This window comes from Quercus lobata, chromosome 4 (genome assembly GCF_001633185.2).
Source record: "Quercus lobata isolate SW786 chromosome 4, ValleyOak3.0 Primary Assembly, whole genome shotgun sequence".
NCBI classification, from domain to species: Eukaryota; Viridiplantae; Streptophyta; class Magnoliopsida; order Fagales; family Fagaceae; genus Quercus; species Quercus lobata.
In genome coordinates this window covers 35,198,788-35,322,247 of record NC_044907.1, presented here as the reverse complement: position 1 = coordinate 35,322,247, position 123,460 = coordinate 35,198,788, and the positions used below count along the sequence as shown (strand labels likewise).

The following is a 123,460-nucleotide window of genomic DNA, read 5'->3' as shown; positions in this document are numbered from 1 at the left end:
TAATATGCAAGTTTCTGTTGTATTTCTGGAATCAAATTGTGTATGTCTGCCGAGAAAACAAAGGAAAACTAAAGAAAATAAATTTTGTTTTTGGGTTGTTGTGATGCAGTGACATAATTATATATACAGGCATGGTAAAATTTTAAATAATTACTTTATAGTATATATAATTATTAAAAGCTTTAAATATTCAGCCTATAAAATAGGAGTTGACCGGTCTTCTAAATATATTGTATACGAGATATATTGTATACGAGATGATCAAATTTAAAATATAATAATATTTCTAAACTCATATGAGTGTACAAATTTTTTCTAATTTGCTATAAACATGTACCAAATTTTAAAAATAAAAATAAATTTGACATCTCTTATAAAAGTTATGCTCAATGGCGATCCTTCATTAAATAAAATTCATTCATTATGAATTCTATAGGGTAATTCTTAGCAATTTTTTTTTCAATTTTTTTAAAGAATAAATCTTATGTCTATGGCAGCCTAAATTCTCTTCTAAAAACAAATTAATATTAGCACAACTTATCAAGCAACTAGATCCAAATAGTAAAAAATAAAATCAGCTAGAGAGAAAAAAAAATGACATGATGAGAAAATGATCAAATTTGTAGGGGAAAAAACCTCATAAGTTCGAACAGGTTGGGGGGCTATGGCCTTGTGAAATTTGTTATTGTATTTGTTAAAGTTTGGATCAATATTCATGTCTTCAAAGACTTAATTTATTAGTTATACTAAAAAAATATCTATTTACTTCTGTAGACAACTTTGTAATTTATATTGAAAATGAATTTAAGAATTTCACTATGATGAATTTTATTTTATAAAATATCATCATTGAGTGTAATTTTTATGCAAGACAAAAAGTTTTTTGTTGTTGATATTTTTGTGCATGCCTAATATCAAATCTAACAACCGTTATTTGCTCATTTCCTAAAAAGTTATCTGGTAAATACATATACATTAAAGTTAATAATTTTGTATATAATATATTGATATATAAATTATGACTTACTCTTGATATTAAATTATTAAGTTTTATATGTGTGTGTGTGTTTACACTTGTGTATGAAGGTTTGTCTTGTATAATATTATATTAGTACGAAAGTTAGGTCCCAAACAAAAAATTCTAACTCCACCCCTATTTTTGTGTGCCTAAAATTGTAGAAATTACACCTGCTAGGACAAATGGATTGTAGATTATTTTCTTTCCGCTCTTTCTCAATAGAAAATAATGCTAGTTTTCTCATTATTGTATCTGAAGTATTCTTTTTTGTGTTTTGTGGTTGCAGGACATGAGTTTCTGATTGCTTAATACTAATGCTTGACCACAGTGATAATTAGAGGGTGTTTTTTTTAGTTCCATTAGAATAGAGTCAAAACCTTCAAAAAAAAAAAAAAAAAAAAAAAAAAAAAAATTCAAAACCTCAGGTGTACGCAAAGCCCTCCAGAAAAATTAATATATATGGGTTTTGCTTTTGTATTACTTGATATGTTCTGGTCCAAAAGGATTGATTGACTAATTTTGTCTACAAGGATTGTACATCAGATGATTCAGATTTGCAACATGAAACCCAAGGCAATACTCTTGTGGATTATAATGTGTTACATCTTTAATTTTGTGTTAATTTTCCCTTGTGGATTATAAGGTGTTGACTCTTACATCTTTAAATTCATTTTAATTTTAATTTTTTTACTCTGAAGATGCTTCTTCCAATGTGATTTAGTTGTTATAAAGCATGCACGCGCACGTGCGCATGCACACACACATATATATGTCTATATATTGACAAATTTGAAGCAATTTTACTTGAGGGATATGAGTTTGTGATTGGCAGTCTGGCACCATGTCGAAAGCCTAGGCACTCCTGAATATTTTGATCTAATTGTATACGAATCTCTGTATAAATTATAGATATGAGTTTTGTTTTTGAACTTCTACACATGTTCTTTCCGGGATTGACTAGTTTTATCTCAGAGATTGACATTAGATCATGATCTGTAACATGAAATCCAATACTCTTGTGGATTATAATGTGTTGAATCCTTAAAAATTCATTTGAAATTTTTAAAGAAAAATTTGAATCTGCTTCTTCCAATGTGGTTTAGTTGTGTTATAAGATGCATCCACACTCGTTTTGCTAAAGAACACATTACCACCTAAAGGGTTGGCACTTGTTTATCTTCTGATTGTCCTGATGGGGTCATCAGCATAACAAATGGAAAAAACCCTGAGACACCTATGGCAGAAAATGGTTCCAATGTGATAGCAGTAGCACAGTATGTAAATTGGGCTGTGTTTTGCAAACTCCCCCAAATCCTTATTATTCAACTGAATTTCATTACCCTCCTGCTCCATCAACTTCAACTTCCATCATAGATCCTCCAAATTGTAAATTGCTGTGTCCACAGTTGCTTATTTGAAATCTACAGCCAACAAACCGTAATCCTCTGCCAGGCATGACATGAGAGGTTTAACCTTGCAAACAAGCCACAAGAGATTTACAGTAACTCCCACAATGCCATAAACTGCAAAGAGCCGTAGTACATGAGAGAAACACAAGTCAAAGAAGTTGACTTGGACTTCATATTAACTCCCATTCACTAGAGCTGCTAACCTGTGGCTCAATTAATTGATGTTCAAATTCATTTTCAAATATATCTTGGTATTACATTGTTGCCAACTTATGATGCCAGTCAACTTGATATATAGTATTTTTCGAACACCAAAAAAACTTGGCTCTTTGACATAAAGGTCGGCACAAGTTGGTCCACAAAAACAAATAGAAATGAGAGAGAGAGAGAGAGAATGCTGGACTTATGTATAAGTAAATTGAATATCCTACAAAGGCTGAATTTCCAGATCCCTGCGTTCACCATTTCCAGAAGATGACGCAGATGATGCAGACTCCTTATTCTCACCAGTCTTCATCTCTTGAACTGCTGGAGGGTTGGTAACGGTCATGGACACAGCGGCATTATCGGATAGATGGTTCTTCAACTCCCTGTGCTCCTGACATATGGCACACCAGTGCAGGCAGCAGTGCACCAGGCAGGGATCACATGGTGAGTTCTGCAAACAAGCAACATGATGACTCAGCAAATAACCCCCAGCAAACATCCATGGATGATGCTATAACATTGATAGATGATGCTATGTAAAAATGAAAATCTCCATTAGCTTTTCTTTACCAAAACAATCTTCGGGTGTTCAACAACAAAATCTGGGCTCAAATGTAATGTTCACAACAAAATCTTGGGCTCGAACTGTCATGTTCAGTTGTCTAAAACTGTCCATGACCAAGACCAAGTTATTCTTTTGATTAAGTCATCTCATGAAGCACATCATAAATGTAAAGAGCAATCTGAATATCTCACATTCAAATGTTGAAATTGGTGAATATAAACTAGTTTTCGTGCTTATAATAGATCATGGAAGTGGTACACTGCTTGAATTTAGTGTCATTGACTAAGGTAGGGCTAATATTGATGGTAATAACCACATTTCCTGGCATGAAACTATAAGATATTATACTAGATATTGCCTTTTCAAGTATTAAATTCAAAATAATAATAAAAGAGAAAATCAAATTACCTTGAGATGGTATTTCTTCTGCAATGACTGTCGAAACAAACCAGTGTAGATGCCACACATCCACCAAGCAAAGAACAGGCACTCGCAAATGAGGAATGATGTCTTGGGATCAATACCATGGAATAAAGCAGTTGCAGCTGCAAGTGCAACTCCACCTTCAACACACATGCCATGACAAACGCAGGCATTCTTCCAAGGAATTTCTTGCAAATTTTCAATATTACGCCCAAACAACACACATGGGCAGAACAGTCCAGTCCAGCCTGCAACAAAACCACAGTGATTTTAGAATGATCAACAACCATGAACAAAACAAACATGGTAGACAAACCCAAAAGGTATTACATTTCTCCTCTTTCTTTTACTGCATGTTCTAAAATCTAAGCAATTGAAGAACTAAATCAATTTAGAAAAAGAATTAACATCATGAAATGCTGCTTCCTGTGTGAGTAATAGCCTTAAAACCTGCTGAGGAAGCAATGGTTGCCTGCACAAAAGAAATTTCAATTTCCTAACACTTCATATCATGGCCATTTTAAGCCAGGGGAAGTATAACTTCTCCAAGCATGACCTTAAAAAGAAATAATTCTCTTGACCTTTTTAAAGAATGCTTACATAGTAGAAGTAGAGTCATATACTGAAATAATTGTAATTTGAATAGAAGTTCAATAAAAAGAACAGATGAATGCAATCAACTAGGACTTGAAGAGAGCAGGGTAAAGTTAACGGACTCATTTGTTAGTTTATATTAGTTTTAATTCAACCATAAGTAAGAAAGATTCACAAATTACAAATGTACACTCACATGCATATCTTAATTATTAGGCCTTTTTTTCCCCCATTAGATGATTTCAATATGACACAAATTTTCTAGATTCAATTTCCTTCCTAGTGTATTTTCCCTACATCTGCCCTTTCCATAAAGGTGTCTTAACGGCTTCCAAACACAATTCTGCAACACGCACCTAATCAGTGCCTTTCCATCAATCCACTTTGGTATAAAAAAATTTATGGAAAAAAAAAATCAGAAGAATCATGAATTCCATATTACCATAAATGTCAAATTATGATGAATTCCAAACGAAAAAAGGCCAATGAATCATAATTTGAATGTCAAGTCCATAATATTGAAGCAGATAATAGTCTTACAACTTTCAGTATCTTCAGCACAGCCAAAAATCCCAGTTGTCCAATCTTCATCAGAGGGGGGCTGGTAACTTTCGGGTAGGGGTTGCCCACATTCAATACATCTATGGATGGCTAACTGTTCAATAGGAGATAGAATCAGTTATTAAAAAAGAATAAATAATGATATTCATGTTCTGATTGGAATCCATGCAATGGAATCACACTTTTTTTTTCTTCTTCCTTTTTTTTTAATGTAATTAAATAATGTATTTATAAATAAGCAGCAAGGGCCACAACCATTACACAAGAAGTATACAAGAGAACAGCAACAATGAATCTATTCTCTAAAATCTAAAAGGCCAACAAATTAGAAAACGAGAAACAAGACAAAGGAATAAAAAATTCCACTAAACTCATTAAAAAAATATAGCCTTGTTTATGGAAAATTGGGTATTGATAAATTACCGATTGTTCCAAGACTTAAGCTGATAGAAAATAGTAAATTTAATCATAATTCTAACAAGTATTCATCCATATAAAAATATGGCTTTCATTCCAAAGGCTTTCACTATTCAAATTGTTCATTATAAAACAACAACAACAACAACAAAAACTTAGTCCCAAATTTTTGGTGTCGGCTATGGATTCTTGACAAATTAGTCAGGGTCAGCCACATGTTCAATATATTATATCTAATACAATTTGCAACCCCGTTGGTTAAGGTAAAAGCAAGAAACTAATCGGGGCCTAAGATATTCAATATAGTCATTGAATTGAATACCCCATGACCGCCAATACACTCAAATATCCAAACCTTCAAATTATATATTTAATACTTACATTCATACAAGCATCCACCGCAAAAAGGTTAACAGAGATGAGAAATTTAGCGGGAAAAGTGTGGAAACGGAAAATGAGACACAATACACGAATCACATTGTTTTTTTCAACGCTTCCCCAACAAATCTTTCCCTTCCCATTTTCTCGGCAACCAAACAGAACAAAAACAAAAAGTGAAAACAACTATTAATAGTTTATAAAACAAACAAAAAAAACAGAGTAAAAACATCGCAGCATTGACCCGAATGGCATGAGAAACAAAAAAAACAACACAAACCCATTTTCGCATACACACATACAAACAAGAATATGTAATTCAAAGAATCAGAATTATCAAAAAAAAAAAAAAAAATTTGATGACAGAGAGAGAGAGAGAGAACCTGAGGGACTTGAATGGGTTGGTTAAGCTCTCCAGGGGTGATATCTTCGGCAGGGGCTTGATCTCTGACCAACTTCACGTAACGTGATGCATTCCCATCACCCATTTGATCTGTGATCTGATCTCAACAAACAAATCAACACAAAATCACAGAGAGAGATAGAAAATGTGTTTATAAGGAAATGGAGAATGTGAATGAATGAGAAAGAAAAGAAAGAAAGAAAAAATGGAAATGAGATGAAGGGGAGAGACCTGTTAATGCCTTAATGGGCTTTCACAAATTTACAAATCAATTAATTTTCAAATCTCAAAGTGGACAGGTTTTTCCTCTGTCTCATACTGAAATCATTTTTTATAGTTTTTAGATTTTACCAAAATCTTATAGTAGAGCGGTTTTCGGTTTTATATTTTGGACTTTCCATATTATTATTTTCATGTCTTTAACTTCAACACGTTGTTAGTTAGTTAGTTAAAACTTTATTATTATGTATATATTTTTTAAAAGGATGATTATGGTATAGGTGATCACAAATTGGTCAAACTCGGAGTTGCACCTAAACCTGTCATTCGATGTAAATATGTCGAGTGGATATCAAAGGAAGTAGGAAATCATTCCCACAAAGATCAACGGGAATGTCGACCCAAGTATAAGAACTAAGTTTAGTTGGTCTCATTGATTTCAACAATTGTAACTTCGATAAGGGTTAACACCATTGAGAGTAACCAACCATAAACCAAAAGTTTGAGACTGTGAAAGGTAAAGAAAATGGAAGAGGATAAGGGGAGAAAGAAACCATGTAATAAATAACATTGCATCACATGGTTTTCTTTATTTTGTTTCCTTTTCAATAAAATAAGCGACAATTCCATGTAAAACCTTCTATTTATAAGAAAAATATAATTAATTAAACTGGTCATTTTGAGAGGTACCAACATGATCGTACTCATTCACACGGGTTGACCCCAATAGAAACAAATAGGTGTGGGAAACCGTCTCTCACATCAAACAAAACTTAGAAGCAAAAAATTTATGATTTTGAAAGAAAATGCTTATACATGAACCGATTTTTCACACAATCACTCACAGTCTCTAGTGGCACACTCTCACTTTTTGCCAAGCTACGCAATTCAATTCCATCCCTAATTATCAACATTGAATCTTAGTTGTCCTTTTTCAGAATAACATTGTTGCATGCGCCAGGGCCCATACAAATTAAGACTCAATTAAAACTTGGTTTGGTTAATTTAGTAAATAATAAGTAAATTACATTTTACACCTTATTGCTATCTCCAATCTGGACCCATAACCTCAAAGGTTTCAAATTGCAGCCTTAAATGTTTTTAAAAATATAGGCTTTGATTTGAAACTTTTGCAAGTTCAAGATTTAAGTTTATACGATCCCTGTGAATTCCAATTAACTCAATTGGTAAAAATTTTTATAGTTGAATAAGAGATCTATGGTTCAATTCCAGTCTAAACAAAAAATTGATTGGTGTCTTGATCTAACAATGAAAAGTTATCATCAGAAGCAAACTTCATAGATTGAAACTCTCTTTAAAAAAAAGTGGTTTATATGGCCCCTAATTTATAAAACTATTTGATTTAAAATATAATTTATCTTCTTCTTATTTCTTTCTTCCGTCCCTCCTTTTATTTTGTCTTATTATTTGTAATAATAATGTTCAATCACTATAAAGATTACTATTTTAAGTAAATGATTAAATCCTGAGTTGGAGTTTGGACAAAGGAAAGGTATGGTCCTAATTCTTTTTTTTTTTTTTTTTTTTAATTTGAGACCAAAAGACTTTTAATAACTTTTCTTTTGGATAGAACTTTTGTAAATTACTTGTTGGTTTTGACTGCTACCAAAAATAGATTCATGGTGTATATTTATTAAAGACTTTGAGCCAATCCCAATCCCAATCCCAATCCCAAATTCAATTAAATGGATTTTTTTCCCTTTTTAGAATTAATTGAATGGAATTGATTAAGACAAAGCATTAACTCAAGAAAAACGTTGGTATGATGTGGTTGCGTACTTGTATAAATGTTAGTCACGTTGATTTTAATGTTTAACATATTCTTATGGGACCCAATATAAGAACTCAATTTGCAAGTTTGCTGATAAAGTGCATTTATTGATGTAATAAAGAGGGTAAAAAGATTTATTTAATATTGAAAAGGGGGAAAACATAAGAAGAGAGTATATTGTAATTTCATATGTTTTAAATAATCTAACCAAAGTTTTGCATTTTTTAATATTAAGTTAATTTCATCATATCACTAGCACTTTCACTCCCCAGGATACATCATACTTGCAATATAAATTTACATTGTAGACACACCAAATGTTATACACATTTGTAAAAAATGTATAATATTTACTATTTTTTGTATATCTATTATGTAAATTTACATTGTACAGTGCAATGTTAAAAAAGAATTCCCTCTTGTTTTTTTAGCATATACCAAAGTTTTTGGTGAAGGTGGAATTCGATTAGAACAAGAGATTTTCACACAATTTAGGCTAAATGTATTTGTTAAAATGCTATTTTTAACACTACAAACTACATAAATAGGGTTGCATTGGTGGAGCCGTAGCTAAATTTTTAGCTCTTGAATAGCTCTGCACGGTAGCAATATAAAATATTTTATATAGTCGTGATTGTAGTTGTTGTTTATTGTAGCAGATATATTATTTTTATTATATTATTTATATTATTTTAATATATTAAATACTAAAATAAAATTACTGTAATATTGAATATTTAATAAAATAAATTAGTAAAATAGGTAAAATAGCTTTTTGCAAAAAGCTAAAATTTTTGACACCAAGGCTGCTGCTATCCACTAATATGAGCTATCAGGCAATCACCATGGAGCAAATCTTAGACCCATTTTCTTGAGATTTGAGACTTTGACACGTAATACTAATAAGAAATAGATTCACACACTGCTTAAACTTACAACTTAAGTAGCACGTGTGCCCACACTCTCCACCAACTTTTCGTACACTTCAGTTCAATCTAGCCTAGGATATAACCAAAATTGGAAAGAGAAGATAAGGAGTACACTCAGTAGAGGGGAGAAGCCATGGGTGGAGGAGCACTGCATATTGACCTTCCTACGATGCAGTTCAAAACTTCTTCCTCTAATCTTCCTTATGTACCACCTTCTTCTTCTTCTTCTTCTTCTAAAAATAATCTAAACCTTCCAGTTTCAGCAACTTTTGCTGGAAATCTTACAACATCTTGTTCTGCTACTAGATGCTCCAGCCACAGTGAAACTTGTGGAAAACTGGAGACTTTGGATGGAAGAGAAGAAAAAAGAGCAACTGGGTCTCTCTATAATCCTGTTTTTGGACAAGTTCCATCCCAGTTGGAGATTGAAAATGCAATTCATGCCCTCCAAAAGTGAGCAGTAGTGGTATTTCAATTCTGCTTCTTTTCTGTGATTATGCATGATTTCTGTTTTTGTAATATTGAAAAATCTGCATCTAAATTCTAATGCCAGTTTAATAAAAAAAAAATCGACTATGTCACTGCCTTATCTCTATTTTGGTTATCCTTTTGTTAAATTTTTTTAGTCCTAATGATTCAATTTGGAAGACTACTTTAAGTTCTTATTGAAATTAAATTTTTAGGTTGCTAATTTGGGTTATTTGGAAATAGTTTACAAAATAAGAGAGCTCATATATCTGCAGGACTGTTGACTCAGCTTAATTCTTTAATTAGTATGTATTACAAATTGGCAAAATTTTTGAAGTGCTATGAAGCATACAATATATGAGTTTTACCTAATAATACACTTTCATTTCGGATTTTTCTGCAGCTTTTTGCTGCTGTCCAGGTCTGCTACATTGTGAAATTAGGTTATCTGTGCTCAAGGTCCCACATACCAAATTAGGATATCTCCATTCTTAAGCAGTATCGTGTAACCTTATTCAGACTGATCTGGGCAACTTTCCTATTAGAAGTTAAAACCATGGTTTATTGTTCAAGATAGAACTTCAAAAAGAAGCATTCTAAAAAATTGAATTTTCTGCTGGAAAAAATTTGTATCCCTGATGTCACTTTGAATGATTCCAGTAGTTGATGAGGTCATTTATGTTCCAGTACCAACTTCTATTTCTCAAGTTTAACTTGTCTTGGATAAGTTTTAAAACAATACCAAGGTGATTGTAAGGATAATTGGCTTTTATTACTTGAATAAATCCTTTACACTGTTTCAATTTACATTCCATAAAAAATAGATTACCCTTAGCTTGAACTACAATTTCTCTGATCAGATTGCTTTCTTAAACAGTTTTATGCTTGGGAAATCCTCATCTGGGTCAGAGTTGAAATGGCTTGAGCAGAAACTGGATTATTTTGATCCGAGACTATTGCTATCTCAGGGATACAGAAGGCTTTGTGATGCATTTCAATTGCTGCAAACAGATCCCACTGTTAAGGTGAATTCTTGGTTTTGACTTTAATGTGAGCATTCTTCAAACTTGGTCAAGGTCCAATTCTCCCTTTGGATAATCTTAGAATTTGAAAATTGTTTTACCAAAAGCATTTCTGACATGATTGGCTCAAAGATGAGTCCTTCAGAAGTGATTGTACCTTACCAAAGTTCCAAACGCCTTGTTCCTATTCATCCCTCTCCTCTTCTTTGCTGATGTTTTGTTTGGATCAATGTTTATTTTCATCTTTAGACTCTTACTTGTTTCAACTGTAAGGATAATGTCATTTCGTCTATGCAAATTTCTTTTCCAATTCAAAAAACCATATATAAATCAAATAATGGGTTTCAAATACTTAAAATTGGTATGTTTTGTTTTTCTTTTCCTTTCTTTTTTTTCTTTCTCTTTACAGAAAGTAGGAATCTTTTCCTGCTAATGTACGTCTCTTTAAGGAATCTAACTTGAATGCAGCGACTAGTGGTTTCTCTAGCATCTGATAAAGCCGTTTGGGATGCGATTTTGAGGAACGAGTCAGTTCGAGAGTTTCAATGGACACCCTACGCAGGTTTTCTCTATTCTCATCACATATTTGGTTTGTTTTAATAGATGCACAAGAAATAAATTCTTTTCTTTTATTTGTTTGGCCAAGCGACTCTTTCAATTGGAAAATACTGTGTCTGTCCTATGGCTAGATGCATCTCTGTTGGTATTGGAGGGGGTAATCACACCACAACAATGGTGGCATTCCCTCATATAAAATTTCCTACTTTGTCTCCTAGAGAAGTAGAGTGGTGATAACTTCCAATGCAATTAGTTTCTCTAGTGAATGGATATGACTCTACAGAGGGTTGTGTTTGTTCCTAAAGTTACAACTCTCCGATTGGGTATAAGGGTATATAAAAAGGCCCTGAGTATTCAGGCCATTTGATCCCTATCTCCTCTCATTTGTAGAGAAACTCTGCATGTGATTTTCACTCTCATGGGAGTTTCATTTCTCTAGAACCAACTATCTCAACCATTAAATGGCCTTTGGATATTATGTGTTGGTGGTGGTGTTATCATATATGTTAATAAAAATACAACTTTGGAGTAGACTTGTAGCATGAAAACATCCAACAGGCGAATGGAATAGAACTATGGGAAGAAACATGGTTGTGGTTATTTGACACCACAAAAGAGATAACAGTTGTGCCCTTGCTGCTATAAAATTTAAGAGTTTGAAAATTATTGTTCGAGGCTTGGTCAATGTATGAATTTAAGAAGAAGCCCTTATGAAAGACCTCAACAAAACTTGGAGAATTGAATCTTAGGATTTTACTTGTGTGTGTGTTGTTCAAGACTTTGGCAGTGGTTTTTAGAAGTGCTTTTTAGAGCAATCAGTGGTTTTTTTCTTTTCTTTTTTCTTTTATTTATTTATTTATTTATTTTTTTAATGCAGGTTTGGATAAAATAGAAATCTTTCTTGCAATTAGGATTTTAGATTTGTGAAAGTTGAGAGTAACATCGTAGGGTCTTTTTTTGAGGGCTTGATAACATGTTGGAACAACACCTTAACTCAAAAGCTTACCCCAGAGGGTTTAATCCAACAAAATTTTATCACTACTTGTTACTCTAGTCAGTATTATCGTGAGACTTGATCACTTAACCAATAACGTGAATATTCCTATAATTTCTTTCTCATTTCTATAACTAACTTATTCTCATTTTATCCATGTAGTTAATTATGTGAGGCCTCTAATTTCTAATGAAGAGCCAGACTTGGCAACACGTATATTGATGTGGATTTTGGATGCCACAAAAGCAAAAGTTATAGAGCTCATCGAGAAATTTCTGTCTCTAGTGAACGAGCTATTTCAACCTCCCAAGAGTAACAATCCCACAGAAGCAAACAAGGAGCAGATGGAGGAAAAAATTAGATCATCGTTGCTTCTCTCTGTTGTGATCCTCCTGATTGCAGTTGTGGCTCGAGTCCAAACTGCTTGAATCACCATAGCATAAGCAGAAGAATGCAAGAATAAACCACATTATTTGATCAACAGTGGGGCACCATTAGTTGATGAGTACCTATTTAATTTCAGCATTTTTTCCCCCTGTATTGTATATGTTGCAAAACGGTTATGTTTCCAAATATTTGAACTCCTACATTTGTTTCATAAATAAATTCCTGAAGGTCTTGAAGGAAAACTCACATACTTCCAGTCTTCTATAATGGATATTCTCGACCACGTTTGCCAAGCTAACTTCATCCTTAACATTATCTGTTTGCAATTCAGCTTCAGCCTGCAGTATCCAACACCAATTGAACAATGCTACATACATCTCAGGTCGTGAACCCTGCATCTGAAAGACGCAGCAAGTCAAGTGCTGGGTTCGCTTTTTCTAGATTCATCTTTGTTCTTCCACTCACATGAATGAGTTGCTTATGCATGGTTAAAAAGGATTGTTTTCCCATTCTCAGGTCTAAACAATAATATATTGTCGTTACCTCGGTATATAAAAGGCTAATTATCGTGACATTACCAAGTCTCTATGAGAAGGGCTTCAAAAAGAGGTCTTTCTGCACATGATGAGGTATCGTTTATCATATAAACACCAAATCATGTGGCCCTACCAACTTTCACGATCTACTCATTTCACATGCATCTAGTATTCTTAAATCTGAAGTGCTCCAAAAGAAAATTTGCATGTTATAAAAACACCAAATAGAACGTCCAAGGAGAAAGGTAGGACGACAAAACAGAACAGTAAACACTTTGTAATGATAAAGTTGGGCTCAACGCAAAGCAATCTATATTTTTCTTCATTGTTTCTAGTAAGAGAAAGTCTAGAGATACCCAAGTCTACAACGTGATTAAGTTGCACCTTGTGATTGGTGAACTCAACAAGTTTTTTTTAATTAAATTCATGTGATTGTCTCGTGTTTAAGTCCTAAAACCCAACCACACAATGACACTCAAGCAAGTTGCGTATGACCTATTCACTCAATGCCCTCTACTTCTGATTTTCTTCATAGGCCCTCCCTCCCAAAACTAAGTTATTGAAAAACACCCACCAGAAAACAATAAAGTATATTCAAATTGGACTTGAACGTGTACCCAAAATAGGCATGGCAAGGTGTTTTAAAACATGTTTATTTCCAAGGATGTTAAGCTCACAAACTTGTTTTCCTATCTATTTATCAGTACTTACACAAATGCCTTCCTATTTTCTAAGCCTGCATAGGAACCATTTCCTAATCCTACTGTTCATTCACTTTTAGAAAATTATTGTCTTGTCATGCCCATCGAACCTCTAAATTAGGAGCCCTCTATGTACACATTTAACCATTAAGTTAAGTCCCATTGTGTAGCTCAATAGACCTAAAATCTATTGAGCTTAAAGGTTTCAAGCATATTAATATAATGTAAGTTAAAGAAAAAAACCACCCTAATGAGCCTATGGTACCCAGCAACTTGAGGATGGATGCTAACGTACTCACATCTTTCACCTGTGGATTCGATCAAGAGAATATTTATCAGACGGCTATAATCACCATTTACAACCTAATTTCACTGCTAGGGATTCTCAAAATGTTATTAAAGAGAGAACATCTATTCCTACAAAGGAAAAACATCAATAGACACTACAAATGCATTTAATGCCTGAAAAACATAGGTATAACGAAACCGTTTCCTCTGCATTCATTTACTAATCTTGACTCAGTACAAGTCCAGATATCAAGTAAAGGCACATGCAACAAAAGAGAGCTCCTCCTCAGTCCAAGAGGAATCTCTATAACGGGAAACAGTTTCAGTCTTGAGGGAATGAAACAAGGATGGAAATCCACCAATAAGGTCTGTCTGTCCAGTTAGTAGGGTCATCTAGCATCTTGTAAAGGAAGCTATTAGAGGGTACCAAAACCTTATTCCAATGCTATGATCATGGTAATCCCTAGGGTGATGGCAAACTGGTTTTAAAGGAACTTGGAGCTTTGGGAACAGGGGCATAATTCTTAAAACATTCCCACACCCAAATTTGCAAAATTGCTATAGGTACGTACAAAGGTTTCCACTTGGAATCGACCCCAAGAGCGCTATAGGTCGAGGGTGAAACGATCTAAATGGGCATATAGAGTCCCTAAGAAATAAGGGAAAAGCGGGAAAGAGTATCCTTTGGCCAACTTAACTACTAGAGGGAAATGTCTTCTTAGGATCCTTTCATGGGGATATCCTTCAAATAAATGGCGAGATAATAGGAAAGCAATAAAGTCTTCAACTTCGTAAGAGCTAGAATTACCTACTCCCACAACAAACTCTATACCTTCTTTCAAAGAATCTGTGGTTGCTTTCTCACTTACACCATCAGCATATACTCCCTCTAGAAGTATCTGATCCATCCCCAAAAGTTGGCCTTGAAGCCTTTATCAACACCAACACTAGTGTCTTCCATCACTTCCTTGCTAGGGGCTTTCTCTTTCCTTGCCACCTTTCGAACTGACTTCTTCAAAGTCTTCGTTACTGCATCCTCAAGAAACTTTACAGCTTTGGCCTTATCAGAAGATAAGGAAATGTTAGCCACCTCTCCATCCCCAAATAAGGGAAGTCTCAATATCTTATAAACTTCCTCAATGGAAGGGGAGATTTCTTGAGACCCTGTGAAGAAAGTGTGGGTAGTAGAATTCCATCGACACAAAAGGCAAAGGAGGCTTTCACTTTCTTTATTGATGTCTAGCCTGGAGAACACCAGCACAGTGTGCACTAGATGCACTTTTTGGAGGATATCCATAAAAGAAGGATGTGTCAGCACTATTCAACATTAACTCCTCCAGCCTTTAGAAACTGTGGTATCAAATTTGAAAACCATATTAGTGGTGGGGTCAAAATCTCCTCTGCAAGTGCCAAGTTGAGGGATATGCTTCAAGTCTAGGTCCATGATCCAAAGATCATCAAGCTCTCCATAGGCCATGTAAGGAGGTTTCGCAGGATAGGGGAGAGATTCCCAAGCAAAACTTTTATCAAACGGGTTATCTCCAAAGAAGGATGGAATGATCCATTGCTCCTTTATGGAAGGGTTCTCTTCTCCTGCTAATAGCGGTCTTCCGATTTTAGGAGTTAAGGGTTTGGTGATTTTTGAAGAACTAGATCTTAGAGTACGTTTGAAGCCCATGAGATCTTTTTGTGCTGACTCTGAGGTTTGGAGTTCGGAAAAGAAGAGATAAGGAAAAATGAGAGTGATGGGAAGAGGGCAACAGTTTTTCCCTCCTTATATACTTTACACTGTGTTTGGTTGGGGTGATTTTAGGGAGGATGGAAAACATACGGAGAAAAAGTGGGTGGAAAACAATGTTTTTCATTGTTTGACAAAAGAAGGAAAACACTGAGGATGGAAAACCTAGGAGAAAATTTTCTCTCCCGGGCCCACAAATCTCATCCTCCCAAATCGGGAGGAAAATTGTGGGGAGAAAAGTGGACTTATGGCATTTTTACACAAATGCCCTATGGAATCAAGTTAAAAAAAAAACAAAAAGAAAAGAAAAGAAAAGAAAAAAAGAAACAGAGAAAGAGCGCTGGAGAATGAGAGCTGCGCCTGCTAGTGCTGGAAGCTTGGAACGTTCTTGAATGAGGGAGACAAAGCAAATAAAAGAAGGGGGATAGAGATAAGGACAATGTGTGGAAGAGAAAAACAAGGGAAAAAAAAGAGAGAGAAGAAAAACATATGGATGAAATGAAGGTTAAGAAAGGAGAAATAATATAAAGAATAAAAAATCTTGAGAAATGTTACCACAATATTTTCACAATAAATTTTAAGTAACAGATTGTTATTAGTTAATTTTGGTGAGTAAAAAAATAATTTCAGTAGTGGGTTCAAATTAAAACTGGTAACAACTTTCCACATAAATTTTATTGTGAAAGTATTGCGAAAAATGTTGTGAACGTAACACTTCTCATTGAAAAATATAATTATTGGTAAATTTTATATTATTTAATGAGTACAAATAAATCTATTTCTTACTTATTATGTAACAAGGGTATAATAGTCAATTTATATAAACTACATTTTCTATCCTCTCACTTTTCTTTTTAACTAAACAAAATAGTTTTCTACCCTCCCACTTTTTCATCCCTCCAACCAAACACACACGAGGGAAAACTAAATAGTTTCTATCCTTCCACTTTTCTATCCTCCCACTAATTTTCCATCCTCTCAATTTTTCACTCCTCCATACAAACGGACCCTTAGGCAAAAGTTTTCCCTCTAAAAGGAGTCTTTTGAAAGTGAACCACATTTTCAAAATTTTGACACGTGTTAGCAAGGGAAATGCTAGATGACAGCAAAATCTTGGACAAATCAGTTCTCAAAGCAAATACTGCCATTAAGGGAGTTGTGAAAAGGTGTGACCTATCACCTACAGGTTCCTAAGGAACTGCCATTAAGGGAGTTGTGAAAAAGCATGACCTATCACCAACAGGTTCCTTTTGCACTTTTCACCTTGTATTTTGCTTAACCATGTTTGTGTGTTGTTTTCTTATGCAGGAAGTTCATTTTTGCAAGTTAGTTTGACTTGTTAATCATTTTAAAAAAAAAAAAAAAAACAGAAACATAAGAATAAACATACACATATCTCCTACTCAGAATTTTAGAAAAAAATTATATTGTATAAATATATATATATATATATATATTTATTTATTTATATAAATAGATATATATATTCAAAAAATGGGGGTTTACATTAAGTTTGGCCCTTATGGCCTATCACCCCTTTTTCTTTACAATTAGTAATAAATACATAAATAAAGAAAGAAAGAACAAAACAATAAATATAAAATAACTTACAAACCTAAGGCCTATTATGGCTTGTTTACATAAAAACAGGTTTGGAGGCGGGAAACTCAAGGAGAACGGTGCCCATAAGCATCAATGTCTTCATCAAAATCCTTTTGTGGGTGGTTTGGGCCAAGGTATCCCTCCTCCTTCTTTCCAGAGTCCGAAGCTTCTAAAGAATCAGACTCATCTGTTCCAAAGACATTTGAGTAGTCAGAGGCCTCTGTGCTTGAGTTAGAATTAGTTCAAGAGTTTGTACGCTTGCTCTTTTGCCTTGGGAGGTCTATTTTGAATGTGTAACATTAGTCTTTCGTATTCTTTTTAGCTTTCACTTGAAAGTATTCATTCACTCTCTTCCTTTTTTTTCCCATTACCCTCCCCCCTAGGTTAGGTTTCCCCAACCTTAAGAAGGAAACATGGAGGGGGGGGGGGGGGGGGCGAAGAGGAGGAATGGGGTCTGGAACCACCAGGGGATTGTTGCCAACACTGGAAAAATCTGAGTCATGGTCTGGGGAGTTGGAATCTGCTAAAGAAGGGCTAGCCATTTAAAAAAAAAAAAAAATGAAGGCTCTCTTTTTCTATGTAAGGAAAGGAGGTGTGGATGCAAAAAGGAGTGAAGAATAAGGAAGATTGCTTTACTTTTTAAATCACCAAGGTCAAGTGAAAAGATGCGACATTTATGAAGCTTAATGTTTGTCTGCTAAGTGTGGGAAATGATGAGTTACCAAAATGGCTAGAAACACTCGCGAATGCCATGTGTCCCAACTTTGAACATCACAAGGCATGTGTTGACAAAAATTGCCGTTAAATTATATTTAACAAAAATTGACAAATTATGTATAAATAGAAATAGTTAAATTATGTTTAACAAAAATTGTCATATTATGTTTAACAAAAAATGTTAAATTATGTTTAACAAAATAGTTTAACAAAAATTGTTATTTAGTAATATTCATCAAACATAATTTCACCCATAGGACTTTTGGTGTATGGGTTTTATTGATGTAAGCAGTGCCCATTTGAGATAATGTATCTCTTAATTACAATCTCTTGTTTCAAGGGAAGACCCTTTGATTCCAACCACATCGCCTTTGTACATATATAAGTTTATTTATTTTCATGTTTGAGAGGATGTGTTTTTATTTATTTGTGGTTGCACCTAACAATTTATTTAGGTTGCCTACGTATCCTTGGTGGGGATCAAGCCAATTAGTATTTCTTAAATTGAGTTTTTAGATTTCAAATACTCAAATACGATTTTGTCCACTTCAAATAATGGACATTTAAGTCAAATACTTGGTATTTAATTAACCACTGATTTAATTTTGTTTTTGGGTGAGGTAATTTATTTTAATCTCAAGGATAAGTCAAGAACCCATGTTTTTATGGAAATTGAACCAAGGATTCTCTTTTTGAGAAATTGAATATCCAAACAAAACTCCCCTTCTTTCTTTTGCTTCTCTGTAGGAATTTTAACAAGTAATGATACTTTGATTAAAGTTCCCAAATTTAATTAAGGGAAAGAAAACTCCTTTGAAGCAATTTTATTTTTATGAAAACAGTTTAGAAATTGGGAATTGGACTTATAGGGATGAAAGGCCCAGATATAGGTATTGGGCCGTAGGCCGCGCCTGAGGACGTCAAATAACCCAAGGACAAACTAGTACAAATGAAGGCAGACAGATATTGGGCTGAGGAAGAGATTAGGTCATGATGAGCAGGGGACGTTGTCTGAGGAACAATACCTCCTCGGCCAGCAGGGTGGAGGCCAGGAGGCTGGCCACCCACCAAGTACTGGGCAGCAGGCAATCGTGCTTAGAAGGATAAGCATAAAAAAGAGATGAGTCAACAAAGAATTGAGAAATATCTGGGAAGAAAGCTGCTACCACCGCATTGAATAATCTGCATCTAACCCCCTAGTTGCATTAATGTGGAGGTGATACCTGAATAGTAACTTTCAGCCTTATAGTTACCCACAAAGACTTCAGGAAGGTGCTGATGGGACAAGTATCAAGATTAACAATCTGATCTACACATGGAGGACTGAGATGAAAGAAGGGAAGGTAGTATAAAAGGGTGAAACCCCATTATAGAGAGATGATCAGAAAACCTAGAGATAAATCACTGTGTACCCAAGAACTGTAATTTTTGTACAAGTCTATGTGAAATATATAAGAACAAACCTTCCTTGGACTTGACCGAGGAGAACTTTTGTTGTTCAAAACAGCTTGTTTCGTTCTTTCCAACAATAACTAACCTATTGTGATTATTATCTACCTAACTCATTGAAAGTTTAGTTTCAAGCCCACTCTCTAACAAATTCATTGTTTTGAGCTCATTGGGCCATTGTCCATCCATTTGGGCTGTGGAGCAAATCGTGTCCTTACAGGACCATTTTCTCAAATTAATTTTGTGGACATTTTATTTTAGGAATTGGAAACTCCAATTTTGATTAAGAAATTAGGAATACTAAAGAATTAGCCATATTGGAATTTGAAGGAATTAGAAACTCCACTTTATTTAAAATAATTTTGGGAGTCAAGGACTCTATTGAAGCATATTATTTTAAATTGGTGGAGTCAAGAACTTCATTAATTTGTTTAAATGGTGGAGAGTCAAAGACTCCAATTTTTAAATTAGTAGAGTCAAGGACTCCATGTAGTGGTAGAATCAAGGATTCCATTGATGCAATTTATCATGGTAAAGTCAAGGACTCTAATATTTAAATTGTTGGAGTCAAAGACTCCATTGATGTATTTGATTTGGTAGAGTTAAGAACTCTACTTGAGAAAACATTGGACTAAAGCTTGAGAGATTTTTTATTTAGTAATCCATAAATAGGATTTGCAAGTCAGGGACTCGAACTTCAAGTTTCATATATGGAATTAGGAACTCCATATATGAAAATTGAACCAAGGATTCTCTTTTTGAGAAATTGAATATCCAAACAAAATTCCCCTTCTTTCTTTTGCTTCTTTGTAGGAATTTTAACAAGAAATGATATTTTGATTGAAGTTCCCAAATTTAATTAAGGGAAAGAAAACTCCTTTGAAGCAATTTTATTTTTATGAACATGTTTTAGAAATTGGGAATTGGAACATTTCCTCAAATTAATTTTGTGGACATTTTATTTTAGGAATTGGAAACTCCAATTTTGGTTAAGAAATTAGGAATACCAAAGAATTAGTCATATTGGAATTTGAAGGAATTCAGAATCTCCACTTTATTTAAAATAATTTTGGGAGTCAAGAACTCCGTTGAAGCATATAATTTTAAATTGATGGAGTCAAGAACTCCATTAATTTGTTTAAATAGGGGAGAGTCAAAGACTCCAATTTTTAAATTGGTAGAGTCAAGACTCCATGTAGTGGTAGAATCAAGGATTCCATTGATGTAATTCATCATGGTAAAGTCAAGGACTATAATATTTAAATTGGTGGAGTCAAGGACTCCATTGATATATTTGATTTGGTAGTGTCAAGGACTCTACTTGAGAATACTTTGGACTAAAGCTTGAGAGATTTTTTATTTGGTAATCCACAAATAGGATTTGCGAGTCAGGGACTCGAACTTCAAGTTTCATATATGGAGTTAGGAACTCCTCATGAAACTTAACCCTATATGTTTTACCAAACAAAAATTTAGTTTTGAGAAAGAGGGAGAGAGAGATTTAAAGAAGAAGGGACTGCGGAAATCCCACGTACAAACCTATTGCTGAAACTTTTTCCAAGTCTTTGTATGCTCTTCTCTTTTTCTTTTCTCTGCTTGATGTTGCTTTCTATTTTTCTCTGTCCGTGTCTCTCTTTTTTTTCTTTGGTACTCTGTGTTTTGTTGTGTGTTTTTCTTTTGTGCATTCTACCTTTTTTGTTGTTGGTATATATGTATAAAGATGTGACATTGTGGTAGTAAGTTTGGGCTGCCATAAACAACCCCGCCTCCTTTGTCACGTGATGTGAGTGTGAGATTTTGTTTACTTTTTTTTCTTTTTTATGTCATCCTTATAAATTTTTTTGTTTGCACTATTTTTTATTATAATTAACTTTGTTAATTTTTGAGGGCATTGTTTTGGCTCCAATCCAAAATTTATATATATATTTATATAAATTTTACTTGGACATTTTTTTTAAGTAACCATTTTTTTGTTGTTGAAAATTGAATAGCATGATTACAAAGAGCATTGAAGTCTGAAAATATGTGACTGTCAATAGCATTGGGCATTAATGCAATTGATAATCAGGGTGGCTAATGTACATTACACTAGTCAAGGCAAACTTGAGTGTTGATGTGGCTGGATCCGAACCCTACACGTAGGCCAACTGCGAGGAAAGGGGGAAGAACGTTGGTTGAGGAAGAGTACTTTCAGCCTGTGCCAACGACATGACCATCTTGGGGAAGAGCGAAATATGCGCCTGGCATGGACACCTAGTACCAACGTAAAAGGAAGATAGCAACCCACTATGGTTAGAAGCTATAGAACACCCCTCATTGGTTGAATTTGTGTTAGACCACTACAAAGGACGCATGTATCACTCTTGACCTCCCTGATGTCCCTTTCCTTGTCTATGACTTGTCCCCCACAGTGTAGCAGAGTTGCCCTTCATCCTACTACCCTGACATTGGCATGTCTTCTCTCTCCTTTAACCATAGTATAGTACAATAACTGTATTAGGGTTTAAATAGGGGAATGAGGGGTTGGCACCTGTCCTTATGTACCTAACAATATTCCTCGTACTATAAGAGGAACATGTTGGTTAACAATTAGGGCAAGAGGCAAGAAAGATAGAGAGAAAAGGTAGAAGTTTGGGTAGGAAAGTGAGGAAAAAGGGAAGCTTTCTTTGGGAAGAACATCACCATATGTATAAACCTAAACTTTCATATAATAGAAAGTTTTAAGGAGTGAAGGATATTCTGTCCTTCACTCAACCATGGTTTTTCATCCTACACTGGGTTTTCCATGTATGTTACACGCTTCTTTACTTTCCTTGTTTTGCCTTTACATTTCTTTAGATGCTAAAGTGATAAAGTTCCCATTTTTATTGTTCATGAGCTTTTGCACTTAAATGTATTGTAAGATCCATAGCTTATTCCTTTACAAGCTTGATAGTCTAACTTGCACATACAAAATGTATGATCAATTTTAAAAAATAAAATAAAATAAAGGATGCAAGGGGCATAGAACATACTTGATTATTATAGTTTTCATCCATGGGTACACTAAATGGGTGCATTGATTGTCAATGTATTATACTTTATGTTATGGTGTATAGTTTGAGCTTTGTGAAGGTATTTTCTCTATCAATTGTTCTGGAAAAGAATCCTTGGTATTAAAACTGAATTGATAATACAAATAGTGCTAGATTAATATTTTTATTTTCATAGAACTTATGTGCTGCTTATAGTGCATTTAGAAAAGAACTAATGCCTTTGGGTGCAAGGCCTGAGCTTGCTGAAAGTTCTCCTGTGGACAATTGTTCTAACAAAAGGAAAAAAGAAAAAAAAAGAAAAAAAGAAGAGAGGAAATAATAGGAATAATTCACAACAAATAAATATTTAAATCATACTAGTAGCATTTTTTTTATTTAAAATTTAGAAAATAGTTACTTGATCTTGTAACATCTTTTAATGCCTTCCTTTTATGCTTCTCCAAATTGCTTTTGATTTTTGCATTTGTGATTCCTTTTGGTTGCACACACAGGGGATTTAATATTAGCAAATTATTGAGTGAGCAATTTTTCTTCTTAGCATCATCAATGACATTATTAGCAACAAAACTATTTTCTTTCTCATCACCATCTCTTCCCACCGCCATATCTTTTTCAACTAAATCAATCATCTCCCTAAATTTTCTTTTGCACATTTCAGTATGTCGAGTTGTTGCTGCACTTTTTGTCAAAAATTCATAAACTAAGCACATTATTTCATTACAACGTGAAGTCATTGACAACTTATCCTTTGCATCTACTGATTTGCCATGATCACATATAAAACTATCTTTTTTTGCATCTTTTGTCCATCATTTCAAAATAAATTGAACAAGTAGCTCTGTTACATTTTTCACATTAAGTATTCGCAAAACATGTTAACATAGTAATCGCAAAGCATGTCAACATAGTAATCCCAATGTTTCAAAATTTTTACAGCTATATGTTACAACATTATTTGAGGAGTTAAAGGGGACAACATGAACCCTCCAACCACCCTCTTCAATAACTTCATAGGAAAAAGACACACCATCAGAATTATCTTCTTGGCGTGTGACCCCCAAGGTAGAAGAAAATTCTAACTCAAATCTTTTGAATATTGTACGTGTATAAACAGATAATGCATGTTGCAAAATTCCTCAATTCTTAACTATTTGCGAAGACATACCTTGTTTGCAATGAAAATCTTCTTCTAACTCTTTCATGCACATATATTTTGAAGCTTTCTCATATTTGTGCACAAATTCTTTCGGCCTCATTGTTCTACAAACCATATGTTGAAAGATATTATTAACACTCTTACTCCTTGACAAAGCTTTCATTCTGGTAGATAAAATGTTATGGCTAAAAACTAAACATCATCTTTTGCGATTTTCATATAAAGAATTAAGCCACTTATTGCCCACCAAATTGTAATCTCTAAGCAAGGCATCCCAACAAGACTCAAACTTTGTTTCTATCTCTCAATTATAAAGAATTTTATTAAATCTACTCTTAAATTCAAGAATCCCATAATGCCTTGGTAATTTTTTGCAGTATTTTTTGAGATATGCCATAAGCATAGGCGATTACATGTATTGGGGAGCACAGTTATTTTGGTATTCTTCATTGCCTAACATTGGTCAATAAAAATTGTCTTTGGTTTTTGATTTCCCATTGATTCCAAGAATGTTTCAAACAACCAAGTAAAGAAATACTTGTTTCATCCAATAAAAAAGCACAACCAAAAAGCACATTCTTCCAATAATGGTTGACACCTACAAATCAAGCACATATCATATTATACTTGTTAGTTCGATATGTAGTGTCAAAACATATTACATCTCCAAAAGAGATATAATCAATCCTTGATCTATCATCTCTCCAAAAAAGATTTGTCATTTGATTTTCATCATCAACTTGAATTGCATAAAAAAGACATAGGATCTTCTAATTACTTCTATTTAAAATGATTTACTCAACTTTGAGCATCCCTAGCCTCAACATTGATTAACTTTTGCTTGTTCACCACATTATAGCAATCTCATTTTATAAATCCAACATTTTCAAACCCTCCAGCTCCCTCAGCTAAATAGGAATATGTGCTTATTGTTCCTATACATAGAAGGCACCAATATAAACTAGATAGAGTGAAAATAGAGCAAGAAAATTATACATTGAAGAGTGAAATGAGTTTTTGTTAAATAACTTGATCAGTCATGGTTAGCTGCATTGGTGGTGTTTGGACAACCACCTCAAACAATTCGGCAATGCAAAATGAGGGAGATGATATTTGATGATGATGAATTAGATTTGTGAAACTTACTTCAAGACTATCAAAATTAAAAAGATGACATTGAGAAGGATTTGTATTGCAAGAAGACTGAAAAATTTACTGATTTCTGAAAAAATAATTTGGATTCAAAAGAGGGAATTGTTATCGGCGGAAAACCCAATTAAAGGAGGGAATGTAACTATTCTATTATAGTGAAATACACGAGTGGGTTTGGTTTGGTTTGGTGGTTTGGGTTAAAGTGGCGGGTGGCTTACTTTGGTTTTGATTTTAAGAGGTAAGCTAGTTAGGTTAATCCAAACTAGAATCAAGTTTAAGTTTATTGTGTGGTTAAAGCTGACATCAGCTATTTCTCCAAATGGCAATTCAACATTGGCTGGGAGGACCAGTCAGCACATCCACGTAGTCCTCTGTTGTGGCTAATAATTTCTCCATGGAGAGGTAAATTCTATGCACTTTCGGAGCTCTTTTTCATTTTTGCGTTAACCATGTCCCATTTTTCGAATAGATTATCTGATGGGGCAATTATTTTCAAACTTGTGAGACACATGCATGTGTGGATTCTCTTCATATATTCAAATTGTACTTCAATGTGTACCCAAAATAGGCGTGGCAAGATGTTTTAAAACACGTTTATTTTCAGGGATGTTTAGCTCACAAACTTGTTTTCCTTTCTATTTATCAATATTTACACAAATACATTCTTATTCTCTAAGCCTGCTTACGAACCATTTCCTAATCCTACTGTTCATTCACTTACGGAGAATCATTGTCTTGTCATGCCCATCAAACCTCTAAATTAGAAGCCCTTTCTGTACACATCTAACCATTAAGTTAAGTCCCATTGTGTAGCTCAATAGACCTAAAATCTATTGAGCTTGAAGATTTCAAGCATATTAATATAACGTAAGTTAAAGAAAAAAACCAACATAATGAGCCCGTGGCACCCAGCCACTTAAGGATGGATGCTAGCGTAATCACATCTTTCACCTGTGGATTTGATCAAGAACATATTTATCAGATGGCTACAATCACCATTTACAACCTAATTTCACTGCTAGAGATTCTCAAAATGCTATTAGAGAGAATATCTATTCCTACAAATGAAAAACATCAATAGACACTACAAATGCATTTAATGCATAAAAAACACAGGTATAATGAAACCTTTTCCTCTGCCTTCATTTACTAATCTTGACAGCACAAGCTGATTTTGAAAAAATAAAAAAATTTGAGGTAGATTACAATTCCAGATATCAGGACTTTCAGAACTTTGGACCCATCAGTTCGCAATCTGCAGCAGAAACTTGGCTAGCAATCCTCTGAATACGAGAAGAAAATTCTTCGGCCTGAAGGCATTGAAGATGGTCAGTGCACTTGCAATATATTCCATAGAGAATAATTATAAATGCATGTGAAAAATGGATGTATCCAGCAATCCAGTTTTTTCTTACTTTCCCATCACTTTATGCTGGCGTTTATAAAATGTTCATGTGAAAAGTAATATTTAAAGCAGAACAGTAACGCCTAGCACAAAGAATTGCCAGAGTACTACTACAAATGCACTGTGGAAAATTATGTTTCCCACAACATAAGCTAGATACACAACAAAGAAAAAAAAATGTTGCAGCTTGCAGGTCGTTTGGAAGAAGGGGGGTTACATGTGAAGAAATTAGTACGTATATCTTAAACTTTTCGAAAAAATTCCAAAACACTTACATGTAAATAACTGAATTTTATATATAAAAGAGCTAATCTACATTTCATGAAAGCCTTAACAAGTATTGAGATTTGATCTTAAGACCTACCGACCCCCATCCCACTTACAACTTGAGCTAAAGCCCAAGGTTTTGTACACGATAGACAAATCTTCCAACATTACAAGCTCGTGGAACAAGGTAATGGAAACCATAAACACTTGCAGCAATAATAGGAAACAAGGATAAACAACTCTTTAGCAATCTTTTTTTCATTTCTACACATAATAATTACCAATCAAAACTGCCAAGTGCAGCTACTGCCATGAGATAATACAACATAGGATACTAACCTTCTCATCAACACACATTAAATAACTTAGTTGATTGTTTAAAATCCGGACAACTACATCTAAAGGTGTCATCCCATCAACTGCCTCAAGTTCTCCTCCCTAAATGAAATCTTAAGGTAGGTATCACTCGTTTGCATCTTTAAGAAAAAACTTGTCAAGGAGTGGAAACATTGAACTCAAAGTATTTACCTGGTTGGCATTTAGGGTCTGAATAAGTGATTTGATCTGTTCTGTCATCTACTCTAATTCCCTCTCTATAAATTCACTGTTCACACCTGTATTCCACACCCCAAAAAAATATACAATGACATTGATATATTAGAATGGGGATGGACAGAGAGATAGCAATATATACACAACCAGAATCTAGAAATTTTTTAATAAAAAGTAGGCTTCTGCAAACATAACCTTAAACCATCTACCTGAATCCAACCTAATTATGAACTATGAAGCAGGCAACAGCTGTACTTTATGTGGGACAGCCTAGTCAATAGACTGAAACCAACAAACTTAGTACTTACATTGCATCTATTAATTTTCATGAATCTATCAATTCACGCATATTGATGGGGATTTTGGGTGCCACAAGAGCAACAAATATAGAGCTCATTGAGAAATTTTTGTCTCTAGTGAACGAGCTATTTCAACCTCCTAAGAGGAACAATCCCACAGAAGGAAACAAGGAGCAGAAGGAGGAAAAAGTTAGATCATCATTGCTTCTCTCTGTTGTGATCCTCCTGATTGTGGTTGTGGTTCGAGCCCAAAATGCTTGAATCACCATAACTTCAGCAGAAGAGCGCAAGAATAAACCACATTATTTGATCAACAGGGAGGTATATAAGAAAGCACAAGAATCTTGAAGAAGAAACAGAGTGCTAGAGAGAAAGAATTGAAGTTGAAGAAATATTGATTTCAACTAACTGAATGAATCTGTACGATCTCTGTGACTAAATACAAAAACAGAGCAAAGAAAAATATCCCAAATTACACGGGGACAGTTATAGCACGTGTGTTTGGTTAGTTACTCCACGTGTGAACACATCCTACTTAAATACATTATAAACTACAGGTAGCTTTAGGCACTAAAAGCACAGAACTACAACAAACATACTGCACTGGTGTCGTTTAGTCTGAAACTTCATTTCTTCGTTTCTTTCTTCTTTTGCTTTATCCCTTTTCTTTCTTTCTGATGTGAGTCACAACTTTGATAGTATTAGTTATAAAGTTTCTAGATTCCACTAAGCATTTATGTGTGTCACATCATGATAGCATCTTGATTCTGAATAGTTTGCCATAAAGTAATATAAACAGAATTTCAATGCTAGTCACTACCGCACACCTTTAGTACGATGGTTATACATATATACAATGTGGGGGATTTTTGGCATTTAGCCTGAATTTGGAAACAATTTTGTCAGTCAACAAGTTTTGTAAACATGTTTGTTAAGTAGTATTTTTGAGTTTATGAGACTCAAGATCAATGAAGGAACTCGAGTCTCTTCCTTAAAGAAAACTAAGTGAAAAACTCAAGTTTACCACCGATCCTTCCTTCTTCTCTTTAGATCAAGCCCAAATTGGGCATTGGAGGCCGAAGCTACTTCTCTCCAAATCTGCAAATTTGATCCTTTGGTGCTTCTTTGCAGGGATTCTCTCTTTCTTCTTCTCACAGACTTGAGATGTTATTTAATAAATATGTTTGGTTTTCTTGTCAACTAATGAAATTGTTAGTAAAATCAGGCTAAATGCCAAAAACAAATTCCAGAATGTGTAAGAGTAATTGTCATCAAATTTCCACTACAATCTTAATCCCCAAAAATAAAAATTTCTCTAGAATTTAATAAAGTGTAAACAAAACTTTACTAGTCATCTGGAATTTAATCTTTCTTCCCTTTTCTTAATGGGGGAGTTAACTACTTTCATATAGTTCTAATTAAGTTCATCCCATGTGCTGCCTTTAAAGAAACCAAAAAAAGCAAAGACAAGAGTAAGGCATTCAGAATAGCCAGTCGTGGTAGTTAGGATAAAAGAAATCGTTGGAATTGTGCTTTTGAGAGCATTGCCCACGCACAAAAACAAATAGTACAAAATAAGAAGTTGTTCTATTATTAAGAGGTTTTAGAGCTTCACAACAACCAATTGCTGCAATTACTTCGCTTGCACACATCCATGTCTTTTATTTCCCTCCACGAACTAAAATATCCACAACAAATTGTTTTTCCTCTTCCCTAATTTATCTTCTAATTTTTTACTTCAGTTATAAATTTTCATGGAATATACTTTCTGTATATATATTGTGGTTCTGTTTCTAAGTTTTATTTAGATATACTACGGTTTATTCCTTTGAAACAGATGATGGGGTTTTGTGACTTGGACATGATGGGAGGTTTGAGGATTGGTATATGTGTTAGGAATCAAAATCTTGTGCTTATTTCGCTTACCTAAAATAAATGAAAAAGGAAAAACCCAATGCATGCATATTCATCCCATCACCACCAGAAGATTTTGATTCATTAGAAAATTTAGAATCCACACCACACACGCATGTGTCTCTCACATGCTTGAAAATGGTTGCCTCATCAGATAATAATCTTTGGCAAAACTTAAATATTTACAAAGCCGTGGGAAACACTGATCAACAGCTAGTATAAGTTTAAAAGTCAGATGATATATGTATTTTTTTTTTTTTTAGTAATATTTAGAGATTTTTTCGTGATGAAATCATTAATAGCCTTAAAAAAAAAGTCATAATTTTGATATTTTTTTTATTAGTGTAGGTGCGAGGAAATCAAAGAAAGCTCAATTAGACGATCCAAACGGAAACAAATTCTGGATTTTACGAGAGAACAGAACCCCAGATTTTGGTTAAAGTTGTCACCGTTAGTGTCCTCAAGTTCTCTATCAAGTTCTCTCTTTTCCTCAATGCCAACATAGTTTTCCTGTTCAACATACAATATGTCTCTTATTTTCCCTTTTCATGTATAAACTGAGCACACGGAAAGACCAATTGTTTGAACCTCTTCATCTCCTCAACCACGACAAAGCGATCCACCTCCTCAAGGTCCTCTCCTCTCTTATGCAATAATGCTTTGTGTGAATTCTCTGTTTTTTTTTTTTTTTTTTTTTTTTTTTTTTCCCTTATTTAATTTGTATTTAGTTTGAGTTCAATTTCTATTCCAATGATGAGAAAATTGATGGAAAATGAAAGGAACGTAAAATTTGTATAAGCATTGCATAAGAGGAAAAGAGAGGACCTTGAGGTTGCGGATTACAATGTCAAAGTTGAGTAGATGAAGAGCCTCAAACGATTAGTCGCAGATAAAACTTTTTGTACAGTTCACAGTTCTGAGAAAATAGAAAATGTTATAGAGAAGCGGACAGTAATGGTGACTAACTTTAGAGAGTTCAGGGAAGTTCCACGAAGTTTCCTCCTTTACTGTAGTGTTCTACTTTAGCCCACTTCCACTTCCAGGGAAAATTATCTCATGGAGCGAGGTAGTTTACAATTCCAGATATCAGGACTTCCAGAACTTTGGACCCATCAGTTCGCGATCTGCAGCAGAACCTTGGCTAGCAATTTTCTGAATACGTGAAGAAAATTCTTCGGCCTGAAGGCATTGAAGCTGGTCAGTGCACTTGCAGTATATTCCATATTCCATAGAGAATAATTATGAGTGCATGTTAAAAATGGATGTATCCAGCAAATCCAGATTTTTCTTACGCTCCCATCACTTTATGCTGGGTTCATAAAATGTTCAAGTGGAAAGTAATATTTAAAGCAGAACAGTCACTTCTAGCAAAGAATTGCACTACTATAAATGCACTGGGGAAAATTATGTTTCCTACAACATGAGCTAGATACACAACAACGAAAAAAGAAAATGTTGCAGCTTGCAGGGTCTTTTTGGAAGAAGGGGGGGTTATATGTGAAAAAATTAGTACGTACATCTTAACCTTTTCAAAAAAATTCCAAAATAGTAACATGTAAATAACTGAATCTTATATATAAATTAAAGAGCTAATCTGCATTTCATGAATGCCTTAACAAGTATTGAGATTTGTCAACAATTGATCTCCTTGTTTCTTAGCAAGATTTGATCTTAAGACTTACAAACCCCCATCCCACTTACAACTTGAGATAAAGCCCAAGGCATTGTAAACGATAGACAAATCTTCCAACATTACTAGCTCGTGGAAAAAGGTAATGGAAACCATAAGCACTGGCAGCAATAATAGGAAACAAGGATAAAGCAACTCTTTAGCAATCTTTTTTATAAGTGAAATTTTTTGTAGAAGTAGGAGCTAGTAGTAGTACAATTATGCTTCTTTTTTGTGATTATGCCCGTTTTCTATTTTTGTAATAATGAAAAATCTGCATCTAAATTCTAATGCCAGTTTAATAAAGAAAATCAACTATATCACTGCCTTATCTCTATTTTGGTGATCTTTTGTTAAAAGTTTTTAGTCCTAATGATTCAATTTGGAAGACTACTTTAAGTTCTTATTGAAATTAAATTTTTAGGTTGCTAATTTGGTTTATTTGGAAATAATTTACAAATAAGAGAGCTCATATATGGGCAGGACTGATGACTCAGCTTAATTCTTTAATTAGTATGTAGTACAAATTTGAAATTTTTTTGAAGTTCTATGAAGCATATAATATATAATTTTTGAAGTGCTATGAAGCAATGTGATCCAGTGACATTACCAAGTCTCTATGAGAAAGGCTTCAAAAAGAGGTCTTTCTGCACATGATGAGATATCGTTTTTCATATAAACACCAAATCATGTGGCCCTACCAACTTTCACGATCTACTCATTTCACATGCATATAGTATTCTTAAATCTTAAGTTCTCCAAAAGAAAATATGCATGTTATAAAAGCACCAAATAGAACTTCCAAGGGGAAAGGTAGGACGACAAAGCAGAACAGTAAACACTTTGTAAAGAAAAAGTTGGGCTCAACGCAAGGCCAACTTGGAATAATCTATATATTTTCTTCATTGTTTCTAGTAAGAGAAAGTTTAGAGATACCCAAATCTACAACATGATTAAGTATCCCTTTGTGATTGGTGAACTTAAAGTTTGCTTTAATTAAATTCATGTGATGGTCCCATGTGTAAGTCCTAAAATCCAATCACACAATGAAACCCAAGCAAGTTGTGAATGACCTAATCACTTCTCAATGCCTTCCACTTTGGATTTTCTTCATAGGCCCTCCCTCCCAAAACTCAGCCGTTGAAAAACACCTACCAAAAAACATTAAAGTATATTCAAATTGAACGTGTACCCAAAATAGGCATGGCAAGGTGTTTTAAAACATGTTTATTTTCAAGGATGTTTAGCTCACAAACTTGTTTTCCTATCTATTTATCAATATTTACACAAATACATGTATATTCTGTAAGCCTGCTTATGAACCATTTCCTAATCCTACTGTTCATTCACTTTTAGAAAACTAGAAGTCTAGGAGCCCTCTATGTACACATTTAACCATTAAAGTAAGTCCAGTTGTTCCAAGACTTAAGAAATTCCACTAAAATTAAGTGATCTATCCAAGACTTAAGGAAATGGAGAATGTGAATGAATGAGAAAGAACGAAAAAGAAAAATGGAAATGAGATGATGGGGCGAGAAGGGGATACCTGTTGTTATTGTGTTAATGCCTTAATGGGCTTTCACAAATTTACAAATCAATTAATTTTCAAATTTCAATTGGACAACCACCGCGCACTCTTGGTGCGATGGTCATTCCACAAGTATAAATGCTTGTTGGGTGTGGGGGGCAAGGTTCGGGGTTGAAGTCTCTAGAAGGGAGCTTCACACACATATGCACTTAGATTAGATTAGAGTAGAAATTCTATCTTGTAAAAAAAAAAAAAAAAATCTCAACTGGACAAGTTTTTTCTTTGTCACATACTGAATCATTTATAGTTTTTAGATTTTACCAAAATCTTATAGTAGAGCAGTTTTCGGTTTTATATTTTAGACTTTCCATATTATCATTTTCATGTCTTTAACTTCAACATGTTGCTGTTGTTAGTTAGTTACTCAAAACTTTATTATTATTTTATTTTTTTAATTGTACAATATTGCCCTTTCATTTTTTTAATATATATATATATATATATATTTTTTTTTAAAAGGATGATTATGGTATAGGTGATCACAAATTGGTCAAACTCAAGTTGCACCTAAACCCATCACTTAGCGTAAATATGTATGGGTATCAAAGGAAGTAGGAACTCATTCCCACAAAGATCAATGGGAATGTCGACCCAAGTATAAGAACTAGGTTTAGTTGGTCTCATTGATTTCAACAATTGCAACTTTGATGATGGCGTGAAATTGAAAATATTGGAAGATTGAGAGGGATCAAGAAAATCAATAAGGGTTAGCATCAATGAGAGTAACCAACCTTAAACCAAAAGTTTGAGAGTATGAAAGGTAAAGAAAATGGAAGAGGATAAGGGGAGAAAGAAATCCATGTAATAAATAACATTGCATCACATGGTTCTCTTTATTTTGTTTCCTTTTTAATAAAATAAGTGACAACTCCATATAAAACCCTCAATTTATTGGAAAAATATATTTAATCAAACCGTTATTTTGAGAGGCACCAACATGACCCCATTCGTTCACACTGGTTGGCCTTGATAGAAACAAATAGGTGGGGGACATAGTCTCTCACATCAAACAAAACTTAGAAGCGAAAAATTATGATTTTGAGAGAAAATGCTTATACATGAACCGATTCTTCATGCGATCACTCACAGTCTCTAGTGGCACACTCTCTCTTCTGCCAAGCTAGGCAATTCAATTCCATCCCTAATTATCAATATTGAATTTTAGTTGTCAATTTTCAGAATCACAGTCTGTGGGGGCACACTCTCTCTTTTGCCAAGCTAGACAATTCAATTCCATCCTTAATTATAAATATTGAATTTTAGTTGTCCATCTTCAGCATGCATTGGAGCCCATAGAAATTAAGACTCAATTAAAACTTGGTTTGGTTGACTTAGTAAATAATAAATAAATTATATTTTACACATTATTATTATTATTATTTCCAATTTGGACCCATAACTTCGAAGGTTTTAAATTACAGCCTTACATGTTTTTAAAAATATAGACTTTGATTTGAAACTTTTGGAAGTTCGAGATTTAAGTTTATATGACTCTTGTGGGTTTTAGTTAACTTAATTGGTAAAGTTTTTGATAATTAAATAAGATATTTGGAGTTCAATCTTAGCCTACACAAAAAACTGCTTGGTTTAATTTATTGGTCTAACAATGAAGAGTTATCATCAAAAGCAGACATCATAGGTTGAAATTCTCTTTTAAAAAAAGGTTTATATGACCCCTAATTTATAAGGTATTTGGTTTAAAATATAATTTATCTTCTTCTTATTTCTTTTTCCCGTCCCTCCTTTTATTTTGTCTTATCTATATCTATATATTATTAAAAGTTGAAGCGTTTAATGTTGTTGCACTCATGTTGCACTACGTCAGTGGCCATGTCATTCCAATTTTTATTATTATTTTTTTTATTTTGTCCTACAATTTGAAAATAGTTTTTACAAATTTCAAAATAATAGTAACTCTGCATAATAAATCTCAGCCCTATAATAAATCTATATAATAAATCTCAGCCCACTTCTTATCTATTTACTTCCACTATCAAGCCCAACCCAAGGCCATTTCAGCTTAAAGGAAAAAAAAAGAAAAAGAAATCGTGGAAGGTGGAACCCTAAAGGGGTTTGCGTGAGAAAACAAAGAGTTTGAAAAATTTAACGTGGAAGGGTTTTGTGTGAGAAAACAAAGAGTTTGAAAAATATAACGTCATACTGGCATGCTACTCAAAACAAAGATTCTGAAACCGTGAAGGCCAGGAAAATTTGATACCATTTGAAACCGTTGAAATCTCCTCACCTTCTTGCTCTACGGTTTCACAGTAACGGCAGCCTATCTGAGTTCCTTCCTTCCTGTCTTCCTCTCCTCACAGTGTATAAATATTGACAGAATGTGGCTACTTCGGTTTAGGTATCTCTAAATCTCAATTCTTTTTGTGCTCCATTCTTATTTCTTTTGCTTGATGGCTTTTGTTTCCCTTATTACATTTTGTTATATGGATTGGTAGTAATGGTTTGCTGCTTCGTTTTGAACACATAACTTAGTTTCTGAGATTATAAGGAAGATAAACACACATTCAAAATTGAATCTTTATTATTGGTTTGAGAGTTTAGGTCTTTGACAGAGATATAATTGATTAATTGAGAAACAAAGAGAGAGGGAGAGAAAGTGAGAGAAAAGCCCTAGAAAATTGAAACGGATGTGGACTCTTTTAGTCTTATCTATATCTCTGCACTGTTCTTGTAATTCACGGGTTTAATGGAGTGTGCTTTGGCAAATTAGAGACTTGTGGGTCAACTTTCATCCAAAACATTGTATCTTGCCACAAACTGTTCCATTTTACTTCCAAAATAAAATGTAAAAGTCAGTATTTTACAAAGCCATAGTACTTTTCCTAGGTTGTTTTATTTTTATACTTTCCTTCTTATCGTTTTTCTTTTCTGTGTCTTATTTTTATGCTTAAGGGAGGTTTTAATTTATGAAATAAGCTATAGGTGGGATTAATACCCAATTAATTGTGGTGAAATTGTACTTCTGGCTTAGGCAACCATGCCCACTAATCGATTGGAATTAACTTGGAATGTATATGTTCAAAGCCATATTGTTTTGCAACTTATCTTTTGGAATCCAGGTAGGACATGCTTAGAAGAGGTGCAGACATTGTAATTGTTTGTTCAATTAGAAATAACAATGAATTGCTTTGCTGTGGTGTGGTGTGGATGATTGTTTTGATTCCTGTGGTTTTAAATTGGAGCTCTGTCTTTTGGTTCAATTCTAATAGATTTAAATTTTGTCACCAGTTGCTTTTTTTTTTTTTTTTTTAGCACATTCATTTCTTATTATGGTTTGTGTTTTTGTCTCTTCAAAGAAATAAAACTGAATTGCTTTGGTGGGAAATTCTATTGTTGTGAATCTATTCTGCATTACTTGGAAATAACATAACAGTTGATGAGATCCTATACTGTGTAATTTTAATCTCTAAGAATATGTGAAAGGAGTCCTAGGGTATTATTTTTATTTATTTATTTATTTTTTCAGATAGTTGTCTACAAACCATTTTTAATGGTTGCTTTGAATGTCGTGTAAAGAAGAAAATACAGATCTTACTTACTTTATTTACTTATTGTGTTTTTGGTTTGTGAGAAATTAAAAGTTAAGTAAGCTGAAATAATGTGTGAACCCAATGACTTGAATATTTGTTACAAAAACTTTAAAATATAAAGAAGCAAAAGCAAAAAAAAAAAAAAAAAAGGCATATAGAGCATGTAGGTGAGAATTTGGGGTAGTGCTAAAATGGGCAGTGGAAGCTTCTAACACAAAGTGAGTGTATATGTATTAAAAGCAAAAACAGAGATAGTAAGAAAAACAATACACCCCAAAACATAAAACATTGGATCTTTTTTAGTGTATGTGTATTTTCACATGAGTGTTTGTGTTCATTTTACAATTACAGTTGGCTTTGGTTCTAGATTTAAATTCAGAAATTAGGGCTTAGAAAATAGGATTCTGATATGTGACAATTTTTATTAAATATTTTTGTTAATAAATTTTTTTTAAAAAATTTGTCTCTTTTGGATTTAAATAATTCAGTTTCTTTGTAGAGATGAAGTGGAATCTTTCACAATGTAGAGATTCTAATTTCATCAATGCAAAGGTATTAATTTCTTTTTCTAAAATGGGCAGTGGAAGCTTCTAACACAAAGTGAGTGTATATGTATTAAAAGCAAAAACAGAGATAGTAAGAAAAACAATACACCCCAAAACATAAAACATTGGATCTTTTTTAGTGTATGTGTATTTTCACATGAGTGTTTGTGTTCATTTTACAATTACAGTTGGCTTTGGTTCTAGATTTAAATTCAGAAATTAGGGCTTAGAAAATAGGATTCTGATATGTGACAATTTTTATTAAATATTTTTGTTAATAAATTTTTTTTAAAAAATTTGTCTCTTTTGGATTTAAATAATTCAGTTTCTTTGTAGAGATGAAGTGGAATCTTTCACAATGTAGAGATTCTAATTTCATCAATGCAAAGGTATTAATTTCTTTTTCTAATATTTCCTTCAATTATGGTTTGTTTCAGTTTCAAGTTGTTGGGGTTTTTAATATTGTCTTTCATTTGAATTTGTTTTAGTTTAGGCTAAGGTTTGGGTATGCAATTTTTTGAAATAAAAATTATTTCTGTTAATAAAGAATGTTCATAATTTATGTTTGTTTAAGGTCCTCAGATATTGTCAAGAACTATTTTTCTTTTTTGTTTCTCTAATACTACACAGTAAACTAAAATCTGCATTTTTCTTTATAGAAACAGTCCTATAGATAGTGAGATTGACATGTCCTTCCATTTGACTTTTGAATTTGATTGTGATTGTCAATTTTTCATATACTTACTGATATATTTATTATTTCTATGTCTTATTGTGGTACAAATCGAATACTTTAGTGGGGTTTTTCAAACTTGGGCTTCTTCCTCTAGAGGTTGAAGATTCTTCTATTTTTTTTCTTTGGTTTTGGGTTATTGGTTCTGAATTTGCATTACTTTGTTCAATTTCAAAGAAAGTAAAAAATAATTGTATTTTTTACCAATTTTTTAGCTGAACCTTTATTTTGAACTAAATTATTTATTTTCCTTCATTTTTAACTCAATTTTATTTAACTATCTCGTGCATCGTACGGGTTAGCGACTAGTTATTTGTAACAATAATGGTCACTCACTATAAAGATTACTATTTTAAGTAAATGATTAAATCCTGTGTTGGAGTTTGGACAAAGGAAAGGTATGGTCCTAATTCTTTTTTAATTTGAGACCAAAAGATTTTATAACTTTTCTTTTGGATAGAAATTTATAAATTACTTGTTGGTTTTAAGAACTTTCCTATACACCAGAGACGACTGTGGCTCGCCAATATGATGAGAAGGAAGTTCGACTGGTACCAAAAATAGATTCATAGTGTATATTTATTAACAACTTTGAGCCAATCCCAATCCCAATCCCAAATTCAATTGAATGGATTTTTGTTTTCTTTTTAGAATTAATTGAATGGAATTGATTAAGGCAAAGCATGCATTAACAGAAGAAAAACGTTGATTTGATGTGGCTGTGTACTTGTATAAATGTTAGTGATGTTGAATTTTAATGTTTGACATATTCTTATGGGACCAATATAAGAACATCTTCTTTTTTGAGGGGGACCAATATAAGAACTTTTTTTTTTTTTTTTTTGAGAAAGAATATAAGAACTTAATTCGCAAGTTTGCTGATAAAGTGCATTGATAAAGAGGGGAAAAAGATTTATTTAAATTTTTTTTTTTGAGAAAGAGATTTATTTAATATTAAAAAGGGAAAAAGCATAAGGAGAGAGTATATTGTAATTTTATATGTTTTAAATAATCTAACCAAAATTATGCATTTTTTAATATTAAGTTAATTTCATTGTATCACTAGCACTTCCACTCCCCAAGATATGATTATTAATACAAGTGCCATTATTAATAGTAAAAAAATGGACATGATCAGATCATGGGTGTCTTATCTCCATCACGTTCCTTCTTTGAGAAGGAAGCGGGTGGGCAGAGGCATAATAGAAATAATTTGTCATCCTTATTAAAGATGACTTTAACACTAAAGAGGCAAAGACAAGAAAAAATAGAGGGATGACGATGAAAGTGCTAAAAGAGAGAGGATGAGTGTTTTAGGAATATCTATAAAAATTAGATTATAAAATCATGTGTATAGAAATGACTAAATCGTATATAATATATTTCAAATAATATAATACAGTCAGGTGTGGGTTATTAAAACCTATTTCACCTTTATCATTTCTTCTGAAGGAGAAAACTTGTGTAATACATGTCAGTCCAAGTAAGGTGGGACACTTTTGTCATTCTTATTTGTATTAATAATTTTTTTTTTTTGAGAAAAAAAAATGTTAGTAATACTAATAGATATTATACTTAATAATAATTTTTTTATATGCTCAATTTCTAAAAAGCTCATTTAAAAAAAAAATATTATACTTTAAACGAATTTAGCCCAAAAAAAAAAAAAAATCAATTGCAAATCTAACTGTCTTTTGTATCTGTAAGATCCGATAGATATAAACATATTATATGATGATTGGTTTTTTTAGCATACGGCAGTTATTTTTTTAGTGAATGTGGAATTCGATTAGAATAAGAGACTCTCAATTTAAGCTAACTGTATTTCCTCAAAAAAAAAAAAAAAAAAAAGTTTAAGGTCATTTACAATCTCTTGTTTTAAGGAAAGACCTTTTGATTCCAACCACATCGCCTTTGTACATAAGTTTATTTATTTTCATGTTTAAGGGGATATGTGTTTTTATTTATTTGTGGTTGCATCTAAGAATTTATTTAGGTTGCCTACGTATCCTTGGCGGGGATCAAACCAATTAGTAGTTCTTAAATTGAGGTTTTAGATGTAAAATCCTCAAATACGATTTTGTCCACGTCAAATGATGGATATTTAAGTCAAATACCTAGTATTTAATTAAGCACTGACTTAATTTTGTTTTTGGGTGAGATAATTTATTTTAATCTCAAGGATAAGTCAAGAACCCATGTTTTTATGGAAATTGAACCAAGGATTCTCTTTTTGAGAAATTGAATATCGAAACAAAATTTCCCTTCTTTCTTTTGCTTCTTTGTAGGAATTTTAACTAGTAATGATATTTTGATTGAAGTTCCCAAATTTAATTAAGGGAAAGAAAACTCCTTTGAAGCAATTTTATTTGAGAAGTGCTATGTCTACAACATTTTTACAACAAATCATAAATGATTAGTTATTATTGGTTCAAATTTGAACTTACAACTGAGATTACTTTTTTGTCCTAATAATAACAACCAGTAAGAACTTGTCACTTATGATTTGATGTGAAAATGTTATGAAAATATTTTTGGACATATCATTTCTCATTTTATATATTTTTATGAACATGTTTTATAAATTGAAAAACTTTATTAAATTTTACTTCTTTTTTTTTTTTTTTTGAAAAGGAAATTTTACTATTATTGTGACAAACTGGAAAGTTGTCACAATTATTGTCACGATTATAAAGTTTGCTAGGAGTCGTTCTTTCTCACACAGGGTGAGACCTTAATTTTTTTCTTTCCTCCTACTCAACTGTCGAATCCTAGGAGAAATCTGGGTCGACCTTAAGTGTAGGTACCCTATCCTTTTCAGATTATTGTTTTGTCAGCATGGACTCGGTTAGTTTGACAGCGGAGGAAGATGAGGTGATCATGGTTCGGTCGAAGCACCGTGAAGAGTGGTCCCTCAGTTTGCTAGGAAGGTTTCACAAGACCGAATCCATCAACTTTAGAGCTGCGGAAAACCATCTACACTCTGCATGGAAGATGGAGGGGAACGATCTAACAATTACAGATGCTGGGGACGGACTGTTTCGGTTTAAATTCTCGATGGAATGCCAATTGAAGTGGGTTATTAACAATGGTCCTTGGAGTTTCGATAATCATATCCTATTACTGCGAAGGTGGGAGAAAGGAATGACGGCCTTTTCGGTTAACTTCCAAACTGTTCCGATGTGGGTGCAAGTGTGGGAACTACCCTTAGATCTGATAAACCAGGAAGCAGGGTCAGAGTTGACGTGCCCTTTGACAAGCCGATACGCCGGGGAGCCCAAGTAGGGAATCAGGAAGGTGATACGGTTAGGGTGGTTTTCAAGTAGGGAATCTGTGCTTCCATTGTGGCCTCCTTGGTCATGAGGCAAAAGCATGCAAGACCACGAAACTGAAGGTGGGGGAGCAGAGTCCTTATGGCGAATGGATGCGAGCGACGGAGGATGTGACACAATCTCTGGGGGTGCTTTCACAGACCAGCAACTCTCTGGTGGCACAATCTCTCCGAGATGGAGACCCCAACGCCAACAACGAAGAGAGGGAAGAAGCGCTCTTCTTCTTAGAGAGCCACAACTTCCACCTCGACTCCGCCGTCTCCACTTTTTTCGACATCGACGGTGCAATAATTGAGGAAGGAATTCGTGCCGTCAAGTAAGTAGAAGTAGTAGTACAAATATACTTCTTTTTTGTGATTATGCATGTTTTCTATTTTTGTAATATTGAAAAATCTGCATCTAAATTCTATTGCTCCTATCATTCAAGGACAATAATTGAGGAACGATTTCCGGAGATTATGGAGGTTGTTGAATACCTGGAACTTAATGCAACTCCTGCCCTCCAAAAGTGAGTAGAAGTAGTAGTACAATTATGCTTCTTTTTTTGTGATTATGCATGTTTTCTATTTTAACATTGAAAAATCTGCATCTAAATTCTAATGCCAGTTTAATAAAAAAAAAAAATCAACTATATCACTGCCTTATCTTTATTTTGGTGATGCTTTTGTTAAAAGATTTTAGTCCTAATGATTCAATTTGGAAGACTACTTTAAGTTCTTATTGAAATTAAATTTTTAGGTTGCTAATTTGGCTTATTTGGAAATAGTTTGCAAAATTTCTATCTTTGCCGTCAAAAAAAAAAAAAAAAAAAAATAGTTTGCAAAATAAGAGAGCTCATAAATGGGCAGGACTGATGACTCCGCTTAATTCTTTAATTAGTATGTAATACAAACTGGAAAAATATTTGAAGTGCTATGAAGCATATAATATATAATTTTTACCTAATAATACACTTTCATTTTGGATCATTCTGCAGCTTTTAGCTGCTGTCCAGGTCTGCTACATTGTGAAATTAGGTTATCTGTGCTCAAGATCCCACATACCAAATTAGGATATCTCCATTCTTAAGCAGTATCATGTAACTTTATTAAGACTGATTTGGGCAACTTTCCTATTAGAAGTTAAAACCATGGTTTATTGTTCAAGATAGAACTTCAGAAAGAAGCATTCTTAAAAATTGAATTTTCTGCTGGAAAAATTTGTGTCCATGATGTCACTTTGAATGATTCCAGTAGTTGATAAGGTCATTTATGTTCTAGCACCAACTTCTATTTCCCAAGTTTAACTTATCTTGGATAAGTTTTAAAACAATACCATGGTCATTGTAAGGTAATTGGCTTTTATTACTTGTATAAATCCTTTACACTGTCTCAATATACATTCCGTAAAAAATAGACTACCCTTAGCTTGGACTACAATTTTTCTGATCAGATTGCATTCATAAACAGTTATAGGCGTGGGAAATCCTTCTCTGCATCAGAGTTGATCAAATGGCTTAAGCAGAAATTGGATTGTTTTGATCCAAAACTATTGCCATCTCAGGGATACAGAAGGCTTTGTGATGCATTTCGATTGCTGCTAACAGTTCTCAAGGTCCAATTCTCCCTTTTGATAATCTTAGAATTTGAAAATTTTTAAAAAAAAGCATTTCTGACATGATTGGCTCAAAGATGAGTCCTTCAGAAGTGATTGTACTTTACTAAAGTTCCAAACGCCTTGCAACTATTCATCCCCCTCCTCTTCTTTGCCGACGTTTTGTTTGGATCTATGTTTTTTTTTTTTATCTTTAGACTCTTACTTGTTTCAACTGTAAGGACAATATCATTTCGCCTATGCAAATTTCTTTTCCAATTCAAAAAACCATATATAAATCAAATAATGGGTTTCAAATACTTAAAATTGGAATGTTTTGTTTTTTTTTTCTCTGGACAGACAGCAGGAATCTTTTCCTGCTAATGTATGTCTCTTTAAGGAATCTAACTTGAATGCAGACTCTAGTGGCTTCTCTAGCATCTGGTAAAGCTGATTTGGATGCGATTTTGAGGAACAAGTTTGTTCAAGAGTTTCAAAGGATACCCTATGCAGGTTTTCACTATTCTCATCACATATTTGGTTTGTGTTAATAGATGCACAGGAAATAAATTCTTTTCTTTTATTTATTTGGCCAAGCGACTCTTTCAATTGGAAAATACTGTCTGTCTTATGGCTAGATGCAACTCTGTTGGTATTGGAGGGGGTAATCACGCCACAACAGTGGTGGCATTCCCTCATATAAAATTTCCTACCTTGTCTCCTAGAGAAGTAGAGTGGTGATAACTTCCAATGCAATTAGTTTCTCTAGTGAATGGATATGACCCTACAGAGGGTTGTGTTTGTTCCTAAAGTTACAACTCTCCGATTGGGTAAAAGGGTGTATAAAAAGGCCCCAAGTATTCAGGCCATTTGATCCCTATCTCCTCTCATTTCTAGAGAAACTCTGCATGTGATTTTCACTCTCATGGGAGTTTCATTTCTCTAGAACCAACCATCTCAACAGTTAAATGGCCTTTGGATATTGTGTTGGTGGTGGTGTTATCATATATGTTAATAAAATACAACTTTGGACTAGACTTGTAGCATGAAAACATCCAACAGGTGAATGGAATAGAACTATGGGAAGAAACATGGTTGTGGTTATTTGACACCACAAAAGAGACAAAACAGTTGTGCCCTTGCTGCTATAAAATTTAAGAGTGTGAAAATTATTGTTCAAGGCTTGGTCAATGTATGAATTTAAGAAGAAGCCCTTATGAAAGGCCTCAACAAAACTCGAAGCATTGGATCTTAGGATTTTACTTGTGTGTGTGTGTGTTGTTCAAGACTTTGGCAGTGGTTTTTAGAAGTGCTTTTTAGAGCAATCAGTGGTTTTTTATTTTTTATTTATTTTTTAATGCGGGTTTGGATAAAATAGAAATCTTTCTTGCTATTATGATTTTGGATTTGTGGAAGTTGAGCTTAACATCTTAAGAGTCTTTTTTAGAGGGCTTGATAACATGTTGGAACAACACCTTAACTCAAAAGCTTAACCCCAGAGGGTTTAGTCCCACAAAATTTTATTACCACTTGTTACTCTAGTCAGTATTATCCTACGTGAGACTTGATCACTTAACCAATAACATGAATATTCCTATAATTTCTTTCTCATTTCTATAACTAACTTATTCTCATTTTATCCATGTAGTTAATTATGTAAGGATACTAATTTCTAATGAATAACCAGGCTTGGCTATACGTATATTGATGTGGATTTGGGATGGCGCAAAAGCAAAATTTGAGCTCGCTGCGAAATTTCTGTCTCTAATGAAGGGGCTATTTCAGCAGATGGAGGAAAAAATTAGATCATTATTCCCTCTCTCTTTTGTGATGACCTGATTGAGGCTGTGGCTCAAGCCCTACCTGCTCGAATCACCATAGCATAAGCAGAAGAATGCAAGAATAAACCTCATTATTTGATCAACAGTGGGGCACCATTAGTTGATGAGTACCTATTAAATTTCAGCATTTTCCCCCCTGTATTCTATATGTTGCAAAACGGTTATGTTTCCAAATATTTGAACTCCTACATTTGTTTCATAAATAAAATCCTGAAGGTCTTGAAGGAAAACTCACATACTTCCAGTCTCCTATAATGGATATTATCGACCACGTTTGCCAAGTTAACTTCATCCATAACATTATCTGTTAGCAAATCAGCTTCAGCCTGCAGTATCCAACACCAATTGCACAAGGCTACTTATATGCATCTCAGCTTGTGAATCCTGCATCTGAAAGACGCAGAGGACCAAGTGCTGGGTTTGCTTTTTCTAAATTCATCTATGTTTTTCCACTCACATGAATGAGTTGCTTTCCTATTCTCAGGTCCAAGCAATAATATATTGTCATTACCTCTCTATATAAAAAACTAATTATCTTGACATTACCAAGTCTCCATGAGAAGGCTTCAAAAAAAGGTCTTTCTGCACATGATGAGGTATTGTTTTTCATATAAACACCAAATCATGTGGCCCTACCAACTTTCACGATCTACTCATTTCACATGCATCTAGTATTCTTAAATCTTAAGTGCACCAAAAGAAAAATATGCATGTTATAAAAGCACCAAATAGAACGTTCAAGGAGTAAGGTAGGATGACAAAACAGAACAGTAAACACTTTGTAAAGAAAAAGTTGGGCTCAACGCAATGCCAACTCGGAAATATCTTTATTTTTCTTCATTGTTTATAGTAAGAGAAAGTCTAGAGATACCGAAATCTACAACGTGATTAAGTATCACCTTGTGATTGGTGAACTTAAAGTTTGCTTTAATTAAATTCATGTGATGGTCCCATATGTAAGTCCTAAAACCCAATCACACAATAACACCCAAGCAAGTTGTGAATGACCTTATCACTTCACAATGCCTTCGGCTTCAGATTTTCTTCATAGGTCCTCCGTACCCAAACTCAGCTGTTGAAAAACACCTACCAAAAAACATTAAGTATATTCAAATTGAACATGTACCCAAAATAGGCATGGCAAGGTGTTTTAAAACATGTTTATTTTCAAGGATGTTTAGCTCACAAACTTGTTTTCCAATCGATTTATCAATATTTACACAAATACATTTATATTCTCTAAGCTTGCTTATGAACCATTTCTTATCCTACTGTTTATTCACTTTTAGAAAACTAGGAGCTCTCTATGTACACATTTAACCATTAAAGCAAGTCCAATTGTGTAGCTCAATAGACCTAAAATCTATTGAGCTTGAGCGTTTCAAACATATTAATATAATGTAAGTTAAAGAAAAAAAACAACCCTAATGAGCCCATGGCACCCAGCTACTTAAGGACGGATGCAAGCATAATCACATCTTTCACTGCTAGAGATTCTCAAAATGTTATTAAAGAGAATATCTATTCCTACAAAGGAAAAATATCAATAGACATTACAAATGCATTTAATGCCTAAAAAACAATGGTGCAATGAAATCTTTTCCTCTGCATTCATGTACTAATCTTGACTCAGTACAAGCTGATTCCGAAAATATTTTTTTTTTTTTTTTTTTGAGGTAGTTTACAATTCCAGATATGAGGATTTCCAGAACTTTGGATCCATCAGTTCGCAACCTGCAGCAGAACCTTGGCTGGCAACTTTCTGAATACGTGAAGAAAATTCTTCAGCCTGAAGGCATTGAATATGGTCAGTGCACTTGCAATATATTCCATAGAGAATAATTATAAATGCATGTGAAAAATGGATGTATCCAGCAATTCCTGATTTTTCTTACTTTCCCATCACTTTATGCTGGGGTTTATAAAATGTTCATGTGAAAAGTAATATTTAAAGCAGAACAGTCACTCCTAGCACAAAGAATTGCATGAGTACTACCATAAATGCACTGGGGAATATTATGTTTCCTACAACATGAGCTAGATACACAACAAAGAAAAAACAATGTTACAGCTTGCAGGGTCTTTTTGGAAGAAGGGGTTATATGTGAAAAAATTAGTACGTACATCTTAACCTTTTCAAAAAAAATTCCAAAATAGTACATGTAAATAATTGAATTTTATATATAAAAGAGCTAATCTACATTGCATGAAAGCCTTAACAAGTATCGAAATGGTATGGTAGGTATCAATCATTGAACTGAAAAAAAAATACTTGTTAAGGAGTGAAAACATTGAACTCAAAAGTATTTACCTGGTTGGCATTTGGGGTCTGAATAATTGATTTGATCTGTTCTGTCATCTGCTCTAATTCCTTCTCTATAAATTCAGACTGTTCATACCTGTATTCCACACCCAAAAAAACATAAAATGACATTGATATATTAGAATGGGGACGGACAGAGAGATAGCAATATATACACAACCAGAATCCAGAAATTTTTTACTGAAAAATATGCTTCTGCAGACATATAACCACAAACCATCAACCTGAATCCAACCTAATTATAAACAATCAACAAACTTAGTACTTACATTGCATCCATTAATTTTCATGAGTAACCAAAAACGGTGGCTATGGTAAAGCAGACGAGTAACCAACATCCCAAGTTTTCCGGAAATAGTGCACCATATGATTTGCATGTCCTACAAAATCCGGAGTTCCCTTCAATTCAAAAAAATTCAACCGTTCCCGTAGATTTTGAGGCTCAGGTAAGGGATATTGATAAGGCCCTAGAATGGAAAGTATCGAAGAATGTTCAACTGTGGAGGGGATTTCTGATTCCCTATCTCCACGTTCAAATGCTTTTGAATCCATGTTTGATGGGGCTGAAATCACTCCACAATATGGGCCAACTCTGGATGGGCCTCTAACTGAGGAGAATCTGGCCTCTTCTGCTTTTGTTTTAGGCCCGGGTGATGAAATAAGTCAGGTCTCAAACTCAACAGAGGGCATTGTACGAAAAAACCCCGCAAATCTTCCAAAGGTAAAAATGTTAGTAAGGGCTCTAAGGGGACTTGGAAAAGACTTAAAAAAAAAAAAATAAATAAATAAAAAAAACAGTTTCTAAGGAAGTGGTGATGGGAGATCATCATGAAGATCCTAAAAGGAAATTGGGTTAATTTGAGAACTCTAAGGTGGTAGTAATAGTGCTTGAGAAGAAGTTGAAGTTAGATGATGCAGTGTCCTTGGGGAAGGTTTTCGAGGATCAATTTGGATCAATGGAGGTTGTTAAGCAACCCCATCAAGAACAATGAATACATTAAGTTAGAATTGTCGGGGACTTGGAAACCCCCGCATAGTCAACGCACTAAAGAAGATAGTGCAAGCTTATGCTCCCAGTTTGGTTTTTCTTATGGAAACCAAACTTCCTTTGAAGGCCATGAAACGGATGTTCAATATCAAAAACTCTTTAGGATTGACTCAAGACATGATAGTTCCAAGTGAGGGGAAGAGTGGTGGTCTTGTTCTGCTTTGTAAACCCAATGTCAAAGTGGATGTACAAACTTTTTCTCGCCGGCATATCGATGCCATCATTTATTTTGGAGGTTCTGCTAGGAAGTGGTGTTTGAAAGGATTCCATGGAAATCCTAATACCCATGGGAGGCCAGAGTCATGGGCACATCTATCCCAACTTGCTACAACAAGTAATCTCCATTGGTTGCGTGTGGGAGACTTCAATGAGGTCCTCCGTGTTACAAAGAAGCAAGGTGGGTTGGATAGGGCTTCTAGGCAGATCGATAACTTCCAATGCTGTATCAATTCTTGCGGATTGAAGAACATTGGTTACATGGTCTCTTGGTTTACATGGAGTATGTATTGAAATGACTAGGGTTGGATAAGGGAAAGAATTGATCGTGGTTTTGCAACAATAGAGTGGCTAAATCTATTCCCTAGTGCTAGACTTTATCATTTGGCTTCCTCAGATTCTGATCATTGTTGTTTGATGTTGAGAATAAATAAGAGGGTTAAACGTAGGAGATCTAAAAAGCTATTTAGATTTGAGTCCATGTGGCTTAAAGATGAAAAATGTGGGGATATTGTGAAGGAAACTTGGGTTGAAGGCGAGCTTATAGGCGTGGCGAATAATTTTACACTTTGTATGGATAGATGTGGAGAAGTTCTATCCAGATGGAATATGCAAGAGTTCAACCATATAGGAAAAAAAAACTAGCAAAGGCATAAGAATTACTTCAAGCTTTGGAGGCAAGATCAATGGGGATGTCTAACACTCTGGAAGTATGTCAACAAAGGGCAGAGGTAAATCGATTGTCGGATTTGCAAGAAAGAATGTGTAAACAAAGATCTTGTAACCCTTGGTTAAAAGAGAGTGACAAAAATACAAGATTTTTTCATGCTAAGACCTCAAATCGTAAGCAACGTGACACTGTTCTGGGTGTCATAGACAAGACTGATACATGGCATGAGAATAAGGACAAGATAGCAAAAATCATCCCAGGTTACTATCAAAAACTTTTTGCCACATCTCAACTTGTTATCAGTCTGGAGTTGCTTAATGCCATACAACCAAGTGCGGCCCTGTAGATGAATCACATGCTCACCAGAGATTTTACTGCTTTAGAGGTTAAGAAAGCTCTTGACTGGATGTATCCACTAAAATCCTTGGGACCGGATGGTATACCCCCTCTATTTTATCAGCATTTTTGGCCAGTTGTTGGGGATAGTATAGTTAATTGTGTTCTTGATTTTTTTAAATACTAGTACAGCACCCCTTAATTTTCATGAAACACATATTTTCCTTATTCCTAAGGTTAAGAGCCCTACGAAGGTCTTAGAATATAGACCCATTAGACATGGGTGCTTTGTGGATTGCTAGGGACTAGCAGGATTTAAGTTGGGGGGGGGGGGGTGATAACACCTTAAAATGTATACTTGTTATATATTTATGTAGGTGTTATCTCTTTATTACCATGTTTAATTTGTATAATTAAGCCACGATTTGCATTAGTCCCTATTATTTATCTTTACATAATTTTTTGAAAAAGATGTCATTCATTGTGTGTAATTTTCTACTTTTAGGAAATCATGTAAAAAAATTAGTTTATAAGAGTTTATGAGAGAATGGAGGCCAAACTAGAATTAAAGATGAGCTAAAGGACCAAGCTTAAATGTCTAAGTAGGGGGCTGGAGTGTTTGGGTCGTTTACCATATTTGGAAGCTTCAAATAAGAAAAAAAAAAAAATCAAAGAGGCAAAATCTGAAAAGGAAAAATCAGATTTGAGCACTAATTAGTATCTTGGGCATATCTCTCTCCTAAAAAATCCAATTGACTCAAGGCTAGATAAGCTAAAACCATCACTTAAATATCTACAACTTTTCAGTTTTGAGTTTTTCGAAATTCACAATTTTTGAAGGCTGAAATTAATTCACAAGTTGCTGCTGAAAATCTGGACGAAAATTAAATAATAAAAGTTTTATTTTTCTTTGGACACTTTTATGTTAGGGTTTTGGAAGGGAGGTTGTGGAGAACGAATTTTGCAAAGAAAACCTTGTATTTTCCTTTTGTTGTGGTACAAAATGTGACAAGGAGCTAGGCCCATAAGAATGTGAAAGGGCAGCCCATGGAAATGAAAAAAAGAAGAAGAAGAAGAAGAAGAAGAAGAAGATGAAAGTTTGGCCCTTAAAAGATGAAAAAGGGGAGCCCAGCCTACGTGAAGAGGAAGATAAGTCTTGGGCTATAGAAAAAGGAGGGAGGAAGGAGATTTGGCCCAACAACATGAAGAAGTCATGATACCCAAGGAAGTCCAACAAAAAAGGAAGAATAAGGAACGAGTAGGATCTGGGCCCAGGTTGTATGGGATATGCCAGCTTAAGGGTGCAAGTCCTCAAGGAGAGCTGAAAGATGCTAAACAGGATGTGGACAGCATAAGATATGGCATGCTAATTTTAAAGAAGCATGAAAGAAGAAGGAGGTCCTGTCAACATCGATTTCCTGGGATCGAAAAGACAATGACAGAGATAATTGATGATTTCGAGGTCAACACCTGTTGAAGGAACCTAGGGACCTCAGGTAAGGCAGAAAGGGTAAAACAAGGGTAACGGTGGTCAGGAGCCTTTTCAACTACACCATTAGCAATAAGGAATCTGCCCCATTTTTAGGAAAAGAACAAACTGTGAGAAGTCAATGTCAAGGTCTCAATACTCTAAGGTGTCCCTTTTAAGGCTTTGGAAGAAGAATGAGGAGTTTTGACCTCAGAGAAGAATCTGGATTTACTCAGAAATGATCTCCTAGAAGAAGAAAGCCAATAGGTGGTTTTTTGGCTATCAGTACTTAAGAGAGAAATAAGGGAAAAAAGGGGAAAGGACCAACCACCAAGGCTCTAGATAGAACAGTAGGTTCTGGTACCCAGAACACATAAAAAGAATGGACTACTGATTTGAAAAATCTACAAGCAGCACTATAAAAGGGATTTACCAAAGCAAAGAGGGGGCATTCAAACATAAACACTCAAGATACAACAATACTAGAAGAGAGCATTGAGCTTCTACTAGAGATATAGTGGGAAGAGTGAGGCATTGCAAGGGGTCCTAGAGTAAACGCTCGAGGAGTCACTTGGATTCAAAGGGATTCAAACTTCGCAAGTCTTGAAATCCCAAGTGGAACTATTCAAGTCTGTAATTTTTGAACTTTATTGAGCCTTGTGGAACATCCTGGTAAAGCAAGACCTAATTCAGTTGAACACTCAATATAATAAAATATAATACCACTCTATTTCGAAGATCTGTGTGTCACTTATTTTCTTTGCATTTCATTTGCTATTCCTTAATCTCTCATTTAACCAATAATACATATATCTATGTGTATATATGTGTTGTGGGATATATGTCTTGTGCACAGATTGGTTCGTGAAATGGCCCAATAAGGTCACAGTGAGCTAAGCCCAATCCAACAAACAATCAACCATCCATCATTGAAGGCCAAGGATCCCCTATCAAGGCTGGACTTGGGAACCATCCAAAGAAGGAACCTACACCTTTCTCTAATGGCAGCCTAAACTCTTTGTCAGGGCTAGGGGTTATGTTTCTTTTATACAGTATGAATATTCAATGTGATTCTTTCTAAGATTATAGACAACAACATATTTGATTGTTCAATTAGATTTCTTTTAATGTATTAGTTTTTCCATGCTTTCAATAAGTTCAATCTTGTTTTTCTTATTGTTTAGATGAATTTATAATAGTTTCAAATAGAAATTAGGCTTTAAAGTGAATGGGTTTTTTCTAAAAACTGTTCTAACCACATTATCAATCTAGGTTATCATGCGTTTCCGAAATGTCTTAGTTCAACTAAATCATAAGTATTTAATTGTATAAGAACAATCAATTATGAAATATATATTTTCTTAGATCACAAAGAATTTCATATCGATATAGGGAAACACCTCGATGCCCTAGTATTTACATTATTGACTTAAATAAGTTATCATTGTTATTCTTGTTTACAATTACAAGGCAAAAATTATTCTTCATCTTCACCAAAAGTGTTTTTTTTTTTTTAATTACATTGTCTTTGAATTTACCCCGCTCCTTGTGGTTCGACCTTAGTACTCCGAGAATTATATTACTACAATCTCCTGCACTTAGAAGTGAACAAGTAGTTTTGGCGTTGTTTTCCGGGGAGTTGCTGCATATTCAAAGGAAATCTTTTTGGAGCAAAGCATAACTAGTGGAAATTCTTCTATTGGTAGCTTCGTTCCATTTTTCCCTCATTTTTTTTCTCTTTTTTTTTTTTTTTTTTTTAAAAAAAAAATTTAATTAAATTTGATTGTGCATTCATTGTTGCATAAGCATTTGGGTTAGAAACAAGATAGGCAAATTAGAAAATTTTGAAACTTACTTTGGTAATCTTTTTGGCACACCTTCACCTTCACCTTCTTCATCAATCATGGGTGATGAAACATGTAATAATCATGATGAGAAAGAAGAACTATATATTAACTACTGCATTCCACACAAAATTATGTTCCTTCATGCATCATGTTTCCACCTAATGCACCACATGTTGAAGTGAAACAAGGTTTATTAGCAATACTTCCTAACTTTAAGGGAGAAGAAAATGAAAATCCTTATGTCCATGTTAGAGCTTTTGAAGAGGTAATTAGTAGTTTCTATTAGGGGTGGCAAATGGGTGGGTTGGGTCATAAATGGGTTGGGTACGTAATTACCCATTTATCCATTTTTGACCCGTTTATATATAAATTAATTATCCATTACCAACCCAACCCATTTAATTAGTAACCCGCCCATTTAACCCAATATGACATAAATAAATAAATAACTTTAGAAACTTTCCCCAAAAACCCATCTCAGAATAAATCCTTTTGAAACTCAAATCCAATATTCTCCACACTTCTATCAAATGCAAAACAATTCGTTCACTTAAAAACCCTTTTTTTAATCTTTTAACCAACTTTTATATAGTCAACAAAGCAATATATCAACACCCAAAACCTTTAACGTAGAACACATAAGAAATCTGTTTGGTTGCCCAGAAAAACATAGAAACAGAAATTAAAAAAAAAAAAAAAGTAAAATTTTGAAAATTATCATCTCAGAATGGATTTGCTAGAAACATGGAATTCAGTTCAACTAAAGCCAATTCAATAACACAGAAACAAAGAATTGAGTAAAGGGGATCGCATTATAGTCTCAAGAATTATAAACAACCAACAATCATATTTACAATCCAATTCTTATTCTTATTCTTTTCTTTTCTTCTCTTATCCCTTATTATTTTCTCGGGAACCAAACAGAAGTTAAGTGAATTTCAAACAACAATTAATTTTTAAAAGATAGAGATTTGTAATCGAATCAAACCCTAAGAGAGAGAGAGTACCTGGAGAAAGCAAAGAAAATAGAGATTTGTAATCGAATCAAACCCTAAGAGAGAGAGAGTACCTGGAGAAAGCAAAGAGATAGAGAGAAATGTTAAAGAGAATACTACAAGAATTCTGGTTGAGAAAATTTCAAAAGAGAGAGAGACAGAGAGGGTATCTGTTACTGATACACTACCTTTGGTGAACTCCGAATCCATCCCCTTTCTCTCTCTAGAATTTCCTTTTATTTGGTTATTGAAAAAATCTGAGGGAAAGTATTTGGGCTTAGAAATCTAGAGGTTAAAAGTGTTTGGGAAAGTGTTTGGCTACTAAGAAAATCTAAGGGAGAGTGAGACTGAGGGCTTGGGCTTAGAAATCTAGAGGTTATACTGTTTATTTAAGTTTTAGATTTTAGAAGGGTATTAGCGGGTTTATTTAATTTTAAATTTTAGATGGGTTTAGTGGGTATTAGTGAATTTATCCATTTAACCCAAATAAATCAAATGGGTTGGGTTAAGACTTATCCAAATAAGGTAGGTAATGGACAGGTTCATGGATATGGATAAAAATTGTCACCCATAGTTTCTATGCACAAAATGTTTTTGAGACTACTAAGTTACATTTCTTCCCTTTTCTCTTAAGGATAAGGCAAGAAATCGGTTTTACACCTTGAAACCTAGGTTTATAGGTAATTAGGGGGAGATGGCTGAAGAGGTTTTTAAGAAACATTTCCCTCCACACAAAGTCTAATAAGTAAAAAGAAAGATAGGTAGTTTTTCCCAAGGAGAAAATGAGACCTTATACCAAGCATGGGAGAGGTACAAAGATCTTTTCAATTTCTGCCCAACTCATGAGTATGAAGATTGGAGGTTGATTAGCTAATTTTATGAAGGACTTACACCTAGGGACTAGCAGTTTGTTCAACTCTCATGCGGAGGGGACCTTTTACAAAAAGAACCCGAAGATGCAATGGATTATCTTGATGAGATAGCTGAAAACTCTAACACATGGACTAGACCTAACCCTATGGACTCCACTGATAGGACCATAACTAAAACTACTACTTCTAGTGGAAGTGTTTTCAAGTTGAGGGAAGATGATAACATGATTGCCAAAATCAGCATGTTAACTAAAGAAATAGAGGCACTCAAAATGAAAGGAAGTAAGAGTGTTAGTGCTACCTTTAGAGAGGACCCAATGGAGGTGTGTAAAATCTGTCATTAGATAAACCATGCTACAAATGAATGTGCATCACTTTCATCATTCTTATATGTGCCGGAAGAACAAGTACATGCATTTAATTCATACTGGCCAAATAATTCTTCATATTCTAACAATTGTAATCCAAATATACAAAACCATCCGTATTAATGACAATGAGTTGAATCCTCCTACTCCAAAGAATTTTAATTCACCACATGCATCATCATCTTCTAGACCTTCCTTGGAAGATGCATTTAATACTTTCATTCAAAGGCAAAGTGAGAAAAATCAAAAGTTTAAATCTATGCTCACTAGGCTAAATGAAGAGGTAAGAGATACCAAGAGACCAAGAGTCATATAACTAGGCTTACAAATTCATTAAGTGGGACAGAGAGAGGGAAACTTCCTTCCCAAACTCAACCCAATCCCATTAATCAAAATCTGAAAATTGGCTCTAAGGATAAACATGAGGAAGTAAAAGCTATGACCATTTTGAGGAGTAGTAAAGAGATTGATAAAAGCTCTCCTTCAGTAACTAAGTGTAAAATGTACTCCCCCCTAGATCGAGGGTTTTACATGGAGTCGCCACTTATTTAATTTAAAAGGAAAAATAAGAAAACCTTCAATAAAAAATACTTCTGTTGTATTAATGTATATGACAATTTACATCAAATTTTGTAACAAAAATTTACAATGCTTTTTGGTCCTAGATACAATCTAAGAAAAGTAAATTACATTATTTTATTTCCTAGTTACATTCTAAAAAATATAAAATTACATATACAAGAGCATAGTCTAGAACCCTTGATCTTGGTTCGGAGGCTAATTTATGAGATGGGAAGGGATTAAGCACTCATCTCACCCGGTAAAACTGGTCTCCTAGGTTAAGGTGGCCAATATCATGTCATGTCAAACAAATACAAACAATATGTCATATAAACATGTTAATTTGCAGGAATTGTAAACAAATATGTGTTAGGGGAATTAGACATAAAAATAAACAAAAAGTGAAACTTGTTAGATAACAATTTTAATGTAAAGAAAGCATTAAGGTAATGGCATGTTCATCCAAGAAATCAATGTAAACAAAGAATTCCTAGCCTAGACATGTTCATCTAAGCATGTGAAGAAAAAAACAAAGTTGTCATGTTATTTGTCATCAACATAATTGCAAAGAGAAACAAATAAAAATAAAACATTTGAACATATTTGATCATCCAAGCAATTATGAAAAGAAGTAAAAGAAAATCCATAGACATGTTTATCTAGAGAAAATCAAAATACTTTGACATGTTTGTTCAAGCATTTAAAAAAAGTAAAACAAATATCTAGACATGTTCATCTAAGTATTGAAGAGAAAGTTGTGTTTTAGCCTAGAAGTGCTCATCTAAGCATTCAAGAGAAAATTGTGTATTAGCTTAGAAGTGTTCATCTAAGCATGTAAAAGGAATACCAATGAGACATATAGGCATGTTCATCCAAGCATATCATGAAAGAAACAAATAACAACTTGTTAAGCATTTATTCAAGCATGTGTAGAAAGTTAAGAACATAATTAACTACTTACTAGCATAGAGCATAAATTAAAAAGGGGAAGTGATCACTTAAAGGGCTAAGGAGAAAGCAAGGAAGTACTAAACTACAACCAAAGTAGGAACAATGGTTGTACAACAACTTTTCTTTTCTGCTTTCTCACTAGCTCTCCAGAGGGAATTCGGGTCCAGAAAATGGAAGAGGTCTTCTCTATTTATAGGGGAAGGGATGGCTTAGCTTTAAAGCTAAGTTATTAGCTTTCCGCTGAAGCTAAGGGAGGAGATAACCTGCTTAAATGAGCTGGAACGGATTTGGTGTTGATCCCCATTTGAATTTTGAAAGGAAGTTGAAGATGATGCTGCACCTGCTTCGTATTTTGGCTCTAACTTTCTGCTCAAAATTCCAATTGATTCAAAATGGGTGTTTTTTGAAAGGAAATTCAATTATCTACAACTTTTTAAGAAATATAGAAAACCAAATTTCAACGTTTTCCAGGTCAGAAATGCGTTTCAAATTGCTGCTGAAAATAATAACGTTTTTTTAGCATTTTTGAATTTTTTCACAGGATGTATCTGTTTCTCTATCCAATTTATTTTTCAAAAATCTTTCTTCTGAAGCAAAGGGAAAGGATAAGTCTATTAGATAGGCTTGAACAAATTTGATGTTGATCCCCATTTGAAATTTTGAGAGAAAATTGAAGATAATGCTGACTTTGTGTTATCTTCTGCACCTGTTTCGTATTTTGGCCATAACTTGCTACTCAAAATTCCAATTGATTCGGGATTATTTTTTTTGAAAGGAAATTCAATTATCTACAACTTTTATAGAAATAAAGAAAATCAGATTTCAACGTTTTCCAGGCCAAAAATGCAATTCAAGCTGCTGCTGAAGATAATGACGTTCTTGCATTTTTTGAATTTTTCCTATCTCCAAAATTTTTTCAAAAGAGCAGATAAGATGCCCTAAAGGAAAAAATTTTATTTTTTATTTTTTTAAAATGAAATAAAATGAAATCCAATCAAAAATCACACTTACTTAATTTTAAATTAATTCTTGTGAGAACCAATCAAAATTAAGTGTTTAAAATATGACGTGATCAGACCCACTGTGTAGGCGAGCCATGACCATTGAAAATTATTTGTATGATAACTTTTGATTAGGTGGTCCGATCAAAACCCATGACATACCATTATGATCGTTAGAACATCAAGATTTGTTTTGTATCACAAATCTAAAGATCTACTGGTTGGTTAAATGCAAGTTGTAAAATTGGGTGTCTACACTAAGAAATCTAAGAAGACCCTAGTTGAAAAAGAAAAGGATGAAACTGAGTTGGCTTGATGACATTGAACAATGCCCAATACCTCCACCATTTCCACAAGCCTTAAAATTACTTAGGAAATTGGACACCACATCTGAGATATTAGAGCATTTGCATCAAGTCAAGATAAATTTTTCATTATTGCATGTTATCAAGCAAGTGTCTGCATATTCCAAGGTAATTAAGGACCTATGCACCATCAAGAGAAAGCATCATGTGAAGAAGACCGCATTCCTAACATAACAGGTAAGTGTAGTTATCCAACATAAGACCCCACCAAAGTATAAAGATCCAGGTTGTCCTACGATCTCTTGTACTATTGGAGATTACATCATGGAGCATTGCTAGATCTTGGGGCAAGTGTTAAATTGATCCCTTTCAGTGTATATCAAAAACTTAGACTTGGTGAGTTACAACCTACTTCAGGGACTTTACAGTTGGTTGATTGCTCCGTAAGGGAGCCGAAGGGGATTGTTGAGGATGTGTTGGTGAAAATTGAACAATTTTATTATCCAGTTGATTTTATTGTTCTAGATTACCAACTTGTTTTACATTCTATAGTTCATACCCCTATTATTTTGGGTAGAACTTTTCTTGCCATAGCTAATAATTTAATTAATTGTAGGAATGGAAGAATGCAACTCACTTTTGGTTCCATGACTTTGGAGCTAAACATATTTCATGTGGCTAAACAAGCACATGAGGATGATGATTGTGCTTATGTGAACCTTATTAGGGCAGTGGTTTAAGAAGAGTTTAATAAGAATTTTTTTTCTGATTCTCTTGAACTCTTATTAATAATTTTGTTGGTTTTTATGATTTAGAATGTGATATTCATATATTTGAAAAATTTTCTTTGGTAGATTCCTCACAAGTTTGGAAGAACAGCAGATGATGATAGTTAATGAATGATGGAAGTCTTGCTTTGAGGAGCTAACAAAGAATGTAAAAAAGCTTGTGCATTCAAGTGAAGAGGCACAACAGCTGGAGCTTAAGCCACCGCTCGGTGGCCTTAAATATGCATATTTGGGCTCAAGTAAGCTAAAACCTAGGTGAGATGGCCCTTTGATTGTAAGGGAAGTGTTTAAACTTAGAGCTGTAGTAGTTGAGGATCCTAGGGATGATAGGATTTTGAAAGTAAATAAACAAAGGTTAAAACCATACTTATAAAGAGTTATACCAGAGGAGGAGACTATGTCACTTGACATCCCCGCCTTTCGGGATGCAAAGTAAACTCTCATAGTCATAGAGCCTTCTGAAGTTATAGCATATTTGTTTTAATTTTCTTTTCTTTTTGTTTCCTTTTTCTTTTTGCCTTTAGTTTTTGTTTTGTGTGTGTGTGTGTGTTTTTTTTTGGTGAGCTAACATTTGCAAGTGTGAAAGAGGTTTCGAAAAACAATTGAATAAAGTTTAGCTATAAAATTCGTTGTAGTCTTAGGCTATAACCTTACTAAATAAAATAAAATTTATTACATATTTTGAAAATCTAACCGTTAAATAACATGTTCTTTACTCTCTTAATACACATGTTAAATTTTATGTCAATGGAATATTATTTACTATATGATCTATAAACTTATATTTTATACATAATTTTAAATTACAAAAACTTGCAATTTAAACAATTTATTGATAACATAGCTATTGATTTTTAGTTTTCTAGAAATTTTGCAAGGATGGAGTTTATAAGAAAAAGATGTAATCCAATGGTCTATTTGTCAAAATTCAACTCTAATAAAAAGATATTGAGTAAGGTTGTAATTTTAGGCTACAATCAATTTTGTAGTTAAATTTATCCAAAACAATTTAAATGCTTAAGGTAACTTCTTCCCTTTATACTTGAATTTATTTTGGTTTTGATACATTGAGTACAATGCCATATTTTAATTAGGAGGAGAGGTCTACACTTTATACTATAGAGAACTTGTGGACAGTAACTGTGACAACTTTAATCGAAGTCTGGAGTTCGGTTCTCACGTAAAATCCAGAATTGGTTTCCGATGGGATTGTCTAATTGAGCTTTCTTTGATTTCCTCGCACCTACACTCATAAATAAAAAATAAAAAATCAAAAAAATCAAAAAAATCAAAATTATGACTTCTTTTTTTAAGGCTATTTCATCATGAAAAATCTCTGAAAATTACTAAAATAAAAAACAAAATTATATTGTTTTTTCTTTTTGAGAAAAAAACAAAATAATATTTTAAACTTATACTAGCTGTTGATCGGTGTTTCCCACGGTCTGTAAATATTTAAGTTTCACCAAAGGTTATTATCTGATGAGGCAACCATTTTCAAACATGTGAGAGACACATGCATGAGTGGTGTGCATTCTAAATTTTATAATGAATCAAAATCTTTTAGTGGTGGTGTACAACTTGGGCTAAAGCCCAAGGCATTGTAAACGATAGACAAATCTTCCAACATTACTAGCTCGTGGGAAAAGGTAATGGAAACCATAAACACTTGCAGCAATAATAGGAAACAAGGATAAAGCAACTCTTTAGCAATCTTTTTTTATAAATGAAATTTTTTGTAGAAGTAGTAGTAGTAGTACAATTATGCTTCTTTTTTGTGATTATGCATGTTTTCTATTCTTGTAATAATGAAAAATCTGCATCAAAATTCTAATGCCAGTTTAATAAAAAAAATCAACTGTATCACTGCCTTATCTCTATTTTGGTGATCCTTTTGTTAAAAGTTTTTAGTCCTAATGATTCAATTTGGAAGACTACTTTAAGTTCTTATTGAAATTAAATTTTTAGGTTGCTAATTTGGCTTATTTGGAAATAGTTTACAAATAAGAGAGCTCATATATGGGCAGGACTGATGACTCAGCTTAATTCTTTAATTAGTATGTAATACAAATTCGAAAATTTTTTGAAGTGTCATGAAGCATATAATATATAATTTTTACCTAATAATACACTTTCAGTTCGGATCTTTCTGCAGCTTTTAGCTGCTGTCCAGGTCTGCTACATTGTGAAATTAGGTTATCTGTGCCCAAGGTCCCATATACCAAATTAGGATATCTCCATTCTTAAGCAGTATCATGTAAATTTATTAAGACTGATCTGGGCAACTTTCCTATTAGAAGTTAAAACCATGGTTTATTGTTCATGATAGAATTTCAGAAAGAAGCATTCTAAAAAATTGAATTTTCTGCTGGAAAAATTTGTGTCCACGAAGTCACTTTGAATGATTCCAGTAGTTGATAAGGTCATTTATGTTCTAGCACCAACTTCTATTTCTCAAGTTTAACTTGTCTTGGATAAGTTTTAAAACAATACTGAGGTGATTGTAAGGATAATTGGCTTTTATTACTTGTATAAATCCTTTACACTGTTTCAATATGCATTCCATAAAAAATAGATTACCCTAAGCTTGGACTACAATTTTTCTGATCAGTTGCTTTCATAAACAGTTTTATGCTTGGGAAATCCTCCTCTGGCTCAGAGTTGAAATGGCTTGAGCAGAAATTGGATTGTTTTGATCCAAAACTATTGCTATCTCAGGGATACAGAAGGCTTTGTCATGCATTTCGATTGCTGCTAACAGATCCCACTGTTAAGGTGAATTCTTGGTTTTGACTTTAATGTGAGCATTCTTCAAACTTGGTCAAGGTCCAATTCTCCCTTTGGATAATCTTAGAATTTCAAAATTGTTTTACCAAAAGCATTTCTGACATGATTGGCTCAAAGATGAGTCCTTCAGAAGTGATTGTACCTTACCAAAGTTCCAAATGCCTTGTTCCTATTCATCCCCCTCCTCTTCTTTGCTGATGTTTTGTTTGGATCTATGTTTATTTTTATCTTTAGACCCTTACTTGTTTCAACTGTAAGGACAATGTCATTTCATCTATGCAAATTTCTTTTCCAATTCAAAAAACCATATATAAATCAAACAATCGGTTTCAAATACTTAAAATTGGAATGCTTTGTTTTTCTTTTCTCTGGACAGAAAGTAGGAATATTTTCCTGCTAATGTATGTCTCTTTAAGGAATCTAACTTGAATGCAGAGACTAGTGGTTTCTCTAGCATCTGATAAAGCTGTTTGGGATGTGATTTTGAGGAACACGTTAGTTCGAGAGTTTCAATGGACACCCTACTCAGGTTTTCACTATTCTCATCACATATTTGGTTTGTGTTAATAGATGCACAAGAAATAAATTCTTTTCTTTTACTTGTTTGGCCAAGCGACTCTTTCAATTGGAAAATACTGTCTGTCTTATGACTAGATGCATCTCTGTTGGTATTGGAGGGGGTAATCACACCACAACAATGGTGGCATTCCCTCATATAAAATTTCCTACTTTGTCTCCTAGAGAAGTAGAGTGGTGATAACTTCCAATGCAATTAGTTTCTCTAGTGAATGGATATGACTCTACAGAGGGTTGTGTTTGTTCCTAAAGTTACAACTCTCCGATTGGGTATAAGGTTGTATGAAAATGCCCCAAGTATTCAGGCCATTTGATCCCTATCTCCTCTCATTTCTAGAGAAACTCTGCATATGATTTTCACTCTCATGGGAGTTTCATTTCTCTAGAACCAACTATCTCAACCATTAAATGGCCTTTGGATATTATGTGTTGGTGGTGGTGTTATCATATATGTTAATAAAAATACAACTTTTGAGTAAACTTGTAGCATGAAAACATCCAACAGGTGAATGGAATAGAACTATGGGAAGAAACATGGTTGTGGTTATTTGACACCACAAAAGAGACAAAACAGTTGTGCCCTTGCTGCTATAAAATATAAGTGTTTGAAAATTATTGTTAAAGGCTCGGTCAATGTATAAATTTAAGAAGAAGCCCTTATGAAAGGCTTCAACAAAACTCGGAGCATTGGATCTTAGGATTTTACTTGTGTGTGTGTGTTCGTTGTTAAAGACTTTGGCAGTGGTTTTTAGAAGTGCTTTTTAGAGCAATCAGTGGTTTTTTCTTTTTCTTTTTTTAATGCGGGTTTGGATAAAATAGAAATCTTTCTTGCTATTAGGATTTTGGATTTGTGGAAGTTGAGAGTAACATCTTAGGGTCTTTTTTTGGGGGCTTGATAACATGTTGGAACAACACCTTAACTCAAAAGCTTACCCCAGAGGATTTAATCCAACAAAATTTCATTACCACTTGTTACTCTAGTCAGTATTATCCTATGTGAGACTTGATCACTTAACCAATAACTTGAATGTTCCTATAATTTCTTTCTTATTTCTGTAACTAAATTATTCTCATTTTATCCATGTAGTTAATTATGTAAGGCCTCTAATTTCTAATGAAGAACCAGACTTGGCTACACGTATATTGATGTGGAATTTTGATGCCACAAAAGCAAAAGTTATAGAGCTCATTGAGAAATTTCTGTCTCTAGTGAACGAGCTATTTCAACCTCCCAAGGGTAACAATCCCACAGAAGGAAACAAGGAGTAGATGGAGGAAAAAATTAGATCATCATTGCTTCTCACTGTTGTGATCCTCCTAATTGCAGTTGTGGCTTGAGTCCAAGCTGCTTAAATCACCATAGCATAAGCAGAGAAATGCAAGAATAAACCACATTATTTGATCGATAGTGGGGGGCACCATTAGTTGATGAGTACCTATTAAATTTCAGCATTTTTTCCCCCTGTATTGTATATGTTGCAAAACGATTACGTTTTCAAATATTTCAACCCGTACATTTGTTTCATAAATAAATTCCTGAAGGCCTTGAAGGAAAACTCACATACTTCCAGTTTTCTATAATGAATATTATCAACCACGTTTGCCAAGTTAACTTCATCCATAACATTATCTGTTTGTAATTCAACTTCAACCTGAAGTATCCAACACCAATTGAACAATGCTACATATATCTCAAGTTGTGAACCCTGCATCTGAAAGACGCAGCAAGTCAAGTGCTGGGTTCGCTTTTTCTAGATTCATCTGTGTTCTTCCACTCACATGAATGAGTTGCTTATGCATGGTTAAAAAGGATTGATTTCCCATTCTCAGGTCTAAACAATAATGAAAGTTCAAATATGTGTATAAACACCCTTGAACGTTTAGACCCTCAATTTACAAATTAACCAATTCAAGCATTATGTCAAACAACTAGTGTGCGAAAAATGAACATAAGCTATAATATAGAATTAGATAAACTATCTAAGCCAAATTAAAATCACAACCCACAACAGATAATAAAAAGGCAAAGATAAAAGGGAAGGAAGATGCAAACACAAAACAACACTCGATGTGTTATCGAAGAGGAAACCAAAACCCTCGGCGTAAAACCTCTCCGCCGCCCTCCAAGCGGTAAACAATCCACTAGAAAATGTAGTTGGGATACAAAGACAGCAATAGACCCTCCAAGCCTAATCTACCTAGTGCACCTAAGCCCTCCAAGCTTATTGCTCCAACGAGGTTGCGCCAAACCTTTTTCTTTTCTAGCTTCCCGGATTCCGCTATTAGACCATAGCATCAACCAATGTAGATTGGTTCCTTCCTAACTGCTTCCCAGCAAACCAAACAACCCTCTCACAGTGATGAATATGGTGAGAACAAGGTTTTGGTAAAATGCCTCTCAAGGATTTGACAATGGAGAGGAAGAGAGTTGAGGAATTTGAAGAGACTCTAATGTATAGATTGTTGGTGAATCAATCTATTTTTTCTTTAGGGTTTCTCTCTCAAAATTCTCTCTGGAAGCTCTCTTACATTTGTGGGTATAAGGGGTATTTATACTGGAGTGAGAGAGGAATGTGAAACGTCAGGTTTTACAAAACAGGGGTCGCTCGCGGCTTGGCCTCGCAACTTGACTAAGTCGCGAGACCCAGTCGCGAGATAACCGTATGCCCAGTTGTCCTGTTTTGTCCTGTAGTGTTCCAGCTAGCATGACTGTTCACCTTCTGGCACGCTTGGTACGTGTGCTGCGTTTGGCGGCTTGAAGCTGCGATCTACCCGCGAGAGCAAGCCGCGAGTCTCTGTTTTCTTGCACACTCTTGAGCAAACAACACTTTATCTCACTCACTACCCTTACATCAAACCCACCTAAATACAGGGTTACTAAATGCTGAAATACAAGCAAATTTGGCACGGAATAAAGCCAATGAAATGGTTGATTAAATTCAACCTTACAAATAATATATTGTCATTACCTCAGTATATAAAAGGCTAATTATCATGGCCATGAAATCCTGATTTGTTGTCAAGAGCAATGTGATCCAATGACATTACCAAGTCTCTATGAGAAAGGCTTCAAAAAGAGGTCTTTCTGTCCATGATGAGGTATCGTTTTTCATATAAACACCAAATCATGTGGCCCTACCAACTTTCACGATCTACTCATTTCACATGCATATAGTATTCTTAAATCCTAAGTGCTCCAAAAGAAAATATGCATGTTATAAAAGCACCAAATAGAACGTCCAAGGAGAAAGGTAGGACGACAAAACAGAACAGTAAACACTCTGTAAAGAAAAAGTTGGGCTCAACGCAATGCCAACTTGGAATAATCTATATTTTTCTTCATTGTTTCTAGTAAGAGAAAGTCTAGAGATACCCAAATCTACAACGTGATTAAGTAATCCTTTGTGATTGGTGAACTTAAAGTTTGCTTTAATTAAATTCATATGATGGTCCTGTGTGTAAGTCCTAAAATTCAATCACACAATGAAACTGACGTAGGACAACTAGAACAAAACTGAAATAATGGAAAAATAAAAGATATGACCTAGGAGTCAGCACCTAGGCCTTGCTTGGAGTCAGCACCAAGCGGGGAAACCACTAGGAGTCAGCACCAGACCAAAAAAAGACCAAACGGCCATTGTTTTCATTCATCAAAATATCAACTAACTCCTCAAGGGGTACAATAGGTTGCTTATAAAAGATTGCTAAACCCTAGTTCTAATTGGCTAGGAAGCCCTAATTGCCTTATTACAAAAATAACCTTGCTTTTAAATTAAAATACTAATAGCCCAATAAACTAATAGGACCTAAAATATAAAAATACAATTGGCTTGCAAACATATATAATAACAAATAAGAATCTTCTTGTGTCTCCCGCATCATTCTCCTCTGGTTGGAGAAAACTTGACCTCGAGTTCTAAAGTGTTGAAGGATTAGGATGCTGACAAGTAACACTTGCTTCAAGTCTAGAATTACCTTAGGGAGCATAGAGAAAAGAAAAACCTTGAATTCCACCACATTAGACTCATTTGGATTTACAAAATCAATGTGTGGAATTAGCATAATCTCATCTTGAACTTTATGAACCATAGGAAGCACTGTGGTTTTAACCTCTTCGACTTCACCAAGATGTAGATCTTCAAGGATTGTGGAGGGTTGATCAGAAGCACGTTCAACCTCAAGCTTGTTGGGTAGTTTTTGAGTGGGTGCCATTATCCTTTCTAGCTGGGCATTAATCCTAGTGATTATTTGCTCCCCCAATGTCCACGAAATAGGTGAAACATTTTGATTTGCCTTTCTTACAATAGCAAAAAGTGAACTGAGAAGATCCAAAGAAATGTCTTCACTTTTTTCTATGACCAGATTCATAATTGTTTCCATGGCCGAAAGTACAGAAGGTGGATAGTTGGACCTAATTATCTTTAAGAAACTTTGAAACATCTCAACAACCAATGCATCACACTCAAGATCCAGAATCACAAAGCATAACTTGACCTTTGCAATGGTATCAAGAATTGAAACCACCTTCTTATAAGAGCGAGTAGACACATGAGGCATATTTTCAAATGCTGCCACAATAAACTGAAATATTTTTTTCATTTGCTCATCCTTATATGGGGCATCTGGTGTTGTTATCCTTGTAATCTCAATAATGCAAGATACAACTGAAACCTTCACATCCATTTCAGCATGTCTCAAAAGTTTATCAGTGATCAATGCCTTCACTGAGGGTAAAAGTGCATCTCGCATTGATTTGGATGGTTCTTACTCCACATATGCTAACAAATTTTCAACTTTATCAAGAAGAGTGAGAAGATCATCAATGGAGGAACGAGGGTTAAGGAGTCTATTCCCAGCCTCCTTAATTTGCTTCTCAAATTCTCTATCTTTAAGCTGCTTCTCAAGCTTTCTATCAAAGGAAGTCATTTTCCAGCTCCAACTTTGAGGCACAATACACAAAGACTAAATCTTAATTTTCTACCCTTTTATTTTTGGTCAGGCAAGGTTTTATGGGTTGGTATAGTACTGGCTTGTCAAACAATAGGCATATGCTTGCGTTTGTTAGGAAATGGGGCTGATGGGTGGACTTTTAAAGGGAAAATTAGGCCAGGTAAAGATTTTTTCTTTTCTTTTTTTTAACGGGTTTGTGCTAGGGTTAATGGGTAGGTCACAAGTTATGTATCACGTGAGGTCATATGGAATGGGTATTGTAAAGAGAAGTGTGCTGGGATTTTAGGATTTTAACACAGGCTATTTACGAGTTACCTTATAGGATCGGGTTGAGCTTGGCGTCGCAGTTGGGTTCAGCGAAGTCTCGACCACAGCTCTCATGAGCTTGGTGGGCTTACAGCAGCGTAGAACAGAGGTGGCTGGCTTTCCTGGTAGCTGGGTGGTACTTCAATGGTGGCCAAGATTGATAGATGGGGTTTGTTGGTTGTTGGGTTAAAGGGCTTTGGTTGACGGGTAACCTTCTGGTGGCTTGATCGATTGGAGCAGGTGAGCAGATGGCGGTTTGAAGGCTGGATCGTCGTTGTGGTGGCGCTGGACAACGAAATTGGAAGTTGTCGGTGTGATGGGGATGCTGCCGGTGATGGAGGCTAATGGCGGCACTGACTTCTTATGGATCTGAATTGTGATTTGATGGGATGAGAAACACAGGCACTGAATGAATTTTTTTTAAAAAAAAAAAATACTTTTCTGGTTTGTGACTGCGGTGAGGCTTCAAACAGATCGATGTTTGCTTTGATACCAAAACTAACGTAGGACAACCAAAACAAAACTAAAACAACAATAAAATAAAAGGGATATGACTTAGGAGTCAGTACCTAGGCCTTGTTTGGAGTCAGCACCAAGCAGGGAAACCACTAGGAGTCAACACCTAGGGTAGACCTGAAGTCAGCACCAGACCAAACGGCCATTGTTTTCATTCATCAAAATATCAACTAACTCCTCAAGGGGTACAATAGGTTGCTTATAAAAGATTGCTAAACCCTAGTTCTAATTGGCTAGGAAACCCTAATTGCCTTATTACAAAAATAACCTTGCTTATAAATTAAAATACTAATAGCCCAATAAACTAATAGGACCTAAAATATAAAAATACAATTGGCTTGCAAACATAAATTATACTAAATAAGAATCTTCTTGTGTCTCCTGCATCAGAAACCCAAGCAAGTTGTGAATGACCTAACCACTTCTCAATGCCTTCCACTTCGGATTTTCTTCATAGGCCCTCCCTCCCAAAACTCAACTGTTGAAAAACACCTACCAAAAAACATTAAAGTATATTCAAATTGAACGTGTACCCAAAATAGGCATGGCAAGGTGTTTTAAAACATGTTTATTTTCAAGGATGTTTAGCTCACAAAATTGTTTTCCTATCTATTTATCAATATTTACACAAATACATGTATATTCTCTAAGCCTGCTTATGAAGCATTTCCTAATCCTACTATTCATTCACTTTTAGAAAACTAGGAGTCTAGGAGCCCTCTATGTACACATTTAACCATTAAAGTAAGTCCAGTTGTTCCAAGACTTAAAAAATTCCACTAAAATCAAGTGATCTATCCAAGACTTAAGGAAAATGGAGAATGTGAATGAATGAGAAAGAACGAAAGAGAAAAATGGAAATGAGATGAGGGGGAGAGAAGGGGAGACCTTTGTTGTTGTGTTAATGCCTTAATGGGCTTTCACAAATTTACAAATCAATTAATTTTCAAATCTCAATTGGACAACCACCGCGTACCTTTGGTGCGGTGGTCACTCCACAAGTATGAATGTTTGTGGGGTGTGTGGGGTAAGAGTCGGGGTTCAAGTCTCCAAGAAGGAACTTCACACACATATACACTTAGATTATGCTAGAATATAAATTCAATCTTTTATTAAAAAAAAAAAAAAAAAAATCTCAACTGGACAAGTTTTTGTCTGTCTCATATGGAATCATTTATAGTTTTTAGATTTTACCAAAATCTTATAGTAGAGCAGTTTTCGGTTTTATATTTTGGACTTTCCATATTATTATTTTCATGTCTTTAACTTCAACACGTTGCTGTTGTTAGTTAGTTAGTTAAAACTTTATTATTATTTTATTAATTGTACAATATTACCCTTTCATTTTTTTAAATATATATATATATATTTTTTAAAATGATGATTATGGTATAGGTGATCACAAATCGGTCAAACTCGAGTTGCACCTAAACCCGTCACTTAGCATAAATATGTGTGGATATCAAAGGAAGTAGGAACTCATTCCCACAAAGATCAACAGGAATGTTGACCCAAGTATAAGAACTAGGTTTAATTGGTCTCATTGATTTCAACAATTGTAACTTCGATGATGGCTTGAAATTGAAAATATTGGAAGATTGAGAGGGATCGAGAAAATCGATAAGGGTTAGCATCAATGAGAGTAACCAACCTTAAACCAAAAGTTTGAGAGTGTGAAAGGTAAAGAAAATGGAAGAGGATAAGGGGAGAAAGAAATCCATGTAATAAATAACATTGCATCACATGGTTTTCCTTATTTTGTTTCCTTTTTAATAAAATAAGTGACAACTCCATATAAAACCCACGATTTATTGGAAAAATATAATTAATCAAACTATTATTTTGAGAGGCACCAACATGACCCCACTTGTTCACACGGGTTGGCCCCAATAGAAACAAATAGGTGGGGGACATAGTCTCTCACATCAAACAAAACTTAGAAGCAAAAAATTATGATTTTGAGAGGAAATGCTTATACATGAACCGATTCTTCACGCGATCATTCACAGTCTCTAGTGGCACACTCTTTCTTCTGCTAAGCTAGGCAATTCACTTCCATCCCTAATTATCAATATTGAATTTTAGTTGTCCATTTTCAGAATCACAGTCTCTGGTGGCACACTCTCTCTTTTGCCAAGCTAGGCAATTCAATTCTATCCCTAATTATCAATATTGAATTTTAGTTGTCCATTTTCAGAATAACATAGATGCATGCATTGGAGCCCGTACAAATTAAGACTCAATTAAAACTAGGTTTGGTTGACTTAGTAAATAATAAATAAATTACATTTTACACATTATTATTACTATTTCCAATTTGGACCCATAACTTCAAAGGTTTTAAATTACAATCTTACATGTTTTTAAAAATATAAGCTTTGATTTGAAACTTTTGGAAGTTCGAGATTTAAGTTTATATGACTCTTGTGGGTTTTAGTTAACTTAATTGGTAAAGTTTTTTATGGTTGAATAAGAGATCTAGAGTTCAATCTTAGCCTACACAAAAAATTGCTTGGTGTATTAGTCTAACGATGAAGAGTCGTTGCACCATGTCAACGACCATGTCATTCCAGTCTTTTTTTTCTTTTCTTTTTTAAATTTGTCCTACAATTTGAAAATAGTTTTTACAAATTTCAAAATAATAGTAACTCTGCATAATAAATCCCAACCCTATAATAAATCTGTATAATAAATCCTAGCCCACTTCTTATCTATTTACTTCCACTATCAAGCCCAACCCAAGGCCTATTCAGCTTTAAGGAAAAACAAAAAATTAGAAATTGTGGAAGGTGGAACCTTGAAGGGTTTTGCATGAGAAAACAAAGAGTTTGAAAAATATAATTTCATATTGGCATGCTACTCAAAACAAAGAGTCTGAAACCATGAAGGCCAGGAAAATCTTATACCATTTGAAATTGTTGAAATCTGCCCACCTTCCTGCTCTACGATTTTGCAATAATGGCCACATATCTGAGTTCCTTCCTTCCTATCTTCCTCTCCTCACAGTGTATAAATATTAACAGAATGTGGTTGCTTTGGTTGAGGTATCTCTAAATCTCAGTTCTTTTTGTGCTCCATTCTTATTTCTTTTGCTTGATGTCTTTTGTTTCCCTTATTACATTTTTTTATATGGATTGGTAGTAATGGTTTGCTGCTCAGTTTTGAACACATAACTCAGTTTCTGAGATTATAAAGAAGACAAACACACATTCAAAATTGAATCTTTATTATTGGTCCGAGAGTTTGGGTCTTTGACAGAGATATAATTGATTAATTGAGAGAGAGAGAGAGGCCCAGGAAAATTGATATGGATATGGACTCTTTAAGTCTTATCTATATCTCTGCACTGTTCTTGTAATTCACGGGTTTAATGGAGTGTGCTTTGGCAAATCAGAGAATTGTGGGTCAACTTTCATCCAAAACATTGTATCTTGCCACAAACCGTTCAATTTTACTTCCAAAATATAATGTAAAAGTCAGTCTTTTACAAAGCCATAGTACTTTTCCTAGGTTCTTTTATTTTTATACTTTCCTTATTGTTTTTCTTTTCTGTGTCTTATTTTTACGCTTAAGGGTGGTTTTAATTTATGAAATAAGCTATGGGAGGGATTAATACCCAATTAGTTGTGGTGAAATTGTACTCCTGGCTTAGGCAACCATGCCCACTGACCAATTGGAAATAACTTGGAATGTAAATGTTCAAAGCCCTGTTGTTTTGCAACTTATCTTTTAGAATCCAAGTAGGACAGGCTTAGCAGAGGTGCAGACATTGTAATTGTCTGTTCAATTAGAAAGAACAATGAATTGCTTTGCTGTGGTGTGGATGATTGTTTTGATTCTTGTGGTTTTTAATTGGAGCTCTGTCTTTTGGTTCACATATGACAGACTTAAATTTTGTCACCAATTACTTTTTTTTTTTTTAGCACATTCATTTCTTATTATGGTTTGTGTTTTTGTCTCTTTAATTAGAAATAAAAATGAATTGCTTTGGTGGAAAATCCATTGTTGTGAATCTATTCTGCTTTACTTGGAAATAACATAACAGCTGATGAGATCCTATGCCGTGTAATTTTAATCTCTAAGAATATGTGAAAGGAGTGTTAGGGGATTTTTTTTTTTTTTTTTCTTTAGATAGTTGTCTGCAAACCTTTTTTAAGGTTGCTTTGAATGTTGTGTAAAGAAGAATATACAGGTTTGTCTTACTTTATTTACTTATTGTGTTTTTGGTTTGTAAGTAATTAAAAGTTATGCATAAGTAAGCTGAAATAATGTGTGAACCCAATGACTTAAATATTTGTTACAAAAACTTTAAAATATAAAGAAGCAAAAAAAAAAAAAAAAAAAAAAGGCACATAGAGCATGTAGGTGAGATTTTGGGGCAATGCTAAAATGGGCAGTGGAAGCTTCTAACAGAGAGTGAGTGTATGTGTATTAAAAGTAAAAACAGAGGTAGTAAGAAAAACAATACACCCCAAAACATAAAACATTAGATCTTTTTTAGTGTATGTGCATTTGCACATGAGTGTTTGTGTTCATTTTACAATTACAGTTGGCTTTGGTTCTAGATTTAAATTCAGAAATTAGGGCTTAGAAAATAGGATTCTGATATGTGACCATTTTTATTAAATATTTTCGTTACTATAATTTTTTTTTTTTAAATTTGTCTCTTTTGGATTTAAATAATTCAGTTTCTTTGCAGAGATGAAGTGGAATATTTTCACAATGTAGAGACTCTAATTTCATCAAAGCAAAGGAATTAGTTTCTTTTTCTAATATTCTCTTCAATTACGGTTTTTTTCAGTCTCAGGTTGCTGAGGTTTTTAATATCATCTTTTATATGAATTTAAAAAAAAAAAAAAATTTAGGCTTAGGTTTGGGCATGCGATTTTTTGAAATAAAAATTATTTCTGTTAATAGAGAATGTTCATAATTTATGATTGTTTAAGGCCCTTGGATATTGTCAAGAACTGTTTTTCTTTTTTGTTTCTCGAATACTACACAGTAAACTAAATATGCATTTTTCTTTATAGAAACAGTCCTATAGATAGTGAGATTGACATGTCCTTCCAATTGACTTTTGAATTTGATTGTGATTGTCAATTTTTCATATACTTACTGATATATTTATGGTTTCTATGTCTTATTGTGGTAAAAATCGAATACTTTAGTGGGGTTTTTCAAACTTGGGCTTCTTCCTCTAGAGGTTGAAGATTCTTCTATTTTTTTCTTTGGTTTTGGGTTATTGGTTCTGAATTTGCATTACTTTGTTCAATTTCAAAGAAAGTAAAAACTAATTGTATTTTTTACCAATTTTTTAGTTGAACCTTTATTTTGAACTAAATTATTTATTTTCCTTCATTTTTAACTCAATTTTATTTAACTATCTCGTGCATCGTATGAGTTAGTGACTAGTTCTTTGTAATAATAATGTTCACTCACTATAAAGATTACTATTTTAAGTAAATGATTAAATCCTATGTTGGAGTTTGGACAAAGGAAAGGTATGGTCCTAATTCTTTTTTAATTTGAGACCAAAAGATTTTATAACTTTTCTTTTGGATAGAAATTTATAAATTACTTGTTGGTTTTAAGAACTTTCCTATACACCAGAGACGACTGTGGCTTGCCAATATGATGAGAAGGAAGTTCGATTGGTACCAAAAATATATTAATGGTGTATATTTATTAACAACTTTGAGCCAATCCCAATCCCAATCCCAAATTCAATGGAATGGATTTTTTTTTTTCTTTTTAGAATTAATTGAATGGAATTGATTAAGGCAAAGCATTAACACAAGAAAAACGTTGATTTGATGTGGTTGTGTACTTGTATAAATGTTAGTGATGTTGAATTTTAATGTTTGACATATTCTTATGGGACCAATATAAGAACTTCTTTTTTCTTTTGAGGGGGACCAATATAAGAACTTAATTCTCAAGTTTGCTGATAAAGAATATAAGAACTTTTTTTTTTTTTTTTTTTTTTTTTTGAGGAAGAAGAATATAAGAACTTAATTCTCAAGTTTGCTGATAAAGTGCCCGTTTGGAGAGCACTGAAAGTTGCGGTGCGTTTTACCTTTCACGTTTTGCCTTTTTTTTTGATTTAGCTGCAACATTTGACTCAGTCTTTCATGAACAATGCATTTGTGCACTGTTCATGTACCCATAAATTTCACTTTTCAACAATTTTTTTATTAAAAATGGGTCCCGCGATACTATTCACACATTTAAAAATTATTTTGCTACAGTGTTTTCAGTTTCAGCAACAATAAACTTAATCCAAACGGACCCAAAGAATATAAGAACTTAATAAGCAAGTTTGCTAATAAAGTGCATTGATAAAGAGGGGAAAAAGATTTATTTAATATTGAAAAGGGAAAAAGCATAGGGAGAGAGTATATTGTAATTTTATAAGTTTTGAATAATCTAACCAAAATTATGCATTTTTTAATATTAAGTTAATTTCATTGTATCACTTGCACTTCCACTCCCCGAGATATGATTATTAATACAAGTAACATTAATTATTAATAGTAAAAAAATGGACATGATCAGATCATGGGTGTCTTATCTCCATCACGTTCCTTCTTTGAGACAGAAGCGGGTGGGCAGAGGCATAGTAGAAATATTTTGTCATCCTTATTAAAGATGACTTTAACATTAACGAGGAAAAGACAATAAAAAATACAGGGATGACGATGAAAGTGCTAAAAGAGAGAGGATGAGTGTTTTAGGAATATGTATAAAAATTAGATTATAAAATCATGTGTATAGAAATCACGAAATCGTAGATAATATATTTTAAACAATATAATACAGTCAGGTGTGGGTTATTATCCTTCTCAAAAAAATAAATAAATAAATAAAGGTGTGGGTTATTAAAACCTATTTCCACCTTTATCATTTCTTTTGAAGGAGAAAACTTGCGTAATACATGTCGGTCCAAGTAAGGTGGGACACTTTTGTCATTCTTATTATTATTACTAATTTTTTTTTTTGAGAAAAAAAATGTTAGTAATACTAATAGATATTATACTTAATAATAATTTTTTTATATACTCAATTTTTAAAAAGCTCATTTAAAATATATATATATATATATATATATATATATTTATATATATTATACTTCAAACGAATTTAGCCCAAAAAAAAAAAAAATCAATTCCAAATCTAATTGTCTTTTGTATCTATAAGATCCGATAGACATGAACATATTATATGATGATTTTTTTTTTTTAGCATACACCAATTATTTTTTAGTGAATATCGAATTTGATTAGAATAAGAGACTTTCAATTTAAGCTAATTGTATTCCCTCAAAAAAAAAAAAAAAATGTTTAAGCTCATTTACAATCTCTTGTTTTAAGGGAAGACCCTTTGATTCCAACCACATCGCCTTTGTACATAAGTTTATTTATTTTCATGTTTGAGAGGATATGTGTTTTTATTTATTTGTGGTTGTACCTAATAATTTATTTAAGTTGCCTACGTATCCTTGGTGAGGATCAAATTACCAATTAGTAGTTCTTAAATTGAGGTTTTAGATTTAAAATCCTCAAATACAATTTTGTCCACTTCAAATGATGGATATTTTAGTCAAATACTTGGTATTTAATTAAGCACTGACTTAATTTTTTTTTTTTTTGGGTGAGATAATTTATTTTAATCTCAAGGATAAGTCAAGAACCCATGTTTTTATGGAAATTGAACCAAGGATTCCCTTTTTGAGAAATTGAATATCCAAACAAAATTTCCCTTCTTTCTTTTGCTTCTTTGTAGGAATTTTATTTTGATTGAAGTTCCCAAATTTAATTAAGGGAAAGAAAACTCATTTGAAGCAATTTTATTTGAGAAGTGCTATGTCCACAACATTTTCACAACAAATCATAAGTGATTAGTTGTTACTGGTTCAAATTTAAACTTACAACTAAGATAACTTTTTTGTCTCAACAATAACAACCAGTAACAACATGCCACTTATAATTTGTTGTGAAAATATTTTTGGACATATTATTTCTCATTTTATTTTTATGAACATGTTTTATAAAATGGAAAACTTTATTAAATTTTACTATTATTGTGACAAACTGGAAAGTTGTCTCAATTATTGTCACGATTATAAAGTTTGCTAGGTGTCGTTCTTTCTCACACAGGGTGAGTCCTTTCTTCTTTTTTTTTTTTTTCTTTCCTCCTACTCAACTGTCGAGTTCTAGGAGAAATCTGGGTCGACCTTAAGTGTAGGTACCCTATCCTTTTCAGATTATTGTTTTGTCAGCATGGACTCGGTTAGTTTGACAGCGGAGGAAGATGAGGTGATCATGGTTCGGTCGAAGCATCGTGAGAAAACTATAGAAGAGTGGTCCCTCAGTTTGCTAGGAAGGTTTCACACGACCGAACTCATCAACTTTAGAGCTGCGGAAAACCATCTACGCTCTGTATGGAAGATGGAGGGGAACGATCTAAAAATTACAGATGTTGGGGACGGACTGTTTCGGTTTAAATTCTCGATGGAAAACCAATTGAAGTGGGTTATTAACAACGGTCCTTGGAGTTTCGATAATCATATCCTATTACTGCGAAGGTGGGAGAAAGGAATGACGGCCTTTTCGGTTAACTTCCAAACTGTTCCGATGTGGGTGCAAGTGTGGGGACTACCCTTCGATCTGATATACAAGGAAGCAGGGATAGATATTGGACAAGGAATTGGTAGAGTCATTGAGGTAGATTGTAAAGCCATTGCGTCGGGCGAGGCAAGGTTTCTCCGGGTCAGAGTGGAGGTGCCCTTAGACAAGCCGATACGCGGGGGAGCCGCAGTACTGAGTCCGGAAGGTGATAAGGTTTGGGTGGCTTTCAAGTACGAACGGCTATCTGGTCTGTGCTTCCATTGTGGCCTCCTTGGTCATGAGGCAAAAGCATGCGAGTTCACGAAGCTGAAGGTGTGGGAGGAGAGTCCTTACGGCGAATGGCTGCGAGCGACGGAGGATGTCCCACCACAGACCAGCGACTCTCTAGTACTGGCACAATCTCACCGAGATGGAAACCCCAACACCAACAACGAAGACACCAGAGAAGAAGCACTCTTCTTCTTAGAGAGCCACAACTTCCACCTCGACTCCGCCGTCTCCACTTTTCTCGACATCGACGGTGCAGAAACAGGACCCCAGCAGAATTTTAGTTCGGGTCACGGACATTCAAGGACAATAATTGAGGAAGGAATTCCGGAGGTTGTGGAATGCAGGGAACTTAATGAGGAGCAATATTGGGATAGTAATGCAATTTGTGCCCTCCAAAAGTAAGTATAAGTAGTAGTACAATTATGCTTCTTTTTTGTGACTATGCATGTTTTCTATTTTTGTAATATTGAAAAATTTGCATCTAAATTCTATTGCTCCTATCATTCAAGGACAATAATTGAGGAAGGAATTCCGGAGATTATGGAGGTTGTTGAATGCCTGGAACTTAACGCAATTCCTGCCCTCCAAAAGTGAGTAGAAGTAGTAGTACAATTATGCTTCTTTTTTTGTGATTATGCATGTTTTCTATTTTAACATTGAAAAATCTGCATCTAAATTCTAATGCCAGTTTAATAAATAAAAAATCAACTATATCACTGCCTTATCTATATTTTGGTGATGCTTTTGTTAAAAGTTTTTGGTCCTAATGATTCAATTTGGAAGACTACTTTAAGTTCTTATTGAAATTAAATTTTTAGGTTGCTAATTTGGCTTATTTGGAAATAGTTTGCAAAATTTCTATCTTTGACGTCAAAAAAAAAAAAAAAAAAAGTTTGCAAAATAAGAGAGCTCATATATGGGCAGGACTGTGAGTTTCAGTTAGCTCAACTGGTAAAACTTCTGACAGTTATATAAGAAATTTGGGGTTCAATCCCCGCCTACACCAAAAACTGATAGGTGTCTTGGTCTGATGATAAAAAGCTATCATTAGGAGCGGATGTCATAGGTTAAAACTCTCTAAAAATATATATATATATATATATATGGGCAGGACTGATGACTCAGCTTAATTCTTTAATTAGTATGTAATACAAATTGGAAAAATATTTGAAGTGCTATGAAGCATATAATATATAATTTTTACCTAATAATACACTTTCATTTTGGATCTTTCTGCAGCTTTTAGCTGCTGTCCAGGTCTGCTACATTGTGAAATTAGGTTATCTGTGCTCAAGATCCCACATACCAAATTAGGATATCTCCATTCTTAAGCAGTATCATGTAACTTTATTAAGACTGATCTGGGCAACTTTCCTATTAGAAGTTAAAACCATGGTTTATTGTTCAAGATAGAACTTCAGAAAGAAGCATTCTAAAAAATTGAATTTTCTGCTGGAAAAATTTGTGTCCATGATGTCACTTTGAATGATTCCAGTAGTTGATAAGGTCATTTATGTTCTAGCACCAACTTCTATTTCTCAAGTTTAACTTATCTTGGATAAGTTTTAAAACAATACCATGGTCATTGTAAGGATAATTGGCTTTTATTACTTGTATAAATCCTTTACACTGTCTCAATATACATTCTGTAAAAAATAGACTACCCTTAGCTTGGACTACAATTTTTCTGATCAGATTGCATTCATAAACAGTTATATGCTTGGGAAATCCTTCTCTGCGTCAGAGTTGATCAAATGGCTTAAGCAGAAATTGGATTGTTTTGATCCAAAACTATTGCTATCTCAGGGATACAGATGGCTTTGTGATGCATTTCGATTGCCGCTAACAGATCTCAAGGTCCAATTCTCCCTTTTGATAATCTTAGAATTTGAAAATTGTTTTACCAAAAGCATTTCTGACATGATTGGCTCAAAGATGAGTCCTTCAGAAGTGATTGTACTTTACTAAAGTTCCAAACGCCTTGTTCCTATTCTTCCCCCTCCTCTTCTTTGCCGACGTTTTGTTTGGATCTATGTTTTTTTTATATTATCTTTAGACTCTTACTTGTTTCAAATGTAAGGACAATATCATTTCGTCTATGCAAATTTCTTTTCCAATTCAAAAAACCATATATAAATCAAATAATGGGTTTCAAATACTTAAAATTGGTATGTTTTGTTTTTCTTTTCTCTGGACAGACAGTAGGAATCTTTTCCTGCTAATGTATGTCTCTTTAAGGAATCTAACTTGAATGCAGAGTCTAGTGGCTTCTCTAGCATCTGATAAAGCTGTTTGGGATGCGATTTTGAGGAACGAGTTAGTTCGAGAGTTTCAATGGACACCCTACGCAGGTTTTCACTATTCTCATCACATATTTGGTTTGTGTTAATAGATGCACAAGAAATAAATTCTTTTCTTTTATTTATTTGGCCAAGCGACTCTTTCAATTGGAAAATACTGGCTGTCTTATGCCTAGATGCATCTCTGTTGGTATTGGAGGGGGTAATCACACCACAACAGTGGTGGCATTCCCTCATATAAAATTTCCTACTTAATTTGTCTCCTAGAGAAGTAGAGTGGTGATAACTTCCAATGCAATTAGTTTCTCTAGTGAATGGATATGACTCTACAGAGGGTTGTGTTTGTTCCTAAAGTTACAACTCTCCGATTGGGTAAAAAGGTGTATAAAAAGGCCCCAAGTATTCAGGCCATTTGATCCCTATCTCCTCTCATTTCTAGAGAAACTCTGCATGTGATTTTCACTCTCATGGGAGTTTCATTTCTCTAGAACCAACTATCTCAACCATTAAATGGCCTTTGGATATTATGTGTTGGTGGTGGTGTTATCATATATGTTAATAAAAATGCAACTTTGGACTAGACTTGTAGCATGAAAACACCCAACAGGTGAATGGAATAGAACTATGCATGGGAAGAAACATGGTTGTGGTTATTTGACACCACAAAAGAGACAAAACAGTTGTGCCCTTGCTGCTATAAAATTTAAGAGTGTGAAAATTATTGTTCAAGGCTTGGTCAATGTATGAATTGAAGAAGAAGCCCTTATGAAAGGCCTCAACAAAACTCGGAGCATTGGATCTTAGGATTTTACTTGTGTATGCATGTGTGTGTGTGTGTTGTTCAAGACTTTGGCAGTGGTTTTTAGAAGTGCTTTTTAGTGAAATCAGTGGTTTTTTATTTTTTCTTTTTTAATGCGGGTTTGGATAAAATAGAAATCTTTCTTGCTATTATGATTTTGGATTTGTGGAAGTTGAGATTAACATCTTAGGGTCTTTTTTTGAGGGCTTGATAACATGTTGGAACAACACCTTAACTCAAAAGCTTACCCTAGAGGGTTTAATCCAACAAAATTTTATTACCACTTGTTACTCTAGTCAGTATTATCCTATGTGAGACTTGATCACTTAACCAATAACATGAATATTCCTATAATTTCTTTCTCATTTCTATAACTAACTTATTCTCATTTTATCCATGTAGTTAATTATGTAAGGACACTAATTTCTAATGAAGAACCAGGCTTGGCTACAGGTACATTGATGTGGATTTGGGATGGAGAAAAAGCAAAATTTGAGCTCATTAAGAAATTTCTGTCTCTAGTGAAGGGGCTATTTCAGCAGATGGAGCAAAAAATTAGATCATCATCACCTCTCTCTTTTGTGAACCTCCTGATTGAGGCTGTGGCTCAAGCCCTACCTGCTCGAATCACCATGGCATAAGCAGAAGAATGCAAGAATAAACCTCATTATTTGATCAACAGTGGGGCACCATTAGTTGATGATTACCTATTAAATTTCAGCATTTTCCCCCCTGTATTCTATATGTTGCAAAACGGTTATGTTTCCAAATATTTGAACTCCTACATTTGTTTCATAAATAAAATCCTGAAGGTCTTGAAGGAAAACTCACATACTTCCAGTCTCCTATAACGGATATTATCGACCACGTTTGCCAAGTTAACTTCACCCATAACATTATCTGTTAGCAAATCAACTTCAGCCTGCAGTATCCAACACCAATTGAACAAGGCTACATATATGCATCTCAGCTTGTGAACCCTGCATCTGAAAGACGCAGAGGACCAAGTGCTGGGTTTGCTTTTTCTAAATTCATCTATGTTTTTCCACTCACATGAATGAGTTGCTTTCCTATTCTCAGGTCCAAGCAATAATATATTGTCATTACCTCTCTATATAAAAAACTAATTATCTTGACATTACCAAGTCTCTATGAGAAGGCTTCAAAAAAGGTCTTTCTGCACATGATGAGGTATCGTTTTTCATATAAACACCAAATCATGTGGCCCTACCAACTTTCACGATCTACTCATTTCACATGCATCTAGTATTCTTAAATCTTAAGTGCACCAAATAGAACGTTCAAGGAGTAAGCTCGTATCGGGACCTGCTTGAGTTGGTGTTTTGTTCCTCGTTGAATGCTGAAGTATTTGCAATGACATGCTGGAGTATTTGGAGTCGTCGGAATAAGCTGCGTGTGGGAGAGGGGGTCTGGCCGTTAAACAAAATTGCTGGAGTTGCACGGCATCATCTGCAGGAGTTTCAACAGGTCCGGCATTGTCCCAGCAAGCAGGTTCGTGCACAGAGACCTCGGTGGAAGCCTCCTGATGCGGGTTTGTTGAAGGTGAATTTTGATGGGGCGATCTTTGACGATTTAAGGGCAGCAGGTATTGGAGTCGCTGTTCGGAATGAACATGGGGAAGTAGTTGCAGCTTTGGCAGAGCAGATTCCTATTCCAGATTCTGATTTTACTCTCGAAACTTTGGCAGCTAGGCGTGCAGTTCTTTTTGCTCGTGACCTTGGTCTTCATCATGTTTTTGAGGGTGATTTGGAGTCATCCATTCATGCTATTAGTAATAGACTTTTATTACATTCATCGTGTGGTCATATTATTCATGACATTTTATTGTTTTCTCGCTCTTTTCAAAGTTTTTCTTTCTCTCATGTGTGTAGACAAGGTAATGCTTTAGCAGATGTCTTGGATAAGAGAGCTAGGTTGTTTAATCCTTTATTGGTTTGGATGGAATCTGTTCCTCCGGATTTGTATAACTGTTATTTGTCGGATTTTTCTTCTTTTAATTAATATAGCCTTTCTGGCTGGTTTCTCAAAAAAAAAAAGGAGTAAGGTAGGACGACAAAACAGAACAGTAAACACTTTGTAAAGAAAAAGTTGGGCTCAACGCAATGCCAACTCAGAAATATCTTTAATTTTCTTCATTGTTTATAGTAAGAGAAAGTCTAGATATACCCAAATCTACAACGTGATTAAGTATCACATTGTGATTGGTGAACTTAAAGTTTGCTTTAATTAAATTCATGTGATGGTCCCATATGTAAGTCCTAAAACCCAATCACACAATAACACCCAAGCAAGTTGTGAATGACCTTATCACTTCACAATGCCTTCCGCTTCAGATTTTCTTCATAGGCCCTCCCTCCCCAAACTCAGCTGTTGAAAAACACCTACCAAAAAACATTAAGTATATTCAAATTGAACGTGTACCCAAAATAGGCATGGCAAGGTGTTTTAAAACATGTTTATTTTCAAGGATGTTTAGGGCACAAACTTGTTTTCCAATCGATTTATCAATATTTACACAAATACATTTATATTCTCTAAGCCTGCTTATGAACCATTTCTTATCCTACTGTTCATTCACTTTTAGAAAACTAGGAGCCTTCTATGTACTCATTTAACCATTAAAGCAAGTCCAATTGTGTAGCTCAATAGACCTAAAATCTATTGAGCTTGAGCGTTTCTAACATATTAATATAATGTAAGTTAAAGAAAAAAACAACCCTAATGAGCCCATGGCACCCAGCTACTTAAGGACGGATGCAAGCATAATCACATCTTTCACTGCTAGAGATTCTCAAAATGTTATTAAAGAAAATATCTATTCCTACAAAGGAAAAACATCAATAGACATTACAAATGCATTTAATGCCTAAAAAACACTGGTGCAACGAAATCTTTTCCTCTGCATTCATTTACTAATCTTGACTCAGTACAAGCTGATTCCGAAAAGAATTTTTTTTTTTTTTTTTTTTTTTTTTTTTTTGGGGGGTAGTTTACAATTCCAGATATAAGGATTTCCAGAACTTTGGATCCATCAGTTCGTGACCTGCAGCAGAACCTTGGCTGGCAACTTTCTGAATACGTGAAGAAAATTCTTCAGCCTGAAGGCATTGAATATGGTCAGTGCACTTGCAATATATTCCATAGAGAATAATTATAAATGCATGTGAAAAATGGATGTATCCAGCAATTCCTGATTTTTCTTACTTTCCCATCACTTTATGCTGGGGTTTATAAAATGTTCATGTGAAAAGTAATATTTAAAGTAGAACAGTCAGTCCTAGCAGAAAGAATTGCATGAGTACTACCATAAATGCGCTGGGGAATATTATGTTTCCTACAACATGAGCTAGATACACAACAAAGAAAAAACAATGTTGCAGCTTGCAGGGTCTTTTTGGAAGAAGGGGTTATATGTGAAAAAATTAGTACGTACATCTTAACCTTTACAAAAAATATTCCAAAATAGTACATGTAAATATATAACTGAATTTTATGTATAAAAGAGCTAATCTACATTGCATGAAAGCCTTAACAGGTATTGAGATTTGTCAACAATTGATCTCCTTGTTTCTTAGCAAGATTTGATCTTAAGACCTACCAACCCCCATCCCACTTACAACTTGAGCTAAAGCCCAAGGCATTGTAAACGACAGACAAATCTTCCAACATTACTAGCTCGTGGAACAAGGTAATGGAAACCATAAACACTTGCAGCAATGATAGGCAACCAGGATAAAGCAACTCTTTAGCAATCTTTTTTATAGTGCAATCTTTTTTCATTTCTACACATAATAATTACTAATCAAGACTAACAAGTGCAGCTATTGCCATAGATTAATACAACATAGGATACTAACCTTCTCATCAATCCACATTAAAGAACTTGGTTGATTGTTTAAAATCCGGACAACTACATCTAAAGGTGTCATCCCATCAACTGCCTCAAGTTCTCCTCCCTAAATGAAATCTTAAGGTAGGTATCACTCGTTTGCATCTAAAGGTGTCATCCCATCCATTTTTTTTATGTGAGTTTGTTTCATACTTAAATCAATTACTTCATCATACTTAAATCAATTTTTCTCTTTCTAAAAAAATTATTTTTTTCTTACCAATATTAACTAATAATAACCTACCACTTAAGATTTATTGTGAAAGTATTGTAAAAATATTGTGATAAAAATTGATAGTAATTTTAATTTTAACATACTATTAAAATTATTTTTTTCTTACCAATATTAGCTAATAATAGCCTACCTTAAAATTTATTGTAAAAATATTGTGAAAATATTATGATATAATTTCTTTTTTTCTCTCCACACACGTGGCTCTACTTCCTTTTTTTTTCTTTTTTTTTTCTCCTCTTTTTTTCTCATCCACCCACGTAACCACACTCTTTTCTTTTCCTTTTTCCTTCTTTCCTCTACCATCTTCAGTCCAGAACATTCCCAGCTCTTTTTTTTTTTTTTTTTTTTTTTTTTTTTTTTTTTTTTTTTTTTTTTTTTTTTTTTTTTTCCTCTTAGTACTTCAAAACAAACAAAGGAACCAAACTCACCCAACTCATCCAACTCCAAAACGTAATCTTAAGTGCTTGGATCGGGAAGATTTGATGATCGGAACCAACGCCAGAACTCATCCTTTATTCTTTTTTTTTCACACTCCAGAGAAGAAGATGATGATGATGATGATGATGATGATGAAGATGAAGATGATTGAAACATAAGGATTTTGGGATTTTGGGTTTTTTTTTCATATGGATTTTGGGTTGATTTTGAGTTGGGTTTGGGATGGGTTTTCCGGATTTGAGTTGATTTTAAGTTGTTTTTGTGTTGATTTTGAGTTGTTTTTGGTTTGGTTTTGTTGATTTTGTGTTCGGAATATCAAAGGTTGAAATGGGTTTTGTTGATTGTGGGGGTAGACCGGTGAAGAAGCAGAGGAAGACGAAGAGGAAGAAGAAAAGGAAGACGAAGAAAAAAGACACAGATGAGAGATGAGGGCGTGAGAGAACTGATGGGTATTTCAGTATTTTTCGGGTTTGCAACGGTAATATACAAAACGCGCTATGCACGTTTTCATTTATGGACCCCTGAGGGTCCATAATCCCTTCCGCATTTGTCCTCAGTTTTTTCTCAATGCTCAAAACGCAACTTTTATAAAAAAGTTGTGTTTTGAGTTTACCAAACGCAAAAGTTGGTTGAGCTTTTTTCAAAACGCGTTTTTTGGGCTCAAAAAGTGGAAACAAACGGGGTCTAAGCCTGCTTATGAACCATTTCCTAATCCTACTGTTCATTCACTTACGGAGAATCATTGTCTTGTCATGCCCGTCAAACCTCTAAATTAGAAGCCCTCTCTGTACACATCTAACCATTAAGGTAAGTCCCATTGTGTAGCTCAATAGACCTAAAATCTATTGAGCTTGAAGATTTCAAGCATATTAATATAACGTAAGTTAAAGAAAAAAACCAACATAATGAGCCCGTGGCACCCAGCCACTTAAGGATGGATGCTAGCGTAATCACATCTTTCACATGTGGATTTGATCAAGAGCATATTTATCAGATGGCTACAATCACCATTTACAACCTAATTTCACTGCTAGAGATTCTCAAAATGCTATTAAAGAGAATATCTATTCCTACAAATGAAAAACATCAATAGACACTACAAATGCATTTAATGCATAAAAAACACAGGTATAATGAAACCTTTTCCTCTGCCTTCATTTACTAATCTTGACAGCACAAGCTGATTTTGAAAAAATAAAAAAATTTGAGGTAGATTACAATTCCAGATATCAGGACTTTCAGAACTTTGGACCCATCAGTTCGCAATCTGCAGCAGAAACTTGGCTAGCAATCCTCTGAATACGAGAAGAAAATTCTTCGGCCTGAAGGCATTGAAGATGGTCAGTGCACTTGCAATATATTCCATAGAGAATAATTATAAATGCATGTGAAAAATGGATGTATCCAGCAATCCAGTTTTTTCTTACTTTCCCATCACTTTATGCTGGCGTTTATAAAATGTTCATGTGAAAAGTAATATTTAAAGCAGAACAGTAACGCCTAGCACAAAGAATTGCCAGAGTACTACTACAAATGCACTGTGGAAAATTATGTTTCCCACAACATAAGCTAGATACACAACAAAGAAAAAAAAATGTTGCAGCTTGCAGGTCGTTTGGAAGAAGGGGGGTTACATGTGAAGAAATTAGTACGTATATCTTAAACTTTTCGAAAAAATTCCAAAACACTTACATGTAAATAACTGAATTTTATATATAAAAGAGCTAATCTACATTTCATGAAAGCCTTAACAAGTATTGAGATTTGATCTTAAGACCTACCGACCCCCATCCCACTTACAACTTGAGCTAAAGCCCAAGGTTTTGTACACGATAGACAAATCTTCCAACATTACAAGCTCGTGGAACAAGGTAATGGAAACCATAAACACTTGCAGCAATAATAGGAAACAAGGATAAACAACTCTTTAGCAATCTTTTTTTCATTTCTACACATAATAATTACCAATCAAAACTGCCAAGTGCAGCTACTGCCATGAGATAATACAACATAGGATACTAACCTTCTCATCAACACACATTAAATAACTTAGTTGATTGTTTAAAATCCGGACAACTACATCTAAAGGTGTCATCCCATCAACTGCCTCAAGTTCTCCTCCCTAAATGAAATGGTATGGTAGGTATCAATCATTGAACTGAAAAAAAAATACTTGTTAAGGAGTGAAAACATTGAACTCAAAAGTATTTACCTGGTTGGCATTTGGGGTCTGAATAATTGATTTGATCTGTTCTGTCATCTGCTCTAATTCCTTCTCTATAAATTCAGACTGTTCATACCTGTATTCCACACTCAAAAAAACATAAAATGACATTGATATATTAGAATGGGGACGGACAGAGAGATAGCAATATATACACAACCAGAATCCAGAAATTTTTTACTGAAAAATATGCTTCTGCAGACATATAACCACAAACCATCAACCTGAATCCAACCTAATTATAAACAATCAACAAACTTAGTACTTACATTGCATCCATTAATTTTCATGAGTAACCAAAAACGGTGGCTATGGTAAAGCAGACGAGTAACCAACATCCCAAGTTTTCCGGAAATAGTGCACCATATGATTTGCATGTCCTACAAAATCCGGAGTTCCCTTCAATTCAAAAAAATTCAACCGTTCCCGTAGATTTTGAGGCTCAGGTAAGGGATATTGATAAGGCCCTAGAATGGAAAGTATCGAAGAATGTTCAACTGTGGAGGGGATTTCTGATTCCCTATCTCCACGTTCAAATGCTTTTGAATCCATGTTTGATGGGGCTGAAATCACTCCACAATATGGGCCAACTCTGGATGGGCCTCTAACTGAGGAGAATCTGGCCTCTTCTGCTTTTGTTTTAGGCCCGGGTGATGAAATAAGTCAGGTCTCAAACTCAACAGAGGGCATTGTACGAAAAAACCCCGCAAATCTTCCAAAGGTAAAAATGTTAGTAAGGGCTCTAAGGGGACTTGGAAAAGACTTAAAAAAAAAAAAATAAATAAATAAAAAAAACAGTTTCTAAGGAAGTGGTGATGGGAGATCATCATGAAGATCCTAAAAGGAAATTGGGTTAATTTGAGAACTCTAAGGTGGTAGTAATAGTGCTTGAGAAGAAGTTGAAGTTAGATGATGCAGTGTCCTTGGGGAAGGTTTTCGAGGATCAATTTGGATCAATGGAGGTTGTTAAGCAACCCCATCAAGAACAATGAATACATTAAGTTAGAATTGTCGGGGACTTGGAAACCCCCGCATAGTCAACGCACTAAAGAAGATAGTGCAAGCTTATGCTCCCAGTTTGGTTTTTCTTATGGAAACCAAACTTCCTTTGAAGGCCATGAAACGGATGTTCAATATCAAAAACTCTTTAGGATTGACTCAAGACATGATAGTTCCAAGTGAGGGGAAGAGTGGTGGTCTTGTTCTGCTTTGTAAACCCAATGTCAAAGTGGATGTACAAACTTTTTCTCGCCGGCATATCGATGCCATCATTTATTTTGGAGGTTCTGCTAGGAAGTGGTGTTTGAAAGGATTCCATGGAAATCCTAATACCCATGGGAGGCCAGAGTCATGGGCACATCTATCCCAACTTGCTACAACAAGTAATCTCCATTGGTTGCGTGTGGGAGACTTCAATGAGGTCCTCCGTGTTACAAAGAAGCAAGGTGGGTTGGATAGGGCTTCTAGGCAGATCGATAACTTCCAATGCTGTATCAATTCTTGCGGATTGAAGAACATTGGTTACATGGTCTCTTGGTTTACATGGAGTATGTATTGAAATGACTAGGGTTGGATAAGGGAAAGAATTGATCGTGGTTTTGCAACAATAGAGTGGCTAAATCTATTCCCTAGTGCTAGACTTTATCATTTGGCTTCCTCAGATTCTGATCATTGTTGTTTGATGTTGAGAATAAATAAGAGGGTTAAACGTAGGAGATCTAAAAAGCTATTTAGATTTGAGTCCATGTGGCTTAAAGATGAAAAATGTGGGGATATTGTGAAGGAAACTTGGGTTGAAGGCGAGCTTATAGGCGTGGCGAATAATTTTACACTTTGTATGGATAGATGTGGAGAAGTTCTATCCAGATGGAATATGCAAGAGTTCAACCATATAGGAAAAAAAAACTAGCAAAGGCATAAGAATTACTTCAAGCTTTGGAGGCAAGATCAATGGGGATGTCTAACACTCTGGAAGTATGTCAACAAAGGGCAGAGGTAAATCGATTGTCGGATTTGCAAGAAAGAATGTGTAAACAAAGATCTTGTAACCCTTGGTTAAAAGAGAGTGACAAAAATACAAGATTTTTTCATGCTAAGACCTCAAATCGTAAGCAACGTGACACTGTTCTGGGTGTCATAGACAAGACTGATACATGGCATGAGAATAAGGACAAGATAGCAAAAATCATCCCAGGTTACTATCAAAAACTTTTTGCCACATCTCAACTTGTTATCAGTCTGGAGTTGCTTAATGCCATACAACCAAGTGCGGCCCTGTAGATGAATCACATGCTCACCAGAGATTTTACTGCTTTAGAGGTTAAGAAAGCTCTTGACTGGATGTATCCACTAAAATCCTTGGGACCGGATGGTATACCCCCTCTATTTTATCAGCATTTTTGGCCAGTTGTTGGGGATAGTATAGTTAATTGTGTTCTTGATTTTTTTAAATACTAGTACAGCACCCCTTAATTTTCATGAAACACATATTTTCCTTATTCCTAAGGTTAAGAGCCCTACGAAGGTCTTAGAATATAGACCCATTAGACATGGGTGCTTTGTGGATTGCTAGGGACTAGCAGGATTTAAGTTGGGGGGGGGGGGGTGATAACACCTTAAAATGTATACTTGTTATATATTTATGTAGGTGTTATCTCTTTATTACCATGTTTAATTTGTATAATTAAGCCACGATTTGCATTAGTCCCTATTATTTATCTTTACATAATTTTTTGAAAAAGATGTCATTCATTGTGTGTAATTTTCTACTTTTAGGAAATCATGTAAAAAAATTAGTTTATAAGAGTTTATGAGAGAATGGAGGCCAAACTAGAATTAAAGATGAGCTAAAGGACCAAGCTTAAATGTCTAAGTAGGGGGCTGGAGTGTTTGGGTCGTTTACCATATTTGGAAGCTTCAAATAAGAAAAAAAAAAAAATCAAAGAGGCAAAATCTGAAAAGGAAAAATCAGATTTGAGCACTAATTAGTATCTTGGGCATATCTCTCTCCTAAAAAATCCAATTGACTCAAGGCTAGATAAGCTAAAACCATCACTTAAATATCTACAACTTTTCAGTTTTGAGTTTTTCGAAATTCACAATTTTTGAAGGCTGAAATTAATTCACAAGTTGCTGCTGAAAATCTGGACGAAAATTAAATAATAAAAGTTTTATTTTTCTTTGGACACTTTTATGTTAGGGTTTTGGAAGGGAGGTTGTGGAGAACGAATTTTGCAAAGAAAACCTTGTATTTTCCTTTTGTTGTGGTACAAAATGTGACAAGGAGCTAGGCCCATAAGAATGTGAAAGGGCAGCCCATGGAAATGAAAAAAAGAAGAAGAAGAAGAAGAAGAAGAAGAAGATGAAAGTTTGGCCCTTAAAAGATGAAAAAGGGGAGCCCAGCCTACGTGAAGAGGAAGATAAGTCTTGGGCTATAGAAAAAGGAGGGAGGAAGGAGATTTGGCCCAACAACATGAAGAAGTCATGATACCCAAGGAAGTCCAACAAAAAAGGAAGAATAAGGAACGAGTAGGATCTGGGCCCAGGTTGTATGGGATATGCCAGCTTAAGGGTGCAAGTCCTCAAGGAGAGCTGAAAGATGCTAAACAGGATGTGGACAGCATAAGATATGGCATGCTAATTTTAAAGAAGCATGAAAGAAGAAGGAGGTCCTGTCAACATCGATTTCCTGGGATCGAAAAGACAATGACAGAGATAATTGATGATTTCGAGGTCAACACCTGTTGAAGGAACCTAGGGACCTCAGGTAAGGCAGAAAGGGTAAAACAAGGGTAACGGTGGTCAGGAGCCTTTTCAACTACACCATTAGCAATAAGGAATCTGCCCCATTTTTAGGAAAAGAACAAACTGTGAGAAGTCAATGTCAAGGTCTCAATACTCTAAGGTGTCCCTTTTAAGGCTTTGGAAGAAGAATGAGGAGTTTTGACCTCAGAGAAGAATCTGGATTTACTCAGAAATGATCTCCTAGAAGAAGAAAGCCAATAGGTGGTTTTTTGGCTATCAGTACTTAAGAGAGAAATAAGGGAAAAAAGGGGAAAGGACCAACCACCAAGGCTCTAGATAGAACAGTAGGTTCTGGTACCCAGAACACATAAAAAGAATGGACTACTGATTTGAAAAATCTACAAGCAGCACTATAAAAGGGATTTACCAAAGCAAAGAGGGGGCATTCAAACATAAACACTCAAGATACAACAATACTAGAAGAGAGCATTGAGCTTCTACTAGAGATATAGTGGGAAGAGTGAGGCATTGCAAGGGGTCCTAGAGTAAACGCTCGAGGAGTCACTTGGATTCAAAGGGATTCAAACTTCGCAAGTCTTGAAATCCCAAGTGGAACTATTCAAGTCTGTAATTTTTGAACTTTATTGAGCCTTGTGGAACATCCTGGTAAAGCAAGACCTAATTCAGTTGAACACTCAATATAATAAAATATAATACCACTCTATTTCGAAGATCTGTGTGTCACTTATTTTCTTTGCATTTCATTTGCTATTCCTTAATCTCTCATTTAACCAATAATACATATATCTATGTGTATATATGTGTTGTGGGATATATGTCTTGTGCACAGATTGGTTCGTGAAATGGCCCAATAAGGTCACAGTGAGCTAAGCCCAATCCAACAAACAATCAACCATCCATCATTGAAGGCCAAGGATCCCCTATCAAGGCTGGACTTGGGAACCATCCAAAGAAGGAACCTACACCTTTCTCTAATGGCAGCCTAAACTCTTTGTCAGGGCTAGGGGTTATGTTTCTTTTATACAGTATGAATATTCAATGTGATTCTTTCTAAGATTATAGACAACAACATATTTGATTGTTCAATTAGATTTCTTTTAATGTATTAGTTTTTCCATGCTTTCAATAAGTTCAATCTTGTTTTTCTTATTGTTTAGATGAATTTATAATAGTTTCAAATAGAAATTAGGCTTTAAAGTGAATGGGTTTTTTCTAAAAACTGTTCTAACCACATTATCAATCTAGGTTATCATGCGTTTCCGAAATGTCTTAGTTCAACTAAATCATAAGTATTTAATTGTATAAGAACAATCAATTATGAAATATATATTTTCTTAGATCACAAAGAATTTCATATCGATATAGGGAAACACCTCGATGCCCTAGTATTTACATTATTGACTTAAATAAGTTATCATTGTTATTCTTGTTTACAATTACAAGGCAAAAATTATTCTTCATCTTCACCAAAAGTGTTTTTTTTTTTTTAATTACATTGTCTTTGAATTTACCCCGCTCCTTGTGGTTCGACCTTAGTACTCCGAGAATTATATTACTACAATCTCCTGCACTTAGAAGTGAACAAGTAGTTTTGGCGTTGTTTTCTGGGGAGCTGCTGCATATTCAAAGGCAATCTTTTTGGAGCAAAGCATAACTAGTGGAAATTCGTCTATTGGTAGCTTCGTTCAATTTTTCCCTCATTTTTTCTCTTTTTTTTTTTTTTTAAAAAAAAAAAAATTTAATTTAATTTGATTGTGCATTCATTGTTGCATAAGCATTTGGGTTAGAAACAAGATAGGCAAATTAGAAAATTTTGAAACTTACTTTGGTAATCTTTTTGGCACACCTTCACCTTCACCTTCTTCATCAATCATGGGTGATGAAACATGTAATAATCATGATGAGAAAGAAGAACTATATATTAACTACTGCATTCCACACAAAATTATGTTCCTTCATGCATCATGTTTCCACCTAATGCACCACATGTTGAAGTGAAACAAGGTTTATTAGCAATACTTCCTGACTTTAAGGGACAAGAAAATGAAAATCCTTATGTCCATGTTAGAGCTTTTGAAGAGGTAATTAGTAGTTTCTATTAGGGGTGGCAAATGGGTGGGTTGGGTCATAAATGAGTTGGGTGCATAATTACCCATTTATCCATTTTTAACCCGTTTATATATAAATTAATTATCCATTACCAGCCCAACCCATTTAATTAGTAACCCGCCCATTTAACCCAATATGACCTAAATAAATAAATAACTTTAGAAACTTTCCCCAGAAACCCATCTCAGAATAAATCCTTTACAAACTCAAATCCAATATTCTCCACACTTCTATCAAATGTAAAACAATTCGTTCACTTAAAAACCCTTTTTTTAAATCTTTTAACCAACTTTTATATAGTCAACAAAGCAATATATTAACACCCAAAACCTTTAATGTAGAGCACAGAAGAAATCTGTTTGGTTGCCCAGAAAAACATAGAAACAGAAATTTAAAAAAAAAAAAGTAAAATTTTTAAAATTATCATCTCAGAATGGATTTGCTAGAAACATGGAATTCAGTTCAACTAAAGCCAATTCAGTAGCACAGAAACAAAGAATTTAGTAAAGGGGATCGCATTATAGTCTCAAGAATTATATACAACCAACAATCATATTTACAATCCAATTCTTATTATTTTCTTTTCTTTTCTTCTCTTAACCCTTATTATTTTCTCTGGAACCAAACAGAAGTTAAGTGAATTTCAAACAACAATTAATTTTTAAAAGATAGAGATTTGTAATTGAATCAAACCCTAAGAGAGAGAGAGTACCTGGAGAAAGCAGAGAGATAGAGAGAAACGTTAAAGAGAATACTACAAGAATTCTAGTTGAGAAAATTGCAAAAGAGAGAGAGATAGAGAGAGTATCTGTTGCTGATACACTACCTCTGGTGAACTCCGAATCCATCCCTGTTCTCTCTCTAGAATTTCCTTTTATTTGGTTATTGAGAAAATCTGAGGGAAAGTATTTGGGCTTAGAAATCTAGAGGTTAAAAGTATTTGGGAAAGTGTTTGGCTACTGAGAAAATCTAAGGGAGAGTGAGACTGAGGGCTTGGGCTTAGAAATCTAGAGGTTATACTGTTTATTTAAGTTTTAGATTTTAGAATGGTATTAGCGGGTTTATTTAATTTTAAATTTTAGATGGGTTTAGTGGGTATTAGTGGATTTATTCATTTAGACCCTTCTAATTGAATAACCAAATGGGTCTTTATCCATTTAACCCAAATACTCAAATGGGTTGGGTTAAGACTTATCCAAATAAGGTGGATAATGGACGGGTTCATGGATATGGATAAAAATTGCCACCCATAATTTCTATGCACAAAATGTTTTTGAGACTACTAAGTTACATTTCTTCCCTTTTCTCTTAAGGATAAGGCAAGAAATCGGTTTTACACCTTGAAACCTAGGTTTATAGGTAATTAGGGGGAGATGGCTCAAGAGTTTTTCAAAAAAGTCTAATAAGTAAAAAAGAAGGATAGCTAGTTTTTCCCAAGCAGAAAATGAGACCTTATACCAAGCATGGGAGAGGTACAAAGATCTTTTCAATTTCTGCCCAACTCATGAGTATGAAGATTGGAGGTTGGTTAGCTATTTTTATGAAGGACTTACACGTAGGGACCAGCAGTTTGTTCAACTCTCATGCGGAGGGGACCTTTTACAAAAAGAACCCGAAAATGCAATGGATTATCTTGATGAGATAGCTGAAAACTCTAACAAATGGACTGGACCTAACCCTATGGACTCCACTGATAGGACCAGAACTAAAACTACTACTTCTAGTGAAAGTGTTTTCAAGTTGAGGGAAGATGATAACATGATTGCCAAAATCAGCATGTTAACTAAAGAAATAGAGGCACTCCAAATGAAAGGAAGTAAGAGTGTTAGTGCTACCTTTAGAGAGGACCCAATGGAGGTGTGTAAAATCTGTTATGAGATAAACCATGCTACAAATGAATGTGCATCACTTTCATCATTCTTATATGTGCCAGAAGAACAAGTACATGCATTTAATTCATACTGGCCAAATAATTCTTCATATTCTAACAATTGTAATCCAAATATACAAAACCATTCGTATTAATGACAATGAGTTGAATCCTCCTACTCCAAAGAATTTTAATTCACCACATGCATCATCATCTTCTAGACCTTCCTTGGAAGATGCATTTAATACTTTCATTCAAAGGCAAAGTGAGAAAAATCAAAAGTTTGAAACTATGCTCACTAGGCTAAATGAAGAGGTAAGAGAGACCAAGAGTCATATAACTAGGCTTACAAATTCATTGAGTGGGACAGAGAGAGGGAAACTTCCTTCCCAAACTCAACCCAATCCCATTAATCAAAATCTAAAAATTGGCTCTAAGAATAAACATGAGGAAGTAAAAGCTATGACCATTTTGAGGAGTGGTAAAGAGATTGATAAAAGCTCTCCTTCAGTAACTAAGTGTAAAATGTACTCCCCCCTAGATCGAGGGTTTTACATGGAGTCGCCACTTATTTAATTTAAAAGGAAAAATAAGAAAACCTTCAATAAAAAATACTTCTGTTGTATTAATGTATATGACAATTTACATAAGATTTTGTAACAAAAATTTACAATGCTTTTTGGTCCTAGATAAAATCTAAGTAAAGTAAATTACATTGCTTTATTTCCTAGTTACAGTCTAAAAAATGTAAAATTACATATACAAGCGCATAGTCTAGAACCCTTGATCTTGGTTCGGAAGCTAATTTACGAGATGAGAAGGGATTAAGCACCCATCTCACTTGGTAAAACCGGTCTCCTAGGTTAAGGTGGCCAATATCATGTCATGTCAAACAAATACAAATAATATGTCATATAAACATGTTAATTTGCAGGAATTGTAAACAAATATGTGTTAGGGGAATTAGACAAAAAAAGAAACAAAAAGTGAAACTTGTTAGATAACAATTTTAATGTAAAGAAAGCATTAAGGTAATGGCATGTTCATCCAAGAAATCAATGTAAACAAAGAATTCCTAGCCTAGACATGTTCATCTAAGCATGTGAAGAAAAAAACAAACTTGTCATGTTATTTGTCATCAACATAATTGCAAAGAGAAACAAATAAAAATAAAGCATTTGAACATATTTGATCATCCAAGCAATTATGAAAAGAAGTAAAAGAAAATCCCTAGACATGTTTATCTAGAGAAAATCAAAATACTTTGACATGTTTGTTCAAGCATTTAAAAAAAGTAAAACAAATATCTAGACATGTTCATCTAAGTATTGAAGAGAAAGTTGTGTTTTAGCGTAGAAGTGCTCATCTAAGCATTCAAGAGAAAATTGTGTATTAGCCTAGAAGTGTTCATCTAAGCATGTAAAAGGAACACCAATGAGACATATAGGCATGTTCATCCAAGCATATCATGAAAGAAACAAATAACAACTTGTTAAGCATTTATTCAAGCATGTGTAGAAAGTTAAGAACAAAATTAACTACTTACTAGCATAGAGCATAAGTTAAAAAGGGGAAGTGATCACTTAAAGGGTTAGGGAGAAAGCAAGGAAGTACTAAACTACAACCAAAGTAGGAACAATGGTTGCACAACAGCTTTTCTTTTCTGCTTTCTCACTAGCTCTCCAGAGGGAATTCGGGGTCCAGAAAATGGAAGAGGTCTTCTCGATTTATAGGGGAAGGGATGGCTTAGCTTTAAATCTAAGTTATTAGCTTTCTGCTGAAGCTAAGGGAGGAGATAACCTGTGTAAATGAGCTGGAACGGATTTGGTGTTGATCCCCATTTGAATTTTGAAAGGAAGTTGAAGATGATGCTGCACCTGCTTCATATTTTGGCTCTAACTTTCCACTCAAAATTCCAATTGATTCAAAATGGGTGTTTTTTGAAAGGAAATTCAATTATCTACAACTTTTTAAGAAATATAGAAAACCAAATTTCAACGTTTTCCAGGTCAGAAATGCGTTTCAAATTGCTGCTGAAAATAATAACGTTTTTTTAGCATTTTTGAATTTTTTCACAGGATGTATCTGTTTCTCTATCCAATTTATTTTTCAAAAATCTTTCTTCTGAAGCAAAGGGAAAGGATAAGTCTATTAGATAGGCTTGAACAAATTTGATGTTGATCCCCATTTGAAATTTTGAGAGAAAATTGAAGATAATGCTGACTTTGTGTTATCTTCTGCACCTGTTTCGTATTTTGGCCATAACTTGCTACTCAAAATTCCAATTGATTCGGGATTATTTTTTTTGAAAGGAAATTCAATTATCTACAACTTTTATAGAAATAAAGAAAATCAGATTTCAACGTTTTCCAGGCCAAAAATGCAATTCAAGCTGCTGCTGAAGATAATGACGTTCTTGCATTTTTTGAATTTTTCCTATCTCCAAAATTTTTTCAAAAGAGCAGATAAGATGCCCTAAAGGAAAAAATTTTATTTTTTATTTTTTTAAAATGAAATAAAATGAAATCCAATCAAAAATCACACTTACTTAATTTTAAATTAATTCTTGTGAGAACCAATCAAAATTAAGTGTTTAAAATATGACGTGATCAGACCCACTGTGTAGGCGAGCCATGACCATTGAAAATTATTTGTATGATAACTTTTGATTAGGTGGTCCGATCAAAACCCATGACATACCATTATGATCGTTAGAACATCAAGATTTGTTTTGTATCACAAATCTAAAGATCTACTGGTTGGTTAAATGCAAGTTGTAAAATTGGGTGTCTACACTAAGAAATCTAAGAAGACCCTAGTTGAAAAAGAAAAGGATGAAACTGAGTTGGCTTGATGACATTGAACAATGCCCAATACCTCCACCATTTCCACAAGCCTTAAAATTACTTAGGAAATTGGACACCACATCTGAGATATTAGAGCATTTGCATCAAGTCAAGATAAATTTTTCATTATTGCATGTTATCAAGCAAGTGTCTGCATATTCCAAGGTAATTAAGGACCTATGCACCATCAAGAGAAAGCATCATGTGAAGAAGACCGCATTCCTAACATAACAGGTAAGTGTAGTTATCCAACATAAGACCCCACCAAAGTATAAAGATCCAGGTTGTCCTACGATCTCTTGTACTATTGGAGATTACATCATGGAGCATTGCTAGATCTTGGGGCAAGTGTTAAATTGATCCCTTTCAGTGTATATCAAAAACTTAGACTTGGTGAGTTACAACCTACTTCAGGGACTTTACAGTTGGTTGATTGCTCCGTAAGGGAGCCGAAGGGGATTGTTGAGGATGTGTTGGTGAAAATTGAACAATTTTATTATCCAGTTGATTTTATTGTTCTAGATTACCAACTTGTTTTACATTCTATAGTTCATACCCCTATTATTTTGGGTAGAACTTTTCTTGCCATAGCTAATAATTTAATTAATTGTAGGAATGGAAGAATGCAACTCACTTTTGGTTCCATGACTTTGGAGCTAAACATATTTCATGTGGCTAAACAAGCACATGAGGATGATGATTGTGCTTATGTGAACCTTATTAGGGCAGTGGTTTAAGAAGAGTTTAATAAGAATTTTTTTTCTGATTCTCTTGAACTCTTATTAATAATTTTGTTGGTTTTTATGATTTAGAATGTGATATTCATATATTTGAAAAATTTTCTTTGGTAGATTCCTCACAAGTTTGGAAGAACAGCAGATGATGATAGTTAATGAATGATGGAAGTCTTGCTTTGAGGAGCTAACAAAGAATGTAAAAAAGCTTGTGCATTCAAGTGAAGAGGCACAACAGCTGGAGCTTAAGCCACCGCTCGGTGGCCTTAAATATGCATATTTGGGCTCAAGTAAGCTAAAACCTAGGTGAGATGGCCCTTTGATTGTAAGGGAAGTGTTTAAACTTAGAGCTGTAGTAGTTGAGGATCCTAGGGATGATAGGATTTTGAAAGTAAATAAACAAAGGTTAAAACCATACTTATAAAGAGTTATACCAGAGGAGGAGACTATGTCACTTGACATCCCCGCCTTTCGGGATGCAAAGTAAACTCTCATAGTCATAGAGCCTTCTGAAGTTATAGCATATTTGTTTTAATTTTCTTTTCTTTTTGTTTCCTTTTTCTTTTTGCCTTTAGTTTTTGTTTTGTGTGTGTGTGTGTGTTTTTTTTTGGTGAGCTAACATTTGCAAGTGTGAAAGAGGTTTCGAAAAACAATTGAATAAAGTTTAGCTATAAAATTCGTTGTAGTCTTAGGCTATAACCTTACTAAATAAAATAAAATTTATTACATATTTTGAAAATCTAACCGTTAAATAACATGTTCTTTACTCTCTTAATACACATGTTAAATTTTATGTCAATGGAATATTATTTACTATATGATCTATAAACTTATATTTTATACATAATTTTAAATTACAAAAACTTGCAATTTAAACAATTTATTGATAACATAGCTATTGATTTTTAGTTTTCTAGAAATTTTGCAAGGATGGAGTTTATAAGAAAAAGATGTAATCCAATGGTCTATTTGTCAAAATTCAACTCTAATAAAAAGATATTGAGTAAGGTTGTAATTTTAGGCTACAATCAATTTTGTAGTTAAATTTATCCAAAACAATTTAAATGCTTAAGGTAACTTCTTCCCTTTATACTTGAATTTATTTTGGTTTTGATACATTGAGTACAATGCCATATTTTAATTAGGAGGAGAGGTCTACACTTTATACTATAGAGAACTTGTGGACAGTAACTGTGACAACTTTAATCGAAGTCTGGAGTTCGGTTCTCACGTAAAATCCAGAATTGGTTTCCGATGGGATTGTCTAATTGAGCTTTCTTTGATTTCCTCGCACCTACACTCATAAATAAAAAATAAAAAATCAAAAAAATCAAAAAAATCAAAATTATGACTTCTTTTTTTAAGGCTATTTCATCATGAAAAATCTCTGAAAATTACTAAAATAAAAAACAAAATTATATTGTTTTTTCTTTTTGAGAAAAAAACAAAATAATATTTTAAACTTATACTAGCTGTTGATCGGTGTTTCCCACGGTCTGTAAATATTTAAGTTTCACCAAAGGTTATTATCTGATGAGGCAACCATTTTCAAACATGTGAGAGACACATGCATGAGTGGTGTGCATTCTAAATTTTATAATGAATCAAAATCTTTTAGTGGTGGTGTACAACTTGGGCTAAAGCCCAAGGCATTGTAAACGATAGACAAATCTTCCAACATTACTAGCTCGTGGGAAAAGGTAATGGAAACCATAAACACTTGCAGCAATAATAGGAAACAAGGATAAAGCAACTCTTTAGCAATCTTTTTTTATAAATGAAATTTTTTGTAGAAGTAGTAGTAGTAGTACAATTATGCTTCTTTTTTGTGATTATGCATGTTTTCTATTCTTGTAATAATGAAAAATCTGCATCAAAATTCTAATGCCAGTTTAATAAAAAAAATCAACTGTATCACTGCCTTATCTCTATTTTGGTGATCCTTTTGTTAAAAGTTTTTAGTCCTAATGATTCAATTTGGAAGACTACTTTAAGTTCTTATTGAAATTAAATTTTTAGGTTGCTAATTTGGCTTATTTGGAAATAGTTTACAAATAAGAGAGCTCATATATGGGCAGGACTGATGACTCAGCTTAATTCTTTAATTAGTATGTAATACAAATTTGAAAATTTTTTGAAGTGTCATGAAGCATATAATATATAATTTTTACCTAACAATACACTATCAGTTCGGATCTTTCTGCAGCTTTTAGCTGCTGTCCAGGTCTGCTACATTGTGAAATTAGGTTATCTGTGCCCAAGGTCCCATATACCAAATTAGGATATCTCCATTCTTAAGCAGTATCATGTAAATTTATTAAGACTGATCTGGGCAACTTTCCTATTAGAAGTTAAAACCATGGTTTATTGTTCATGATAGAATTTCAGAAAGAAGCATTCTAAAAAATTGAATTTTCTGCTGGAAAAATTTGTGTCCATGAAGTCACTTTGAATGATTCCAGTAGTTGATAAGGTCATTTATTTGGCTTTTATTACTTGTATAAATCCTTTACACTGTTTCAATATGCATTCCATAAAAAATAGATTACCCTAGGCTTGGACTACAATTTTTCTGATCAGTTGCTTTCATAAACAGTTTTATGCTTGGGAAATCCTCCTCTGGGTCGGAGTTGAAATGGCTTGAGCCGAAATTGGATTGTTTTGATCCAAAACTATTGCTATCTCAGGGATACAGAAGGCTTTGTCATGCATTTCGATTGCTGCTAACAGATCCCACTGTTAAGGTGAATTCTTGGTTTTGACTTTTAATGTGAGCATTCTTCAAACTTGGTCAAGGTCCAATTCTCCCTTTGGATAATCTTAGAATTTCAAAATTGTTTTACCAAAAGCATTTCTGACATGATTGGCTCAAAGATGAGTCCTTCAGAAGTGATTGTACCTTACCAAAGTTCCAAATGCCTTGTTCCTATTCATCCCCCTCCTCTTCTTTGCTGATGTTTTGTTTGGATCTATGTTTATTTTTATCTTTAGAATCTTACTTGTTTCAACTGTAAGGACAATGTCATTTCATCTATGCAAATTTCTTTTCCAATTCAAAAAACCATATATAAATCAAACAATCAGTTTCAAATACTTAAAATTGGTATGCTTTGTTTTTCTTTTCTCTGGACAGAAAGTAGGAATATTTTCCTGCTAATGTATGTCTCTTTAAGGAATCTAACTTGAATGCAGAGACTAGTGGTTTCTCTAGCATCTGATAAAGCTGTTTGGGATGTGATTTTCAGGAACAAGTTAGTTCGAGAGTTTCAATGGACACCCTACGCAGGTTTTCACTATTCTCATCACATATTTGGTTTATGTTAATAGATGCACAAGAAATAAATTCTTTTCTTCTACTTGTTTGGCCAAGCGACTCTTTCAATTGGAAAATACTGTCTGTCTTATGGCTAGATGCATCTCTGTTGGTATTGGAGGGTGTAAGGTTGAATTTATTCAACCATCTTATTGGCTTTATTTCGTGCCAAATTTGCTTGTAATTCAGCATTTAGTAACCCTGTATTTAGGTGGGTTTGATGTAAGGGTAGTGAGTGAGATAGAGTGAAGTTTGCTCAAGAGTGTGCAAGAAAACAGAGTGTCGCGACTGGGACTCGCGGGTGACTCACGGCTGCAAGCCGCCAGAAGCTGCACACGTGCCAAGCATGCTGGAAGATGAACAGTCATGCTAGCTGGAGCACTACAGGACAAAACAGGACAACTGGCCATACGGTTATCTCGCGACTAGATCTCGCGACTTAGTCAAGCTGCGAGGTCAAGCCGCAAGCCACCCCTGTTTTGTAAAAACCTGACGTTTCACATTCCTCTCCACTTCAGTATAAATACCCCTATTACCCACGATTGAAAGAGAGCTTCCAGAGAGAATTTTGAGAGAGAAACCCTAGAGAAAAACTAGATTGATTCACACACAATCTATACCTTAGAGACTCTTCAAATTCCTCAACTCTCTTCCTCTCCATTGTCAAATCCTTGAGAGGCTTTATACCAAACCAGGTTCTCACCATCATCATCATTGTGAGACTGCTGTTTGGATTTCTGGGAAGCAGTTAGAAAGGAACCAATCTTCATTGGTTGATGCTACGGTCTAGTAGCGGAATCCGGGAAGCTAGAAAAGAAAAAGGTTTGGCGTAACCTCGTTGGAGCAAGAAGCTTGGAGGGCTTAGGTGCACTGGGTAGATTAGGCTTGGAGGGTCTATTGCTGTCCTTGTATCCCAACTATATTTTCTAGTGGATTGATTACCGCTTGGAGGGCGGCGGAGAGGTTTTTCGCCGAGGACTTCGGTTTCCTCTTCGATAACACATCGCGTGTTGTCTTTGTGTTTGCATCTTCCTTCCTCTCTATCTTTGCCTTTTTATTTATCTGCTGTGGATATTAATCTGTTATGGCTTAGATAGTATTTAATCAATTTCGTATGATAGCATATGTTAAGTTTCCGCACACTAGTTGTTTGACATATTGCTTGAATTGATTAAGTTGTAATTTGGGGGTCTAAACGTTCAAAGGTGTTTTTGTACACGTTTTTGAACTTTCATTTGGTATCAGAGCAGGTACACTTGTTGTGGTTTTATTACCTTAGTGTGATCCTAGACCCCTGTGTTGTGATTGATTGTTTTGGTTTATACCATGCTGAATTGTAGCTTAAGTGTTTGTGAAAATGACTCTATGCATATGTCTGAAAGGTGTCTTACTGATGTGTTTGTAGAGTTGTTAAAAACTAAGAAACATGCTAGAGCTTTTGTTCACATGCTGGAATATCTAGAAAATCAGAATTATGTCTTACACAGTAGCATATCTGAATCTAAATCATTGATTAAGAAATATAAAAGAAAGAATAGAATGTTTTGTGAGATGATTGAGAATCTGAAAATGAAAAATCAAACTGAAAGAAGCATAAAAACTGATGATGAGTTTGTGTTTGAAGGTCAAGAATGTCTATCACATGTGAACCTATTTGTGCATACCTCTTTGAAGGTGTTTAATGCGTGTTTGTGGTATCTTGACAGTGGGTGCTCTCGCCATATGACAGGGGATAAGTCTCTGTTCAAGACACTCAAAGAAAAGGTCGGTGACTATGTGACCTTTGGTAAAGGAAGCCATGCTCAAGTCCTAGGCAAAAGAACCATTGAGATACCTGGTTTGCCGCTTTTGAAAGATGTGTTGTACATAAAAGGGCTGAAGGCGAATTTGCTGAGCATCACTCAAATTTGTGATGATGATTTTCTGGTACAATTCTCTAAGAAGGGATGTTTGATCATCAATGAAGAAGGGATTCAGGTCTTGGAAGGAAATCGGACTACTGATAACTGCTATGGAATTGTTCCCACGGCACCCATATCGTGTAGAAGTGCTCGTGTGGATACGTTGGAGTTGTGGCATCACAGATTTGGGCATGCCAACTTCAAACAAGTAGCGAAAGTTTCAAAACTTGAAGCAGTCGAGGGACTTCCTAAGTTTGGAAAAGTGAAGAAGACCGTTTGTGGTGCGTGTCAAATGGGGAAGCAAACTAAGGCAAGTCATCACAAGGTGAATGTGATAGCCACCTCTCGGTGCTTGGAGTTACTTCATGTTGATCTAATGGGGCCTACCAGAACAGAAAGCCTAGGGGGTAAGAGATACATTATGGTTGTTGTGGACGATTACTCAAGATACACTTGGGTTGATTTCCTTAGAGAAAAATCAGAGGCTTGTGAGAGGTTGGAGATTCTGTGCAAGAAACTACAAAACGAAAAAGGGATTCCAATAGCCAAAGTTAGAAGTGATCATGGGAGGGAATTTGAGAATGCAAAATTCGAGTCCTTCTGTGAGAAGAATGGAATTAAAAGAGAATTTTCAGCTCCCAAAACTCCACAACAAAACGGAGTGGTAGAGAGAAAAAATCGTGTGATTCAGGAGATGGCAAGAGTCATGTTGCTTAACAAGCAAATACCTCAAAGATTTTGGGGAGAAGCTGTCAACACCTCGTGTCACATTGGCAATAGGATTTTCTTTCGAGTTGGTACAAAGAAGACTGCCTATGAGATATGGAATGGGAAGAAGCCAAAAGTGAAGTATTTCCGGGTGTTTGGAAGTAAATGCTATATCCTAAATGATCGAGAGAATCTTGGGAAGTTTGATGCGAGAAGTGATGAGGGTATTTTTCTTGGCTACTCTACTACAAGTCGAGCGTATAGAGTGTTTAACAAGAGAACAAAAACTGTGATGGAGTCCATAAATGTCAAGATTGATGATGCCTTACCTAAGGTGGAAATGATTGATGATGTAGAAGGGCCAAGCACCAAAGAGGCCGATGTTGAGGTAGAAGCTTTGGATATAGAAGGTGAAGAACCTATACCAGAAGTAGAAACGACTCCCATCAACCCAAGAATGGAAACGAGATCGATGTCTAGAACATCAAGCCCTCTTACTCCTCCGGAAGTCCATCCTCCTATCTCTCGTAGTGATGAAGTTTCCACTTCAAAAAGGCCATCTTCAAGAGTTATCAAGAATCATCCGGAAAGTAATATCATAGGATCTCTTGATGACGGTCTTCGCCTCAGGAAAGGAAACGTTCTGCTAGCCAATCATGTAACATATCACTGTTATCTTGCACAATTTGAACCAAAAAGGGTTGAAGAGGCTCTTCAAGATGAGAATTGGGTCGAGTCAATGCATGAAGAGCTGAATCAGTTTGTGAGGAATGATGTGTGGGAACTTGCTCCACGGCCCGAGAACGTTCATGTTATAGGCACAAAATGGATTTTTAAAAACAAAACTGATGAAGATGGAGAAATAATTCGAAACAAATCTCGGTTAGTAGCCCAAGGATACACTCAAGTTGAAGGAGTGGATTTTGATGAATCTTTTGCTCCGGTGGCAAGACTCGAATCCATTCGTATCCTCATGTCCATTGCGTGCACCTTGAATTTCAAACTTTATCAAATGGATGTAAAGTGCGCGTTCCTGAATGGATATCTAAATGAAGAAGTATTTGTTGAGCAACCAAAAGGATTTGAAGATCCTCATTTTCCAGATCATGTACTAAGATTGAAGAAAGCCCTTTATGGCTTAAAACAAGCGCCTAGAGCCTGGTACGATCGTCTTACACATTATCTTCTAGACAGAGGTTTCAAGAGAGGGTATGCAGATCGAACTCTGTTTGTCAAAAATGATGAAGATTATCTCCTTGTGGCACAAGTCTATGTTGATGACATAGTGTTTGGGGCAACCATCGAAGATCGTGCTACTGAATTTTCTGAAGAGATGAAGAAGGAGTTTGAGATGAGTATGGTGGGGGAGCTCACATTTTTCTTGGGTCTTCAAGTCAAACAACAGAAGGAGGGTATTTTTGTATCTCAAGAAAAGTATGCCAGAAACATTGTCAAGAAGTTTGGACTAGATTCCAAAAAACACGCCTCCACCCCCATGAGCTCTTCCACTAAACTGAATGTGGATTCGTCGGGAGTTGAAGTAAGTCCTACATTGTATAGGAGCATCATAGGAAGTTTGCTCTACCTTACAGCCAGTAGACCGGACATTGCCTTCAGTGTGGGCGTATGTGCCAGGTACCAAGCTAATCCGAAAGAATCTCATCTGACTGCTGCTAAGAGAATCATTCGATATGTGAATGGTACTGCAAACTATGGTCTGTGGTATTCAAAAGACTCAAATGATTGTCTTGCTGGGTATTCAGATGCTGATTGGGCTGGCAGTGTAGACGATCGGAAAAGCACTTCAGGCGGCTGTTTTTATCTTGGTAACAACCTTGTCTCGTGGATGAGCAAGAAGCAGAATTCAGTGTCTCTATCTACTGCAGAAGCAGAATACATCGCTGCTGGAAGTTGCTGCACTCAGCTTCTTTGGATGAAGAAATTACTTCATGACTATGGAATTCCTCAAGAAACGATGTGTGTCTTCTGTGACAACACCAGTGCCATCAATCTCTCCAAGAATCCTGTCCAGCATTCAAAGTCTAAACACATAGAGATACGCTATCATTTCATTCGGGATTTGGTAGAGGAAAGAGTTGTGTGTCTTGAGTTCATACACACCGACAATCAAAAGGCGGACATCTTCACCAAGCCTCTCGATGGTCCACGGTTTGAATCACTCCGTAAGACCATTGGTGTCGGTACAATTCCTTGATCCTCTTGTGTGTTGTGTGCTTCACATATTTATAATTTGATATGTTTGCTTGTGATGTGGCACACACTTCTTTGTTAGCCTTTTGTGCAACATGTTTATTGTTTGTTTGTCCTTCTGATTAATTCTGTCGGTTCCTTTCTTTGATTGTTATATCATATTTCTTATTTTTGTCAAAAATCCAAAAATCACATAAAAAAAATAGAAAATCAAAAAGCTTGATTGACTTTGTTGAGCTTTTGTCTCAAAAACTTGTTTTGCCTTGTACCTTTGTGCTAATGGCTTTGTGCATTTTCGAGCATTGCTTGTCTTTATGCACTTATATCACTGTGGGAAAAATCTTGAAATCTTTGTGATTGTTGTAAATAGATCTTCAAACTTGTCATGAATGATTAGTGAATGGTTTTGTTGATCTTGAGACTTGCATAGACTTGTGTCTATATATCTTCCCACTCTTTATTTTTGTTTTGCTAAAAAGAGCTCTCCAAATGTAAATCTCCAAATGAAAAGAGATATTGAGCTGCAAAAGCCTGTCGCACACTCTAGTATTTGACTAGGAAAAAGGGTAAGCGACCTTATATTGAAGTGATTGTTCATTCAAAAAGCCAAAGGCTTATTCATTAAAGTGAAATATCCTATATCACTCTCACAATGAGAGGTGATTGACTCAAAAGATCAAAAAGGTCAATTGTTATGTTTGAAAGTGGAGTCAAATGTAAAGCTCCAAATCATGTTATCAAGTTTTGTGGGAGGTCATATATACATACTTCTATAATTGAGATAGGTCACATGATCTAGTGCTAATTGTGTATGCCTTGGTTGAATTGATCATTGAAGCTTCATATTAGACGACGGACTATCTCATTGTTGATATCCACACACAACACACAAGTTTATGTTCAATAAATGCCATATTCATTTGTGTGATTGTACTTGATAAAATGTGTTTTCACATGCTCAATCTTTGTTAATTCAAGCACAAAAAGATTTTTGAGTGTTTTAGGTGATTTTGGAAAGTATTTTGTTTGAAAAATCTGAAAATTTCAAAATTCCAGTTTTGCCCTGTTTTGGCGGCTCAGTCGCGGGTATGTCAAGTCGCGAGCCTCAGTCGCATCTTCGCTGGTCATTTTTGGCGACTTGTTCGCGAGTGGAAGGTCCAGTCGCGAGGTTCACTCAGAGATTTTCGCGGCTCAGCTCGCGACTTACTCGCGGGTAGACCTTCCAGTCGCGAAAAACACTTAGAAAAATTTTCAAATTTTCGTCCTAGGGTGTTTTGGCGGCTTGATCTGGCGGCTTTTTGGCGACTCGTCTCAGTCGCGAAAATCGCGTGTTTTAGACATACAGGGGCAGTTTTTAAACTTTTTGTTTTTCCCTCGATCTTTTTGTGACTGTTCATTGTCTTTCTCATTTGCTCTTACCCTTTCTCACCGTGCCTCCATTTTCGATCTCCATTGTTTGCCTCTTGTCAGCTCAAAATCGTCGACTAACAGGTATGTTTGTTCTGTCTTGAACTCTATTTTACTTGGTGATATGGTTTTCCCTCTGGATTTTTCACATTTGATTGTGATTTTGTGATGGGTTTTAGCTCAACTATTACTCTTTGTCCATGTTTAGCCTTTGGTAGCTTGTGTTTCTGTTTTTGAGCTAGTTTATTTTGGGTGATTTTGTTCTTCATCATGTGCTTAGCTAGGGTTAGCTAATTTTTTGTCTGATCTGCTGTTGATGACGTGTTTCTCTATGATCCTGTGTGGTATCCTGTTGATGTGTTGTTGAATGTGGGTCCTTTTTCAGCTGATTATGTGGTTCTCTTTGGACTCCTTCTTCTGTGTAGTTCAATTTGAGCCATTTGTGTCCCTCATTACTATTTTCTGTCCATTTTCATCCAGCTATTAGGGTTTCTACATTGTCCCTATATTTCCCCTAACCCACTGCTAATAAAGTTTGTTGGATTGTGTTCTGTCGTTTCCCCTGTTCATAATGCAGACTGGTCATGTCACCATTCAAAAAGGCTGCTGTAAAAGGAGGTAGTTCCAAAGGGAAGGAACCAGTAATAGATGTTGATGATTTCTCTCCTCAACCAAAAGGGACTCGCTCTTCATCAAAGAGATTCGATCCCGACAGGTTCAGATCATATGCAGCCTATCAGACTTATGAGAATTTCTTTCTTCATGCCAAACCTCTACTAGAAAGAGCTTTGGATCAGCCATCACTTCATGACACTGACATTCCGAAATGGTTTGCTCACAAGGATTGGAATTACCTTCTCTCTGATCCGGATGACGCGTATGAAGAGTTGGTAAAAGAATTTTATGCCAACGCCATTGTGGAAGGAGATGAACTTAAGTGCTGGGTTCGGAAAAAGAGCTTTTCTGTCTCTCCTGCATATCTGGCAGAAATTCTTCACATCAACAGACCCATTTTCCGACATTCGCCGGTTTACGATGATCTCTGTCCTGATGAGGAGCTTCTTAAAGAAAGTCTTGGTCAAGACTTGGAGTTCTCGCCAAATGGCAAATCCATCAGTGTTTCCTCTCTCTCTCCAAAGCTGAGAGTGCTTACAATTGTAATGTTTCACAATTTGTACCCTTTGTCAAGCACTGGGTATATGAACCTTGGACGGGCTTTATTTCTTCATGATCTAATCTCTGATGTGGAAATAGACATCTGTGCTCATATCTTTCATGTTCTGCGCAAAACGGTTCTTCGAACTGAGTCTCGGATATGCGTTCCTTTCTGCAGTCTCATTTCCCGGATCTTGAAGCTCAAGGGAATTTATCCAATGGCTGATGAATCCCCTATGCCCAAACCAAGTCCAATCAACATGCGTACATTCAATGCCAGCATTGGACATAGTCGGAAGAGAGCCAAACCAGAAACTTCTGCATCTCACAATGACTCTCAGTTTGGCACTCTCTCCCTGGATGAGAAACTTGATCGCATTGTCTCCTCTGTCCACGAGTTGAATACAAAGATGTCTGGACTCACTGCTTCTCTTCACCATCAAAACACTCGGTGGGATATGAAGTTTACTTCTCTTCAAACTCAACTGGATCAAATTCAGAGAAAGCTGGAAGAGGATGACTAGCCTATTCCATGACAAAAAGGGGGAGAGATAGGCATGATCAAAGGGGGAGTGTCTTTACATTCTTCTTCTCTTTAAGTTGATGTTTTATGTTTGTGTTTTGTACCCATGTGCTTATGTAAGCTTTTAGGGTTTATGTTTTATGCATAGTTTGTAGGCTTTATGGTATGTACCTTGCCTAGTGCAGCCTTTATGCTATGTTGAAATCAGTACTTAATCTAAATGGTATACATTTTGGTTTATGTACTGTCACTCTTGTGCCCTTGTAGGATTGTTCCTAGATGCATATGACTTGTGTGATATGCATTGGTTGAGTGTTGAGCATACAAGTGTCTTGCCTTGTGCTTGTTAACTTGTATGTCCTTGTGTTCATTCCAAGTGTGAATGAGCATTGTGATCACTACCTTGTGGTGTTCACTTGGTTGATCAAGCCATGGTTTGTTTCATAACTCCATCTTTGCTTGATCACTTATTGCCTGTTTCATATGCATTTTATAATTCTCTGCTTACAATGATCATGGTGTATTGTTGTGTTTCAGGAGTATTATGTTCATATGATTCAAGTGCTTCACAGCTTCTAGAGTTAGGCGTGAGTGAGTTTTGTTCAACTGTTCCCAACTCACATGTTAAGTCTAGAGTCTGTTTTAGGGTTTTGTTAAGGAATAGCCAAAGGGGGAGATTGTAAGGTTGAATTTATTCAACCATCTTATTGGCTTTATTCCGTGCCAAATTTGCTTGTAATTCAGCATTTAGTAACCCTGTATTTAGGTGGGTTTGATGTAAGGGTAGTGAGTGAGATAGAGTGAAGTTTGCTCAAGAGTGTGCAAGAAAACAGAGTGTCGCGGCTGGGACTCGCGGGTGACTCGCGGCTGCAAGCCGCCAGAAGCTGCACACGTGCCAAACATGCTGGAAGATGAACAGTCATGCTAGCTGGAGCACTACAGGACAAAACAGGACAACTGGCCATACGGTTATCTCGCGACTGAATCTCGCGACTTAGTCAAGCCGCAAGGTCAAGCCGCGAGCCACCCCTGTTTTGTAAAAACCTGACGTTTCACATTCCTCTCCACTCCAGTATAAATACCCCTATTACCCACGATTGAAAGAGAGCTTCCAGAGAGAATTTTGAGAGAGAAACCCTAGAGAAAAACTAGATTGATTCACACACAATCTATACCTTAGAGACTCTTCAAATTCCTCAACTCTCTTCCTCTCCATTGTTAAATCCTTGAGAGGCATTATACCAAACCAGGTTCTCACCATCATCATCATTGTGAGACTGCTGTTTGGATTTCTGGGAAGCAGTTAGGAAGGAGCCAATCTACATTGGTTGATGCTATGGTCTAGTAGCGGAATCCGGAAAGCTAGAAAAGAAAAAGGTTCGACGCAACCTCGTTGGAGCAAGAAGCTTGGAGGGCTTAGGTGCACTGGGTAGATTAGGCTTGGAGGGTCTATTGCTGTCCTTGTATCCCAACTATATTTTCTAGTGGATTGATTACCGCTTGGAGGGCGGCGGAGAGGTTTTTCGCCGAGGGCTTCGGTTTCCTCTTCGATAACACATCGCGTGTTGTCTTTGTGTTTGCATCTTCCTTCCTCTCTATCTTTGCCTTTTTATTTATCTGCTGTGGATATTAATCTGTTATGGCTTAGATAATATTTAATCAATTTCGTTTGATAGCATATGTTAAGTTTCCGCACACTAGTTGTTTGACATATTGCTTGAATTGATTAAGTTGTTATTTGGGGGTCTAAACGTTCAAAGGTGTTTTTGTACACGTTTTTGAACTTTCAGAGGGGGTAATCACACCACAACAATGGTGGCATTCCCTCATATAAAATTTCCTACTTTGTCTCCTAGAGAAGTAGAGTGGTGATAACTTCCAATGCAATTAGTTTCTCTAGTGAATGGATATGACTCTACAGAGGGTTGTGTTTGTTCCTAAAGTTACAACTCTTCGATTGGGTAAAAGGGTGTATAAAAAGGCCCCAAGTATTCAGGCCATTTGATCCCTATCTCCTCTCATTTCTAGAGAAACTCTGCATGTGATTTTCACTCTCATGGGAGTTTCATTTCTCTAGAACCAACTATCTCAACCATTAAATGGCCTTTGGATATTATGTGTTGGTGGTGGTGTTATCATATATGTTAATAAAAATACAACTTTTGAGTAAAATTGTAGCATGAAAACATCCAACAGGTGAATGGAATAGAACTATGGGAAGAAACATGGTCGTGGTTATTTGACACCACAAAAGAGACAAAACAGTTGTGCCCTTGCTGCTATAAAATATAAGAGTTTGAAAATTATTGTTAAAGGCTTGGTCAATGTATAAATTTAAGAAGAAGCCCTTATGAAAGGCTTCAACAAAACTTGGAGTATTGGATCTTAGGATTTTACTTGTGTGTGTGTGTTCGTTGTTAAAGACTTTGGCAATGGTTTTTAGAAGTGCTTTTTAGAGCAATCAGTGGTTTTTTCTTTTTCCTTTTTTAATGCGGGTTTGGATAAAATAGAAATCTTTCTTGCTATTAGGATTTTGGATTTGTGGAAGTTGAGAGTAACATCTTAGGGTCTTTTTTTGGGGGCTTGATAACATGTTGGAACAACACCTTAACTCAAAAGCCTACCCCAGAGGATTTAATCCAACAAAATTTTATTACCACTTGTTACTCTAGTCAGTATTATCCTATGTGAGACTTGATCACTTAACCAATAACTTGAATGTTCCTATAATTTCTTTCTCATTTCTATAACTAAATTATTCTCACTTTATCCATGTAGTTAATTATGTAAGGCCTCTAATTTCTAATGAAGAACCAGACTTGGCTACACGTATATTGATGTGGAATTTGGATGCCACAAAAGCAAAAGTTATAGAGCTCATTGAGAAATTTCTGTCTCTAGTGAACGAGCTATTTCAACCTCCCAAGAGTAACAATCCCACAGAAGGAAACAAGGAGCAGATGGAGGAAAAAATTTGATCATCATTGCTTCTCTCTGTTGTGATCCTCCTAATTGCAGTTGTGGCTCGAGTCCAAGCTGCTTAAATCACCATAGCATAAGCAGAGAAATGCAAGAATAAACCGCATTATTTGATCGAAAGTGGGGGGCACCATTAGTTGATGAGTACCTATTAAATTTCAGCATTTTTCCCCCCTGTATTGTATATGTTGCAAAACGATTACGTTTTCAAATATTTCAACCCCTACATTTGTTTCATAAATAAATTCCTGAAGGCCTTGAAGGAAAACTCACATACTTCCAGTTTTCTATAATGAATATTATCAACCACGTTTGCCAAGTTAACTTCATCCATAACATTATCTGTTTGTAATTCAGCTTCAACCTGCAGTATCCAACACCAATTGAACAATGCTACATACATCTCAGGTTGTGAACCCTGCATTTGAAAGACGCAGCAAGTCAAGTGCTGGGTTCGCTTTTTCTAGATTCATCTATGTTCTTCCACTCACATGAATGAGTTGCTTATGCATGGTTAAAAAGGATTGATTTCCCATTCTCAGGTCTAAACAATAATATATTGTCATTACCTCAGAATATAAAAGGCTAATTGTTTCTAGTAAGAGAAAGTCTAGAGATACCCAAATTTACAATGTGATTAAGTAATCCTTTGTGATTGGTGAACTTAAAGTTTGCTTTAATTAAATTCATGTGATGGTCCTGTGTGTAAGTCCTAAAATTCAATCACACAATGAAACCCAAGCAAGTTGTGAATGACCTAATCACTTCTCAATGCCTTCCACTTCGGATTTTCTTCATAGGCCCTCCCTCCCAAAACTCAGTTGTTGAAAAACACCTACCAAAAAACATTAAAGTATATTCAAATTGAACGTGTACCCAAAATAGGCATGGCAAGGTGTTTTAAAACATGTTTATTTTCAAGGATGTTTAGCTCACAAACTTGTTTTCCTATCTATTTATCAATATTTACACAAATATATGTATATTCTCTAAGCCTGCTTATGAAGCATTTCCTAATCCCACTATTCATTCACTTTTAGAAAACTAGGAGTCTAGGAGCCCTCTATGTACACATTTAACCATTAAAGTAAGTCCAGTTGTTCCAAGACTTAAAAAATTCCACTAAAATCAAGTGATCTATCCAAGACTTAAGGAAATGGAGAATGTGAATGAATGAGAAAGAACGAAAGAGAAAAATGGAAATGAGATGAGGGGGAGAGAAGGGGAGACCTTTGTTGTTGTGCTAATGCCTTAATGGGCTTTCACAAATTTACAAATCAATTAATTTTCAAATCTCAATTGTACAACAACTGCGCACCTTTGGTGCGATGGTCACTTCACAAGTATAAATATTTGTGGGGTGTGGGGGGCAAGGGTCGGGGTTCAAATCTTCAAAAAGGAGCTTCACACACATATACACTTAGATTAGTCTAGAATATAAATTCTATCTTGTATTTAAAAAAAAAAAAAAATCTCAACTGGACAAGTTTTTTCTCTGTCTCATACGGAATCATTTATAGTTTTTAGATTTTCCCAAAATCTTATAGTAGAGCAGTTTTCGGTTTTATATTTTGGACTTTCCATATTATTATTTTCATGTCTTTAACTTCAACACGTTGCTGTTGTTAGTTAGTTAAAACTTTATTATTATTTTATTAATTGTACAATATTACCCTTTCATTTTTTTAAATATATATATATATATATATATATATTAAAAGGATGATTATGGTATAGGTGATCACAAATCGGTCAAACTCGAGTTGCACCTAAACCTGTCACTTAGCGTAAATATGTGTGGATATCAAAGGAAGTAGGAACTCATTCCCACAAAGATCAACAGGAATGTCGACCCAAGTATAAGATCTAGGTTTAATTGGTCTCATTGATTTCAACAATTGTAACTTCGATGATGGCGTGAAATTGAAAATATTGGAAGATTGAGAGGGATCGAGAAAATCGAAAAGGGTTAGCATCAATGAGAGTAACCAACCTTAAACCAAAAGTTTGAGAGTGTGAAAGGTAAAGAAAATGGAAGAGGATAAGGGGAGAAAGAAATCCATGTAATAAATAACATTGCATCACATGGTTTTCTTTATTTTGTTTCCTTTTTAATAAAATAAGTGACAACTCCATATAAAACCCTCGATTTATTGGAAAAATATAATTAATCAAACTATTATTTTGAGAGGCACCAACATGACCCCACTTGTTCACACGGGTTGGCCCCAATAGAAACAAATAGGTGGGGGACATAGTCTCTCACATCAAATAAAATTTAGAAGTGAAAAATTATGATTTTGAGAGAAAATGCTAATACATGAACCGATTCTTCACGCGATCATTCACAGTCTCTAGTGACACACTCTTTCTTCTGCTAAGCTAGGCAATTCACTTCCATCCCTAATTATCAATATTGAATTTTAGTTGTCCATTTTCAGAATCACGGTCTCTGGTGGCACACTCTCTCTTTTGCCAAGCTAGGCAATTCAATTCTATCCCTAATTATCAATATTGAATTTTAGTTGTCCATTTTCAGAATAACATTGATGCATGCATTGGAGCCCATACAAATTAAGACTCAATTAAAACTAGGTTTGGTTGACTTAGTAAATAATAAGTAAATTACATTTTACACATTATTATTACTATTTCCAATTTGGACCCATAACTTCAAAGGTTTTAAATTACAATCTTAAATGTTTTTAAAAATATAAGCTTTGATTTGAAACTTTTGGAAGTTCGAGATTTAAGTTTATATGACTCTTGTGGGTTTTAGCTAACTTAATTGGTAAAGTCATTGATGGTTGAATAAGAGATCTAAAGTTCAATCTTAGTCTAAACAAAAAATTGCTTGGTGTATTAGTCTAACGATATGAAGAGTTATCATCAAAAGCAGACGTCATGGGTTGAAATTCTCTTTAAAAAAAAATGTTTATATGACCCCTAATTTAGAAACTGTGGTTTAAAATATAATTTATCTTCTTCTTATTTCTTTTTTCCGTCCCTCCTTTTATTGTCTTAAATAGTTATTACTAAAAGCTGAAGCGTAGCGTTTAATGTTGCTACGCTCACGTTGCACCACATTAGCGGCCATGTCATTCCAATCTTCTTCTTTTTTTAAAAAAAATTTGTCCTACAATTTGAAAATAGTTTTTACAAATTTCAAAATAATAGTAACTTTGCATAATAAATCTATATATTACTAAAAGCTGAAGCATAGCGTTTAATGTTGCTAAGCTCACGTTGCACCACGTCAACGACCATGTCATTCCAATCTTTTTTTTCTTTTCTTTTTTAAATTTGTCCTACAATTTTTTACAAATTTCAGAATAATAGTAACTCTGCATAATAAATCCCAACCCTATAATAAATCTGTATAATAAATCCCAGCCCACTTCTTATCTATTTACTTCCACTATCAAGCCCAACCCAAGGACTTTTCAGCTTTAAGGAAAAACAAAAAATTAGAAATTGTGGAAGGTAGAACCTTGAAGGGTTTTGCGTGAGAAAACAAAGAGTTTGAAAAATATAATGTCATACTGGCATGCTGCTCAAAACAAAGAGTCTGAAACAGTGAAGGCTAGGAAAAACTTATACCATTTGAAACTGTTGAAATCTCCCCACCTTCCTGCTCTACAATTTTGCAGTAATGGCCATGTATCTGAGTTCCTTCCTTCCTATCTTCCTCTCCTCACAGTGTATAAATATTAACAGAATGTGGTTGCTTCGGTTGAGGTATCTCTAAATCTCAGTTCTTTTTGTGCTCCATTCTTATTTCTTTTGCTTGATGTCTTTTGTTTCCCTTATTACATTTTTTTATATGGATTGGTAGTAATGGTTTGCTGCTCAGTTTTGAACACATAACTCAGTTTCTGAGATAATAAAGAAGACAAACACACATTCAAAATTGAATCTTTATTATTGGTCCGAGAGTTTGGGTGACAGAGATATAATTGATTAATTGAGAGAGAGAGAGAGAGAGAGGCCCAGGAAAATTGATACGGATATGGACTCTTTAAGTCTTATCTATATCTCTGCACTGTTCTTGTAATTCACGGGTTTAATGGAGTGTGCTTTGGCAAATCAGAGAATTGTGGGTCAGCTTTCATCCAAAACATTGTATCTTGCCACAAACTGTTTAGTTTTACTTCCAAAATATAATGTAAAAGTCGGTCTTTTACAAAGCCATAGTACTTTTCCTAGGTTCTTTTATTTTTATACTTTCCTTCTTATTGTTTTTCTTTTCTGTGTATTATTTTTATGCTTAAGGGTGGTTTTAATTTATGAAATAAGCTATAGGTGGGATTAATACCCAATTAGTTGTGGTGAAATTGTACTCCTGGCTTAGGCAACCATGCCCACTGACCGATTGGAAATAACTTGGAATGTAAATGTTCAAAGCCCTGTTGTTTTGCAACTTATCTTTTAGAATCCAGGTAGGATAGGCTTAGCAGAGGTGCAGACATTGTAATTGTTTGTTCAATTAGAAAGAACAATGAATTGCTTTGCTGTGGTGTGGATGATTGTTTTGATTCCTATGGTTTTTAATTGGATCTCTATCTTTTGGTTCAATTATGACAGATTTAAATTTTGTCACCAATTGCTTTTTTTTTTTTTTTTTTTTTTTTTTTTTTTTTTTAAGCACATTCATTTCTTATTATGGTTTGTGTTTTTGTCTCTTCAATTAGAAATAAAAATGAATTGCTTTGGTGGAAAATCCATTGTTGTGAATCTATTCTGCTTTACTTGGAAATAACATAACAGCTGATGAGATCCTATGCCGTGTAATTTTAATCTCTAGGAATATGTGAAAGGAGTGTTAGGGGATTTTTTTTTTTCCTTCAGATAGTTGTCTGCAAACCATTTTTGAGGTTGCTCTGAATGTCGTGTAAAGAAGAAAATACAGGTTTGTCTTACTTTATTTACTTATTGTGTTTTTGGTATGTGAGAAATTAAAAGTTATGCATAAGTAAGCTGAAATAATGTGTGAACCCAATGACTTGAATATTTGTTACAAAAACTTTAAAATATAAAGAAGCAAAAAAAAAAAAAAAAAAAAAGGCATATAGAGCATGTAGGTGAGTTTTTGGGGCAATGCTAAAATGGGCAGTGGAAGCTTCTAACGCAAAGTGAGTGTATGTGTATTAAAAGTAAAAACAGAGGTAGTAAGAAAAACAAAACACCCCAAAACATAAAACAATAGATCTTTTTTAGTGTATGTGTATTTGCAGATGAGTGTTTGTGTTCATTTTACAATTACAGTTGGCTTTGGTTCTAGATTTAAATTCAGAAATTAAGGCTTAGAAAATAGGATTTTGATATGTGACAATTTTTATTAAATATTTTCATTAATATAATTTTTTTTTAAATTTGTCTCTTTTGGATTTAAATAATTCAGTTTCTTTGCAGAGATGAAGTGGAATTTTTTCACAATGTAAAGACTCTAATTTCATCAAAGCAAAGGTATTAGTTTCTTTTTCTAATATTCTCTTCAATTATGGTTTTTTTCAATCTCAAGTTGTTGGGGTTTTTAATATCGTCTTTTATATGAATTTTTTTTTTTTTTTTAAATTTAGGCTTAGGTTTGGGCATGCGATTTTTTGAAATAAAAATTATTTCTGTTAATAGAGAACGTTCATAATTTATGATTGTTTAAGGCCCTTGGATATTGTCAAGAACTGTTTTTCTTTTTTGTTTCTCGAATACTACACAGTAAACTAAATATGCATTTTTCTTTATAGAAACAGTCCTATAGATAGTGAGATTGACATGTCCTTCCAATTGACTTTTGAATTTGATTGTGATTGTCAATTTTTCATATATTTACTAATATATTTATGGTTTCTATGTCTTATTGTGGTACAAATCGAATACTTTAGTGGGGTTTTTCAAACTTGGGCTTCTTCCTCTAGAGGTTGAAGATTCTTCTATTTTTTTCTTTGGTTTTGGGTTATTGGTTCTGAATTTGCATTATTTTTTTCAATTTCAAAGAAAGTAAAAACTAATTGTATTTTTTACCAATTTTTTAGTTGAACCTTTATTTTGAACTAAATTATTTATTTTCCTTCATTTTTAACTCAATTTTATTTAACTATCTCGTGCATCGTATGAGTTAGTGATTAGTTCTTTGTAATAATAATGTTCACTCACTATAAAGATTACTATTTTAAGTAAATGATTAAATCCTGTGTTGGAGTTTGGACAAAGGAAAGGTATGGTCCTAATTCTTTTTTAATTTGAGACAAAAAGATTTTATAACTTTTTTTTTTTGGATAGAAATTTATAAATTACTTGTTGGTTTTAAGAACTTTCCTATACACCAGAGACGACTGTGGCTTGCCAATATGATGAGAAGGAAGTTCGACTGGTACCAAAAATATATTAATGGTGTATATTTATTAACAACTTTGAGCCAATCCCAATCCCAATCCCAATCCCAATCCCAAATTCAATGGAATGGATTTTTGTTTTCTTTTTAGAATTAATTGAATGGAATTGATTAAGGCAAAGCATTGACACAAGAAAAACGTTGATTTGATGTGGTTGTGTACTTGTATAAATGTTAGTGATGTTGAATTTTAATGTTTGACATATTCTTATGGGACCAATATAAGAACTTCTTTTTTTTTTTTTTTTGAGGGGGACCAATATAAGAACTTAATTCTCAAGTTTGCTGATAAAGAATATAAGAACTTTTTTTTTTTTTTTTTTTGGAGGAAGAAGAATATAAGAACTTATTTCTCAAGTTTGCTGATAAAGAATATAAGAACTTAATAAGCAAGTTTGCTGATAAAGTGCATTGATAAAGAGGGGAAAAAGATTTATTTAATATTGAAAAGGGAAAAAGCATAGGGAGAGAGTATATTGTAATTTTATATGTTTTAAATAATCTAACCAAAATTATGCATTTTTTAATATTAAGTTAATTTCATTGAATCACTAGCACTTCCACTCCCCAAGATATGATTATTAATACAAGTAACATTAATTATTAATAGTAAAAAAATTGACATGATCAGATCATGGGTGTCTTATCTCCATCACGTTCCTTCTTTGAGACGAAAGCGGGTGGGCAGAGGCATAGTAGAAATATTTTGTCATCCTTATTAAAGATGACTTTAACATTAACGAGGCAAAGACAATAAAAAATAGAGGGATGACGATGAAAGTGCTAAAAGAGAGAGGATGAGTGTTTTAGGAATATGCATAAAAATTAGATTATAAAATCATGTGTATAGAAATAACTAAATCGTATATAATATATTTTAAACAATATAATACAGTCAGGTGTGGGTTATTATCCTTCTAAAAAAAAAATAAATAAATAAAGGTGTGGGTTATTAAACCTATTTCCACCTTTATCATTTCTTCTGAAGGAGAAAACTTGCGTAATACATGTCGGTCCAAGTAAGGTGGGACACTTTTGTCATTCTTATTATTATTACTATTTTTTTTTTTTTTGAGAAAAAAAATGTTAGTAATACTAATAGATATTTACTTAGGGTCCGTTTGGATTGAGCTTATTTTTGCTAAAACTGAAAACACTATAGCGAAATAATTTTTAAATGTGTAAATAGTGCTTGTGAGATCCATTTTTAATGAAAAAGTTGCTGAAAAGTGTAATTTGTAGGTCCGTAAACAGTGCACAAAAGCACTGTTCACAGAAAACTTGGTCAACAACTACGGCTTGAAAAAAAAAAAAAAGAAGGAAAACGCAGAAAGAAAAAACGTGGACACGCAAACGAGGAATCCAAACAGTCACTTAATAATAATTTTTTTATATACTCAATTTTTAAAAAGCTCATTTAAAAAAAATATATATATATATATATTTATACTTTAAACGAATTTAGCCCCAAAAAAAAAAAAAATCAATTCCAAATCTAACGTCTTTTGTATCTATAAGATCCGTTAATGATGAACATATTATATGATGATTGTTTTTTTTTAGCATACACCAATTATTTTTTTAGTGAATGTGGAATTTGATTAGAATAAGAGACTTTCAATTTAAGCTAATTGTATTCCCTCAAAAAAAAAAAAAAAAAAGTTTAAGCTCATTTACAATCTCTTGTTTCAAGGGAAGACCCTTTGATTCCAACCACATCGCCTTTGTACATAAGTTTATTTATTTTCATGTTTGAGAGGATATGTGTTTTTATTTATTTGTGGTTGCACCTAATAATTTATTTAGGTTGCCTACGTATCCTTGGTGAGGATCAAATTACCAATTAGTAGTTCTTAAATTGAGGTTTTAGATTTAAAATCCTCAAATACAATTTTGTCCACTTCAAATGATGGATATTTTAGTCAAATACTTGGTATTTAATTAAGCACTGACTTAATTTTTTTTTTTTTTGGGTGAGATAATTTATTTTAATCTCAAGGATAAGTCAAGAACCCATGTTTTTATGGAAATTGAACCAAGGATTCCCTTTTTGAGAAATTGAATATCCAAACAAAATTTCCCTTCTTTCTTTTGCTTCTTTGTAGGAATTTTATTTTGATTGAAGTTCCCAAATTTAATTAAGGGAAAGAAAACTCATTTGAAGCAATTTTATTTGAGAAGTGCTATGTCCACAACATTTTCACAACAAATCATAAGTGATTAGTTGTTACTGGTTCAAATTTAAACTTACAACTAAGATAACTTTTTTGTCTCAACAATAACAACCAGTAACAACATGCCACTTATAATTTGTTGTGAAAATATTTTTGGACATATTATTTCTCATTTTATTTTTATGAACATGTTTTATAAAATGGAAAACTTTATTAAATTTTACTATTATTGTGACAAACTGGAAAGTTGTCTCAATTATTGTCACGATTATAAAGTTTGCTAGGTGTCGTTCTTTCTCACACAGGGTGAGTCCTTTCTTCTTTTTTTTTTTTTTCTTTCCTCCTACTCAACTGTCGAGTTCTAGGAGAAATCTGGGTCGACCTTAAGTGTAGGTACCCTATCCTTTTCAGATTATTGTTTTGTCAGCATGGACTCGGTTAGTTTGACAGCGGAGGAAGATGAGGTGATCATGGTTCGGTCGAAGCATCGTGAGAAAACTATAGAAGAGTGGTCCCTCAGTTTGCTAGGAAGGTTTCACACGACCGAACTCATCAACTTTAGAGCTGCGGAAAACCATCTACGCTCTGTATGGAAGATGGAGGGGAACGATCTAAAAATTACAGATGTTGGGGACGGACTGTTTCGGTTTAAATTCTCGATGGAAAACCAATTGAAGTGGGTTATTAACAACGGTCCTTGGAGTTTCGATAATCATATCCTATTACTGCGAAGGTGGGAGAAAGGAATGACGGCCTTTTCGGTTAACTTCCAAACTGTTCCGATGTGGGTGCAAGTGTGGGGACTACCCTTCGATCTGATATACAAGGAAGCAGGGATAGATATTGGACAAGGAATTGGTAGAGTCATTGAGGTAGATTGTAAAGCCATTGCGTCGGGCGAGGCAAGGTTTCTCCGGGTCAGAGTGGAGGTGCCCTTAGACAAGCCGATACGCGGGGGAGCCGCAGTACTGAGTCCGGAAGGTGATAAGGTTTGGGTGGCTTTCAAGTACGAACGGCTATCTGGTCTGTGCTTCCATTGTGGCCTCCTTGGTCATGAGGCAAAAGCATGCGAGTTCACGAAGCTGAAGGTGTGGGAGGAGAGTCCTTACGGCGAATGGCTGCGAGCGACGGAGGATGTCCCACCACAGACCAGCGACTCTCTAGTACTGGCACAATCTCACCGAGATGGAAACCCCAACACCAACAACGAAGACACCAGAGAAGAAGCACTCTTCTTCTTAGAGAGCCACAACTTCCACCTCGACTCCGCCGTCTCCACTTTTCTCGACATCGACGGTGCAGAAACAGGACCCCAGCAGAATTTTAGTTCGGGTCACGGACATTCAAGGACAATAATTGAGGAAGGAATTCCGGAGGTTGTGGAATGCAGGGAACTTAATGAGGAGCAATATTGGGATAGTAATGCAATTTGTGCCCTCCAAAAGTAAGTATAAGTAGTAGTACAATTATGCTTCTTTTTTGTGACTATGCATGTTTTCTATTTTTGTAATATTGAAAAATTTGCATCTAAATTCTATTGCTCCTATCATTCAAGGACAATAATTGAGGAAGGAATTCCGGAGATTATGGAGGTTGTTGAATGCCTGGAACTTAACGCAATTCCTGCCCTCCAAAAGTGAGTAGAAGTAGTAGTACAATTATGCTTCTTTTTTTGTGATTATGCATGTTTTCTATTTTAACATTGAAAAATCTGCATCTAAATTCTAATGCCAGTTTAATAAATAAAAAATCAACTATATCACTGCCTTATCTATATTTTGGTGATGCTTTTGTTAAAAGTTTTTGGTCCTAATGATTCAATTTGGAAGACTACTTTAAGTTCTTATTGAAATTAAATTTTTAGGTTGCTAATTTGGCTTATTTGGAAATAGTTTGCAAAATTTCTATCTTTGACGTCAAAAAAAAAAAAAAAAAAAGTTTGCAAAATAAGAGAGCTCATATATGGGCAGGACTGTGAGTTTCAGTTAGCTCAACTGGTAAAACTTCTGACAGTTATATAAGAAATTTGGGGTTCAATCCCCGCCTACACCAAAAACTGATAGGTGTCTTGGTCTGATGATAAAAAGCTATCATTAGGAGCGGATGTCATAGGTTAAAACTCTCTAAAAATAATATATATATATATATATATATGGGCAGGACTGATGACTCAGCTTAATTCTTTAATTAGTATGTAATACAAATTGGAAAAATATTTGAAGTGCTATGAAGCATATAATATATAATTTTTACCTAATAATACACTTTCATTTTGGATCTTTCTGCAGCTTTTAGCTGCTGTCCAGGTCTGCTACATTGTGAAATTAGGTTATCTGTGCTCAAGATCCCACATACCAAATTAGGATATCTCCATTCTTAAGCAGTATCATGTAACTTTATTAAGACTGATCTGGGCAACTTTCCTATTAGAAGTTAAAACCATGGTTTATTGTTCAAGATAGAACTTCAGAAAGAAGCATTCTAAAAAATTGAATTTTCTGCTGGAAAAATTTGTGTCCATGATGTCACTTTGAATGATTCCAGTAGTTGATAAGGTCATTTATGTTCTAGCACCAACTTCTATTTCTCAAGTTTAACTTATCTTGGATAAGTTTTAAAACAATACCATGGTCATTGTAAGGATAATTGGCTTTTATTACTTGTATAAATCCTTTACACTGTCTCAATATACATTCTGTAAAAAATAGACTACCCTTAGCTTGGACTACAATTTTTCTGATCAGATTGCATTCATAAACAGTTATATGCTTGGGAAATCCTTCTCTGCGTCAGAGTTGATCAAATGGCTTAAGCAGAAATTGGATTGTTTTGATCCAAAACTATTGCTATCTCAGGGATACAGATGGCTTTGTGATGCATTTCGATTGCCGCTAACAGATCTCAAGGTCCAATTCTCCCTTTTGATAATCTTAGAATTTGAAAATTGTTTTACCAAAAGCATTTCTGACATGATTGGCTCAAAGATGAGTCCTTCAGAAGTGATTGTACTTTACTAAAGTTCCAAACGCCTTGTTCCTATTCTTCCCCCTCCTCTTCTTTGCCGACGTTTTGTTTGGATCTATGTTTTTTTTATATTATCTTTAGACTCTTACTTGTTTCAAATGTAAGGACAATATCATTTCGGCTATGCAAATTTCTTTTCCAATTCAAAAAACCATATATAAATCAAATAATGGGTTTCAAATACTTAAAATTGGTATGTTTTGTTTTTCTTTTCTCTGGACAGACAGTAGGAATCTTTTCCTGCTAATGTATGTCTCTTTAAGGAATCTAACTTGAATGCAGAGTCTAGTGGCTTCTCTAGCATCTGATAAAGCTGTTTGGGATGCGATTTTGAGGAACGAGTTAGTTCGAGAGTTTCAATGGACACCCTACGCAGGTTTTCACTATTCTCATCACATATTTGGTTTGTGTTAATAGATGCACAAGAAATAAATTCTTTTCTTTTATTTATTTGGCCAAGCGACTCTTTCAATTGGAAAATACTGGCTGTCTTATGCCTAGATGCATCTCTGTTGGTATTGGAGGGGGTAATCACACCACAACAGTGGTGGCATTCCCTCATATAAAATTTCCTACTTAATTTGTCTCCTAGAGAAGTAGAGTGGTGATAACTTCCAATGCAATTAGTTTCTCTAGTGAATGGATATGACTCTACAGAGGGTTGTGTTTGTTCCTAAAGT

The 123,460-nt window shown here is 34.5% G+C and overlaps 8 protein-coding genes across 18 annotated transcripts in view; 4 read left to right on the top strand and 4 right to left on the bottom strand.

Moving 5' to 3' along the window:
• Positions 1-2,680: 2,680 nt before the first annotated feature.
• Positions 2,681-6,297, bottom strand: LOC115988034 (cell number regulator 6-like). Its single transcript, XM_031111665.1, has 5 exons — positions 6,207-6,297; positions 5,956-6,072; positions 4,757-4,871; positions 3,608-3,870; positions 2,681-3,085 (listed from the first exon to the last, which is right to left on the bottom strand). Exons 2-5 carry the CDS (start codon positions 6,058-6,060, stop codon positions 2,855-2,857), a joined length of 714 nt encoding a protein of 237 aa, XP_030967525.1. The 5' UTR covers positions 6,061-6,072; positions 6,207-6,297; the 3' UTR covers positions 2,681-2,854.
• A 2,641-nt stretch (positions 6,298-8,938) lies between these two features.
• LOC115984291 lies at positions 8,939-62,379 on the top strand. 2 transcript variants are annotated; one of them, XM_031107260.1, is made up of 4 exons: positions 8,939-9,368; positions 10,261-10,408; positions 10,874-10,967; positions 62,183-62,379. In XM_031107260.1, exons 1-4 carry the CDS (start codon positions 9,049-9,051, stop codon positions 62,362-62,364), a joined length of 744 nt encoding a protein of 247 aa, XP_030963120.1. In that variant the 5' UTR covers positions 8,939-9,048; the 3' UTR covers positions 62,365-62,379. The 2 variants fall into 2 exon arrangements, with proteins under 2 accessions (XP_030963120.1, XP_030963119.1); XM_031107259.1 differs by lacking the exon at positions 62,183-62,379 and adding an exon at positions 12,120-12,604 and having other exon boundaries at positions 8,944-9,368.
• Positions 25,922-46,821, bottom strand: LOC115984294 (nuclear pore complex protein NUP62-like). Of its 3 annotated transcripts, XM_031107264.1 has the most exons (4): positions 46,576-46,821; positions 46,295-46,382; positions 26,730-26,828; positions 25,922-26,028 (listed from the first exon to the last, which is right to left on the bottom strand). In XM_031107264.1, the coding sequence occupies exons 1-4, from the start codon at positions 46,584-46,586 to the stop codon at positions 25,945-25,947; spliced, it is 282 nt and encodes a 93-aa protein (XP_030963124.1). In that variant the 5' UTR covers positions 46,587-46,821; the 3' UTR covers positions 25,922-25,944. The 3 variants fall into 3 exon arrangements, with proteins under 3 accessions (XP_030963124.1, XP_030963122.1, XP_030963125.1); XM_031107262.1 differs by lacking the exon at positions 46,576-46,821 and having other exon boundaries at positions 46,295-46,535; XM_031107265.1 differs by lacking the exons at positions 46,295-46,382; positions 46,576-46,821 and adding an exon at positions 26,919-26,995.
• LOC115984293 lies at positions 39,977-44,268 on the top strand. Its single transcript, XM_031107261.1, has 5 exons — positions 39,977-40,886; positions 40,998-41,078; positions 42,019-42,163; positions 42,562-42,655; positions 43,830-44,268. Exons 1-5 carry the CDS (start codon positions 40,663-40,665, stop codon positions 43,979-43,981), a joined length of 696 nt encoding a protein of 231 aa, XP_030963121.1. The 5' UTR covers positions 39,977-40,662; the 3' UTR covers positions 43,982-44,268.
• Positions 62,380-75,036: 12,657 nt separating the features above from the next.
• LOC115984290 lies at positions 75,037-80,130 on the top strand. Of its 4 annotated transcripts, none has more exons than XM_031107258.1 (5): positions 75,037-76,094; positions 76,302-76,354; positions 77,477-77,621; positions 78,022-78,115; positions 79,266-80,130. In XM_031107258.1, exons 1-5 carry the CDS (start codon positions 75,147-75,149, stop codon positions 79,502-79,504), a joined length of 1,479 nt encoding a protein of 492 aa, XP_030963118.1. In that variant the 5' UTR covers positions 75,037-75,146; the 3' UTR covers positions 79,505-80,130. The 4 variants fall into 4 exon arrangements, with proteins under 4 accessions (XP_030963118.1, XP_030963117.1, XP_030963116.1 ...); XM_031107257.1 differs by having other exon boundaries at positions 75,037-76,162; positions 76,274-76,354; positions 79,317-80,129; XM_031107256.1 differs by having other exon boundaries at positions 75,037-76,162; positions 76,274-76,354; positions 79,305-80,129.
• A 980-nt stretch (positions 80,131-81,110) lies between these two features.
• LOC115985098 (nuclear pore complex protein NUP62-like) lies at positions 81,111-83,517 on the bottom strand. The gene is made up of 4 exons (XM_031108067.1): positions 83,437-83,517; positions 82,742-82,840; positions 81,879-81,982; positions 81,111-81,265 (listed from the first exon to the last, which is right to left on the bottom strand). The coding sequence occupies exons 1-4, from the start codon at positions 83,515-83,517 to the stop codon at positions 81,214-81,216; spliced, it is 336 nt and encodes a 111-aa protein (XP_030963927.1). The 3' UTR covers positions 81,111-81,213.
• A 924-nt stretch (positions 83,518-84,441) lies between these two features.
• LOC115983404 (nuclear pore complex protein NUP62-like) lies at positions 84,442-86,185 on the bottom strand. Its single transcript, XM_031106075.1, has 4 exons — positions 85,940-86,185; positions 85,659-85,746; positions 85,470-85,568; positions 84,442-84,768 (listed from the first exon to the last, which is right to left on the bottom strand). The coding sequence occupies exons 1-4, from the start codon at positions 85,948-85,950 to the stop codon at positions 84,685-84,687; spliced, it is 282 nt and encodes a 93-aa protein (XP_030961935.1). The 5' UTR covers positions 85,951-86,185; the 3' UTR covers positions 84,442-84,684.
• A 33,889-nt stretch (positions 86,186-120,074) lies between these two features.
• LOC115986612 overlaps positions 120,075-123,460 on the top strand; it is a 92,759-nt gene continuing 89,373 nt past the window's right edge. For 3 of the 5 annotated variants that reach the window (XM_031109811.1, XM_031109812.1, XM_031109810.1), the window contains exons 1-4: positions 120,075-121,200; positions 121,312-121,392; positions 122,518-122,662; positions 123,063-123,156. In XM_031109811.1, coding sequence (XP_030965671.1) covers positions 120,185-121,200; positions 121,312-121,392; positions 122,518-122,662; positions 123,063-123,156 — 1,336 coding nt within the window. In that variant the 5' untranslated portion in view covers positions 120,075-120,184. The remainder of the gene's footprint in view (positions 121,201-121,311; positions 121,393-122,517; positions 122,663-123,062; positions 123,157-123,460) is intronic. The other 2 variants (XM_031109814.1, XM_031109813.1) reach the window with 2 other exon arrangements.

Bases quoted from the DNA above. Each gene is read 5' to 3' on its own strand.
- LOC115988034 (XM_031111665.1), bottom strand. From the start codon at position 6,060: ATGGGTGATGGGAATGCATCACGTTACGTGAAGTTGGTCAGAGATCAA. The intron at 3,871-4,756 runs GTAAGACTATTA...GTTTTGTTGCAG, and splicing joins TGCTGAAGATACTGAAAGTT to GCTGGACTGGACTGTTCTGC. The intron at 3,086-3,607 runs GTAATTTGATTT...GCTTGTTTGCAG, and splicing joins AGAAGAAATACCATCTCAAG to AACTCACCATGTGATCCCTG.
- LOC115984291 (XM_031107259.1), top strand. From the start codon at position 9,049: ATGGGTGGAGGAGCACTGCATATTGACCTTCCTACGATGCAGTTCAAA. The intron at 10,409-10,873 runs GTGAATTCTTGG...ACTTGAATGCAG, and splicing joins AAACAGATCCCACTGTTAAG to CGACTAGTGGTTTCTCTAGC. The intron at 10,968-12,119 runs GTTTTCTCTATT...TTATCCATGTAG, and splicing joins TCAATGGACACCCTACGCAG to TTAATTATGTGAGGCCTCTA.
- LOC115984293 (XM_031107261.1), top strand. From the start codon at position 40,663: ATGCGAGCGACGGAGGATGTGACACAATCTCTGGGGGTGCTTTCACAG. The intron at 41,079-42,018 runs GTGAGTAGAAGT...ATTCATAAACAG, and splicing joins GCAACTCCTGCCCTCCAAAA to TTATAGGCGTGGGAAATCCT. The intron at 42,164-42,561 runs GTCCAATTCTCC...ACTTGAATGCAG, and splicing joins TGCTGCTAACAGTTCTCAAG to ACTCTAGTGGCTTCTCTAGC.
- LOC115984294 (XM_031107262.1), bottom strand. From the start codon at position 46,417: ATGTCATTTTATGTTTTTTTGGGTGTGGAATACAGGTATGAACAGTCT. The intron at 26,829-46,294 runs GTAAATACTTTT...GATTTCATTTAG, and splicing joins AGACCCCAAATGCCAACCAG to GGAGGAGAACTTGAGGCAGT. The intron at 26,029-26,729 runs GTTAGTATCCTA...CAATGCCTTCAG, and splicing joins TAATGTGTGTTGATGAGAAG to GCCGAAGAATTTTCTTCTCG.
- LOC115984290 (XM_031107255.1), top strand. From the start codon at position 75,147: ATGGACTCGGTTAGTTTGACAGCGGAGGAAGATGAGGTGATCATGGTT. The intron at 76,355-77,476 runs GTGAGTAGAAGT...ATTCATAAACAG, and splicing joins GCAATTCCTGCCCTCCAAAA to TTATATGCTTGGGAAATCCT. The intron at 77,622-78,021 runs GTCCAATTCTCC...ACTTGAATGCAG, and splicing joins TGCCGCTAACAGATCTCAAG to AGTCTAGTGGCTTCTCTAGC.
- LOC115985098 (XM_031108067.1), bottom strand. From the start codon at position 83,517: ATGAGTTCTGGCGTTGGTTCCGATCATCAAATCTTCCCGATCCAAGCA. The intron at 81,983-82,741 runs GTTAGTATCCTA...CAATGCCTTCAG, and splicing joins TAATGTGGATTGATGAGAAG to GCTGAAGAATTTTCTTCACG. The intron at 81,266-81,878 runs GTAAACTACCCC...GTTTTTTGGTAG, and splicing joins AAATCCTTATATCTGGAATT to GTGTTTTTCAACAGCTGAGT.
- LOC115983404 (XM_031106075.1), bottom strand. The intron at 85,569-85,658 runs GTAAATACTTTT...CATTTCATTTAG, and splicing joins AGACCCCAAATGCCAACCAG to GGAGGAGAACTTGAGGCAGT. The intron at 84,769-85,469 runs GTTAGTATCCTA...CAATGCCTTCAG, and splicing joins TAATGTGTGTTGATGAGAAG to GCCGAAGAATTTTCTTCTCG.